Below are 143,409 nucleotides of genomic sequence, written 5' to 3'. Positions count from 1 at the left end.
GACGACTCCGACATAGCTTTAGCGGAGCATCTTCACAACCGACAGGTGAACAAATGCAATCATGACACCAAAACCGCAAAATATACAGACATCATACAATTGGTAGTTTTTATATTCAACACTTAAAATTCAAAGGGAAGGAAAACAAAGATGTTATGCTTCATTTTGACGTGCGTTGATCTGTTTGTGGTTTGAAGGTGATCCAGGATAATGTGCAGTCGATCCGGAGGACACTGGAGGAGATCCAGAGGTATAAAGGAAAGCTTCTCCTTCCACAGGGAGCGGAGGAGAGTCTGCTGGTCTTCTCCAGAGCCCGACTCCTCCTGCAGCCGCTGGAGGAGCTGGAGGGACTCACCCAGTATCAAACCTCGCTGCTGAAGGTGAAGCAACAAGTCACATGGAAATATACTTTGTTTTGTTATTGCAGAAACTTGGGGTGAGGAAGAAGGTGCTTCATGAATTCTTACACGGAATTAAATAAAGCAAATAAGATTGTTTGTTAGTAAAAGGGACATGAAGCCAAAATGAAATGATCTTCTCAACCCTCAGCACGAGAACAATAACATGTCTAACTCTCCTTCTCTGTTTCTCTCGTCTCCTTGACCAACGTAGAACAAGATCCGGGAGGAGGAGGCAACCAGGAAAGATCTCAGCATCACCACACTCTCCAAAATTCCTGAAAACACACAGCAACGAGTCCAGGTACTAATAACATTCATATGACAATAATAATCACATAATCATAACCCCAAACCACCTGTGCGTTGTTTTGATTTTTATTAACTCTGCATCATCTTTGAAATAACCAATTAAAACCAGCTCCTTTAATAAAATATCACCCTAAAAGTGCCTTGAATCTCAGTTAGTTTTTTTGGGGGGGGGATTATTGTGATTTGTATATATTTATCACAACTGCAAATTTCCATTAATAAATGTTATTTTTAAGACATAATGTTGTTTCCTGGAATAGAGGGTGAATAATTTCCCCCCCAAAAAATGAGCTGCCCCAAACTAAACAAAATTAATTACTAAATCAACATTATTCCTCCATTAGAACCTAAGAGTCACCAGGAAGGTTTAAGATTTCTTGGCTTGTTGCAGATAATAATTTTAAGAAGTGAAATTCCTGAGTGGAAAGTAGTTAAATTCACATTTGTAAAGAAAGCATCATGAGCTGATGAGTCACTGATATAACCTGAACATGAGGTTACAGACAGAAAATATGTTTCAGATAATTAAGAACCAAGAATCATCTGAAAGTTAAATTCTATGTTCCGGTCGCTTGAATCAGTTTTCATGATATTGTTCACGAAGCAGGAGCCTTGTGACGTGTCTAACTCAGAGGAAGAGGAGGATGAGGATGACGAGAGCTGTCACTCTTCGTCCTCTGACACACTAACATGCAGTGTTCCAGAGGTAAATCTAAAAAAATACTAATTGTTCTTGATTCCTCTGACATTGGGTTTCATTTCAAAATGTCACATTTCACACTTTTTAATAAAGAAATCTACAAATTCTCTCACGTTTTGGAATGAAACTCAAATTTCTTGGTGCTTTTTCTTCCCACCTTTGCTTATGTTTTAATACATTTATCATAATTTAACTTGAATCTGATGCTGCTGTCGTGTGGAAGCCTGGATCAGACACTTGCTTGTAGATGTGAAGCTGTTTCAGACTCGTTCTCCGGCTCTGTCACATGCAGCTGCTTTGAATGTGCTTCTCCTTAGAAACCTTTCATTGTGTGTTTGTGTGGATGTGTGTGTGTGTGTGTGTGTGCGCATTTGAATATTTATACCTCTCACGTATATCAGGACCCAGAGGACACTCTCGTCCCCTCGGATGTGAGAAGTGAGGATATTGCTGACACGCTGTCAAACGTTAAGGTAAATTATACGTTGAATTCAGAGATGCTGTTTGTTTAGTGCAGACTTTGAATATCAAGCACACGTATTGTTAATCTATTACAGTTATTTTTAGTATATTGTTGACTTGTAGAGATTGTTTTTTACTTGTGTAAATGTCCTGACTCTTAATGACATGTACATCGTGTGCTGTTTATCTGTTTGTTGTCTCTATATCGTCAGTACGAGCAAAGCCTCTCTGTTGCCCTTCAGGAACTGGGGAGTTTGGCTCCTCAGTTTTCTTCTCAAGTGGAGACGACCTGTGAAGCTGCTGAATCTGAACCTTCATCTGTGACGTCTGGATGTGACACCATCGACTTTGCAGCTAAATATTTGGAAACCGGATTAACAACAATGGATTCTGAAGCTGATTCATCCCATCATGACACTTTGACATGTGAGCCGCTGATCAGCACTGCCCCCCCGGCAGCTGATGACCAGTGCCCTGCTGCTGATACACTGGAACGAGGTGAATCCTCGAAACATGAAACCACCGACCCTCGTGTAAAGTCTCCTCCGGCCGAAGACACAAGAACGATTCCTACCAGACCAATAACTCCGTTCACGGCCACGAGAGAATCGCCCGAGTTCACAGAGGAGGACGAAGAAGATCCGACTCTGTCCACAGATGTAGTAAGAATCGTTTTTAAATGATTTCCCTACAGATTTACAACTTAAAATATAGTTTAGTGTCACATTGATTGAAAAACCTTGAATTTCAATCATATTTCATTCAAATAATATACAAAATGTTCCCATATCCAGGACGCTCTTCATCATTTGAAGGAACAAAGTGAAGTTGGGGCCAGTCTGACCAGTTTGGAAGAATCCCAACAGGACTCATCTAATGTGCCACTCAGGTAAATCGACAGTGACCAGTTGTAGAGGTTTCAATCTCACGTGTGCATAGGAAACAGTTGATCTAAGCTTATTCAGTGTTTCTTTGGTGTCTAGCTCTGAAGGACATGAGGAAGATGAGAAGGAGCAGCAAAGATGGAGTCGACTTTCCACTGAGATCTCTGAGAAACTGTCCGCTTTGAGAAACCTTCAGGAGGAACGTGGCACCTTGAAGCGCTCTGAAGACCAAACGGTAGGAAAACAGAAAACTGATGCGTGAGTTTCTGATTTGAGGATCTGAGGTGAAACACTGAACGACCTTAAGAAACAGAAACACTTGAAAATGTATAAACATCGTCTCTGCTGTTTGATCCCTTCCAACTGTGAAACCTAAACTACGATTGTCTGGTTTTTGTTTAAGGTTCCTGAGAAGAAGCTGATATCAACCGGATCTGCTCCTGCTGTTCTCCAGAGGACACAAGAGTCAATCGCCAGCTTGAGACAAATAGTAAGCGATTTCCCTTAAATCCCACCACTGGAGGAAACCATTTCTCTTACTTTTTGGAAAACCCGGCCTTGAGTGACAGTTAGTGAGTGCCGGTGATGTGTTTCGATGTCTCCCAGGTGAGGTCTACAGACGTCTCTCAGCCAGATGTGAAGGAGCAGACGTTCGAGGCTCTACGGAGGGTTCTCCTCTGTCTGGACGCCTGGACCGACCCTCTGCTGACTACAGGTGGCGCTGGTGAGGAGGAGCCCCAGCTGAGGATGCTGCAGCAGGAGGTGACTGAATACAACGCTGCTCAAGACACACAAACACACACACATGTTCAATATCTACCGTATTAAAATATATATATATTCATGTTGATTGATCGTTTCTGTTTTAAACTCCTGTGTAGTGTGTTTCATCCGAGCTGCTGACCGTGGCTGAGCTGTTGAGACAAATGGAGTCAGAGACCAGTCCAGAGCTGTGGGAAGAGGAACCAGAGGCTTCCCAGTGTGTGACCGGCCTCCAGGAGTGTCTCAGTACAGTCCAGCTGTTCCTCTGCTCATCCCTCGATCAGCTCCCTGAACATCTGGGCCTCAGAAACCAGCATCAGGTCTGAAACTGTGGAATTGAATCTATGATCTGTAAAATGACATCTCTAGAATAATTAATGAACTTTATCTGAATGAGTAAAACAATATAAGTAACTGAGTTGAGTGAATAATGTAGATGCAGCTGCTTGTTAAATTTAATATTTAAAATGTAAAATGATTGACTAAAATATTATGTTTTAGATAAAGATGTTTAAATCCATACAAAGTCAATAGAATTTGTTCTCTTTTAACAGCTTTCACTTTAAGAATGTTACTTACATGTTAATGCATCAGTGATTATAATGGAAGAAATGATTTTTTAATATCAAACTGACACATTGAAAACTATTACTTGTGATATTTGAAAGTGCATTTTGCTAGTAATGCTTTAACTTAGTAAAAGTGTAAAAAGTTTTCTCTCATTCTTCCTCCAGCTGTGTATTTTGGACGAGTTTGAAGTTGGACAAAGTGAAACCTTCACAAATCTAAAGGATGCAACTAGTTTGCAGGTAATGACGCTTACACATTATTGTATTTGTATATGTGTGTGTTTTTTGTGTGTTGGTATAAATCGTTTGGTGAATACGTCTTTAATGGACTAACAAATATCAAATTGCACACGCTCATAGGTCAGTTATACATATATAAAAACAACACAATCTCAGTTTTTGTGTAAACCTGCTGAAAAACAAACACACAGGGGTGAACACGTGACCTCTTAGTTGGAGGTGATAGCACAAACAATAAAATATGTCTTTGTCTTCACCCTAAGAATTACAAACTGTTTATATTAGTAATGAGGGGGTTTTAAAAAGAAATAATGTCCTCAGCTCCTTTGTCGATGGACTGGAAACCTGATACAGGATCTGTGCTTCCAGACTTAATGGTATTCTCCTTAAACCCAGTGCTCCCCCTGTATCTTGCAGCAGTGTGTCCTGGGCAGACATCTGAGGCAGAGTCCAGGGGAAAGAGCCAAGCTTCAGCGAGCATCCCGGGCCTTGCTTCAGGGGATAACTCACCTCCTGGAACTGGGCGAAGGAAGCATAAAAGAGAAGCAGATGAGCCAGGTTCACAACCGCGGCCAACTTCAAGCTATTCTCAGCAGACACCAGGTATCTCGCCGCGCTTTCAGCTTGTTCCTCAGCAGGCAGGCAGAAGCCCAGATTTAAGTTACAGGCACTTTCCAAAGAGTGTGCTGAAGCTTCTTGAACTTTTTTAACAAGCTTTAAACAACTGATGATTCGACTTTACACAAAGATATTTAGACATTTATCATCACCCTCATTTCCCTCTTCACTCCTGTTGCTGTATTTATTGATCCTCCGTTTCTTTTTTTAAATCACGCCTCACATCTGTCCTGAATCTGGTCTCTGGGTGAAACAGAAACTCCTGCAGGTCCTCGGGTCTCAGTTGGCGTTTGTTCAGCATCTGTTCCGGTGTGAGCCAGAGGTGCTGGGGTGTCAGGAGGCAGAGCGGCTGCAGCTGGACGTCAGGGCCAAAGCTTTGCAGCAACAGGCTCTGAGTCGGGAGGTAGCTTCTCTGAAGACGCTGCAGGTTTGTGTAGCGCACATTTGCTGAAGGCCATGAAAATTTCATTCATCGACACAAATGAGAAGTTTCTGTGCTGTGCTTCTTGTACTGGTGTGAATGTGCTCACAAAGTAAAGTGGATGTGCGGGGGTTCTGTTTGGACCGGCTACAGGAGTGGAGCCTCTGGGAGGAGAACTGTGGTCGACTGGGCCGGGTGCTGGATGAGTCTGAAGCCTTCATCAGCAGCGGGGAACCAGAGGGAGATGAGGAGGAGGAGGAGGAGGAGGAGTCTGTCGTGCAGCAAAGACTCGAGGGCTGCCAGGTAAACACAGCATCACCGTTTCTCCTCAGATGTTTCCCTACTTTCCCTCCTTCTGTCTCTCCATCTTCTGGTGTTTAATCTTTGCACATCAACCCTCCAACAAAATTTGGAAGAATATGAGAGAAGCATTTTGTAAGTGCTGCTTTTTAAACGATAACGTCAATCTTCTAATTTCAGCCACAATGCTTTTGCCAATTTTCTACATTTCCTTTCATGCCTCTCAGCAGCCGTCAGAGGTCACTGTTGCACAAATGTATTTCACATATGTTCAGTTTGAAAACTTGCCGGTGAGTCTTCTTTGTAGAAGTTGATCGACATCAACTTATTTCGAAAATTTGTGCAAAGTGAGGGACCTAAATTGGTCACAATTGGGCAAATCTCTATTCACAGCTTTAAACCAGAAGGCTTCCAACTTGAAAATCACATCCCTCGCCAAGAGATTCTACGTTTCAACACGTAGAATCTGTTTATAGAGATTCAGTCTCAACATACTGCACTTCAAAAACTCATTGTAGTCACTCAAATCCTCAGTGTCATCAGTTTTGGCTTGTTAGTGACTTAAATAAAAAGACACTGCACAAAGTAATCAGGTTGAGTGTGAAACAGTTTTGTTTTGGATTAATAAAAAGGATATTCCAGGTGCATACGCAGTAGGAGGATAACGCTGGTGGGTTCTTGGTTGAGCCGTCAGGTGCTGACAGACGAACAGAGGCCTTGATCTTGAGTTCTACATTTAACTGATTCGTCTCTTTGCAAGTTTCTGTCAGACTCACGCACTCTATCACCTTGTGTTTTCTACAGTACGTCACACACTCTCCCTGCAAGATGTTTAATGAGAGAATCTCCTCTGCATGTAATCTCATCACAATCTCTGGTTTCCTCCCTGATTAATCAGCAAACACTGGGGCAGTTGGAGGAGAGCAGAGCGGCTCTGGGGATCCTCCTGGATCAGAGCGAGCTGCTGCAGAAGGAGCCGGCGGCGGCTGTGTGGGTCGGCCTGACAGGAGGAGCTCTGGAGCTGCGGTGGAGGAGAGCGGTGGGGAGGACGGAGCAGGAGGTCCAACGCTGCAGAGACATCCAGGTCGTCCGGGCCAGGTGGGACACGCTCGGAGACACAGCAGTGATGTGCAGAAATATAAAAGATGATCGTGCTCCGGGAGTTTTATCATCAACAAGTGGAGGCCAGACAGTTTTAATTATCAGCTAAATGTTATCGTCTGGAACAACCGCATCAGATTTTTTTTTATATGGATGCAAAACAAAACAATTAGTGTTTCCTTTAAAAGGGCCTTTTAAAAAAACACTGAGATATCCAGGGAGAAGTGTTATTTCACAACCTGAACACACTTCTGCTTATTAATAATATTTAAATCCACCACAGCCTGGATCAGCAATGTACAGTTAGTTAGTGAGCTTACTTAATACATAATAATTATAATAATAATAAACTTTAAACAAATAAAAAAACAAAACAATTAGTGTTTCCTTTAAAAGGGCCTTTTAAAAAAACAGTGAGATATCCAGGGAGAAGTGTTATTTCACAACCTGAACACACTTCTGCTTATTAATAATATTTAAATCCACCACAGCCTGGATCAGCAATGTACAGTTAGTTAGTGAGCTTACTTAATACATAATAATTATAATAATAATAAACTTTAAACAAATAAAAAAACAAAAAAACGCAGGACAATATGAGACAAAACTAAAATACGAAAGCACATTAAAGCAAATATTAAAAACAAGCTACATCCATTAAAACCAGTTCAAATCCAGCGTTTAAGGGTTTCCTAAGACTTATGGTCTTTCCCTAACACAGGCCCTTTGTCCATGTTCTAATCTCGTCTAGAAACATCCAGTAAATCAGAGTGAAACACACAAATGTCTAAATGTTTCCCCTTGTGAGATCCCTCAGTTCACAGTCACATTTCAACACTCTGCTGTTTCCCACACTCTCATATATCTTTATATCTGACAGTCACGATGTCAAAGCCGATGACATCGCACACCACTCATCCGCTATCTTGTTTATTAGTGTTGGACCCGAACCTCAGTCATTACATCAGTCTGTGCGAAGGAGCCGCCATGTTCTGCCTCACTGGATGAGCTACGTTTCCCTTGTCCTCCCCACAGATTCCACTCAGACTTCACCCTGCTCGGTAATTGGCTCGTCGGCGCCAAGAAACGGTCGGAGCTTTGGTCAGAGCAGGCGGAGACGTCCGACCTGAAGCAGGAGCAGGTCCGCCGCGGCCTCATCGAGCTGCTGGTAAAGTACCCAATCAACCTGGAGACCCCAAACTCAGTCAGCTGTTCAGAACACGTCCACTGGTCACGATTAGAACTGTGTCTTTACCTCCAATCACCGCTCTGTCCTCAAGGACTTCTCCATGGAGGTGGAGGCTGTCTCGGTGCGGAGGACGTCTGTCTCCAGGGACGCCACCCGGCTGCTCCACCTGAGCGAGGCCGACTGTCCCGGGCTGAGAGCTCAGATCGCTCAGCTGGAGGTGAACTGGAGCCAGCTGACCTCGGATCTGTGCAGGATTCAAGAGCAGCTGCAGCAGGTGCTTTCAGGTTCACTTTATTCTCTTAGCAACCTGACTCCAAATATGATGAGATGTGATTAAAATAAGAAGAATATCTACTTTACGTTCATAAGTTTATGTTCTTTACTCACGAAGCTCAAAACCAGATAAAACTGTTTATAAAGACGGGCGACATCCCAGCTCCCAAAACTAAAGTCAACTCCTTCTGATCTGCCCCTTGTGGCTGGCTGCAGTATAGCTCTTATAAACTCCTCCTCCATGTTAGTGGATGGCACATGGACCGATCTATAAAGTTAAAAAACATGTCAAATAAATGTTTCTCATTTTAGTTAGTTCCTTAAGGTTAGATCTCTCGTATTTTATTCTTTTACTTTTTTTCCTAATTATTTGGTTTGTATTTATTTGGTCGATGTTACATTTCTTCTCAAGTAACCTTATTATCCTTATTTCCCCAGTTAGTAAATGGTTTGTTCCTTTTTATTTAAAGAAGTGAAGGAATAATCCTGCATCACAAACCTTGTCCATATTTCACTTTTTCAAAATTTCGACCTCATGCCCCGTAAACTTTGAGCATTTCTACTTCCCAGTGAGTTTAAGTGTAATGGTCCAAATTCCACTGCAACGCTGGTGGTTTAAAAAAAATCAATTAGTCATTGAGAAATCCCCTCCGGTGAAGGGAGTGAAAACTTGAACACAATCCTGCTGAAATGAGTTTCTGGGTGATTGAGGACAGGGAGGAAGAGAAGGACGCTTTCATTTTTCTTCACCATTCATCACCAGTGAATGGAACCAGAGAGAAGTTAGTTTTTTTCCAAGGTTCATTTTGAAGTCTTGCACTTTGGAGAGGATGCAAAAAGATCTTATCTGCTGAAAACAGATTTAATAATTTGGACAGAAACAAGTCAGATCGTATCAGAGCTGGTGTTCTACTCTCCAACTCAATAAAGATTAGGTTTAAAAGCATTAGAATTCAAACTGGAGAGTGAACTCCCTCTCCTCTCTGTGTGGTAGCGGCTGCTGGCTGCATGGCCGCCTGTGGAGCTGCTCTCCGACCTGGAGTCGTGGCTGAAGACGAAGGCGGCGCCGAACCAAGAGAAGGAAAAAGATCTCAAGGTCAAAGATGCTCCTCAGATCAGTGAAGTCCTGCAGCACCGTCGGGTACCTCCACTGTTCTCTGTTCTCTCCTGTGCATCACTTCTGATTCAGTGGTTATTTTAAAAATCAACAACTTCTATTAGGAATTATTTGGGTTCCCTCAATTTCAGATATTATGATTTATATTCTTTTTAAGATTTGGAGGATTTGACCTTCACGTTTGTTGCGTTGAGTCCTGAAATGACTTCACTTGATTTTTGCTGCTTAAACATCTAAACATCTAAAAACATTTGAGATTTTAGGAAATCAGACATTCACAAAGGAAAATGAATAAAAACAAATTCAGTAGATACATCAAATTAAAAAAGACAATAAAGAAATCTCTGTTTCTTTTGACTGTTTCCATCTACTTTCCTATCGATGACTTCTTCATATCTAAACCGATTCTTCAGGAGTTGAAGTCGGGTGTTGTCGCCGGGCAGCTCATCCTGGATTTCCTGAGCCAGTCCCGGCCTCAGGCAGTGGGAGCATACGTCCAGTCTCTCCAGTCCGAACGCACGATGTTTGCAGAGAAGCTCGGTGCCCTCCGACTCCAGTGGCTGCACCTCCAGGGAGAGCTGCAGAGCCAGGTCAGTGCCACAGCTGCCTGGAGAATATGAAGTGATCCAAACCATAACTTTTCTATCTATTTTCAGCTTTGATATTCTGACTAAAACCAGATGATGGGCTTGAAAAGCAGCTGTTCACATACACATGAACAGGACGCTGTTTGTCTTCGCTCCCTCAGATTCATGGAGCCGAACAGATGCATCACACCTGTGCGGTCAGAGAGAGACAGCTGCAGCATCTCCACCGATGGATAACGCAAAAGAAGAAGCAGCTGAACCAGTGGGAGCAGCCGACCAGTCAAACCCTGGCTCGTAGGGCTCTGCAGGAGTGGGAGGTACTGGGGCGGCAGGCGGGGTGCAGGTTTGTGTTTGTGCTGCACAGGAAGTCGTCCTCAGATGTGACACCGAGTCGCTTCTCTCTTTGCAGGCTGTCACGGGCAGAGTGAGGGAGAAGGCTGCGGCTCTGCAGGAGTTGAAAACCAAACGAGTGGATGCTGATGAAGAGGAGAAGCATCCCTGTGACGTGGCCTTCTGGGAGCAGGCGGAGAGCGTCAGTCGAGCCTGTGAGGATCTGAGTCAACAGGTAGAACATAATCTCCTGGTGTAATCATGAAGAGGGAGAATCAGTTCTTAGAAATACTGGAATTAAAAGCACCACTTGTTAAAGAGTCTCTGTAAATCCAGTCAGCAGATGAGACAAAGATTTCACCTGAAACATCTTAAACAGGATTTTCTTATCTTATCTTATCTTACTCCTTAATTCACAGTATGAATACACAATATACAACAAAAACAGTTGTGGTATTGTTGCCAGTATTTCCTTGTATGTTTTTTATTTCTCTTGATATGAAACCTCTCAGAGAATCTACATTTAAGACCCTGTTCCTCTGTGGTGTTGTGCAGATGGAGGCTCTGAGACCAGCTCTTCAACTGACCCTGGATCAGTGGAGTGGTCTCCACACAGATCTGAAGGAGGCCACTCTTCACGCCGGCGAGGTGCGTGTTGCTCTGCAGCATCAGCGAGCTCCTCTGTTCTCCATCACGCAGGCGGACAAACACATGGACGTCTTGCAGGTGAGCAGAAGCTCGGACCCTCATGGCTTTAATAATAATATATCATATCAAGCCCTTCTTTTGATTTCGCCTGATTCAGAACTGACGTGTGACACAGGTGTCAAGTTCGGTTCAGTCCCAAAACTTAGATATGAAAGAAACGTGTTTGTCTTTTCTTTGTCTTTATGCAGGGACTCCAAGGGAAGGTGGCAAAAGGAGAAGAGCTTTGGGCAGCCGTGGAAATATCCTTCCAGGGTCTCGTGAAGAATCTTCACTGTGGAGCGGCTCAAGCGTTAAGTGACCAAGTGGGAGGAGAGAAGAAACGGTCAGTAGCTTATTACAGGGAGAAAACACTGTCTGTGATTTAAAAATACACAAATTGTAGTTAAAGAGAGAATCATCCAACTTTTAAGCTCAATAGAACTTTTTTTAAACCAGTTACTTCACCTTACAACTATACACCGATGCACATGATGAGTTCTAACCTGTGACGTACTGTGGCTCAGGTGGGAGAACATAATCCAGGAGCTCCAGGACGAGCGTGTGAAGACCGGCGAGACGGTTTCCTTGTGGCAGGAGTACCAGCGTCTCTCTGGTGACTCCTCCCTTCACATGCAGCACCTGAGGCGTCAGTGGGAGGAGCTACTGACATCCTCGCCGTCACCTGATCGCGACACCAAAGCCGCGGTTCAGTCAGTTGAGGTGAGTTCAGGGGACAACAGCAAAAAAATAAGCTCCCTGATTGCAGAAAGTGGTGATTTAATGCTTAATTCCTGCTATATTTAACACAATATATCATGTATAATATAATTAACGTATCTTGTCAACACTTACTTGTTGATTTCAGGCTAAAAAATAATTTTAAGCCGATGGACTGGAGCAAATTTCAGGTTTTGTTGAATTTCCCGTGACTCAACCCTGTTCCAGCTCCTCTGCTCACAGTCTGTGCAGAACATTCACTTTCCAATTGGATTATTATTATTTTTCTCAGTGACTCGTGTCATGTTCTTGGAAAGGAACAGGCAACGTGCACTCAAGGGCAGAAATATCAGCAAATGTGTTGGTACGCCTGATCCGTTGCACTCCCGCTCGGGGCCAGGACGCTGCATTACCAACTGTTTTGAACATTCGGAGCCCAAAACATAAAAAAACAAACAAGCGTCAGTGTTTCCACTCAGCTCATTTGTTCCATTTGTGCGCTCGACAGACGCACACAGGCAGGTGTATTTTGGGAAAGTTGAGTCAGATCCATTTGTTGAAAACTTTCTGGTTTTCAAGAGGAACAGAGCAGCTACCGGTCTGTTTATGATGCTTTTAATGAAAAGGATTCGGAAAGATGAAACTGTAAATAAAATCATGTTATTACTAATTAACACTGCTCATAATGGATCAATGTGCTTTTATTAAACAGTATTTATCTATTGTGCTCCTGACTCTCATTACTTTATCAATTTAACTCTAACTTATCTGTTTTATTCATCACATGTCTAACACCAGAAGATGGAGGATGTATCGCAGAACTTGCAAAGAAGTGCAAACAATGTGCTGGACGCCTCTAAGCCTCTCATTGGTCGGCTTGATCCCCTGGCTGCAAATTTGATCCAATCACAGACCCGGCTCCTGTCATGTGACGTCCTGCTGCTGAGTCACGCAACATCAGTGATGAAGAAAAGTGTTCAGGTGAGAGAACGGGTCAAAATATCGCATGAACTCTCTTAGCTACTGTTCACGTGTATCAAGGCTGTTAAACCTTCTCTCTCTGCACGCAGGAGGAATTGAAAGAACAGAAACAATTTCATACTTGTTTGAAGACTCTTGAAAAACAGACCCAGAGCATAAAAGATAAAGTGAATGCTGGTTTAAAGGACAAAGACTCATTGGAGGTCAGTACGAACTCCCGTTGGTTCCTGTACATTATGAACTGGATTGAAAAAGACGTCTTTTTTGTTGGGGTCTTACACTAAAAATTCGATTTTTATCATTTCTGGGATGTGCAGCAGCTTCTCTCGGAGCTCGGGGATCTGTTTCCATCGCTGGTTGACGTCAGGGAGATGAGTCGCCGCTCGACCCTCGACAACCAGGACACGGCCCGACTGCAGGTGCTCAGCAGGGAGTGGACCCACAGCCTGACCCGCTTATCTCACATGAACAGGTAGATTAGATCCTCAGGAACCACATGTACATTTGTTATGTTGAAACGTTTCGAGGGAATTTAACATTTGCTGCCAGAAGATGTGCCTCTTTGTGAAAGTCCTGTGTTTCCTCCAGAGAGCTGCAGGCAGAGCGTCAGAGCTCCCGGACGTTTCAGGAGAAGATGGACGACCTGACACATTTGAAGGAGAAACTCATCGAGGCATCGATGTCCAGAAAACTTGAAAGTCTCTCCGGCCTCCAGGAGGTGCTGACTGCTCATCAGGTACAAATATCAGCTACAGGTTGTGACAGTTTATTTGCATTTTTATGACAGAAACGTCGCTGAACTTTAGCCCTAATGAGGTGGGTGGAATTATTTGTAGATAATCCATTTCCCTCGCCTAGATAAATCTAAATTAATCTCTAAACTTCCCATGTGCCCTATGACAAGCAGGCCCACAGAGAAATACTTGGTGATTTAGTCAGGAGGAAGTTAACGACCTCATCAGCACAAACACTTGTTCAGTTTATCATCACTGTGATTACCAGCAGAATATTTGGAAGATCACAGATTTCTCATTGTGTTCTCTCTCTCTCTCTCCTCCCAGAGGCTTCAGGCTGAGATAATCACTGGAAACCAGCTCCTGCAGGATCTCCTCTGCCAGGCGGTCAAGTCCATGGAGGAGGAAACGGGAGAGAAAAGGTACGTGCAAGAAATGGAGAAGAGGTGGAAGCCGGGACAAGAAACATCTCCACTTAAAGACATTCAATTAAATGACGAAGCTCTTGAGTTCATTCATGAAGATCCAGTTTAGCACACTCTTTACTTTTCATTGGAAAAGTACAATTTAAATTAACGTTTGGTTGATTTGGCAGACAAATCAATCAAAGTTGAAATAGTTTACGAGTTCCCATCGAGAACGGAAAGTCTTAAAAATAATTTTACAACAGGTATATATATATTTTATTATCCGTTGTGTCATGGCACAGTCGAACTGGACAAATGATCTGTTATTGCATCTGTTGGAACGAATGACCGAAGCCTCTGTGGAGCGATAACACAACTCAACCAGATACTTCAGGGGCTAGAGGTTGTTATTCGGGCTCTTGTTTAGGAAAACCCCCGTTGAGCCGTCTCTCTTTTATCTATTCAAACTATCAGACGGTGAACGACCAATGACGTCTAATAAAACAATTAGATTTGAGGTTTTCAAGCCAAATTCCTTCGTCCTCACACAGTCAGTGCAAATTGAAACATAACAAAATTCAGTTTGTGAACCGCAGGTGTTTCCTGTTCTGGAGCAGCTCGATTTCTTTTTGCCTTGATGCTTCCCTAAATCATTTTCTTGCAGCGTGTGGAAATCTTGGACGCCTCTTAAATCCCTTTATAGGGATCCAAGGGAAAGTTCTCGCTGTTCCCCCTGCTGGGATCGCTACTTGAGATTTTATGACGGTCTTAAAAAACTGCTGATTTTGTGTTGTTGCAGCAGTTGCCTGTGGATAACATTTGACACAGACATTTATATTTCTTTTTATTACCTCGACCCATCGATGTTCTTTTTCGTTTTTTGCAAAAGAAAGTATATAAAGCCGAGTTTCATTTCGCAAAAAGACAAATTCTCCCCCGATTCACCCTGAATTCTTTACGTGTTCAGAGACATCGTGAGTTTTTCTCCACATGAACCTCTCGTCTTATTGGTTTTGCAGATCTGAGCTCATGGCACAGGCGACCGGTTTGAAGGAGAGCTGGTTCAGTGCCGTCGCTCTGGTCGCTCAACGCCGGTGTTTGGTGAGAGAGCAGCTCGGACTTCGGAGCGTCTACCGCCTCGGACTGAAACTCCTGTCCAAGCTGGTGGAGGACGTGGACCCTCTGCTGCCCCCCACTGGCGCTGCTCTCTCTACACTGCAGCAACTACGGAGCTGTGGCGATTGCCAGGTTAGCACAAAATAAAGTTTTTCTATAACTTTCAGAGCTAAAATTCAAGTGAAGGAAGTAAATAAATGCAAAAAGGTAAATAAACACTCCCTCCTCTATATAAGTGGACGGGACATGAGCCAAAAGGTCAAAGTACACGTTGAATACTACGCTCTAGTTCTTATCACAGAGATGTAAGTTCAAGAGCGTATTTTTCTGGTATGTTTGACGTTAAGTCTTTATTAGATGCTACTAAAACAGGTCAAAGACTCATGATTCACAGCTGAGACTCACTCGTGATTGGTCGAGCAGCAGGAAGTAGCAAAGTCTTGTTTCTTCTCACAAATTCCATCCACAGTGTGTCGAGGAGGCTCTGGATCGGCACTCCACCGTGTACGACCAGACGCTGGAGGCCGGCAGGCGTCTGTGTGAGAATCTGACCTCTGAGTCCGAGGGTCGGAGTCAACTTGAGTCAGAGCTCCAGGACGTTGAAGAGACGTGGAAACGAACCAACTCCCTGCAGGAGAGGAAACGACTCCTGGTCAATACGACTGCTCAGGTAACGGTTTTCATTTTTATCTATTTTTAATTCGTATTTATTTAGATTTGACATCTCACGAAATGGTCAAACGGTTTATTCGGTGTAATCAGACCATAAAAAAAAGAGAGAATCTGACGTATTAAGCTCTGAATGACCCATATCCAGGATTTGACCAATAAGAACACACAGGAGCTGGTGTGGTGCCCTGACACTGAGCTGCTGCCAGCAGGGATCAAAGAGCAGCTCAAATCCGTCCATGATCCACATCCAGACTCAGCAGGTTCCTCGTGTCCCATCACCGCTCTGCTGATACATTACAGAACTGGAACCATTCAGAATGTGTTCTGTGCACGTAGAGGTCAGGGAAAGTTGTGTTAACCCCCTCTAGTCTAAACAGGATCCACCCGGGGGACAGAAAATCCCTGTGGGTGTCAAAGATCACACAGACAGGAGATCACTAAAGGGACAGTTCACACAAAACTGAAAATATCACGATGGACGGTTGGGTGAAGAGTTTGAGACGACAAAACAACAATTGTTTGTGAGCTCTTCAAGTTTGTTGTGTTCTTGTTGTGTTTTCAGAAGTGGTCTCAGTGTCAGGACGGAATCAGCAGCATCATGTCGGAGCTGGATGAGGTGAAGACCAGGATGGAGCAGCAGCTGCCAGAGGACTCTGAGAAGGAGAAGCTCATTCAGGTGATTACTATTAGTATTAGTAAATACCTGGTAATGAGTAATATGTATGATTTCATTACATTTATAGATAAACACATAGAAATAAGATTATATATCATGTTGTATTCTGCTTTCTTTATGTCCAATCATCGCTCCAGCCTCATGTCTTACTGAGAAATAAGATAAAATAAAAACCAGCCGGCACAGAACGACCGGAGCTCCTTCAAATCCTCACTTTTAAAATAGTCCCGCTGAGGACACGGAGGTCACAGTCTTTATTCTAGGAAAAGGTTTATTTCAGGACTTATGGGCTTTTAGCTGAATTCTCTGAGCTGATGCAGTGTTTCATGCTCAGAATCTTTTCAAACCCGACTAGTTTTCTTTTATCCAAGAAGAGTACAATCGAGAAATATAGATTTTGTCTCATTAAGGTACATTTAGTTATAATAATTGTACATTAGAACACAACTTTTGCCATTAGAAAACTGGCCAAAGTTTCCCCACCCCTCAGCTCCATCAGCAGCTACCCCCCCCCCCGTCCCATCAGAGTGGCTCTGAGTTTGCCCCCCTTTCCCTTATTTAATACCCCCATGCTTTCACTCCCCTCCCCCTTTCTGCCCCTCTTACCCTCCCCCCGTCCCGTCCACAGCCCTTTAATCTGGACGGTCAGAGCGAGTAGAGAGGAAAAGGTGGAGAAGCGTGGACGCACAGCTCCTACATGGCTGTGTGACCGGCTGTTGAAGTGTGTGTGTCTGTGTGTGTCTGTGTGTTATGCAGGAGACAGAGCTCTCTCTGCAGCGTTTGACCAGTGGATTGAGAGAACTGGGAACCATGAAGACAGACCTGTCCCAGTACATCACGGCCGGTGACTCCACTCTGCTGGAGCAGCAGCTGGAGCAACTCCACGGTCAATGGGAAGAGCTTTGTATGAAGGTGAGAGATGAAAGATATCAATGTGTTTTATATGTGTGTGTGTGTGTGTGTGTGTGATGGAGAGAGAGAGAGCGAGAGAGATGAAACAAGAAGGGAAGAGATTGAGGGTGGGGCAGGTGGAGTTTTGGAGACGGAGGGAGAGAAGGAGGGAAAAAGTTGCTACCAGCGGTTTTCTTGGCAGTGACCAGCCGCACAAAGCCTGTGCACCACACTCACACACACACACACACACACACACACACACACAAACACACACACGCTCATTGTCTGAGTAAAGAGCCAGCATGTGCAGGTTCAAGGAGGGAAAACCTCTTTTGTTAAAACAAGAGTAACTCGCCTCCCTGCAGCTCAAATCACTTTTTCTTCAACTGCTTCTGATTAAACAAACACATGAAGCCAGTTGCTGTTCATTTCAACCATTTATAAAAAGTCCCTTTGTGGCTTTTTAAGTTTAAACTCAGCCTCAGTGTGAACTTAATTAATCCCATGAAACATTACAGGCACTTCATTCTGTATATAAGCAGCTCCACTTCCTACACAGGCTCAGATTCCTAACATTTAAATCCATCGGCTTAAACATAAACGCTCCGTTGTTCTCGGGCGTCCGGCGGTTATGACGAGCTCGGGTCATTTTCTCTTCGGTTATCGGGGCTGTGGGATAATTTTGCACTTGATGCTAATTGGGTCCCCGGCTCCGCCTGGCCGCCTCCACCTTCCTCTCACTTGGCAGCAGCTACTGGGATCCACAGATGCAGGAGTTTGTGCCAGGATGTCCAGTCATTGGGTTTACTGTTGATGTTTATAGTTTTTTTATGGCAATTCTTCATAAGTTTGCTCTAAAACAACCTTTAAAAAGTTTAGATTTCCAGTTAAAGAGGTTTCTTGCAGTCACTCTGGGTTATAAAAACCGAATACTGAACTTATCCACATGTTTTTATTGCTCTTATTAAATTAAAGTGGTACGAAATTTAACTTTCAAACATTTAGACAAAGTTTTTTGAATCACTGAAAAAGAAAGAAACTCTAATTTCTGTTTGATCACTTATAAGATATTTAGGCACTGGTCCGAGCCCACAGCAGTGTCCTGCTCACTGCTAACAGGTTGTAGGTGGGGGGGAAGCCACTGGAATGGGTCCCAGCAGATGGCCTGGCCGGTCTAAAGGGATTCAGGGGGACGGGCTCCATTGTTCCCAGTGAGCACAAAGTCCTCACGGGGTGACAGCCGCTCACAATGCTCCCTGGACTCTCCAGAAAAAAGGCCCCAGTCGTGTCAGTACATTACAAACCAACAGCCGGGCTCATTTAAATCAAATAAATGCCACCGAACAGTAAAATATAGCCCCACCCCCCCACCCCCGCCCCGGCTGGTTAATGGGGTGTTTTCAGCGCATTAAGCTGTCATTAGGAAAATGGACTTTGTTCATTTGTTATCAAAGATCCAGACTCTCGTGGGGATTGTTCCTCAATTCAGATGATCACGGATTCTGATGGAGATTAAATGCTCCTGCTGCTCCAGTGCAGTGAGAGAAAACCCAGAGTATCCAGTCAGGTTTCACACATTTGATTCATCTCTACACTGTGATAACGTGTGTTTCAATACCTTCTCGTTTATCATATGCAGCCATGCACCCAGTCTACAACATGCTTTGTTGTGTCAGATTTGGGTCACAGTGTTTCCTGAACACAAACCAGCGAGTATCATAACAAACAACCCTCTGTCATACCGGACTGAATCCGTCAAAGTCTGTGGCTCCACCGCTCTGAAGCTTTTGTCCCGTGTTAAACACTGAAGACCTTTTACCTCCGACTTGTTCCCAGCGCGTCGGTCGTAAATCTGGCAGAGAAAGTTCCCCGACTGCTGTAATTGAGAAACATTTGTTGAGCTGTTGTAAAGACCCATCACTTTTTACGGTTTGTTTGAACACCATAAATTGTGTTCAGTGGTCGTTGTGGACTTTGAACTGGAACCATTGTTTGTAAGTTGCATGACGCGGCCGTGAGTGGAAAACCAGACGTGATGGACAAACTCAGCTTCCAGTTGTACAGCATCATAATTTACCTTTATTTAGATTTTATAAAATTAAGCATAAGAATTAAGTCTCTTCTATGACTTGGTTGGTTTTATTATTTTGGACGATGCTGTAGAAAATACATATTAAATAATTTATTTTAAATTTACGGTCCCACCTGCTCTCTGATTGGATTAGAGTCAGGTCTGAAAACAGGGTCAGAATTCACACTTGTAAACTTAGTATCAGTCACAGTGTAAGAACTTTGAGTGCTGAGAATTATTCTGACAATTTATATTATTATTATTATGTCATTTAGATGACGCTTTTGTCCAAAGCGACTTACAATTAGTACACTCAACAATTATGAGGGGCCATTTAGGTGTTCAGTATCTTGCCAAGGACACTTCGGCATGCAGATGGGGAAGAGTGGGGTTTAAACCGGCAACCTTCTTGTTGGAGAACGACCACTCTACCCCCCTAGGCCACACCATCATGAAGAATCTTCAATTTCTCTTGTAATAACTATTTTACAGGTTCACAGAAGTTAATTTACACATAACCATCACTTTATCACCTCAGAATCTTATAAATAAACCCAGAATAATCGTTTTTTGTCTTAACTCCAGTTTTTCCTTCTCGATTTCTCCAGGTTTCGATGCACAAGCAGGAGATCGCCGACCGCCTGAACGCCTGGACCATCTTCAACGACAAGAACAAGGAGTTCTGCGACTGGCTGACCCAGATGGAGAACAAGGTCTGCCACAACAGCGACCTGAGCATCGAGGAGATGGTGGAGAAGCTGAAGAAGGTACCAGATCTACAAAACATAAAAAATCATTTGTATTTACTAATCAGGCTTTTTTAGAACAGAACAAACAAACAAAATGGTCCTATGAAAAGATGATTTTTCTTTTTATTAAGATCTTTCAAATACTACAGCTAAATTATATTTGATATTACAGCTCTAATATCACTGGTATCCTCCAGAGCTGTTCTCTACCATCCACCCCTGATTTAGAGGATAGCACTTGTGAAGGAGTGATTAAAATCCATACATGAGCAACATGCATTATGCTGTACATGACAGCTGGTGGCCTGGAATGGAATGGCTGTGTCCTCTTTGTTCACACTCTGAGGTCGTCCTCTCCTTGACTGAGGGTCTTTTGTACCTTCCTGTGTCCCCGTGTCCACACTCATCTCGTAAACAAGACTACAATCAGGGTTGAACATTGTAGAAATCAGTGGTTTGTGCTCCCAGAGGAGATGAGAGAGTTAGATTAGCACATGATGGAGTAGATTAATCCTAGAGTTGATGATAAAACATGCAGTTTATCAATGTAATGCTTCATGCACACACATTATACAGGGACTAAATGATTGACTTAACCCTTTCAGTGTAAAACAGAAATACAAACAAGGATCCCTAGAACCCAAACTTCAGACCTGATCTCCTCATTGAGCTGAATGTGGAACTCCTGGGTGAGAACAGACTGTTGCAGGGCATAAAATCAAATGTTTGACGGTTGAACATGATGGATTCTGAAGTAGAAAATGTCAAAATGGAATCCAACCATTTTAAGATGAAACAGATGAGACCAAGACTAAAAATAAACTACTTCTTTATCATCTTTTGGGCCAAAATGATGATGAAACATGCAGATTACTTCTTTAAAGCTCCATGCGATGGATTTGAAGTTTGCACGTTATACAATAGCAAACACAAATACATACATGAACCCGAACTTTTAAGTTCTGTTGGATTATTTGAGTTATTCCTGTGTTCCCCAGGACTGCATGGAGGAGATCAACCTGTTCAGTGAGAACAAGAGCCACCTGAAGCAGCTGGGGGAGCAGCTGCTGTTAGCCAGCGACGAGGCCAAGCAGAGCCAGGTCCACGGCTCCCTGCAGGAGGTCAGCCAGCGCTGGCACAACCTCTTCCACCACATCGAGGCCAGGTGAGGGCGACCGGAGGCATCTCGTGTCCCGGCAGCTTGTACCAGTGTGTGTGTGTTTGTTTTCATTAAGCACTTTAGTTAAGGACTTTTTCAGAGACAAATAGGTTAAAAGGAAAGTAAAAATTCAGGCGTGCAAAGCAAATTACAATCCTTCCCCATTAGCACGTTTCACAGTGAAGCCGCTCAGCATTAAAAAGCATCCGGACCGATGGCCTGTAATTAAACAGCAGCTCTGAAACCATCCACCTGCTGTCGTGTATCCCTGCAGCTGTCAGGACAACATGGCCTCTAATGTACAGACCGTAGAGGTTAAACCCCCGTGATGATCAACAGTTACCCCCCCCCCCCCCCCCCCCCGACAGATGGACAGTCCTGTGGACAAGCAGGAGACGCAGACCTTGCTCTGAACCTTCCACACCCGGTCGGTCCCCACCAGCATTAAATATAACTGGGATGTGCTTAGGTCTCAGACAGGCACCATATGTCCCCATGTCCGCACCGACCAAACCCCCCCCCCCCCCCCCCCTTCTCCCAGTCTGTCAGAGTAGGACGATGTGAGCGAGGGGTGGGCGGGCGGGCTGGTGAGGGAGGGGAGGGATCTGTTGGCATGCATTAATCACTAGTTCTCAACGTGGGGTCCGTGTGCAGGATTCAGGGGCCTTGAACCCAGGCAGGATAAATATGGATCAGAATTCATGATGGAGATCTGATCTGCGATTACTCATGAGCCTGGAAAACATAAACCTTAGTGTTCAAGTTCAACAGTCACAGTCACAGCTGGATCCGTCTCTGGGGCTTTTACAACACAGTTGATATTAAATCTCCCTGATGTAAAAACCTAATAAACTAGCATCCCTTTAAACGCCATTGAATTAGTATTATAGATTGAATCCTCTACAGTAGAAAGCTCCAGTAACATCACAAAAATATGTATTGTATAATGTTCGCAGCCCAAAATACTGTAACTGCGTCATCACAGTGACGAGAGTAAGTGTTGAAGCTCATTGCGTGAGTAACTCGGAGCCCCCCCGCCGGCAGCTGCACTTTAGCATTGTCGTCCATCCGTATATCCTCACTTATCCTCCCTCTCTTTTCGGCTCCACTCTCTCTCTCTCTCTCTCTCTCTCTCTACCTCCTCTTTCCTCGGGTCCGGACCCCTGACGTGGTTTTGTCTCTTTGTTCGAGCTCCACGTGAAGCTGCCGGCCTTTGTTCGGCTGTCAGAGGTGGAGAGGGAGAGAGAGAGGGAGGAGGAGAGAATGTGGCCGAGGAGGACGGTGGACAGAATTTACAGTGACTGTGTTATATCTTAATTACACGGCTGTAAAACACGAGGACACTTGAACTACACACAGACCTCCACTGGCTACATTGTGTATTATTATATATGACTGCTGTGGGATTACAATCATCCGGATTGTCTCAGTAGAATTGCAACAACAGAGTTTTTGTCAAACTACCAACAGTTACACAACTTTCTTTCTTTTGTTTTCAGTTTTTCATAATTTCTTCTCCGTACAATGATTGTTTAAGTCTTGAGATAGAAAGCCGTATACTGTATATAACTGAATCTACACTAAATAGTCAAATTTGAATATGAAAAATATCCTCTTGCATAAGAAATCCAAATGTGCAAATGTTGTGCAGACATTCGTGCTCTCGACTGGATGAATCCTAGTTATTTAGCTTATCCCTGACTTTTACTGTATCACCATCATCCGGTTTAAATAGTATTTGTCCAATACTTCTATTGGTTTTATAATTCCTATTAACACACTATGAAACTATGAAATGTAGCATTCGACAGTTAAAGGTCTGAACCTGATCCCACAGGATCAGATCTTAAAGGCTCCTCACTCGTGCACACACACCCTCTTATCAGTGTCTGTGAGGACGCTCTCTCCCTCCTGCCCCTGACACTCACAGCCGGTTTCACAGTGTTTTTATTCTGGCGGGCGATCGGCTCGGCTGGACCTCGACAGCAGAGGAAGAGAAATTAACTCAAACTCCCAAACGGGGCACGCTTCAGAGCCTTTGAGCCTCTGAAGAGGGCTTTCAATGTCCCAGGGGTTGCTATGACTCCAGTGTGTGCGTTTGTGTGTGTGTGTGTCTGTGTGTGTGTGTGTGTGTGTGTGTCTGTGTGTGTGTGCTCACAAGGAGGTCAGTTTCCATGGGGACTTTAGAAGTGCTAGTTGTAAGATACCTGAGAGAGAAGCAGGTTCGTGAAAAGAGAAAGGTTTTTAGTTTCTGTCTCGTTCTTTAATCTTTACATCTTTGTTTTCTTTTTGTTTTTTTAAATAGATTATAGATATAGATAAATAGAGTCTCGCCCTTCTTATTCCTCTCTTTCTTTCCTTCCTTCTTCCTCTCTTTCCTTTCATTTATACCTTTTCTCCATCTTCTTTCTTTCTTAATCTCCCTTTTTTTCATTTTTCTGTCTTCTTCTCTCTCTGGTTCACTCTTTTTCTTTCTTTCTTTCTTTCTCTCTTTCTTTCCTTCCTCCTTCTCTCTTTCCTTTCATTGATACCTTTTCTCAATCTTCATTCTCTCTTTCTTTCTTTCTTTATCTCCCTTTTTTTCATTTTTCTGTCTTCTTCTCTCTCTGGTTCACTCTTTTTCTTTCTTTCTCTCTTTCTTTCCTTCCTCATTCTCTCTTTCCTTTCATTGATACCTTTTCTCAATCTTCATTCTCTCTTTCTTTCTTTCTTTATCTCCCTTTTTTTCATTTTTCTGTCTTCTTCACACTCTGGTTCACTCTTTTTCTTTCTTTCTCTCTTTCTTTCCTTCCTCCTTCTCTCTTTCCTTTCATTCATACCTTTTCTCAATCTTCATTCTCTCTTTCTTTCTTTCTTTATCTCCCTTTTGTTAAATTTTCTATCTTCTTCTCTCTCTGGTTCACTCTTTTTCTTTCTTTCTCTCTGCTTTTCCTTCCTTCTTCTCTCTTTCCTTTCATTCATACCTTTTCTCAATCTTCATTCTCTCTTTCTTTCTTTCTTTATCTCCCTTTTATTCATTTGTCTGTCTTCTTCTCTCTCTGGTTCACTCTTTTTCTTTCTTTCTCTCTTTCCTTTCATTTATACCTTTTCTCCATCTTCGTTCTCTCTCTCTTGCTTTCTTTCTTTCTCACTAAGTGCTCAAGTCAGTTAAAGGCAAATGATGAAAAGCAGAAAAAGACACTCAACATTTCTTTTAAGACCAATATGCGTTCATTAAAAACAGGTTGGATCTGGATGAATATGCAGCGATGCTTCTCACACTCCTGATGATTAACTCCAATATGGATCAGTAAGTCATTTAGTATCACGTAGAGTTCCTACATCAGTGTCTCCATGTGTGGGCGTGTGTGTGTCTCAGGGTGAAGAAGCTGAGGGAGACGCTGGTGACGGTGCAGCAGCTGGACAAGAACATGAGCAACCTGCGCTCCTGGCTGACGAGGATCGAGGCCGAACTCTCCCGACCAATCACGTACAGCGTCTGTCAGCATCAGGAGATCCAGAGGAGGCTGGCCGAGCAGCAGGTAGAGGGACAAACACCAGTCCACTGCTGTCACTGGCCATGTTTACGTTCCCTTCTTTCTTTACCTTTATTTCTGCATTTTTAATTTGACTAGTTCTTCTTCTGCCACATTTCTTTTATCTGTATTCTCACTTGTTCTTCGTGTTCCCACTGTTTGCATCCTGGTTGTCCCTCACTCCCTCTCACTCATTGTCCCAGTTTGTGATTAATAATTCACGTCCCCCCCTTTGTTTAACTTTGGGAGTGGAGGTCTCCGGCAGGGACACACTCCACCGTCCTCCGCCTGTGCTCTGCCTGTTTAACACATGACGTCTGTGGCACCATGTCTGTCCCTGTGTGTGTCCAGGAGCTGCAGCGGGACATCGAGCAGCACACGGAGGGCGTAGCGTCGGTGCTCAGCCTGTGCGATGTGCTGCTGCGGGACGAAGACGCCGCCGGAGCCACCGAGGCGGAGGGCGACTCCCTGCAGGAGACCAGCCGCAGCCTGGACCAGCGCTGGAGGACCATCTGTGCCATGGCCCTGGACAGGAGGCTCAGGTAGGAACACCCTGAAGTCTGTTTGAGGAGGGAATTACTCTTCTCCTGGGATCTTTGTCTTCTTCTTTTGCTGATATGATGTATGGACATGATTATTTTACATGTGTTGGACAGACTGTTTTATTTATATCAAGGTAAAGTTTGAATGTTCAAAACAAGACGAGAAATGAATTTACTGCTTCTGAGAATATCTGGATGCTGCAGAGTTACTTCATCCGGTTCCATGTGTCCCTGCAGGATCGAGGAGACCTGGAGGCTTTGGTGCAAGTTCCTCGACGACTACTCTCGCTTTGAGGACTGGCTGAAGATGGCCGAGCGCACGGCCGCCAGCCCCAACTCGGCAGGCGTCCTCTACACCGTCGCCAAAGAGGAGCTCAAGAAGTTCGAGGTCAGTTGGGAGATCAGCAGAAAGGAGAAGTCTCCCGACGCTTTGGTCATTTGCTTGTTTCTAAAAGTGACACATTCTCTTTATATGTGACTTAATTCAGGACTTTTGAACTTGACGGATTGAAGGGGTTTGTGTTAATTTCATGACACAGCTTCACTCTGACTAGTCAGTTTTTTTATATGGAATAATCTCCTGATTATTATGTATTCATATAGTATGTAAATATCTGATAACAGAGCCCAGTTTGAAATATTAAAATGGTTTATTTTAACCAATCTTGAAGATCTAGATGCAATTTCTATTGAAAACAAGCAAATACATTTCTTGGTAAGCTGTAAATTATAGTTTTTAACCTTTTTTGCCCCAAAAATTATTTAAATTAAGTATTTATAGTTATAGTTAACTTATTCCGCAATATTTTCTTTGATCAATTGAGTATTGATTTCAGAACTATTTGACATAATGAACCTGTGGTAACAAAGAGTTCCTGGTTCCCCCCCCGGTTTGTTGTAGGGTTTCCAGAGGCAGGTTCACGAGCGACTCACTCAACTGGAAATCGTCAACAACCAGTACCGGCGTCTGGCCCGGGAGAACCGCACCGACCGGGCCAGCCAGCTCAAGGTCATGGTCCACGAGGGCAACCGGCGCTGGGACACGCTGTACCGCCGAGTGGCCGGCGTCCTGCGCAGGCTCAAGGTAGAGACCAGGCGGTTTGAAATGCACGAGATGGATAATGTGATTGGTTAGAGGAGAGTGAGTCATCACCGCTCACTTCCTGTTGACTATCTCTCCTCTACACCTGCACTTGTGTAGGAAAAAACACCATCAGGTTGTGAATTAGTGACGCATCCAGTTTTCACATATACATTTACAGCATAAAGGTATTTTAGTTTTCAATTTTAACATTGTTTAGGTGTAAAATTATCCTGTGAGATACCGGAGAACTATTTTTATTATTAATCGTGTCATCGGTAATGTGATAAAACGCCAAGTGGTGATTTATTAACACATAAAACACATAATTCAATATTTATAATATTTGTATTGTTGCAAAAGTTCTATTCTAAAGATAAATCTCAGTTGTTGTCGGTGACTTGGAGGATTGAATTTAGATTTTTACTTTCCTTCACCTGCATCGTCCTCGACACCAGCTTCATCTAGTCTTTGTCCCCAGAGACTAAAGAGACGCTCACGTCCTCCACTCTCAATACACATGAATTAAACATAGATGTGTCCCTCCTCTCTCTCTCTCAGCACTTCACCAGCCAGAGGGAGGACTTCGAGGGCACCAGGGAGAGCATGCTGGTGTGGCTGACCGAGCTCGACCTGCAGCTCACCAACGTGGAACACTTCTCAGAGAGCGACGTCCATCACAAGATTCAGCAGCTCAATGTGAGGACGCCTGTTTGGACACGAGTCACGCTCACTGTGCATGAAAATCTCCCCATCGCCTCGTTTCCTGGACAAACTGGTCTCTTCATAAGCATGACTACATTTTGGAGGAGACTTTCTCCTCCTGCAGTTTTTCTAATAGATTAAAGATGTGAGCACAAAGCCTGTTTTAAACCGTGGGTCATTTTTCAGCCAGATTCTCTTCCAGCTCATTTGCTGGATGCTGTTCCAGATGCTACTTAAGGTCTGTGCTTAGTGTTGGTGAAACCCTCTCCTCATGTTCCTGCCTCTGGTTCTCTGTGCTCCCACAACCAGAGTTTCCAGAAGGAGATCACCCTGAACACGGAGCGCATCGACGGGCTGATCGTGTTTGGAGAGGGCCTGATCCAGAAGAGCACGCCACAGGACGCGGCGCTGATCGAGGACGAGCTGGAGGAGCTGCACACGTACTGCCAGGAGGTTTTCAGCAGACTGGTCCGCTTCCACCAGCGCCTCAGCCAGCCGCCGGTGAGCTGGAGCACTGGCACGCACGTCCACGTCACGGAACGTTAATTCACGCAGATTTTGAAATCAGAAAAAGCTCCCTGTTGCTTTTTTCTTCTTTTGAAGTCCACACATCACGAGCTCATGTCGATTTCTGAGCTTGCTTTTGCAGAATTTCCCGGGACCAACAGATGTTTGGGATAATGCACCGTCCCATTTCAACTTTCACTCAATCCTAATGCTGATGTGACCTTCATACAAACTTAATGTCACATTGTAATCTGAAATTATCCCTTTAAAAATCAGGTTTTCATCAGAAACTCACAGAATTACACATCGTTCCATGGTCAAAAAACAGATTCTCAAAGTAGTTTGCTGTTGCTCAGAAGGTAGAGCAGGACGTCCACTAACCAGAAGGTCACTGGTTCAATCCTCCTCCAGTCTGCATGACATAGTGCCCTTGGGCAAGACACTCTTCCCTCCAAATTTATGACTTTTCCTTCACACTAGAAAAATGAAATCTTCCAATCCGAGGTGCCCAGATTAAAAACGTTTGGTGACCTCATGTAAGAGTCTGAGAGTTCACCCCCGGCCGAATACGTGTTATGTGTCTCTGCTCTAGATAATCAAAGAAGAGCCTGAACTCTCTGGCAGCACCTTCTACCTGGAGTCCAGCTTGGAGCTGATTGGTCGGCCGTGGCTGGGACGCGGCCTCGGGAGCCTCCCGGCCACGCCCACCCACCTCCTGAGCTCCGGGCTGGAGCGTTCGGGCCGCGAGACGCCGGTGAGCGTGGACTCCCTCCCTCTGGAGTGGGACCACACCGGGGACGTGGGGGGTTCGACGTCGCATGAGGATGATGAGGAGGAGGAGGAGGAGGAGGAAGAGGAGGAACACCAGGAGGAGGGGGGAGTTTACTTCAGCGCTCTGTCAGGTACATGTAGATCGTTATTTAGTTTCTGAGAACAAACACAGTGATTTCAGTTTTAGACATAAAACAAGAGCCTTCCCCCTGAGTGGTGGGGGGGGAGTCGACTGAGAGCCAGAGGGAGGATGTTTCCAACCCCCGGACTGACTTCCTCCCTGAGTGGGCATGAATAACATAAAATAAATCCCCCCCCACTCTCTGCATGATGAACACACTCAGAGCTCTTCAAGGTGAAAACTCTTCGTCCTGTGGTTTTCAAAACTACTTTTCTAACATTTGTCTTTCTCTGAGACATTTTTGTTTAACTGATATAATTAAATGTCTTAAACCTTACTGTTAATAAACAAGATTGCTGCAAAATAAGAATTTCCCTGACCTGCACATTCATATTGTATATTTTATATATATAGATAAATTCAAAACATTTAACAAACTAGACAAAGAAGTTCATCAGGTTTTCTTGGAAACTGTATTTTGCGACCGTGACCTTTTAATCAACTTTAGATTTTTCCACATACAGATGTGATTTGCATGTTTCTGCTCCTGTGGTTAACACCTGCAAATGTCTTCCTGTCACATCTGTTCTTCTCTGTCGTTCTTCATGAACTTTCATCCTCCTCCAACTTCCTCTCTTTTATCTTCATGTTTTTCTACTTCCTGCTCCTCCATTCATTTTAGAACCATTGAACTATTAACCTGATTCGCTTCACTGAACAAAAGCTGCTCTCCTCGTTTGAACACTGGTTTCCTGCTCGGCCAGGATCTCGGTGGTGGTTTCATGTGACATACAGGGTTGAGTTCACACCACCACACAGATAACCAGATAAGCTCTGCAATTTCCTGAGGGCGGCTGATTGATGCTCAAGGGTTTTTGGATGAATCTCACCTGATAATCATCTGCAGGTTCTCCAGCAGTGAATCATGCATCATCTTTCACCTGCAAGACGGAACATCAACATCTTATCATCTTGTAGAATCTTGATTTCACCTCCTGTGTGTTACCTTCTCTCGGGGGGTTATGTCTTCATCTGCATTTGTCTGTTAGTTTACAGGGTAACACAAAAACTACCGGACGCTGTACAATGATATTCACTCTGTTTGTTTGTGTCTCAGTTCCCAGCAGGTCTATGGTCGTACACCAGTCTCCAGTATGGGGAGCACGAGCAGACACAGAAACACAGACTCTCCAGCTGCACTCGGACCCTGAGGCTGCACCCCCCCTCACCAGCACGCCCGTGAAGCGGGGCTTTGTAAGTTTATTTGAAAAGAGGGTTCAACTAACTGTGAGAACGTGAACGTGATCCCTGAGCTCACAGAGTTTGTCGTGTCTGCAGCTCGGCCTCATGTCTCAGTGCAGCGGCAGCATCGAGGACATCAAGAGGGTCTCGCTGCTCCTGGATGACGAGGAGCAGCCGGAGGAGCTGGGCCTGACGGGACTGACCGCCTCCGACCAACAGTCAGGTGAGAGGAAGTCAATGTTTTAAACCACAACACAAGAAATGATCCAGTTGCAGAAAGACTCTTGAACACAGATTCTATAGTAACGGCTCAGGACACATGGTTTTTTGTTTTTGTGCTGGTTCAGGTGTGATCGAACGCTGGGAGCTGCTCCAGGCTCGGTCCAGAAGCGATCGGCCGGCCGGCTCTCAGGAGCCTCAACATCTCACCTCTGACCTCGACGACCTCACTTCCTGGTTAGACATCACCATCCCGGAGCTGGACCGCCTCCAGCTCTCCAAGTCGCCGGCGAGCATCACCGACATGGAAGCCAGAGCCAGAGAACTGAAGGTGAACTTCTCTCCACCAAACACAAACGATTTTAACGAGTGTCCTCAGTCTGTTTTTTTACATGCCTGTGTATTTTCTCTTGCAGGAGATGCAGCGGATGTTCACTCACTACAAGTCCATCATGCTCTCTGTCAACCTGCGAGCTGAGGAAGCTCCAGAGCTTCAGCCGCGGCTGGTGGACATGAACAGAGACTGGAGCCGAGTGAGCACGGCTCTGCAGCAGTGGGACAGCGGACTGAAGGAGACTCTGATGCGCTGCCAGGTGGGAGGAAGTAAAGTACTGTGGTGCTTTAACATAGGAATGACTTTCTTTATACTTGAGGCATTAAAGAGACCAGAGTTCTCAATATTTTAAACAGAGGTGCTGTGTGAAATGACTTATTATATATTCACTTAAGATGTAAAATAGTATTTATTACACATTTAGCCTCATAAAGCTTCTAAACCATCAAAAGTAAAGCACAAAAAGAATCGATTATTTAGCTGCAGTAGGAGTATTCCAACGTTAAATCATGATCTATATTATGTATTGTAATTTCCATTGATTAAGTCGTGGTGCTTATTAGATTGACAGCGAAACTCTCCACTTTACTAAATGACCTTTGACCTTTCTCTGTGCAGGAGTTCCACGAGACCCTCCACTCTCTGTTGCTGTGGCTGGCCCACGCTGAGAGCAGACGCTACACGGTGGACATCAGTGATCCCGACACGTCCGTCCGAGCGCTGAGACAACACCGCTGCACGCTCACGGTGAGAGGACGCTTGTCTTATTGACTCCTAATGATCCATTAGGTGTGAAGTGCTCTAACATCCATGTTGTGTGTGTGTGTTGTGCAGGATCTGCAGGAGGAGCTGCAGGGCCGGCGGAGCCAGCAGGCCTCGCTCCAGACTCTGTGGTCTCAGCTCCAGCCCGAGGACGGCGGCGTGGAGAGCGACGAGGCCCAGGAGAAGCTGCACGTCACGGGCAGCAAGCTGAAGCTGCTCCTGAGGGACGTGGACCAGGATCTGAGCGTCCTACAGCAGCGACTGGTAAAAGACCAGGATACTGCCCCCCCCCCCCCTTAAAGTTTTAAATGCTCCCTTCAATTCCCCCCAGCAGAGAATCGGCCCTTGTGAGTTTATCTTTCATTTTGTGTAACATTTGTTTCTTGTTTCTAATCCAGACCAGTGAATCTGCGTCGGACATTCAAGGCCAAAGTGTCTCAGCAGAGGAGGCGGACCATTCGAAGAAAGGCTCCTCCCCTAAGAGGTGGGAGACGCCTCCTTCTATTAAAGCAGCCCTGTCTGTTCAAGGCCCTTTTCAGAATGGAGTTACTGTTCAGTCTCTGTTAAAAACTAATGACTCCCTGTTTCCTGTGTGGTTCAGAGAAAGGAGGGAGTCGTCGTCGCCTCCTCGCTCCCTCTTCTACCGGGTGCTCCGCGCCGCCTTCCCCCTCCACGTGCTCCTGCTGCTGCTCCTGCTGCTCCCCTGTCTGATCCCGCTGACCGAGGGCGACTCCAGCTGCAGCGTCACCAACAACTTCGCCCGCTCCTTCTACCCCATGTTGCATTACACCAACGGGCCCCCGCCCACCTGATACCGGTGTGACTGGAGGGAAACGACAGAGACACTGAACCACGAGACCAAAGTGTCTAAATTAATATAAAGTCAAACCTATTATCCCCTAAATTCTATTTTAAGGTTTCAATAATTGAACATAGTTTGTTTAATTTATTTGAGGAACAAAATCCATTAAAAACCCAACATGGGGACAAAGATTATATTGTAAATTACAAAATGCAAATATCTTGAAACTGAACAGCCCCCCCGAATTATTTAAAAAAACATACGTATAAGTAAGAAGTTAATATTCATATATAAAGGCTATCTTAACCTGAACTGTTCCTTATTATAGATCAACTGTGGACATTTCATTTTATCACCAAACAAATAATGTATTTTATAAGAGTTTAAAGTTTCTGGTTGAGTTTGATTATTAAATTCCAGCAGTTTTATACATATATATATTTTTAGATGCTATTTGTGTTGTAGATTGTGAGAAGACATTTCCAAGCCACTGAAGATTGAGAAGGACGATGTTTATGTACATAATGTAATAATATAATTCATATTTAAAACATCAAAAGTGGATTTATGCTCCTGAGTTTCTGGTAATAAACACAGTTTGTAAATCTCTATTCATCAAAGCAGTTTTTGTTTTTGTTCTGATATAAAAAATTGTGATTAGGCCTTTAAAAATTATTTAACTTTAATTTTTCAAGTCTTCAGACCCCAAAATATAGATTTTACTGCAAATGTAAGTTATTCCCATTTTAAATCTGCATATGGATTAATAATAATTGAAACTCCAATTATTAATAATGACAAAGTGAAAGAAAACATGATAAAAGTGAGGACTTAATTTTTTTTTAATGGCATTTATAAACCACAACTCAATGTGCCACAGTCGCTTCTGTACAATATTTTTTGCTTTATTCCATGGTGTAAACCAGGATGAGTTTTATGAATAAACATTAAAAAAAACGTACAACAAGAATAAATGAATGAAAACTGACAGCAACTCAAAACACTGACATTATTCCATTAGTGATGGTTTGAAAGTTAACATATGAAGAAATGTGATAATTGACACGAGAACAAAAATGAGTCCTTTCATTTACAATTACTTTGTTAACATATTCATTATTAAAAGTTTTCATTAGAAATGAAGCAGGTATGAGTTTCTGTTTGGATTATGAAGAACAAGAAGTTAGAGCCTGACGGATCGAAGTGGCCAATTCAACAATTAGAAAAAAAGCTATAAGAGCTTTTCACAGACGTATTTACTTTTATTTTTCAAAACAACTAAGTCACCTTTAGTTATTAATTATGACGTTTGTTGTTAAAATGTAAAATTTCAAGCCTCAATTACATTTCTCTGTCATAAGGGTTCGATAATGAATTAAGGAATTAATAGAAATTTTAATTGTTATCTTTATAAAGATGTATATCAGTCAGGCTCTACTGTAAGAACGTGTTCACGGTGATGATCTGAAATCAGAGGAGAAGCAGACAGAGCAGCTGAAGTGGTGCAGACGTTTAAAATCTGTTGAACTAGCTTCAATCTGACGGTTGTGATTGTCGAAGCTTCATCGCGACAAAGATACAAAAATAATATTTTCTTTATCTTCAGGTCGTGTATATGCAGTGCAAAGTTGTGTTAGAGCAACGCTGGTTATGATTCGTCACGGAAAAAAAGTACAACGTCTCGGGGTCGATGAAGCCGGGACCGAACAGTGACAAATATCCAAGAGGTGGCTCCCTCTAGTGGTCAAGTGAAGGTTTGCTGTGATGCTGTGAAAATGTCTTGATAACAAATCAGATTTTGTTCATTTGTGTGGAAAAAAGAAAAAGTAATTTACTTCGATTTGGAAAGTTTTCCGTTCGTTAGCTAAAATCGCCCAAGCTAGCTTTGTTGTCCGATCTTTCTTTCATTATATAGTATTTTTTTTTAACCCTCAATGGTCGCATTACTCGCATATAAAGAAAAATGATCTCCGCCGTACAAAGAAATCCCGGCGCTGCCAACTTGTGCTTTGATACAGTAGTGAACCGTAAAGGATCTGACTACTTCTTCCGAAAGTCGCACAACCCAACACAAGCTAACCGACAGACTTAGCAGTACTTCTACAACTACTGTGTTTTGCGGATGGAGCCGGGTGGAGGTGAACAAAGCGATAAAGCGGCAGTTTATTGGTTAACCAAAAAAATAATAGTGTTGTTGGACACTATAGTACTTTAATACTTTGTCGCTGAAAACTTTGATTTGGATCAAAACAACAAATCTGGCTTAGTTTCATATGAATCATTTAGTTTGTGTTATTGTTCGTCATTAGTGAAGTGACCCTCCTCATTGGCCACAACCAGAAAAAGGCACATTAACACATCAGGTGGTTCAGTACAAATATTGCGTCCTTGCTCCAAATTGTACCCGTTACGAAAATAAAATGTTTTTTGCGTAAATTCGATAACATTTGATCTTCCTCTGTTGACCTACAACAAATGAACAGATGTCAGGGTTTGTGATGTGAACTTTGACAATAAGAAAACAAACTATGGCTCGTTAGATCTTGTTTATGAAGATCTGTCAAAAAACAGATTTAGAATTCAGCTGTAAGGTCAGTTTATACTTCTGCATAGACTCAACACCAGAAGAGCAAGTGATGCTGTAGCTTGACTTGATCTTCTTAGTAACGCAACTACACAACGCAGGAGTGGTCCACTTATTAGCATTACCTCCTCGCATTCATTGGTCATACACCTTTTCACATCTATTGGCTCCGTCTCCGTCACTCGCTCAGTTGTTGTGATGTACATTAAGAACCTCAACACAAGTGGCATAGAACCTTCATCGCCAACTAGCGTTCTGGAGGTGCATCTGCAGAACAACACAAACAATGCACAAGCGCTCACGACGGAGAATTCTCTGCAGAGGTGAACACCAACCTTTAACTGACCCATCATCTGTTATCTTGAGTTATCAGGGATCTCTGTTATCTTCTGGAAAATATAATGTAATAACCAAAGTGTTACCAAGGCCTTTATTTCCTGCTCATACCTGATGTTATCGTGTGGCTGGAGCTGTGGTATCTCTGGTAATAACATCTCAGCATCTGCTACAGCCGTCTCCTCATGAGGACTTCAGCAAAGGACATGGACGTCCTGTCCCTTTGCACAAGAAGCTGATCATTATCTGTAAAGTTTGTTCTTCTTCTCATTCCACTCTGGTTTTTCACTGTGCGATGAGTTTGGTCTTTCTTCTAAAGCCGAAACGAAGGATTTGAGAAGCTCACGAGACTCCACACAGTCCTGTGGATGTGTCTTTGCAAAGCCGTGAAACTTCTTCCTGTTCGAGTTCCTCCATTTGTCTACTGGGCTTCACCTCCATCTCCAGAAGGACCGGGAGTCCAGGTGGTGGAGGAGCTGTTCCCAGAGGGGGGTCGAGCGGGAACCTCCCCCTGCTCCTTGCACTCCGGCTGGGGGGTGGCTTGGCGTGGCAGGCGGGAGCTGTGCATGATGTGGGCGTCCAGCATCTCCAGCAACAAGTCGTACAAGGGCACCATGTTCTTCATCTTCATGCAGTGGAGGTGGTCCATGCCCTTGTTACTGCAGAGGAGAGGAAGAGAGAAGATGAAGCTTCAGTCGTGATGGTGTGAGCAGAAGAAGAATTTGGATCAATGTAAAAATCAATAAACGCTTAATTAAAGAGTTAATTGATCGAGTGGCTGGACTCTCCTACCTGACATGGCGGATGTGTGAGAGCAGCATGAGCAGGTGAGCGAGGCGCGTGTACTGCTGCCGGAAGGTGAGGCCCGTTTTGGCGATGGCCCACACCAGAGCGTCCGTGACGGCGTCCAGGAGGAGCAGCAGCTTGGAGCGACTCTGCAGCTCCTCGCTGCCATCGGACGAGCTGAGGCACATGTCTGGAGACACAGGGACACACAACTCACCGGGGTGTGGATCATCTATTCAACAATATAAATGATCCAAACTATAAAGTACACTCCAGCCTCTTCTCTGTACTGCTTTTAATGTTTTTCATATCTGACTCACTTCATGATCTTAAACGCCTTACTTAGAATACAATTACATTTTATGGAGGTTTTTGATGCCTTGCTCTACGATGGTGAAAGTAGCGCAGACACAGAAAGAACTTAAAACTTTAAAAAGTACAATATGCAACATCGGCCACCAGGGGTCTCTAAATTAAAAGAATGACTAAAGACATAGTTTGATGGGATCATGGGAGTTGGAGTCTTCACCAACGTCGCCGGTTGAAATCTACCTGACACGACTCAGGCAAGAAAAAGACACGATTTAAAAAGAGGGACCGAAACCAAACGTCCAGTTACCTTGAATAAAATCTCAGATTTCTCTGGGATTGAACTCTGTGGTAAACATTTTGGAAAAGCTAAGTTCACCAGCAACCAAATGTATAAAGTTTCATCTTGAGCTTGTGTATAGACACAGAGCTTCAGTCAAGAGGAGGCAAAACAAAGTCAGGAGATTTAGCATCTTATTTGAACTTATCTGAATATTTTTAGTGAAAGCTTTCATTTTCATCAATAGAAAGTATAAACATATCTAATAAAGAGCTTTTTCCTCCTCTCCACACTGTAACAAGGTCAGATTCACTTCTTCTCATCCTGCTGATCCATTAATGTTCCAACAGACACAAGCTGTGATGAAAAACATGACCCCTGCTCAATTAAAAACAAAAACATTAGTGAGTCTCTGGTGAGAATGTTCAAGAGAGAAACTCAGAGCTGTTACTGGAACCGCAGCAGCTCAGCCAATGAAAGCAGAGACTCCCAACTACACCGTGTTCCCATTAGAGGGTTTCACTGGTACTGATTCACATTAATAGGATACCTGCTGAGACACGGATGACACATTCGACACACACAGACAGACAGACACACACACACAGGGAGAGAACACAGGCTGACCCGCAGCAGAGACAGTGTGTTCACGCTCACTCACTGGAGTTGAGGAGGATCATGGCCTTGAGGCAGACGTACTCCTCCCGCTGCAGCTTGAGCTCTCTCACTCGGGACGTGGCAGCGATGAGCATATCAAAGATCTCGGAGAAGCCCTGAACGCAGCTCCCCTCGTCTCTGCCGTACAAGGACACACACACACACACACACACAAACACACACCAACGGTTACTCATCAACTCGCCGATTCTTACCTCGACTCACCGGTCAAAGTTTGAAAGATGAACAAAAATACTAAATGCTGCATGGATCCGAAAGACGGAAATGAAGCATCACTGGTTTCACATTAGAGAAAGGTGACTTCATTCTGATTAAATTCAAATCTTTCTAAGACCATAATGAACTGAAATTTAAGAGCAGAATCACGAACGCTTCCCAAAACCTGAAGAAAAGGTAAAGAAGTCAAGGAGAGAATAACTTGGAATTCTGAGAAAGACTGAAAAACACTTGGAGACGTTAGAAACTGCAAATCACTTTAATTTAAAACATGAGTTTATAAACTATGATGCATTGTTAAAAAATGAACTACCAAACAGTTGTTTCATGCCTCAGACAGGTGGCAGATGTAGAATAAGAACTTTTGTCTACACTTTATTATTCAAGTCTGTATTTTTTTTAATAGGTTTCTAAGAGATTTCCTTCAACAAATTATTTTCTTTTAAACTAAATTTAGAGGAAATCAAACTCAATGTTCAACTAGTAAATTGAAAAGTAATTGAAGTATTAAGGTGAAGCTTTGACTGCTGCTTTGAACACGGCAGAAACTTCATCGTGTGCACTGCAGCGTGCACTGGATTGTTTAAGAGACATGTTGTGATGATAAGAGAGAACCACAAAGTCAATGTTGTTTTGCACTGCTGAGAGAGAGAGAGAGGGGGAAAGAGAGAGCGAGAGAGAGAGAGAGACAGAGAGAGAGAGAGAGAGATCAGAACTTGTTTCAGCTTTTGAAGAAGCTCATATCTGAAGAAATATGAGTCACAATTGATTAAAGATTACAGAGATTTACATTATACAGGTTGAATATTGTTAAAATTGTAATTTCACATTTTTATTGAAACATCAGGATCATTTTTTGTGTGTGTGTGTCTGATTTACGAGCGTGAAACTCACAACAAAAGCGAGAATTGGCAACAATGAGGTTGGAACATTTTTTCCTCTGGTTTTATTACTCAGACCAGAGTGTATGACAGGACTGACTGGAATCAGACTCGATGGTATTTCAACAGTAAAACTGTATTTTGTATTTTTAAATAACAAAAGTTAACCTAACAAAAGTACAGATATAGTTTCACTGCTTGTGAACGGACAAAAGAAAAGTAATCAGAAAATTATTTATTTATTATTTATTTCCCTTGAATGATGAATAAAGTAATCTATCTATCTAAAAGAAGGATGTGAGAGGATCTCTTCTTCTTCTCCTGGTTTCATATAAAAGCAGCGAGGTGAGTCGTCACAGTCGATATGAAACTTCCTCCTTCATGTTTGAAGTGGTTTATTTCCACTGCAGTTGTTCTACTTCACTTTCAGTTCAACCTCAGTGGTTTTGAATCAATCTGGATCTCTTCCTGTCCACTGAGGCTGCAATACTTTACCATTAATGATGATCGTGGTGGACGGAAGTTATTTTAGGAGATTTGGACAAAAAACAAAATTATCAGGACTTCAGAAAGTAACATTATCTAGCCCACATCACTTTCTGCATAAACTACATGTTGTACAAATGCTACCTTTAAAGACATAAACCAAGTAAATCTAATTAAAAAGTCTGATCCGTCTGATCTGATGTGGAGGAGTGAGATGTCGGCGGTGGTGGTACCTGCTCAGGCTGAGGTCGGGGGAGAAGATGAGTTTCCCTGGATGGTCCACCGACCTCCACATCAGTCCCATCATCAGCACCTCCAGCCAGCAGCACTCCAGCAGGTGCACCTGGTCCAACAGGCCCAGCTCCACGAACCCTGAGCGAGGGGACGACACAACGACACCGGTTAGAGAAACACAGGACGGGAGCAGGAATCCTTCATTTCACAGAAACGTGATTCACGAGTTTCCTTCAGACTCTGATTAGACGGCAGCAGGAGGTCAGGATGCGGAGGAGGAGGAGGAGGAGGAGGAGGAGGAGGAGGAGGAAAATGGCAGACATGAATAGAGCAACTTCAGTATTTCCCTGAGAGTTCAGTTTCTATTCCGCGGTTTCCTGTTTCCTGACAGCGAGAATATGAGATTCTTACTTTACTACATAACGAGCCACAGCCATGTGACTTTAGAGGGAAAATGGCCGGATTCAGTCGGTGACTCTAACAAACTGAGGCTCACGCTCATTACAGTCATGTCACAGCTCCTCGTCCAGCTCCTGCTTCAACACGGCTCCTGAGAGACGCTCACGTACGAAAACAAAGCCGAGACAATTACTGCGTCTGGTCGTGATCAAGCCGTTAACTCTGCTGCTCAGAGGACGGAGACGCTCGGCAGAAATGTTCCTGGACATGAGCAACATTAAAAAGACCAAGCCTCATTAAAGTGTCCAATAAAAACAGGAGGAACCATCAGCTCGTGGTTATTTGTCTCCACAGACTCGTCAAGTTGAAGTTTATCTGGTGAAGATGCAGAAGGGAACAAATAAAAAAAAATGAAACATAATTCTATTTCATGCCCGAAGACCCCGACTAATACCTGGAATCTTCTTGGCCCAGGTGATCATGTGAACCAGCTCCTTGTCGGCCAGGTTGGTGAGTGACATCATGACGTTGGCCTCGGTCAGCGGGCCGCTTGTGTCCCCCATGAGGTAGATGTCCGGCGGCTCCGCCTCCATTATCCGCTCGATCAGCTGCTCTGGGGTCAGCGCTGGAGGCTGCAGCTCATTCATAAGGGCCGCCGCCACTGGTCCGGGCAGAGCCTTGGGTCCGCCGGCTTTGCCCTGCGAGGACAGACGCGTCATCCGCCTCGGCTTGGTGTTCCTGAAGCTCCCGTGGTCCTTTCGCATCCCTGAGACAAAGACATCATCAGAACTAAGTCTCTGGGACAGAATTGCTTTTTACTCTGAGGCCTGAACACGGAAAAAAAACACACGGACATCAAATACTTTGAGTCCATTATCATGTTTCAAATAAATGAACCTGACGGGATCATCAATCAGGCTTCGGGAGGCATCTTGTGTTTCCCACGTTAAAAAGCTCAAGTCCTGATTTTACGAGGGAGTGAGTCACCGCTCGGAGAGATTGTGTTTTTTACGGTGGATATAAAAAGAGGAGAGAAGCTGGAACCACATGAAACTGAACAAACAACAGTTATCAAACAGAAAGACGCCATCATTCAACTACGCAACTGACCCACAACTATTCATCTTCATCCCTTTTTGGAGCAGATTTGCATGCAAATGAAAGAAAAGAGAATAATAAAAAAAGACACGGACCACACTTGGTCATCCCGACCTCGTAGCACTTCCGGAGGCGACAGGCCTGACAGCTCTTACGCCGGTTCTTGTCTATCGTGCACTGATTGGTCGCCGGGCAGATGTAGTCGTTGTGTCCTGAGACGATGAAGAAGAGAAGAGATGAAGACACATAGGAGAAGAGCGAGAATCATGAAACACTTTGTTTGTAAAGTAACAGTGCTTTACAACAAACACTGTGAAATTCATCTATGATAATTAAAATACAGATAATAAAAGTCATTGTAAGATAAAAGCTGTTTTTTATAGGTTGAACTTTGACCTTCTGGATATAAAATGTCCTCATCAGCATGTTAGTGCTTGAAGTTCGTCCAAAAAGATGTCGTATGAGTTTCAAGTGACCTTTGACCACTAAATAACATCACATCTATTAAACAAAGAGTAAAGCTGAATCTCTGCATTAAAGAGCCACAGACAGGCTCCTGGGAATTCAACCCAGTCCATTGTAGCAGCAGCACCTGCTCAAGGGCACTGGTGCGAAACTGGAAACAACTAAATCTACATACTTGTGATATAATACTGTTTGTTTATTCTTTTTTAAGGCCATATTATGCTCATATTCAGGTTTATGGCGCTAATTTGTGTTTCTACTTTACATTGCTTCAGCGTTTCCTGTGGCTGAGGGGGGGGCTCCTTTTATTTTGTGTTATTTTAAATGCACAAAATAAACCTGTAGAACACATCACAGCACAGAGAGGCATCATATGTGTCCTTTAACACGAGGTTACTGTCGTGCAACACACAAACGTCCACCTCGCGGCGACACTAGAGGAAAAGTCATGGATTCTCAAAGTCGGTAAAATAATCTGGAGGTAAATCAATGTTTTTAAAAATGAACGAGGCTCAATTCAATAGTTGAATCCCCTCAAACAAACAAACAAACAAACAAACAAACAGGTGCATTGTGTTTCTGGAGCCTGACCTTGGATGCTCCTCTTGAAGAAGGCCTTGCACCCCTCACACGACCACACTCCGTAGTGGTAGCCCGAGGCGTAGTCGTGGCACACGGCGCAGTAGTGGAGGTCGGACTTTCCGCCGGACGACACCAGGCCGTCCTCGCTCTCCTGGGAACGCCTCCTCACACTCTTACTAACACACACAGAGACTCAGCACCATCAGCATCCAAGCAGTTTAATAAAGTGTCAGACGGGTTAACGATGAGACCGAAGGAGGAAAGATGAATTAAAATGATTAAATAAACTAAATTATCCACAAGTTCTTTGTATCTCGTGTGAAGTTTAAATCTAGATTCATGGTGACGACTGTTTTGCTTCTGAGTGATCATGGCTATATTATAGAAATCTGGGTTTTAAAACTGTAAGTGAACAATGACTAAGATGGAATGAGTTGGTGAAGGCCAAAGTTTTCCATTTCCTACTTTTCCAATGTGATCATTTGCTGCTTTTAACTGATTAATATCCATGTGACTTCAATAATTTGATGTTAAATATCAAATTTAAAGGCTTTTATCCTTGAATTTGTTTTAAACTAAATGAATCCTCAGTTGCAGCCAGCTGTCAGTTCCATGAAGATGTTTATTGTGTTGCTTCTCTCACTTCCTGCAGTAGACAGCTTGTCCCATGGAGCAGTGAGTGTTTGTGTTGTGTTGTGTTAACAGGGAAGCACAGTGTGTGTTACCTGTTTGCCAGGACACTGTCCCGCGGCGTCAGCTCCCCCCACGGACTCTGGATGGGCTGGGGATGCTGGGGTCGACCCTGGGAGCGGTGCAGGGGCATGGGCGGCCCCATGTGGCCGTGGCCGTGGCCGGGCCAGAACAGAGACGGGCTGAGGGTCGGGTGGACGGAGGGACATTCTGAGATGCTGGGAGCGGCGTAGCTGAAGATGGTCGGGCTGTAGAAGGGGATGGTGGCGAAGTCGTGGCCCAGTTCGGCGTACGGGGACGGGATGCAGATGGGCTGGCTGCCGTCGAGGGGCAGACCGGGAGGGGACGAGCTGAGGATCGGAGACAGGACGCAGCTCCTCACTCGGCTGGAGTCCACTTCCTGGAGCGGCAGGAGCTGCTGGTCCCTCTCTGCACAGGCGGCGGCCATCACGGCTACAGACAGTCTGAGGATCAGCAGGTTTACTCCATCACAAGGTCTCAGTCATTTTGTCTCTAATGTCCTTCACTGTGGTGACGTCATCGTGAGAGAACTTTGAAATGAGCAGGAGCAGAATAACAAACACAGGCCGCTGTCGTTTAACGTTTCTCATGAAATCCTCAGATTCATGTCTGAGAGAGAGAGAGAGAGAGAGAGAGAGAGAGAGAGAGAGAGAGAGAGAGACAGGAGATGTTCAGCCTCACGTCAGCGAGTGTTTCAGCTCATGGACTCAGTCGAGGACTTTGACTCTGGAAGACAAACAGGGAAAAAACACTAATTTAAGATCAATATGGTAAATTACTCTAAATTAAGTTAGTTCTCTTTCTTATGTGATATTTCAGATTCTTGTCCTCATGTGACCTAAACTTTCTACTTTGCAAAACAACACCTGAGCAAGTTCCTTTCACTGGAGTCAGAGTCTCCAGTTGAAAATATTGTTATGAAAAATCTCAGTTTACATTTCAAACAAGAGATTTAGCCAAAAATGTAGGAGATTACTTATTTTGGATATGTGGTAAAAGAATGTAGAGTTTAACAAGTGAGACAAAAGTTATAAATAGCTGCAATCAAATTCTAATAAGCAGATTTGATCCATTTTATTTTTTATTGTTTCAGATGGAAATGTCCCCATAAACGTCCTTATTAACCCTGCTTTGGTTTTTAGGTGATTTAAATTTTATATTCACATTATTTCAGATTTATTTTGAATGAGTTGTCAGGTCAATAAAGGGACTTTCTTGAAAAATATTGTTTTTGCAGGAACTAATCATAGCAAAAAAATCTGGCGTATCGAGGAAGCTGATATCCATAGGTGTAGTACAGTGTGGTGCTGGTTGATTGTTTGGGGGGGGGGGGGGTGTTCCTCATCTTTCATGCAACACTCATTATCATGACATTAAGTCAAATGTGCCGGTGACAGTCGGGACATCCAGGTGTGAGACCGCGAGGAGCTGGAGCGGCTGAGATATGAAAACACAGTCGTCCAGATGGATCGGGAAGAATCCCCCCCCCCCCCACCCCCCCCCCCCCCCCTTTACGAGGCCGGGCTGCGAGTCCGAAAACTGACACGGGAGGAAACTAAGATTTACACTGTACTTTACACAGAGACAGCTGGAAGCTCAATAAACCCAGAGGGGGGGGGGGGGGGGGGGGGGAGCCTCAGCACATGTCAGTGGTAGTTTCTTCATGCAGGGTCTGATGCCTCGGTGGTGGACGTCTGTCTTCGCCCACAGTCGGGGACACGACGTCTCCTGAGAGTTGATTCTGATTCGCAGGGTTCGTCCACGCTGCCAGATGAGTGAGGGAAGCTTTGGTTTGGCTGTGAGTCGCTATACAGCCGCTCACTGTTATTTATGTGGAAAACCGCAAAGTGCTCGAGTCAATTTCCCTTTTTTATGGTTTCAAATGAAAACGCGGCTGGAGAGAAGAAATAAAATCACACGTCCAGCTGTGAAAACGCTGCGGGAAGCTTCACAGCGATTATATGAAAAAGTGAAATATGTCGAAATGTGAAAACTGGAAAACGTCATCACGTTGCTGTGCTACTTTTTTCCATCTGCAGCCTGAATAAAGAGAAGAGTGAGGATTCCATGGACACAAGCTTCACCTCCTCTGAAGAGCCGAGGGCCGATTGTGGGTCGGTGGAAACTTAAGAGACAAGATTCTTCATCTTCTAACTGAAGAGTGTCTGGTTTGACTTTAATTCACATGAAGCACGAGGAGAAAGAAACATGGGTTTGAGGGTTAGGGTAATGCACAGAGCTCCAGAAACATAGATGTACAAAATGTAGAAGATAAAGTGTGTGTTAGTCTTTGGCAGTGAAGGACATAAAACCTGAGTTCCAGGAACTTAAGATGAAATACAACGTCGTTCAGAAAAGTTAACAGCTCCGCCAAGTTGAACGCCCGCTTCACACCATGTCAACGAAAGTGAAAAAGATAAATAATCCTTTATCTGGATCAACGGGGGGGGAAGCGTTAACGTAAAGAGAGCTACTGTACCCGAGCTACAGATCCGATTCAGGGACCTTGACCTCCGCTAACACTCTAAACGCTCTGCTGGAGCGTCGCTGCCACAACAGAGCTGCAGCTTCTGAACGCTTGAGCTTCTCGATGACGCTCCCTTTGACCAACGATCCATTTTTTAATGGGGGGGGCTGATAACACGTTGGCAGTGGGAGTTTTTATCTGTTTTATTAATTCTTATCTGACATCGAGACTCTGATGAAATGCCAGGAAATCAAAGAGGCTCTTCTCCCTTTGAACTTCAATTGCACCGGTTGCCAGCTCATCTGTTTCTTCTTAAATCACGAGGACACGATACCGCAAAACAGAAACGCCTGCACCAACGTGTACGACCGTTAGCCCCCCCCCCCCCATCAACAACACGCAAACGAATTCTAATTAACGTCAGGATGTTGTCTTCAAGTTTCCAGTGACCTCGTGCCCGCAGCCAATAAACTGACTCCGACACCAGCTGAGTCACTTTAAGAGAATTGTAAAAAAGTGTTGGAGAGAAGTTTTTATTCTCTGATTACCATTGGAGGGTAAAGAGGCAGATGAGGGGAGAGGATTTTGAAGCTTTAACCTCGACGTCCATCCTCCTCAGTGCCACACTGTCCGGCAGCTGGCAGCTCGCCGTGGGAGAAAACCTCCCAGATCCTCCCCCCCACCCCCCCAAACTCCGCTCTTCCAGCCCGAACACTGGATACAAACCCGAGTTCTTCCCTTTTTGTAGAAATGCAGTTTTACAAGTGCAAGGCTCGGTTCAAGGCCGCTGCAGCAGGTGGGAAATGTTACTCGGCCAGTTGCATCCCTGCCTCACACAAAGTTCCACCGTTATTCTCAAAGGGAGGGGGGGGGTAAAACCACGTTTATCAAGCCGATGAATCTTAAGTCAACGACGTCGAACTTTGATCCCAAACACGCCGGCGTCCAGGACACGTGCTCCATCGGGAGCCGGGGCCGGAGTTCAATCAGCAGCTATATGTCACGATGAAAGATGCAGTGGAGGAGTTGTGTGTTTTTGTGTTTTTTAAGCACATCTTTGACATCATGTGTTACGTAACTCCGCTCCGAGCACAAGTGGGTTAGAAGTTACACTGTGGAGCAGGTCATCAATCACACTGGGAGCTTTGGGGTTAGAATGGAATGCACAGCATCGCAGTCACAGAGGCTTTAGGCAGTCAAGTTCTTGGACAGTGACTCAATTTTAGAAGCAGTCATACAAAAATTCCAAAACGGTTGATGTCATATTTTTGTGAAACATCTTGAATTTAAGTTGAAAGTCAACACTTCAATCTCATGTTGATTGATTTGCTTGAAATCCAGTGTGGTGGTGCACAGAGGCTGAATCCTCCTGGATATATTCCCCAGATCTAATTGGCCCATGTTGCATTCTTCCACCGAGTTTAGTGTCAAAGTTTTCAGGTAATTATGTCAACAAACAAACAAACCAACACATGCAGATGAAACCTCCTCGTTGATTCTTTAATTAATAGAAAAGATTTTAAAAAGTGGATAGATCAGTTTGAGCTGTAACCAGCCACAGGGCAGTAAACCAAAGTTTGCCAAACATCCATGTGGATAACTGAGTTCTGCATCTACTCACAAACCCCCTTTCCACTAAATCCTCCACCAAATGATAAACAAAGCTAAATAAAGCAAAAGAATCTACAGTGACTGTTCCACGGCCGTTAGCCAGGAGTGCATGCCTTCTACACAAAAGCTCAAGGCCACGTTGTTTTCCCATCCTCCGCCTCCGACTGCCTCCCTGAAGCCGGGCGGAAACGGATGTGAAGCCGCTCTGCAGAAAGAAGACGCACGCTTCCACATCCAGGGAGGGGAGCGTGAGCGGTGATGTCGGCGCTGCTCGGTGCCAAAGAATGTGTGTGTGTGGGGGGGGGGGATTGTTTGTCCTGCTGCGAGAAAAACAAACACAATTCGACACAGGGAGATGTTCTGCTTTAGATTCACGTTACAAAGTCGTTAAACAACCGAGAAAACGCTTTGAACCGACAGAACCGACGCCTGCGATGTTCAGATTCAACGTTATTTATCCGAGACGTCCATGAAGTCAACTTAAATGATCAAAATTAAATAAGTAGCCGAGTTAACTGAGCTGCTAATGGTCCTGAAAGCAGAGAGGAACAGCTGGGACTTGGAAGCTGCTCGTCTTCCTCAGGGAAACATGAAGCCGGCCCTGAAGTGAATCGCCTGAACAGAACTTGTCAGACGGGATGATAACTCTTTTCACTTTCTGGAACGAGCGCGGCTCCCAAACACGAGTCTCTCAGCTGGACTCCACTGATCCAGGAAACTTTCACAGCTTCATATTCAAACCCAGTCAGAGAACTTTGATAGATAGAAAAATGACAAATCATCAGAGCTCGACAGATGTGGAGTTTTAGGGGTCGGATACTTATACAGATATTAGGAAGTAAAACATGTATATTTAAAGATTGGCAATTATTCCTGAGTATTGTCAAACCCTTATGACAAAGAAATTAAATTGAGGTTTGATATTTTACAGTTTAACCATACACTTTCTAATATATAGTTGTAAATGAAAAGAAAACAAATTATATCAAACACATAGAACTTGAAAATATATAAACATATATGCACATCTGCTTTGTGTATTCTATAGAATAATGTCAGCAGATGAACAAACACAAACACACTTCTGTGAATCATTCAGACTCTAAAAAAGAACAAGACACAACAGCAGATAATCCATGTGTGATATTCCTTCTCATGAATAATGTCTGCAAACAATATCTGTAGACGTTCCAGTTTTTCTGCAGATCTACTTCAGATAAAAAAAACAGTTTCCTGTGTCCAAGTGACCAAAACACTTGTGTGTCATTGTGTTAATCACAACATTCTGCATTTGGATACACACAAAAACTTGTTATCATCTTTAAATGATCAGCCACTGACTCTCTCAATAACAACCCACATCGATCACCCACTTTCAAACTCCAGAAGCTTTTCATGGCAGAGAAGCAACAAGACGAGGAAACATTAGAGTGATGTCATCAGGTGAAAACCCTGCAGCTCCACACAGGATTAAAAAGACGACTGGAGGATTTGAGAGCTTGGTGCTGGAAGCATTTCCATTCACCAAAAACCTGCTGGACTCAAAAGCTGATCAGGTCTCCTAAGAGAAGCCACTTCTTCATTTTTCGAACGAGGTCATCATCTTGAACAATAAAAAATAAAGCGTCTCGTCCGTGGAGTAGTTTGAATCGATGACTGAGCAAACAAGCGGATCAGTGTGTGCACAGGGAGAGGGGATGTGCCCAGTTCAGACGAGGGAGCCGAGCTGGTCCGCGTCCCAGCAGCTGGCTGATAGCAGTCGTGTGTGTTTACACAGAGATAAGTGCTTTTTGAAGAGGGCTAATGGTCACATTAGACCTGTTGACTGTCAGAACGCCTCATTCTCAAAGACCCGGCGTTAAAATAAAAGACGAGAGGCCGTTCTGTTAATCATCTGTGCAAATGATTTAGGAAATAAAGGAACAAAATTCAGTATAACTTAGATATGATGGGGATATAAAGGCTGCCACATAAAATATATTGATGAAATGGAAGGGCAGTTCATTCAGGTACATGTCCAGCATCCTCCAGATTCAGTCACATTGGAATGAAAGAGTGTTTAGATAGAGAGAGAGAGAGAGAGATAGATAGATAGATAGAAAACAGTGCAAGAGCATAAGAATAATAAAAAGCCACCAGAACTTCCACAAAGCCGTCACTGCAAAGAAGTATATGGAGATATGGACAATAGAAATATTCGAAGTATATATCTACTCAGTTTTCTCTTCCTGCCGTTATTAGAAAATTCAATAACAATTAAATTACATTTTCTATTCCCCCAGGAGCCTTTTCTCTAGAAGTGTTATGTTATAAACATATTTTTTTTTAAAGGATGCATTAAATCCAGGAGAGATAAAAAGGTCGTTGAATTTCCTCCTTTATTCATATGCATGAGTTCAATGCGCTCATGTGTCACCTGTTTAAAACCGCCCCTGGCTCTTCAGGCCTTTTCTACTTGTTGCTCTGAGCCTGCATGTGTCTGTGTGTGTCTGTGTGTGTGCGTGTGTCTCTGCTTTGGCACAAACAAACATGTGTTGCATTAGTAAACATGAAGTAAACTGGTTTTCTTACCAGAAGAAGCAAGTTTGCAGAGAAAAGTTGCACCGGAGTGGTGGTTGGTGGGTGGTTGGGGGGGGGGCGGGTGACGGAGTTGAAGTCCAGCCGGGCTGTCATGCGCTGGTTCCGGGGTGGAGGTGTCAGCAGAGCCGCTGCTCGAGCTCCCAGTCTCTTCAGCTCCTGAGTGACTGGTGGAGAAAAGACGAAGCTGGAGATGATCAGAGGAGAAAAGCTGCTGGTGCTGCGTTCAGGGACAGGAAGTCAAGTCCCATCAGTGAGCTGCAGGGGACCCTTCAGAGTAAGAGCCTCCCCCACCGTTCATCCACCCCTGGAAGCCTCCACATCATCAAATTTGAAATCAGCAAACGTGCAAAATAAAAATACAGTTTTTAATTTGACAAGAAGCAGGTCATCATTCCGTTGAGCTTTTAGATTTTGGATCATTTTGGGTTGAGGAATAAAATCACAAAGGGGAAATAGAGACTAAAACTTTATTGGATGCAATATTTCATTATATTATTTTCTTTATAATTCAAGTAAATATTTGAAAAACAACTTCTTAAAGATGAAGACTTGATCCTTTATTTGTGATAAATGGTAAATTGAACATTTTGGGTTAAGGCCCAGTAACACAATTGCATCAAAGGCAAACTTTCGCAACTTTGGTGAACTTTGACCCACGATATCTTTGCCCCTGGACTGTCGGCTGGTCAAAGAAAAACATAAAAAAAAGGGTTAAGGTTACAATCATCAGATTACTTGATAATGAAAATAACTGTTATTTGCACTTCAGCCCCAGTTTCAGCATCTGATGAGGAAACGATCAGTTTCTCTAAAAGATCAAACCTCCAACGTTTTCCCTGGATAGGAACATTTGTTGCAACTAGGAAATACACAAGATATTTGCAACACAAATATCCACAGGCGTGTGAAATACAATGATTTGAACAAATTTAGTCTTTAAAGTCAACAAAGACCATTTGAGACAAAGTTTGACGGAGCATAAAGAACTAGTCCGTTGTTTGATCAACAGAAAATTAATCAGCAACTTTTTTCCTCCACTTGGAGAAATGGAAAATGTTGCAAGACCTTTGGATCCTGTGCACCTGTTATGTGCAAGAACTGTTTTCTTTAATCAGAACTCAGAAGGAAGTTTTGTAAAAAAAAATAAAAAATAAACTAAACATTTGAAATGGAAATTTGGATAACTCCGTGCTTTTATTATGAAGGAAATTATAGTTTCCGGTTTAGTCGGCCCACATGAGCTTGAATGTGCTAAGGGAACAAACCACACCTTCCTGTGATATCACACTTCAGCACAAATCACTACTCAGAAGAATCAGTTCATTTTACTCTTAAACAAAGTCTAACTGGCAAAGTAATTCTGGATAAAAGTAATTTATTCCTATAAACTTTACATAAGATGATGTTTTTGTCCATTTTCTTATTTGATGTAAATAAACATGACTTCATGTTGGGTCATTTTCACTGAGTGCACATTGTGGAGGCTCATCATCAACAATATGACTATGAGAAAAGAGTCAGAAGCCTGTAAATATGAATAAATAAATAATATATAAACATATAATGAATTCAGACAAACATAATAATGAACTATTTACTCTTATTCACTTTATGGACACTGAATTTCTTGCAGCCGTAAAAATTCAAGTGTCTTTTTCTTGGTTCAACTAAGAAAGGATTCAGCTCGTCTTCCTGCTGCAATGCATTCTGGTAAGTTGAGGTTATAGCTTGTAAAGAATTGTCATTAAACTTTGATTCTGAATATTTAATCTCATATTAAGCGATTAAACTGATCATTGATAGTTTTATAATTCGACTGAAATGTTTATTATTGTAATAGAATTAACAGTTGGATTGAGGAGTATTTGTTAGCGCTGCTCTCCCCGTGCACTGCTGACTTCTGTCAATGTGTGTGTACGTGTGTGTGCGTGTGTGTGTGTGTGTGTGTGTGTGTGTGTGTGTGTGTGTGTGTGTGTGTGTGTGTGTGTGTGTGTTAAGGTCTGGCGTCAGAGGCCTGGACCGCCGCTCTGTGTAATGACGGTCGCTCAGCGAGCAGCGCGGCGGACGTCTGACCCCTGAGCTCATTAGCAAAGACTCCACAGAGGAAATTGCGAGGAGGCTGCAAAGAGCTGCAGAGAAAACCAAACACCACCACACACACTCTGCTGTTCCTGGTGTAATGATGCAGAGGCGGAGGATTCAGTTACGACTGCTGCAGAGTCTGGGATCTACTGGTGCCTTTGTCCATCTGAGAAAACCACTGACAAACGTCCACTACGTCAAATGTCCCTTCACACCCAACGCCACCAGTTTACTGACGAGCTGCTCTGCTAATCGGACCTGAAGCGTTTATGCACCTGAAAGTTTCCGGATCACCAGTAAAACAAGTTCCTCTCGTCTACAAATCAGCTGCATTATCACTGAAGACAAAATGATGCTTTCTGCAGTAATTCCACATTTAGTTTCTCCCGGCAGTCGCTGCCAGACTCTGTCCAGACTCTCCTCTGAACTCAGGGACACACAGGGGACAGACTGGGGCGGCATTTTCCTCCTTGCAATTTTCTTTGCAGAAGAGAAGGAGGTTAAAAAAAAGACAAACTTTTCCCGGCCGTGGCCCTGCGTCTCACCTGCCGAGATAATCATTCAGAATAAGTGTGCGCTCATTTCTCACCATCAAAATCCAATTTCCGTGATTACATTCGGAGGCTCTACAGGGAATCTGTGCCCCAGAAGCTCATTTGACGTTTCCAGGTAATGGACCACAGTCTTTACTTCCTGACCGACCCGTCAGGTAAGTGCATCCCCGGCCTCCAGGTGCAAATTGTGCCCGACTGCGGCTTCTCCCTGAAGCTGAAGGAGCAATTTGCCCTTCAAATTGAGCTTTTAACCTTCAGTTGTCGTGATGGAACATAACTAATGAACATCATTTCAACATCTACCCCGTCGGATGACATTATATTTGCTTTCTGCTTTTGCACCCGAGGTGTGTTCCCTGGTCTATTTGCACAATTAGAACCTTAAGCCCAAACCTCTCTCTGCCTGCTTGGTTTCCCATTAGTTTGAGGAAGTGGATGGATATTACAGAGGAGTGAAACATTCCCTGCACAGTCGGGCAATGCTAACATTTTAAATATGATCAATTATCATTATTTATATTTTCCCTATATGAACAAAGTGTGACATCGTCTGACTCTTTATGAGTGACTGATCTAAATAAGCTTTGGATGGTGTTTCTGGTATTGGTTGTGAAAGTTAAAGCATTTCTATGCTGTATAAAAGCTTTAGGTCGTATCTTTAATTGTATACAATGCAAATGGTATCGTATAGTCAGACTGAAACTGTGAAGAACGAGCAGAATTCATCACCAGACTATAGCTGATGGGCTCCGAGAGTTTTCTGACCAACGTAAACTTTAGATTGTTTATCTCTCGCTCTTGTACTTGCAGCGATATCTTGGAAAACATATTTTTGGGGGAACTTTAGCACCTTTGTTGATCTTTGACCAATCAGCTTCCATCGTCAATCATCAGGGGTAATGTTCATTTCATCAAGTTTGGTGAAAATCCTTTCATGAGTTAGTACGCACACACACACACAGACACACACACACACACACACACACACACACACACACAAACACACACACTTACACAATCGAAATCTTATTTTTCTGGCTGAATGCTGAGAAGCTATAAATTCTCTCATTGCCGACCATCAGTCCCTGAGGGAGAGGAACGGGGAGAACGACCTCCCAAGAAAAACAAGAGCATCACTCACTGCACCAAATGATATACGTGTATGTTCAAGGGACAAAGACTTTCTAGTGGCCAGAGGAATTATAAATCTTCAGCATCAGGAGCAGAGGAGGAGGAGCAGGAGGAGGAGGAGGAGGAGCAGGAGGAGGAGGAGGAGGAGCTCAGAGTCGTTAAACGGGGTAAATCAAAACGCCATTCTACGTTTTCACTGGAGATCTAGAGGAATCAGGAGGAATCAGGGGAAGATGGATGAGCCACGTGAATCATTTCAAACATTAAGGTCTGAATGAATGTAGAGCGACTCACTCGTAGAGGGTCAAGGAAATGAGCATTGGTGCTAGTTGAGTTTGTGTATATGTCTGTGTATGAAGGACTAAAGGAATCTTCAAAGTAGATTTTCTCGTTAGCACGACTGAAATTAACTAAACACAACACAATGGTGCTAAAAGTGGCAGATATAAAATCATGAAATCATCATGGAGAAGCGTCGTGAGTGTAATCGTTCACGTTCTTGCTGCCACGCATTTACTGCACACTCCACTAGGAGTGAATCACTTTACAAAGTGATTCCTTTCAGTGAATCACTTTGTAACTCAGAACATTAAATATGTAAACAAAGTTGAATTATCTTATTATGAAAACAGTGTTTACTGCTGACATGGGCACTTGCGTGATGGACAGGGATGGACAAACATTTCTTTTGTGTGAATATTCTCGAGACAGTGTATTATTGCGGAAACAGCTGGCACGGAGAAAGGAGAAGTCCTCGGTGCCCTCAGATGGGTCCATCAGTAAGAGGAACAGGAGGTCGTGTCCCCTTCAGAGCTCATTACCCCCACGAGCTGCCCTCCGCTTCACTGCTGCCTGTGTGGCTGGAGAAGATCTTACCTTATAATCTGTGTACGACACCGACGCTACAAAACATATCGGATCAGGAACGATGGATCTGCTGCAAAGCTTCACATGAGCAGAGGTACAAACCCCACACTGAGCAAAATGAATCTCTGGCGACTCACAGGATGCAAACATATAATAAATATATATATATATGAAAATCCTCATCAACAAACAGCTGGCATCAAAACAGGGAATCAAAACTACTTGACCTCCAGGCTGGCAGAGTCCCGTCAAGGTCAGAGGTTCACGCTGACCTCGGGCAGCTTTGTAGAAGTGAGAGTGGGAAGTTGCCGTCTCTTATTGTGGCAGCCGGGCACATGAGATCAGCCTGAGGTCAGTGTGGGCAGCCTGTTGTCACACGGCGATCCGTGTGGCCACGATCTATTGGCTGCGGCTGAAATAAAGCCGGGCTGAGACACGAGGCCCGACGACAGTTTCTCCACGGTTCAGGATTTTAGACGACGTGTGGGATCGAATCTGTTCAATCTGCTCCAGTGGCCATTGGGATCAAATTCGTGTTTTTGGGAGTTGAAAAAGTCCTGAAAATATTGTTTAGAACCAAAGTTATTCAAAGTTTTGACTAAAAACAAGAGTCACAGCTTTGTAGGTCAAAGACGGCGAGCGGGGGGGAGACAAGCAGCAACGGGGGTGGCCTTTTCAACCAGGTGAGCATCGTGTCCTGTTAAAAAGTCTTGATTTACCTGCTTTGAGTTTGGATCCTCCGACTCTCTGTTCGTCTCTCCTGCATAAAGACTCTGGTTATCTGGCTTTTTATTTTAGACTGACACGTCTGATGATCGTTTAAATAACCATTTTTAAATCACTTCTCAGAACTTTCTCAGAATTCTATCTCACTTTTAGCTTTTTGGCTCATTTATTCACGATGGCTTGGTGGTAGTTTTTGCACCTGCTTTAATTCCCAGTGACCAAATGTTCATTTTTAACTGAATAAAGAAGTTAACACGTAAATCAGAAAAGGTAAAGAGGCAGAGTTGATGAGAGAAAGATGTGCACAGCATCACTTCAAGTGTAAAGAAATTATAGAGCGAACAGAGGAAGGTAGAGAACTTTACCAGGTGGAATCAAAAATAAGCAAACAGCTTTAAGATTAAAAGATTAAAGTTAAAAGAAATGAACAAAAGACTGGTGAAATAAAAATGACAGGAAAATTATTTTTATCATAACTCATGATTCTCTGTTTTATATCTATTGACATATTTAAGTCTCAATTTGACAACCGACAGGCTAAAGAGAAGCAAGAAGCTTCGCCGCAGGTGGAATCTGGTTTCCAGGACCTGAAAGTAGAATTCTTATAATAATGGAAGTTTGCAGGTTAACGTCTTGAGAGGCCACTGGACAGTCTACAGGGGACAAACTGTTTTATCTGCTACTGTTCAGTGAAGATGATTATCAGCAGGAACTTTCCTGTGGCTGCAGCATCAAGCACCTGCTGTGAACAGGGGAAAATCACAAAGATATAAAAGAGAGGAAGAAGATGAGGAAGGAGGCGATAGGGGAGGCTTCAGAGTGTGTGTGTTTGTGTGTGTGTGTGTGTGTGTGTGTGTGTGTGTGTGTGTGTCTGTACTATGGACATTTTGCTGCCGGTTTCCCGTAACAACCTGATAAATTAAATTTATTTTGAGAGAGCTCATTGCCTTTAAATTCAACAAGCATATAAAACGGTTGGATTTTAAAGATTATTCTGGTTTTATTTTCATTTTGTGGGGGGGGGGGGGGGGGGGGGGGGGGGGGGGCATGTTCCAGATCAAGCCAAACAGAGGAAAACAACCCTCGTCTCTTCCCCAGCAAAAAGACACATGTGTCCAGTTTATTCAATCCAGGTCAAACGAAAGGACTTCGAAAAGAATTTCATTAAATCTCATTTTTAAATTCAGTTCGGCTCAAATTAGATTGGGCTGAACCAGATTTTCTGTTTTCCTGATACCGAGGTCGAGCTGGAGACGCACTAAACAACGTGAGTCCATTAAAAGCCACGTAATGGGCTCAGTTGAGTTTCACTCTGTACGTCACACGATCCTGGAAGAAACCGAGTGTGAGACTGAAGAGGAGTCACTTTGTGTTTGTTTCTGCAGATTCATTTATAAATGAGACAAGATGAGACGGGTCACAAGTTTAAGGACAGTCACAGAAATGAAGGATTTTTATTAACCTGACTTATAACTTTGTTTTCTCCAGATTGTGTTCAGATGAATGTTGTGGTTGTTTTACACAGACAGAAAGAAAACACATTAAGGAAGATATATCAAAGGGTTGCATGCAAAGTAAATTATACATTGTGTTGACATAACTTGTTACTGATTAAGTCGGTTCAACAGTTTTCTCTTTTTCAATGTAATTGATGATTTGCCACATTCACAGCGTGAAGAGTTCCTGGTTCGACTCTGGATCGACTGTTTATATTGTTTTACATATTATTGTTATTGTGTTATATTACACACTCTAAGCTCAACTGTCACTATTCAATAAAAAGCCATAAAACTACAACAAGAAAATGGTAGTATACACTTTGAAGGTCAACTAATTTCCTTGATTTAAGTCCATTAAGTTCCTAGGTGTTTACAAAACTCAATGGAACAAATTCAAAACAGACAAGTTTATTAATATATTTATTTATTAAAATCTCACGTGACCCCGCTCTGAGATTCTAACCCTGTTTTTAATCATAATTACTTTGTGTGCGAGCTGCAGGACACTGGAATTTCCCCGAGAGGACAAATAAAGTGTCGTTATTGTCTTATCATGAAAAAAAAAACATCTTCTGTTTTTATTAATGTTTTGAGCTTGTGTTTGTTTCACTTCCTTTAAATATGAGTTGAATGTCTCATACAAACTAAAAGCAGGAGGATTTATTCGCCCTGGAATTGAAATGTTTGACTGTGGGACGACAGCGCAGCCTAGTGGTCGTTCTCCTCACTTACAATGAATAGAAGCATTAAAATGTGTTTTAATCAATGATCAATTATATTTCAGGGTTGTCGAAGCTCATCAAGGTTTTTTTTAACTCTTTTACTAAAACTCAATGTGAATAAAGAAGAAAATGTCACAATACACTGATAAAACCTGAGTTGTTTTAATGTGGTTGTTTGAATTTACTGTGTGAATCTCCAGTACACAACACACAACGCTCTACACAACATTTACTTTTATCCAACACTGAAATGTCAAAGTAAACTTCTGCTGCTACAACAACTTCCTGACAGATTAATTCTCCAATCACTTTATTTTGCAACGAGAGGATTCCTCCAGTTTCAATATTCAGGTGAAACGGTTCAATAGAAACTTCAGGTTTCAGTTCCATCCCGCAAAAGTTTCTCATTTCAGTTTAAAATATTAATGTTTAGTGTTGGCAATAACTATATTGTCCTAAATACTTAAGTAAAACCCTTTCTGATATATTGATATTTTACAGTGTAACAATTGCCATCATATTAAATAACTTAAAGTTGGAAAACACAAACAGCCAAAATATAAAGAACTTGAAATAAGAAAGTAAAAAAAACAAAAAAAACTGTAAGAAGAGCTGCTTCAATATGTGACAGAAGGTTTCACACCAACAGACACACACAAACAGACACACACACGATGGTGACACAAAGGGAGGAGTTCAGTGAAGTGTAAAAACACTAATGGGATCCCTGACAATATAATTAACTAATGAAGCTGATGGAGACAACAGCTCTCCATCACCAGACCCCCCAGCCCCCAGCTCCCACCCCCCCTACACACACACACTGGAGGCTCCTCACTCACATCTGCTGCTGCTTTGCCCAAAAGAGTCCACATTTATCACTTTGTGCTCAATAGATGATCCCGGGTATTTGTTCTAAATATTTGTATACAGGTTTTATGTATTTTTTTAATGAGCCACATCATCAGACAGAAAAAAATAAATGTGACTTGATGTAAACTCCCATGTGAGAAGATGGAACTGGAAAATATTTGGTCATTTATCTGGAAATAACAGTTTGTGATCAACCAATCGATTAACTGCTAGATCAATGAATCCAATAAATTGTTTTATGGACAGTTGTGATGTGAGCCGTGACACCAAGTGGACTTCTGATGAAAGTTAAGCTCTTCTCATCATTTTAAACTAAATATCTCACTCACTAACGCGGCTGCTGGTTAACTGTTAACCTCCCTTCACGCCCGATTTCATGGTTAGAGATAATTCCTGAAAAGCAGTTGACTGAAGAGGTGAGAAATGTGTTGATGCCCCGAGACGCCTCCATGGCTGCAGAAATATCACTGTCACATTGTGTGTGTGTGTGTGTGTGTGTGTGTGTGTGTGTCACTGACTGACTGCAGCAGCTGATTTATGGCCGAGACACTAAGAGGCTTCTTTTGTGTTCCAGTATAAAAGGCAGGAATGTTGGACGCTCCATTAATTAGGCAGTTTGCTGTGCGTTTGCACGGGGACACTGGTAATGATTAAGCTCCCCTGTAGTCTCACGCACACAAACACACACAAACACACAATATAATTAGTATTTTATATTTTTAGTGAGTAATTCTAAATGTATTTATAGAAACAGATGATATCTGAAAGACGATTATTGTATAAATTCTCTGTTACAGGTAAAAGTCTTTTATTTTTTGTTTGTTATTGTTATTCTGTAAAGTGGCCTTGATTACTATATAAATAAAGTGAACTATAATAATAACTTGGATTGATATAGTGACTTTTAATGTACACAAACCGCTTTACAATTTTATTTCTATCAACATTATAATTAAGTTCACTATAAGAGCCTCATAAGCAGATTTGGTGGAATTTGTTTCCAGAACCTTCACAACAAATTGAAAGACATGTGACTTGACATATAACACAAAATACTCACAGTATTACTAGATCATGAAAGTGCAGCACGTTGTATAATACAAGAAGCTAATGAAAGTGATTCTAAGAGTCTTAAAATAATGTTGATGCTGTCGCAGGTATAAATAAAGTCTATATTAACTTCTTCAAATCAGTTTCATGTGTAATAAATACAACTATATGATTATCAGGCACAAAGCAGGTCAACTAATCACTTTCTCTCCATTTCATTTGTTTTGTTTCAACATGTTTTCAGCCACTGAATCATAAAGAGAGAAGTTTCTGTCAAATACAAAGAAAATCTCCAAATGGAAACCCTGCGTGGAGGAGAGCTGCAGGAACCAGAGTGAAACACTAGAGGTCAGTATAAGCATGTGTAGCCAAAACACATAATAGCACAGTGCCAAGTACATGTACTATGAATGTAATATTATACCACACACCCACACACAACACTCATGTCCATGTTAGTGAGTAAACATACATATCAGAAAATCAAATAAGTAATTGTAAATACACTGGAGGCTCATGGGTGCCAAGCTGGAGCCAATGAGTGATGAGCAGAGAACCAGTGGACCAGGACACAGGGACAAACAACCATTAACACGTATGGTTTCCTATTAACAATTCTCTGGAATGTGGGAGGAAGCCGGAATTAATCCAAACACGGGCAGAACATGCAAACTCCATAAAGGACCAGGAATCGAACCAAGAACCTCCATACTGTGAGGCCACAGTGTTAATGACTGCAGCTTTACAAGTGTTCAAGTCTTAAAACCAAAGTGAGACAGCCACAGGCTCTGTTAAAGATTAATTTAGCTCTTCTGTTTGGTTTCTATGGTCATTTTCCTTTAAATACAAGGAACTCATCCATTGTGGTGAGAAGCTTTAACCAACTGCAAAAGACAAGAGGCCTTTTTTCTCACATTGTCTGCAAATAACAAACCAAACTGAATAAAGATATGAATCCAGCAACATGACTTTATATTCCAGACCCTGCAAAGCACAGATATGATCCTATTTGTAAAATGTTCTCCCAGGTTTTAAAAATAAACCATCTCCCGATGACACACCGGCTCTTCTCTCCTCTCTGTGCTCACGTCTGTGTGCATGTGTGTGAGGTAGAAATCCTTCCCTCCCTCCTTCGGCTGTAAACTTACTGACCCTCTTTGCTGCAGCGGTGGTTCATCTCGGCATCGACTGCCTCTGTGGAGAAAAATAAAATCAATAAGCAAGGGTCAAAACAGCCACTGAAGGAAGGAGGCACTGGTAAAGCTGTAAAACCATCAGCACTGGATTTACTGGAGGGAAGCCGACGTGGTCTCAGCACAGAGATCTCACTCGTATCCATGTTTACATGTGATCTCTCTCAGATTTCCTTTGGGATTTATAGAAAAAGAGATGAAAACTGACACTTTAAATTAAAATATTGATTGAAAACAAGTCAGATTTGAACACTAGAATACAGTGAATTTTAACATCTTCCCACACAAAGGAAACCTCCGACAGGCCTAATGTGGGGGGACATCCGCCGGTCTCCTGTCCACACGTGTGTCTCACCTCTCAGCACTCTCAGGCCTCATCGTGAATGTGCCGCCACCGAGTATCTTTGGCTCCACGCCTGCTGGTGTCCATGCCCCGCTCAGGCTCCTTATCAGGTGTCAGATGTGGGTTCGGTGTCACTGAAGGCCTGTCCCTTCACACCCCTCAGCGTCTCAGCCGCGGGACGAGGACCCAGAGACAAAACTAAAGACACTTCTCAGTCCAGGTGGAAGTGGGAATTGGCCGTGGAGTTTTTGTTTGAATCTGGATGATGATGCTGGAGCAGGACAACGATTAATTCTTACTTGATCTGGTGGAAATAACTATTCTGATCATCATATACTAATTTTAATCATTTTTTATATATATTTACAATATTATTAGGATTTAGCATTGACTTCCATTCATTTTGTAGATCCTAAACAAAACCATAACCTTATCCTCAACCCACCCACAAGCCACATCGTCCTGTAACCTTCACTGGGGTTTTGCCTCATTAGCACCGGGCTCTGGTTCCCATGAGGCACAGTCAAATATATTTTGACTAAAGGTCATGGATTTGATTTCTGCCGATCAATTCCAACTCCTGACCAACTCCTACATGTGATTTGTGTGTGATTACAGAGGCAACACAAAGTCTGAATCTTCCACGGATGTGAAGACACAGATAAATCAATACCAGGGAAGTTCCAAATCTACACTAATGCAATACCCAGTTCCTCCTGTGGACATTTTTTAAAAACGCACCAGCAGCCCTTTGCTCCTGAAGCTGATGCAAACCGTCCCCTGTCCTGATCCGTGTGCAGAGTTTGGAAAGTCCCGCAGACAAACCGTGGGAATGCACGACATGAAAGCCGGCGGCTCAACACCAGGATAAGTGAATGAACGGTTCAGATGCAGCGTTGTCTCCTCCACATTATTGGCAATTAGTGGCTGATAAGTGGGCAGGAAGGGCAGCAGACAGTGTGTGAATGGAGTCACAGGGCTGAGATACCGGAGGGGGGGTCTCAACAGAACGAGGGGTCGAGAGCCGACGTCCTCACGAACCCACAGACCACAGGGAAACCAGAAGGAAGGTTTATAACTCTTCTTCTATACGATGTGAAACTAGACTCACACGGGCACTGGAACTTTCCTTTGGAGCAACAAACTCCACATGACCGAAGTATCACACCGATATCTCACCCCTCGGGTACAGATGAGTATGTTTAATTGCACAACTTTCTCTTCTTGCTTCAGCTGAGTGAGTCGGTGGATCCATGACATCTGATGGGGAAACACTGGAGGAATTCACTTTTGCAATGAGGGATCAGTGAATAACCAGCGAATCACAATCGTGCGTAAGTCCGAGCTGTCAATCAAGTCGCTTCACCTCATTTTAGAGCTTCAGATAACAAATTAAAACTCAAGTGATCAGAAACATGACAGACATGTTAGAGCTATACCTGAAATGCCAGAAATTATATAATTCAAATGTGAATTTTGACTTCTTAGATAAGTCCATGTCCTATTAACCAGCCTGAAGGAGGTTGGGGTTATAATGCAGCCAGCCACCAGGTGGCGAACAAGACACTTTGGCTTCATCAACATGTCTTCCATTTTTATTTCCAATCTATGAAAAGAAGAGAAATATCAACCATCTTTTTCAGACTTATTGATATAAACGACTAAATTCTCTACTTTAGTCCAGTTTTATGATTATTCCTAAAGTCGTTGTGCTCGACCGGCGACATTAGTGAACAACAGCCGGTTCTCTAATGGTTTGAAAGTTCGGGTTTGATCTCAGGTTTTGTTTGAAAGCTCTAAACCTCTAAACCCCAATAAACACGACCGGGAATCTCGACCATCAGCTGGAATGTTCTCCCTCTCTTTGATGCCGGTCCAAGGGTGACTATTTATACAGCCTGCACTTGTTGTCTGGAAAGCGGAGGCCTCTGCCGCAGCGTCGATCCCCCGACTGTACACAAGCACATAAACACGGGCCGGGCTCGCGACGCTGCCCTCCTTATCGACAGGAACCCAAAAGTTCCTCCAGTGGAAATGTCTTTGTTCCCCCTCGGCTGCCACACAATGAGCGCGACTCTCTGGAGTCGGCTGAAGGCACCGCGAGCGAAGGCCTCCCCTCATTCCAGGCATAGCACGAGGGAAGGCGCTGACCTTGGCAAGGAGCTGTTCAGATTGTTCTCCAGTGAAAGAACACGTATGTGCGTTCACCTTGGCACATGAAAGCTCCGCAGGCCTCTGTGGAGCGAAAACAGGTTTCAGTGGCTTCAAAACAAAATGGGTGGAAAGACGGATTAATGTGCTGAAGACCAGGAGATTTAACACAAAGAGTGTGGATCCATCTTATTATCCTCATACATCTACTGAACATGAATCAACATTTCCATCTCATATCTCGAGCTGCAACTGATGATGAGGTTTATTGATTCATCTGCAGAGAGAAATAAGAGATCATCACTTTGTCTGAAATGAAAGAGAATTATACAGACGACAGGAAGAAGACATTTCCCAAATACTATAAATTACTTCAAAACATTATAAATTACAAATATATTCAGTTTAAGGTCATTCGTATAAAAGAGGAACTTTAATTCCACAGATTTAATTATCAAAGTAGTTGCTGATTACTTTTCTGCTGCCTCATTAATTACTGGGGGATTCAACATTCTCCAGTTATCCACAAGCAGTAGCATCAAGTGTACGGTTTCAAACGGTGGGTACGTGAATTTAACATGAGGTAAAAGTATTTTATTAGCAAATAACCTACGATAAAGTGCTGAAATCAATCCATCTATCAACTAAACAATATGTTGGTTTCCCTTCCATAACATATCACTTGTAACTACTTTAAATATTAATATTATCAATATTTCTGTTCAATTTTAAATATTTGATGGTTGCAGCTTTTCTGATGTGAAAAGTTACTTTTTTGTAAGTACGACTTCTGCAATGTCAATAAATGTCAAAAAGAATTGAGATACATAATTACTCACGATTATCTACCATTTTATTTTATTATCCTGCTAAATAATCAGCACATTATCCAACTATGAGAATAATCATTAATTAAAGCCCTGAATCAATCTATTCATTCTTTAATCCCCCTTATTATTTAATATGATTTTCCACTTATCCGTCATATCAACCAAGTCTATCATTTGAATCACTGAATCATAAACGTCAGGGCACAGTCGTGACATGTCTGACTCTCTGCACACACAAGCGCACAACAGCTTCACTTCAGACTCCTGAGAATATGCATCAACCTATTGACAGTATCAGCATATAGGGACACAAACACACACACACACGGACACACACACAGACACACTAACACACACACATGGACTTTCCCTAATGACTGGCTTCACGGCAGCAGTCAGTCGCTGCTCCACAGAGGATGAAATCCTGTTACAGCTGGCTTTTCATGATGCCTTTAACCGCATTACACTCCCCTCTCAAGTCTAGATCCAATTTCCCTATCAAACAAGGTAACACACACACACACACACACACACACACACACACAGTGACAAGGCTGCCTCCCGTTAATGTCGTCAATAACAAAGTGTGTTTGTCTTCCCCCTGCCTCTCCAGTGGCTGCGGCTCTCTGGGTAGATGGGAACGGGAACTCAGTCAGACAGACTGGGGGGGGGGTAGAAAGTGGGTGAGTGGATAATTCACTTGACTCTAGAGGATGTTTGCATGCGTGTGTGTGTGTGTTGTCCTCATGATAATAGAAAGATGAGATAAATCCTCCTGAGTAAGGACATTTGTTCTCATCTCTTCATTAACGTGTTCAGGATGCAGTGAGTGAGACTGAAATCAGGTAAAAGGTGAAGGACTGGGCTGTGATGAGGAAAAACACTTTGATCCTCCTTTAAAATCCATCAATTTAGCATTTTTGGGAAGTTTTATTGTCCCCATGTTGTAAAAATACTGAGCGGATCGCGAAGGTACTTGCTAAAAAGGACATAAGTCAAGATTGAACTCTTTACATTTTGGGGCAGAACGAAACAAAGTCGTTGATCCAGATTTTGTTTTTCAAATTTTCACAAATAATCCACAGAATATTATTGTGTTTATTCACTTATCGCTGACTTTTATGTTTTTGTCTGTGATTTTATTTTGGATCGCAGCATTACGCAAAATCTACATTTCCCATTTCCATTAAATTTGAGGAATGGGTGAGAAAAGAACCAGTTACATTTTCAGAGCAGATCCAGGAATCATTTTTCTTTAACATTGTGACACAGAGCGTGAATTGGTTGATTTTTACCCCTACGGAAAAATACAGAATTAGTTGAGTCCCGATTTAGGTAAATTAAGGCACAGGACGATCAGATTGGAAGATTGGGACAGCCACCATCTAACCCACCATAGCCTCCTTGGTAGAGGTACTGCATTGAATCGCCCAATTAATCTATATCGCGTTAAAGCTTTTGGGAATTTAACATCGGCACAACCAGCTTTCCTGACAGCCAGTGATCCCCCCCCTCTGCCCCCCCCCCCCCCCCCCCCCCCGTCTGTTAGAAAGCCTGCAGCGGCGACATGTTCGTCTGAAGGATAAAAGACCTTCCTTATTAAATCAGCTGTCACATCGGGCACCTTGCCAAGCGGCACATCCATCCACTTGCTATTCCCAGCTGTGCCCTTATTTCTCCACGCCAACTGCCGGGTCCCAGCGTGACCCCACACGACCTCCAATCGGAGGGTCCGTGTTCCCCGAGCCTCGGAATATTCCTCTCTAATCTGATTGGGACTCACAGATGTTCGATGGAACGTCCCCTGGTCGCGGTTATGAACGCTCAATAAACGATCCGTCAATTATCGTCAATGATGCACAAGATCCCTCAAGGTCTTAATGAAGAAAAGGAGATAAGAAGAATCCAATCAATTATCTTTAAATGGGACTCGGGCCCATAACTTTAAATTAGCCTTTCTCTGGGTGGTGGCGACTGAATCGATTGAGGACAGATTGAGTTGACCTCTGATCGGCCGTCCTAAGGTCGCGTCCGTCAAGTGTCAAGTTGAGGGAATTGATTAAAGGATCGAGTGGGTTTCTGATGAATTGATTTCTCTCTCTTCTGGAGAGTTTCCCTTTCACCTCGTCTCCATCAACAAGGAAAGGAGAGACGTTTAAACACCGATCCATCACAAAGCTGGAAGCCGCTCTTTAGAGTCGGGCTCGCTTTCCAAAACTGTCTTTGATTGATCGGAATCAATAATTCAAATGGATTGTTGACTAATTTTGGGTTGAGTCATTTTGTATTTAATCAGATCGAAGTTTGTCTTCTATCCTCTGACATCTGGTTTAGTTCCAAAACGACAGTTTAAAATCACATGGAGCTGATTCATTGGCCAATATCAGACAAGAAGTCACAGTACACTGTAAAAAATATACCACAAAACCAAGTCAAAATTACATCTTGTTCAGAGAGCACAGAAAAGGCAGGGTTGTAAAACATCGTGTCACACACATTTAAACCAGTTTCAGGTCATCTAAATTATAAATAATCTTTCATCTCATGTGATTTATTCAAGGCTCACAAAATAAAATATGAAAATAGTAAGTTTACCCCCATGTATGTGAGAAAACCTTTAAACCTGAAAAGCCGCAAGCATCCAAAGTTTAGATGATTAGTATATTTTTTAAATAAAAGTTTCAGAGGCACAAAAGATGCTGAAATGTTGCTTTGAAGATAATAAGAATGTAAACTAGGGATTGTAAATTATTTATGAAGACAGAATCAAGAGACCAGCAGCTTTCAAACATTATATAATTTGTTTAGTTGGGCAAGTCTGGTGAATACTTAATATTTTTGCTAATCAACTATTTTAGAACATTTTAAAGAAAAAAACATAAAAAAATAGATGCTTTCATGAGTCGTATATGACAGTGAACTGAATACATTTTCAATATTCCCATCTCAAAGTAGATTAACATTCATTCATCCAACATTTACTTTAACTCGAGAATACATCGAGTTAGAGAGTTTATTTAAAATATAGCAGAGAACAGAAAATAAACTAAACGGGGCCTATAACAATTTCTGGGGGACTTCCCTGAGAAGGACTGATAATGGAAATAATAGTTAGTTAAAGCCTGATAAAAGAATGACACATTACCACGGTGCATTTGTCTGGACAAATACAAGGCCCTTGGGCAAGGCACCACACCTACATGCTGCAGCTCAGCTGCTCACAGACTCATAATTCAGGGCAAATTTTCTCAGCAATAAACTCGACAGATGTGATGAAACATTCCAAAGTAAAACATCTATTTTCACAGCTTCTATCAGGGCTGAGAATGTTGGACGAGAGAGTTCCAGTTAGTTTGATCGCTCGTTTCTCAAACACGTGGCTCGCCTACACTTCACATGACTCAAGGCAACATATTTCTGTGACATGCCCGAACCGACCGGTGGAATGTGTGATATTACAAAATCCGCCTCTCATTATTTCCCTGTTCATCATGAACCAAGCGAGTCGAGGCTGAGTCACAGGAGGAGTGCCGGTGAAAAGAAATCCGCTGAATCTGACTGAATGCACAGAAACACCTCGCACGCACTGAGAGGTTGAAGAGACCGGAACGAAACAACGCAATAAATTGACTCCAAGAGAAAATATTCAGCGAGTTCATGCAACAGCTTGTTAAATCCCTGTCAAATAAAACAAAAATGAGGAGTCAGGATAAAGATTTAAAGAAGTAAATACACATTCTGTCCAATAAATGATTAACAAGTATACGAGTGTAGATCTAAGAGTAAAATATACATTAACAGATATTTACAACAAGACAGTTTGACATAATACTCACAAATTCTAGCATCACTGACAATAACTCCTCTATTCATTTATCAGTGCTGCTCCCTTCATCTCTATCAGACAGTTATTATGTATAAATACTATAAAGATTGACACTTGTGTTACAAACTGTGTCTTCTAATCAATGTCGAGAATACTGTTAATTTGTTGATGTGTTCAGTTACATCTGTTTTATTTGTTTTCGTCCTGAGGGATCCGAACATGCGACCTTTGTCCGTTTCTACATTTGTTTTTCGTGTTTATCAGTTTCTCTTCTCACTCTTGTTGAGGGTTAAGAACAGAAGATATTTCACGTTGTAAAGATTTATGAGGTCAATGTTGATCTGTGAATATGAGATAAACAGATAAAATGTGATTGATCGATTGATATTTCTCTCGTGTCGAGCTCAGCGTGTTTTGTCTTGCTCCCTTTCCAGGTCAAATATTCACAATTTGCAACGTGATGTCAAATCAACACCCACATCACAACCAGAAACAAACCATCACCCACAGATAGCAACACAAATACACACACACACACACACAAACATGACTGAACACAACCAAAAACGCTGACTTACAATAGACGTGTTAACACAAGCAGCCTTTACTTACAGTCGGTGAATAGCAGCTGTCGTCCTCTGCAGGAAGTTAATTGTTTGTGAGGAGTTAGAAGAAAAAAATGTGGCATTGACACAATCGTTCTGTGCACAAAGCTGAGGCAACAAGTTTGGACGGACCACTTCGACTTGAACACGGCATCAAACTGGTGACGGCTGCAGAATCATCCAGGTGTAACTAAAGGTCAGAGAAGGAGCAGCGGCTTCAGTTGCAGCACTTTGAAACCGGCTGCCATGTTGGAAAAAGGTGTTCACATGACTGCTCCTGCGCCTCGGGGCAGCGGAGGGATTCAGAGTCTTCACTTGATTTACTTTACTTCACTTCCACACGCTGACCACAGATCAGGTCGATCACCTGAACAGAGCAGAGCCGTAATGGATGAGATCAGTAACATCTGTGCTCACCTGCTGCTTCACCATGACCCAAAATGGCCGCTGCTGATAACCCCCTGTTGTTTAATGACACCACCTGATGACCCAGTCAACTGAGACATGTGACGAGAGGGAAACCGCTGGATTAATCTTTAACAATGTCCGATAATTGTAGTGGAATAAAAACTGCAGTATTCCCTCTGTAATGTAGCATCAAAAGTACTTAAAACTGTATTTAAGTGTTACTATCGTGAACAGGACACCCAGTGAGGTTATAAATAAAGTTTAAATACGTAAATAAAGTTGTATTCATATGAGCAACATATACCTTGGTGCTTGAGATCCACCTCTCCACATCAGAACTCGTTTGTACTGTACATACTGTGACCTGCCTGTGAGGAGCTCCCAGGAGTATTTTACACCCCCCCGGTGTCACTCAGGCTGGGAGAGGTGCAAATTGACCTTGCATATCACTGAGCACGGTGTCTGGTGGCACACGGTCACTTGAGCGTGCACAAACAGACATGCACGGAATATGTGGAACCGAACATAGAGAGGTAAAAACTACATGATGACGTCTGAAGAAGAAAAAAGCTTCGGTCCCAAGCAACATGTACACGTGTGTGTTTTAGGATGGGACATGTGTAGTGTTTTCTTCTCCACTAACAAAATGCTGAAAGGCCAGATTCGGTCAACACGTGCACATGTACGGCCTCAAGCTGCTGGACGTGTGTGTTTGCATGGTAAGTGTGTGTATGTGTGCACAAGGGCTGCTGAGGTTGGGAAGAAGATGTAAAAGCTCACAGTTTGCTTACCCCCACCTTTGACCTTTGACCTTTCACGTTTAAAGTGCTTCTCATTTCTTTAGCCCTTCTGTCTGCACTAACATACATGTAGTACACATTCAAGATACATGGATAGATATGTGTGCATAACAGAAGCTGTGGAGATACTTCAACCAGCTCTGTGGCTCTGTGGCTCTGTGGGAGACCAATGTCCCCTTTTATTAATAACAATTAGTTTCCTGTAAACACGAAGCCGCCTTTGTACATTTATAGTTCACATGTTTGTCTTCATGACCTCAGTTGATTCCTCCCTGGCCTCATCCACGTTCCATCTCAACACACTTGTGTATACGACATGAAACACACATACACACACACACACCAGTTGTCCCAGAAAAGCTGCTCTGGCACTGCAGGACACTCTGTTGCTCCCCCCCCCCCCCCCCCCCCACACCCCCCCACCTCCTGGTGCAGAGGGTACGTGTGGGGGTTACTGCAGCGACTAAACAGACCTGCAGTGCCAGCCAGCCGTGCACACACACACACACACACACACAGCGATACAGTCAGGACACTGTGGCCTGTCTCCCTGCCTCAGTCTGCCCACAGTGCCAGCTGCAGCCCACTGTCCGCCAGGACGTGCCAGCTCGATATGCTGTAAGGGCCGTGTTTGGTGTGTGTGTGCATGCATGTGTGTGTGTGTGTGTGTGTCTGTGTGTGTTTAAAGGGACGAGGGGCTTAGCCTAAAATCCTGTCACCCAGCTGCCTGCGCTGTCAGATGGTCCCAAAGACCCACATCAACAGATGTACCGAGCAGCCACAGGCAGCAGAGCACACACAAAATACAAATACCGTCTCCCCGTCAGTCAGACTGTGAGTGTGCACGGAGAACACACACACACGTGCTCGGCCTCGGCTCGTTCACAGACATAGAGCAGTCACGGCTTCTCCGTACTTTCCCCCCCGACGAAGGCATTCGGCCATTTTGCCTTCAGTAGCAGAGGACTCGGTGTTTACAAACGCAGCGCTCCGAGATGTCCTTGGCTCTCGTCTTGGCTGTTGTAAGGAGCCACTTTTGGAAACTGGTGTCAGTTTACTGATGCAGTCTGGGATGGCAGGGAGGGGGTGGCGGGGGGGGGGGGGGGGGTATTGACAGGCTGAAAAGACAAACAGGCAACTTGGCATCACTAAAACCTTGAATACCAAGACATGATGGTCCACATTAATTCAGACATGAGGCATTTATGCAAAAGCAAAACACAATACTCTAATATGAAAGAAGTGCATTTGGCACCTGCCTCCACCAACGCCCACAATCAGGTGTCACTACATTTCCCTCCCTCATCGATATCAGTCCTTAAAGCAACATCTTATATCAACATCTAAGTATTATTTCCTTCTTGGGTACTCCTGCAAGCGAATAGCAATGAAAACTCCCTCAGCAGAGATGATATGGACCCGATTCTACCATCATCCATATATAAATATAACCATAAACATGATTAGCTCTCTCTCTCTCTCCCCCTGCGACTCCTCCACTTCCACAAAACTGTGTAAGTCGATCCGGCCTTTCCGACAACACACGCTCCCATTAGCTCAGCCACGGGCACCCATGGGAGTTGTGCGGGGGTGGGGGGGTGGTGGTTGTGCCCCCCCCGCCCCCTAGCATCATAACATTACTCATAAAACATTCACATCTTTATGTGACCAGGACGATCAGGCCAGCTTCTCATTGGCGGAGACCGGATCGGCCCAGAACAGGAGATGTGGTTCTATTGGCGTGTGTGTGTGTGTGTGTGTGTGTGTGTGTGTGTGTGTGTGCGTGAGCGATGGCGGCCCGGCGAGGAGGATGGCGAGGAGATGGGATTGATCGATCGGCCCACGTGCACGAGGGCAAGTGCTGCAGGGCTTCAGACCTCTGCTGCTAAAGACGTTAGAAGCTTCATCTCATTGGAAGAGTGAACACAGGAAAGTTTCTGAGCAGAGTTAACAAGTTTACAGCAGTGAACGAAATAAATCATTTATAAATATATATATCAAATAAAAGTGATGGGTTGGGTTGATTATCAATTCTCTCTCCGCCTCTTTTAGATATGACAGAGTCACGGGATCCACTATTTGAAGACATGTATTCAGCTTTAAGGGCTGATGACACTTATAAGTTAACACTACAGGGAAACTACTTTGTCTTTTGAGGTTGTAGGACTGTCCTGCTGTAATATACAGAGTTTTATAGATATATATTTTCTATATATTGTTGTATATTTCTATTTATTTATATTTCTTCACCCAGGTACTGCATGCTACTCATGTGATGTCTTCTGCTGCTGTAACATTGCAAATTTGTAGGACTGATAAAGGACTTTTTATCTTTAAATAACGTCTATGTAATATGTAATACTTATGACCCATAGGTCATTAGTAATTCATGACAACTGAATGAAGTGAGGAGGTCGAAAGCTCCGGCACAGAAACATGAACCTTTATCAAACCAAATATTACAAGCGCGATGAAGATGTCAAAACTGCTTTAATAAATAACTGGGATGATTATTTAGAACAATTAAACATCCACTAAAAGAATGGAAACTTGTTTTTTTTCTTGCTTTGTACAAAATTAACTTACGTCCCTTGAAGAATAAAATGTATACAATATGCATTATTCAGCTTTTTAACACCAGTAGTGATGCATCTTTAATTCTTTATTTCGCCGTGTCCCATGTACAGAAAACAAACAATGGCGTTTCGAGACAAAGACGTGATATGAAAAGGGGTAAAAACTTGTGATTTAGAACTGAGATGGTAACTTAAAACAAAAAGAAGAAACAACATTTGCATTGTTTGCAAAATGAAATTTAACCATCAGCAAATATCGTTCCCTTCATTGACGCCTTTAAACCAAACATGAGGCTAAATGCATGATGTCCACATTTCTCCAACTGACGTCCACACCTGAGTCGCTCAAGAGACACGAGTGTGGACTGTTTCATTTGAAACTTTTCAAATCCTCCATCAGTGTTTTATTCCAGAGATCTCATGATCGTGAAGAGAGAGCATTTGAAACACGCAACAAAACACCACACAACTTTTTTAAAGAATGACTTTTTCCTTAATAAAGAAAACAAACCAACAACATAAAAAAGATGACCATTGATTACACAAACAATGCGTTACATTAAGGCACCTGCAGCTGGAGGGTTTGTGACGGGTTTAGAAATGGTTGGAAGTGTTTGCAGGGAACAGAACTGAGGTTGTTCCCTGCTCCTGAACAACCACGGAACCTATAAAGTTAAAAAATGACTCGAGCATCAAAGGGTGAATGTTTTCAGAGGAAAGAAAAGAAGGTAAATAGCAGTAGTTTTTCCCTTATATCGTTTTATTCTATGAAATGAGTGTCAATAGGAATCCAAAGAACCATCAATTATTTATTCCATTAACTAAAAAGCAGTAAAAGAGACTGTTGACGGGTCACAAAATATAAAATGCGTCCCAAAATAACAAACCATTTATAAACCCTTCATAAATTCCTTCATCGGTGGTACCTCAGCGTAAAGGTTCTCTACTGTGGGACTGGATATGAAGTGTTATAAAACCTGCCTATCTTTGACTGGCATAAATAAAAGGAATGGCATTGTAGAAAAAATAAAAATAATATTAATTATAATAATAATAATAACAATAATAATAATAAAAGTGTGTGACTTGTCTTTAAGTCGCTGTGTATATTTCAAATATACACAGCGACTCCTTTAGTATTTACACATATGTACAGAGTATTCATTTCTGTTTTGATCAAATACGTTGAATGGCGTTGCTGTGAAACTGAACTCTCTAAATGTACACTTATATCCCTTTGAGATTTGAGAACGAGGAGGTCAAACTGGGCAGCGCGACTCGAGCCTCGACACAGCTCTTAGAAAGGCACTTGCTACCATCTCAAATACTGCAGAAAATCCTCAAACGGAGCTTTCAGCCGAGACGACTGAGAGACAGGAGCAAAATAAAACAAAAAACAATGGAAGGCCACATAGTAGGCACTGGGGTTTCTGTCCCCTCTCCCCTCCAGGCCAAGTGTTTTGGTAAGGCTGGCGCATGACGGCCACGGGTGGACCAGTGGGCGAAGCCGGACAGAGACTGGGAAGTTCTCCTCTGTTGCTGTGACGTCAACAGGACACTTCCCTCTAAGCTCTTCCTTCACCGTCCCTTTAACGTGTGTCTGAACCCACAGACACTGAACAGGAGCCCGCTGACAACTCAACTAAATCATAATCTGTAAACAAACAACAAAAAAAACTTTATACAAGTTGTTTTTTTCTCCTTTTTTCTTGATTCATCATTTCTTAAATGGTACAAATCCGTAAAACAAAAATTGCAGAGAGCTTCTTTTTGTCTCACGCAAACAGAACGTTAACATTTCAGCTCCTTCTGTACATAATTAAAGAATATTAAGCGAACAGAAGCAAAAAAGGTTGTTCACTGTGCACTAGCCTCCTGAATTAAAAAATCGCTTCAGGGGACAGTGATCGAAACAAAGAATGGCTTATTAAAACACAAAGCCTCTTTTTCTTTCCAAAAGTTGTCTGAAAATAAGCAGAGCTGCAGCCGAGCAGCTTCTCTCGCGTGCACATTGCGAGTCCTTGGTCTGAATGTCTTATACACAGTGGTCTCTGAGGCCTTTCTGACCGCTCAGGACGGCACTGACACTTTTCCAGCGGTTGTCTTTGGGGCTGTAGCCTGGGGTCCGGTGAGGCGCTTTGAGGGGGGAGCTGGAGCTGTGCTGGGTACAGACCACTCCCCCACTGGACTGCACTGCAGTCTTAGAGTACTTATAAACTGGCTGCTTCCCTGCCTCCGCTCCACCACACTCCTCCTCGAGCTCAAGCTCGCCCTCCGTCTCCTCCTCCTCCTCCCCTTCATCACACGTCCGATAGGAAGGACCCATGAGCTTTTTGCGCTCCTGCTCAGCCTCCCTGTTGCTCTCCTTCAGCTCCTGCTGCTGAGCCCGTCCCACGACTATCCGGAGCGGCTCCCACTGGTTGTTCACGTTGTCGTCTGAAGCTGATCGCGTGTTCCTCTCACGTTCTTTTCTCCGCTTGCGTGTCCACCAAACGCACACGATGATGCAGAAGAGGCAGAGCAGGCAGAAGACGACACAGAGTAAAGGCACCAGGTAGTCTGTCAACACATAGAGGAAACTTAGAGAACACTGCAGAGAACATCTGTGGATTAATCAGGAACCAAAAAGGGGCCCATGACAAACCCTTGTGGGACACCTTTGTTAATTATTACTCACCCACTGAGGGGGGCATGACCTGCGTTTCCACTTTGACCTCAGTGACAGCCAGCATTATGCTGCTGTTGTGTCGCCTCGACAAGGTGCCTTCTATGGCGCTGGCAACCTTCTGGATCATACTGAGGTCCTGTAGATCTTCAGGCTGGAAAGACTGAGAAACAAACCAGAGATCACGTAAGAGATTAGACCCAATAACCAGGAACTGAGCCTCTTGTTATTCTCTTCTTCACTGCAATGTGTCAAAAGAGTCCAAAGTAGACATGATTAGGTTTCATTAAGAGTCTAAATAGTAAAAAGTCACCCCGAACTAAAGTGAGTCACAACGGACTAAGTCACTGAAAGTCGAATAAAAGAACAAGTTCATTTGTTTTCTTGTATACTGAGAAAGAAAGTGAAATTAAACCTGTTTTCTAGAATTTCAAACCGTCCATTTAAAATGTACAATCACTTACTATCGCCACCTTCACAGCGTCCTGGTTGGACGGAGAGACATCACAGAGCAGGAGGAGCGCGTGGTCCTTCGCCAAACTCCGGAGGCTCGACAGATACCTCAGCTCGTGGCAGATGTTCTCCACAGTTGTTCCCTGCACATTCAAACAAACACACACTGATCAGCAACGATACAAAAAAAACAACAACAACATCTGAGCATCTGAACACAGGAAACATCCTGAGACACGACTCACTGGTGGTGCTTTGTCTCTGTTGAGAACAAGTGTTATGCGGACACAGCTGTTGTCCAAGTGCCCGCTGTTGGGCTGGCACTTGGTGGTGACTTGTGGGGGCGAGGGTCCGGCGATGGAGCAGACCCCCCACTGGTGGCAGGGGGGGGAGAAGCAGGTGAGGTAGCTGTGCTTTGAACACTCGCGTCCAGCAGGGCAGGACTGCTGCTGACCCGAGGGCTGGAGCAGGCAGGGCCGACGACCACACAGCACCTGGTGACACACGATCAGAATGTGACGCCACGAAGCAAATGTTCATTGCCCTGCATGTTACGAGCATCATAACAACCAGCTGATGTTATGAATATCTATATTTGTGGTCCCTGATGGTTCTTTTCCTCTGTTAGTCATTGATTTGTCCAGAATATAGTAAGAAACACAATTCCCCCAAATCCAGGGAAGTGTCTTCAGAAAGTAGGTTTTGATCAAACAATAAACAAAAGACTCAAAAACCCAACAAATGTTTACCATCATAAAACAAAAACAAACATGCTAAAACTTAAAATGTGACCCAACTGGTTGTGATGTAAAGAATATAGTTCTTACATACTGGAAATGCCAAACAATGGTTTATTGATTTCTTTTTAGTTTAGTTTAAACAGTTTAAAAGTTGTGAAATAAACAGTCTGGGATATGTATTGGAGGTTTGTTTGACTGGAAAATGGAGAAAACCAAGTTAGTAAAGAACAGCAGATATTTCCTTGCGGCCCTCTCACCTTGGTACAGTCCACTTGGCCGTTGATGCAGTGACAGTTGTTGCACTCCTCCTCCCAGAAGCTGCCATGAGGAAACTGCAGCCCGGCGTAGTGACACGTCTTCCCAATGCCGATGACTGAACACACAGGCAGAGAGACACATGTTTACAGTGTCTCGATGATCTGAACACAAAGCTATGTCTTATTATTATTAAGCCAAAGCAAATAAATAAAAAAAGTCTGTTTACACTCTTGACATCTGGCTCCTGTCCTGCCGAGGGGACAGATGCATCGGAAGCCGTTGATCTCGTCCACGCACGTGGCTCCATAGGCACAGGGTGAGGACTGGCACTCGTTGATGTCTGTGAGGGGAAGACAACTTTGACTTTAGGACGGACAACGGACACTTTACTCTTCAAGAGCAACAGATAAAATCTGTTCCTTCCTGAAATCTAACAAATTACAGCGAGTTCATTGGAACATGTTGGTGTCTCAAATGCTAGCATGACAGGGACCTAACCACTTCCAAAGACCCCCTGCTGGTTGCGTAGGTGTATGACATGCGAGCAGTTTAACCACACGTTCAAAGATAGGCCGATGCCGTCTCAATGAAAACTGCAAAAATTTGACAAAAAGCCTAAAAATAAACTCAATTTATTGGAGCTCGTGACCCATTTTGTTAAATCAACTCAATGATTTATTTGATGAGGCCCTGGGTCAAGACCAACAACAGCCATGGCAAAATAAAAACCCCATAAAATGTCATATGAGGATCAAGGAGTAAATAGTGGCCATGTTTAATCATCAACCTCTCTGTTATGAGCCCGGCTCTTTGAAGGATGACGAATCGATTGTGCCGTCCGGCCAACAATCTTTTGAGAGGCCGACCATTGTCACCCAGATTTCACATGAGCACGGTTCGGGGCGAATACTCAGATTCAAGCCTGACAGCAAAGGTGAACGCTATCCGGCCCCAGACAAAGGAGCAGAGAAGAAGAATTTCAGGGTCACTGGGTAATTTGTCCTCTGTGTGTGTTTGTGTGACTGTGCGAGTATGGAGGAGGGACGACCTCTGACCCCTGAGGCGTTTAAGGACCAAGAAAAAAGGGAAAGGGCGGCACCCCGGTCCGGCATTTAGGTGTCAATGTGTCCATCTCCTCCTCGTCCACCCTTTCCCTTGGTTCCTTCCTCCATCCATCCATCCTCCTCCTCTTCCTCACCACCACCACACTTGGTGCCATGACTACTTCAGGGAGTTGGGGGGGTGGGTGGTTGTGTATTTGCATATAGCTCCATGTTGTCACTACTCACTGATTCTGCAGTCGGGACCAGCGAAACCAGGAGCGCACTCGCACCGGAACCAGTTCACTCCGTCCACGCAGATTGCGCCATTGTAGCTGTGAGAGAAAAGGAAATAAAAAAAAAGAAAAGCGATTAGACGAAGAAGCACAAGAGCCACATCCTCTCCTGCTGCAACAAAGCCACATCGTGTGTGTGTGTGTCTCTGTGTGTGTGTGTTGGTGATGGAGGGGGGGAGGGGGGGGGGGGGGGGGGGGGGTCACGCAGCTCAATTCAACTCATCAATACCAGCCTCCACCTTTCAGATGCTAATAGGCGTGTCCAGTCCCTCCCCTCCTCTCATCCTGCCTCTCCTCCAGTCCTCCTCAAAGCCCCCCCCCACCCCCCACCCCCAGGTCGCACGGGAAGAATAGGACATGTACCCCCCCCTTCCCTCCTCCTCCTCCTCCTCCTCCCTGACATTCCTCCCCCCACCTGCACTCACTATACAGCCAAACCTAAAATCTCTCTCTCTCTCTCTCTGTCCTATTCAGTATACGAGCCCCCCCCCCCCTTCTCTCTTTGAGGCTTGATTTAAGCACAACTTCCACAGCTTTTAGCCCTTCACCCCCTCCTTCATGCAGGGTCTGAGTGAAGTGTGAAGACGACGGAGGCAAGGAGATGGATTTTTTGTGGGGTGTGTGTGGTACTTACCATGGATGAGGGTTGCAGTCGTTTGTATCTGTGGAAGATGAGAAACACAATAAATGTTTTAGTGAGACATTTTCTTTTTCATTTGATACAGAAAATCCAGGAAGAACATAATTAACTGTTTGTCAGGTTCCCTCTGTACAGATTTTCATAAGAATGATAATAAAATATTTTCTAATATTTGTCAAGCACCAGGGAGCTAGTGGGATATTTGTGACTTGTCATGAGTATTGTTACTGGTCCGAGGAAGAGTTGTGTTGTATTTGGTGCGATTTTGAATCGTGATATCTTTAATATTAATAAACTTTAGACAACCAGCTCTGTAGCAGCAGCAGCGTCTGGGACTCATCGATATACATTTCATAACACATATACACTTAAATAAATGAAGAAAGAAATGGCCTTTATGTCTTTTATAAACCTATTTTAACTGCACTACAAAGGGGATGGACCATATCTGTTAAATGCCACTTCTGTTTGCAGCCTTGGAAGAATCCTACACTTCCTTGAGATTCAAAACATAGTGTATCTCCTCTTTAAATCTTTAATAATCACAATGCAGCTGAGAGAACTGTTATTTTTGTGTTATTTGTGTGTGAGAGGAACTGACTCTGGCCGCAGGTGGCTCCCTCCCAGCCGTCCTTGCAGATGCAGGTGAAGGCGTCTCCCCCCCCCACGCAGGTTCCCCCGTTGGAACAAGGGCTGGAGGCGCATGTGCTGTTCTTGGCTGTGGGAGGACAGAGGACAGAGGATGAGGATCTGATTGTTTAAAAACACACTTTGTGTTTTGATAACACATCATCCCGAAGGCCTCACCTGTGTTGCAGGTGTTGCCCCCCCACCCGGGTGGACAGGCGCAGCGGAAGGCATCTCCGTGGTCGTAGCAGGTGCCTCCATTACTGCAGGTGGTGGCGTCGCATTGGCTCTCGCCTGGCGGGGGGGGGGGAAACAAACACTCAGATCACAGACTGCACCTCAGGCTGCTTATAAAGAGAGAAGACTCAAGAAAAGTGCCTCCTCCATGTAAGTGGATGGGACATGGAGTGATTTATTTGATTCCAACACCCTTCACGGTGGCAGAAGCTATTTCCTGTGATCCAACATGTGGAGGTCACGCTTCAGTTGTCAAAACACACACAGAGATGTAGCATGTTGGAGTTTGGGGCCCGCGGCAAAGTACGAACATAAACACACACGTTAACACGCAGTGGACATAACTCACGGGAATGGCAGGTCTTGCCCTTCCAGTTGTCGGCACACTCGCAGTAGAAGTCGTTCACCAGGTCCACGCAGCGGCCGCCGTTCTTGCAGGGGTTGTGTCCGCACTCGTTGACGTCTGAGGGCAAAGGGAGACGCACACGGTTAGAATATCACCAGTGTTTTATTCAGGGGACAGAGCAGAGAGCAGGTTCCGGATCAGTCATGAACTCACTGTGGTCGCAGAGTCGCCCCTCCCAGCCGTCGGGACAGAAGCACTGGAAGGAGTTCACCCCGTCGATGCAGGTTCCTCCGTTTCCACAAGGGCTGTCGATGCAGTCGTTAATGTCTAGAGGAGGGAAAGACAGAAACATTTACTTTCTGTACAATATTCTGTCACATTTCAACCTTATAATAAGTATAAAAGCACATAAACAGTGATTTAAAACCCACTTTAATGCAGTTATAGGCAAATATGATCATAACATTATGTCTGTGATTGTACTTTATATCAGTAGATATGTTAAACTGGGAAAATGTGATGAAAACTGTTTAATATGATAATCACAAACACTTACAAATCCTTGTATCTGCTTACAAAACATGATAATATGTTGGTTAATCTCTTATATTAATATATTTAGATTTAAAAATAACTTAAAATGACTAAGAAAAGAGGTTCAAACATTTTAAAAGCATATTTCTGGGTTATTTGTGTTGTTTTTGGGATACAACATGGATGTGAGGTAAACAATTCAGTAAAAGACAAGAACAATTAAGAGTTTTAAGTTCAGATGTGGGTCTGATGTTAAAATCTGGTCGTACTCTCGTGGCAGTACATGCCGCTGAAGCCCGGGTCGCACACGCAGGTGAAGTTCCCCCCCGGCTGGCTGAGGCATCGACCTCGCGGGCCGCAGACGTTGGAGGAGATGTGGCGCACCCCGGCCGAGTCGTTGGACGCTACAGCGACGGTGCAGCTGTCGATCGCTGTGAGGAAGAAAAGACGTTTAAATACTCGTCTTTTAACATAAAGCAGTGGTTGTGGATTCTGCGCAGGTTTCCCCCCCCCGTCACCTTGACACGGGACGGTCTTGCAGGTCTCTTTGAGCCGCTCGCAGGTTTGCCCCTCGTAGCCCTCGGGACAGGCGCAGTAGTAGTCCTGATAGATGCTGTGACACTGAGCCTGGTTCTCACAAGGGTTCGGATCACAGGCGTCAGAGGGGGACCAGCTGGGGATCTGGGGAAACCACGGAGAGACATGATTAATACATAATTCAAAATTGTGAGGCCAGATGAGAGCTGGAGAAAGAAGAGCTAAAGTCTGTGTGGGTGAGCGGCTCAGCTGGGAAACAAAAGGAAAGAGCAGAGTGAGCTTCAGGAACATTCCCTGAGCTCATCAAGGGGATCCACGCTTTCGGTTTCACATCTCCGTCCTGCGTAATCTGGAAAGATTAATCTGAGATGGACGCCTCGAGGAGGAGAAGGGGAGAGAGAGACTGAGCAGGCGAGAGGACGATAAATCACAGCTCGTTACCTCCATGACACAAAGAACCGATCTAGAGGCCACTGGGACATATTCTGTCTTTTTCCAACAAGCTGCCGAGTGGAGAGGTCAGAGTGAAACCCTCTGAGTTCACGTAAACAGAAGCTCACAGCGTGTAAACTGTGGGGGGGCACCCCTTCACCATGTAAGGTGCTGGACGGGCGAGTCGGAGGAGAACAACAGTCCTGAGGTCTCTCGGTTTGCTTTACCCCAACTGTCAGAGAAAGTTATTAGTGATTCTTTACCACTGGTTTGTGTGCGTGTGTGGTCTGAGGACAAGTGTGTATAAATATTCACTCACGGGTCACAGCGACATTTTGAACAGTAGCAGGAGAAGAATCTTAGAATGTGCATTTGTGAAGGACCACAATTATACGTTATACTTCCTTACTGTGTTTGCACAATGTATAAACTATATATATATATATATATATATATATATACACAGGGTTCATACACATTTTGACCAATGGATTACCATGACTTTTCAATGACTTTTCAATAACTTTAAACCAAATTTCCAGGAGCGAACATTTTGTGAAATCTTGGTGTAAATGCAAAAAAGTGACAAAATGTAGTATTTAAACCAACAATGAGAATTCCAAGGAATACAGTATACCTTAAATGACACACAACCAAGTATGCCTGCTTATATTTTGAGGGTATTTCTTTAAAATCATATGAATTATTCAAATCTCAACGTAAATGAACGACAGGAAAATATGGATATTACAAATTTCCATGACTTTTCAAAACTTTTGGGATTTTATTTTTTAGATGACATTTTAAAATGCCATGACTTTTCCAGGTTTTCCATGACCGTAGGAACCCTGTATATATAACGACTCTGAAAGTTCCAGATACCGTTTTATCGGCCAATCCTATAGGGTCATAAAGGATTCATCAAAATGAAAACCTCGACTTGCTGGTGGCTCTGAATGACATGAACCTCCGAACCAGATTTGACAGAACAACACAGGAAAGCATAGCGGGGGGGGGGGGGGGGGGGGGGTGTGCACTGTGCCATGGCAGACATCAGAGGTGTGTAGTAGGCGGGCAGAGCTCCAGCATCACCTCATTCAGGGAGGCTCATATTTATAGTGGAGATGCTAAATCAGGATCTGGCTCCTGACCAGCAATGTCCTCCATCCAGGACCCAGGAGACGCCGGTGAAGTGTCCTTTTCCTTTCGCTGCTAACCTACTTTAAAACTTCAAACACACACGCCTCAAAATGTAGAAAGGCTGCGGCGGGGACACCGGCATGTAGCGTCTGTGACGAAGAACACGTTTGATTTACAACGGACGCTTGAAGTAGAATAAATAAATCAGCATTACGCGAGTATTTGGCACGTTGAGTTTACAATTGCCAGTTGGCTCAGGAGGGACGGGGGTCAGAGCGGCTACTGCATTCACACACCGCTACCAGTCTCCAAAAGCCATGTGGCTGTCGAGCAACTATTAATACTTTTCACCTTAGCAGCTGTATTGTATTTTTAAATTGTTCTGGGTAGTCTAACCCCCCCCCCCCCACACACACACACACACTGCCGATTTCTGATGATAGCATGAAGCCCAGTGGTGTGAGATTATTCCACAAACACAACACAACCTGCTGCGTTTTATATAAACTAAGGTGCCTTAATTTATTAACAGTTTTCAAAACAAGTGACTGAGACGTGTTTGAGGAGGAAGAGGAGGAAGAGGAGGAAGAGAAGGAAGAGGAAGGGGAACTAGGCAAGTTGTAAGGAGGCATCGATCCAGATATCAAAGTTTTGATTTCATGTCCATCTGCTCCAGGAGCTGAGAAATTAAAGATGTTGTGAACCCTCGTGTTTTCAAACAACGTGACGGTTTCACAGTGTGTTTTTCATTCTGTGGAAACTGAGAGCAAAGCAGGAATCCAACTCACAACCTCACCCCTTACTGTACATCATCATGATGTTGTGGTTTGGATTCCCACAGTCAACCGCAGTAGAAATGCTCTACATGTCTAAAGTGTCGCTGCTTTAATCCCATTACCGCCGCCGCCGCCTCAGATACTCTCCCCCGCTCCTCTCGCTCTTTACTGCTGAGGCACGTGGAACTCGAGACCCACCTCACACAGCTGTCCTGCAAACTCGGGCGGGCATTCGCACACGAAGCCGTCCAGCACCGAGTGGCACTGGCCGCCGTTCTGGCACGGAGCGCTGTCGCATTTATTCCTCTGGATTTCACAGTGAGTGCCCGAGAAGCCTGGAGGACACTGGCAGTGGTAACCCCGCGCGGCCTCCTGAGGAAACAGGCAGAAAGGTCAAGGGTCAAAGGGCGGAACTAAATAAGCATGCATCATATTGAAGTGAGAAATGAAATCAGCCGCACCTTGCACGTGGCTCCATTCTGGCACTGACCGCGGCAGCCGTTCACATCTGAGGAGCACGCCAACATTTCACATTCATTTAAATTGTCACAAAAAACAAAAGACAAACATTTTCACGTGTGGATTAAAAAGGAGGCCCACGCCGTCGCCTCGTGAAATCATTAGGTGAAGTCTACAAAGTGGGATGTGCACAGATTGAGTCAAAGTTCGGAAAAGGAAACAACTAGTGAGGCCGGACAGATCCTGCAGAGTGGACCTGAGCATGCAGCGGATCCAGAGAGAAAGACTGATCATGCAGGTTTCAGACGTCAGCGTCGGGAGCTTTGGTTTCCCAAGAAATGAACTGGTTACAACATGTGTGTGTGTGGTTGGGGGGGGGGGGGAAGTGACACACGTATGTTTGTGTGTCCAGGAAGAGTGAGGAAGGGGATGGGGTGGGGGGGGGGGAGTGGTCAGTTGAAAAAGAGCCAGAGGAAGAGGATGAAGTGATTCTGAGGAAGAAAATACTGACTGATGTCACAGTTCTGTCCAGACCATCCCCGAAAACAGTTGCAGTGATATCCGCCAATCAAATTTTTGCAAGCGTAAGCGTTTGCGCAGGGATTGGCTGAGCACTCATTCGTATCTGTGAAGGCAGGAAGTAGAGGGAGACCCAGTCCGTCAGTAGGAACCAGCCGGGGGGGGGACACAGACTATACAGCCTCAAGAACACAAAAATGAAATTAAAGGGAAGGAATGGAAGGAGTCCTTTATTTTATACTTCAATACTAATATATATATATATATATATATACGTATAGTTCTGTAGTTTCTAGAAAAATCCCCAAAGTTCGACAGTTTGAGGAAAATCTGGTCAAATTCACTTCCTCTACATTTTCTATTCCGACAGGACAATAGGAATGGATTCGACTAGACAGCCTCAGAGACAAAACAGTCATTTCACTCATCACCTCCTAATGCTTTCCCAGAAAAACACACAATCAGTGGCAGTGACCGGCGGTGAGTCACCGGGACGCCGAGCGGGCTGCCTCGACCCAAACACTCGATTTCAATTCAAGTCTTGACAAACATGTCGGTGTGGAGCAAACCAAAGAAAAGCACTGCTGCTTCAATATTCGAATGGCTGGGAGGGTGGTGGATTGGTAAGGGGTGGGGGTAGCTCCGCGGGGAGTCCTGCTGTGCTCGCTCACACACACCTGTCCTCTCTCTCTCTCTCTCTCTGTGTGTGAAACCCAACACTCCACACAAACACACACACACACAAATCGCCAGGTAAGACAGGAGGCCAATGGCTGCCCGTAAACCGAGATCTGAGCTGGTAAGATGACACTGGACTCTTTGGATCTCTTTCCTATCTCCCCACACACACACACACAGACACACAAACACACACACACACACAGACACACACACACACACGCCAACTTTGTTTACCGGTCATAATCCATTTCCTGGCTCGGTGCTGGTCACGTCCGCCTGCTGGGATGTGAGCGACATAGGAACGAGATCCACCGGCAGTGACTAACAAACCACCGGATATAGACGCACAAGTAGCTGGTTATCTCATTGAGAAACAATACAAACACACACACACAGACACACACACTCTGAGCTGTGGGGTGTTGCCGGCTCATCCAGGACATCTGAAGTGTGCTCTGAGGCCGTGGGGCTCAGGTCGCTGGTTTTAATCCCACAACACAGTTAATCCAGGACAGTGAGCGAGGCTGTCTGCTGGGCCTCGGGGGGGGGAATTTACTGGTTTTGAGGAACGAGGGAACTGAACACTCACCGATCTGGCAGGTCTTGCCCTCCCACTGCGGCGGGCACACACACTCGAAGCCGTCCTCCCTATCGATGCAGGTTCCCCCTCGGGCGCAAGGGCTGGACGCACACTCGTCCAAATCTGAGAAAACACACACTTTGTTACGAACATGAACACAACGACGCAGAGCAGAGGGTGAGGAGAGAGAGAGAGAGAGGAGAAGACTGGAAGGCAAGAGGGCGACTCACTGTTGGCGCAGGTGGGACCCTCCCAACCCGGCAGACACTGGCACTCGAACCCCGTGGCGACCTCGTGGCACGTGCCACCGTGGGCGCAGGGGTCGGAGACACAGGCGTGTTCGGCTGAAAGAAAAGAAGACGGGGACACGGTCAAAATCAAACAGGACTCATGTTTTCATCTTCTTCAAATTCCTACAAGAATCAACCAGGTTCCGGTCTGCTCCCCCCCCCCCCTCACCTATCTGACAGGTCTTGCCGGAGAAGCCCTGTGGACAGGCGCAGTGGAACTCGTCCGGCTCGGTGTTCATGCAGGTTCCCCCGTTGACACAATGGTGCCGACCGCAGTAGTTCAGATCTGGAGGAGGCAATTTGAACACAGATTAATATCACGACTGAATTATTATTTAAATATGCAGCTTACAAACCTACAAAAAACAGGTTATTAATGAGACACCGGATGTGACGATGTGTTTAACATTCAATAAACTGAAGTGACAGTGAATCCTGCCCCAAAACATGTGGATTTGATTGTGAGAGGTGATTTTAAATCCACTTTAAAGTACAATTGTATTTCAAATGCATGGTTTCCCTCATCAGCCAGGTCCCATGCACCCTGTATAACAGATGAAAACTGAAAAACAAACAACTTGGGACGGGAGATAAAATATAAACTCCTGCATCTTCACTTTAAAAAAAACTAAGAGAAAACCTCCAGTGTCAGCCGCTATGGCGTCTTCAGACTAATTGGACCGAGCCTGTGAGACGGCTCTTTGCTCGTTCCACCATTTATATCCACTCGGTAGCCGGAGGTTCCCAGGAAGCTTGTGAGACTTCAACAGGAAGCACCGAGTGTTTTCTCGACCATTCTACTGCACTGCATCATGACGGAGGCTAAGAAATAACAGGAACCAGTGTCTTTCTATGTCTTTCTATGTCTTTTCCTTCTTTATCTGCAGTTTCTTTCCAAGCCACCTCCAGAGTAAGCTCCCCTATCCGCCTCCTGCACGCCATCCTTTAGGCTGAGGGCCAGGTCACGGTAAAGGCTGGTAAATAAATGAGCAGGGATCTGTCTCCACTCGGGATCTTAGGACCCGTTCTCATCCCCCGAAGAGCCCTCGGTGACGAAGGGAAGGGGGGGGAGGGGGGGATCGAGTGTCTGCTGCTGCTCGGATCACACAGGCCAGTAAAACTATCCAGCTGCAGAACCCAGACCTCATATGAAGGTCTCTCACTCACATATTAATGATGAGGCCGTTTATAAAAAAATCTAAAATACACTTTCTATAAAAGACATCAAACTCTATGGGAGAGTTTGATGTCTTTATAGAAAGTAAGTGTTTATAGAAAGCGTCTTCTTTTACCTCATCAAACCACATTAAATCTGATAGATCCACATTTTCATTTACACCAAATTGCACAAACTCAGATATTAGGCACATTAATATGTCAGATTTCTTTCATCCAGATCCAGGAGTTATTTCCTGGGAAATCTGGCAAAAACCAGGATCTGCCCAAAAACGTTTTAAGGGTTCTTTCTTCGCCCGTGTCCCATCCCTCCACGGGGTCTCATGGAAATAAGTTCAGCAGTTTGTGTGACACTCTGACACAACTTTGTCGTACCTTTGTCACACAGCAGGCCGCCCCAGTTCCTCTCACAGTTGCACTGCCAGGGCAGGTTGCAGGTCCCGTGGACGCATCCCGGATACAGCACACACTCATCACAGAATTGGCCCTGCCAGCCGTAGTTACACCTGTCAAACACAGATTCCAAAAACATCCCCGTTAATCTTTTCCCCTATTCCCCTTATCTGTGGTTAAACTTTCTGTTGATCGATGATTCTCCTGAAGTTTAAATGACAGATAGCCGATTCTAAATATGATGACAAGGAGAGACAGTGTTCATTTGTTCATTTTCTGCAAAAAAGAAAAAGTTTCTTTTGAAAGAACTGTAAAGAACAAGCTCATTATTGTTCAACAGAAGATAAAGTTTTCAGGAAATCCCTGGGAGTAGATTGATGATATTGAGGCTCTAGAAAAGGGAAGTGAACCCTTGAATGCAACATCTCCAACAGTAGAATTGCATCTAAGATTGTACCTGCTCCCTTCAACCCCCCCCCCCCCCGGTCCAGACGCCTCCTGCCGACTAATCTCGGTGGAGGGTAAGATTCCAGGGCAGGAGGGGTTAAGAATACTTCCAGCGGCTCCCGGGCTCGTGTTGGAGTCTGGGAGCCGGGCAAGGGGCTGGTGGGGGGTTGGGTTGGGGCTGGGGGTGGTGGTGGGGGGGCTGGAGACGGCAGTGTGTATACACGCCTGCAGCTTCATGACAGCAATCGGCTATTCCAAGGCTGCAGTGTCGTCGAGCCAGCTGTCTCGTCAATTGACTGCTATTTCCAGTCTCCTGCAGACGGCACCGCTGCCTCTGCCTTCAGACATCACTGCCACTCTCAGGCAGCGGGGTGGGGGTGGGGGGGCGGGGCGGCTGGGAATACTTGTCATGCTTCTTCTTCTTCTTCCACTGCACATGATTAGCTGCCCGGAGTCTGACAGCAGAGTGGGGCTAACACCAGTGGAAGTCGGGAGAGGAAACCTGAACACGTCCCTTTAAAGCTCGGGAGGAGACGTTGATATGGTGTTTACTCATCGAACACGTGCAGGTGCGTTCAAGTCGGATTCCAGCTTCTTGACAAGTTGCTAAATGTTTATCAAAGCCGTGAAATGTGTTGCACTGCTTCACCCAAGTGGATTCTTGGGACACGGCAAGCCTCCGACAAAATACGCCAGGACAAGTAGAATGTGTGCTAATAAAAATCCCCCTCAATGCACAATCGTAACAACGGGCACGTACCGGCTTCTGTGTTTCTTAAAAAAGCCGGCAGCAAAGGGGGCAAAGCCCATAAAGCCAGGAGGGAATAAAGGGAATGAAAAAGGAGATGGCAAAAGGATTTAATGCCAGTTTTTCTGGGACCTGAAGCTCCTGTGAATTCATGCCACTGCAGGAAGAGTCTTCACTGCCGCTCCTCCAGTCGTGTCACCCTTTCCTGTTGACTGCAACTTGACATTTCATGAGAACAAGGCGCTTCCCTCCGTTGTCTGGTCCGCGAGCTGCAGTGAGGATGTAGCCGGCTGATCGAGGTCGCAGCAACAATAAAAAAGAAAATGTGTAACAGCTTCCTAAAGCTGGTCATCGCCTGCTGCTCCCCGGCTCCGAGCCAGAAACCTTATTTCCCTAATAACGAGGAGGCGAGTGTCTCTTTGCATCCGGCAGGTGGGAGTAGGAGGTGGTGGGTGGGTGGGTGGGTGTGGGGGGCGGGGGGGGGTTTCCAAATGACGACGGGATGCACCACATCCTGGAAGAGCTGAGCAACGGGGCCCATTCCGCGTGGCTCTATCTAACACTTGCTTCCACTTTAGGGAAATGTACATGGCACGGTGGGATATTCACTTCCTCCTCTGCCCCCTGCCCTTCAAGCGGGACTGCAATGCGGATTGGGGAGTGGGGAAATGGGGGGGGGGGGGGGGGGGGGGGCACGGTTACAGTGGTCAAATTCACACACCGTCGAGTCCCTTTCTTTCAGGCCCGAGCTGACAAGACGCTTGGTATTCAGCGGAGGACCTCGGGCGGCTAAAAATACGAGGAGGCAGGCGCGGCGCTGCCCTTTTCCTTTGAACCGAGGCGGAGATGCCCGCCAGGGAAGGAAAGGCTGGCAGAGGGAAACGCAGCAGGCTCCGACAAGTGGAGCGTCTCGGGTTCGGCATCTGAAATCCCTCTCGCAGGCGTTCAGATGAAACACGGAGGAGTGCAAGTCAAACACTGCTGCACCTTTGTTTTTACAGGAGCTGATTAACGATTTCAAAAGGAAAGGCAACTCAAACAAACACAGGAGCAGGGAGTGAGATGTTAGCTAAGATATTAATCGCCCAGAAGATCCTGCAGAGAAAAAATGATTTCTGCATAAAAGAAAAGAGTTCATATTCGTACCTGCATTCCCCCGGCACAGCGCAGCCGCCATGTAACAGGTGGCATCCCTGTTTGCAGATTGCTAGAGAATAAAAAAAGGCAAGAAGAGAGAAAGAGAATCAGCTTAAAACATGATTTTTTAAATAATCTTCTATCTTCTCTCATCAGAACATTTCAGAAGAGAAAGGGAGGTGGAAGAGGAGGAGGAGGAGGAGGAGGAGGAGGAGGAGGAGGAGGAGGAGGAGGAGGCGCTGGTTTGTTTGTTTCCCTTCTTTCTAACAAGTGCAACACGACGCGAGGATTCATGGCACCCTGACCAGGGGAATGGGGGGGGTGGGTGGGGGGGCGGCGAGGCAACTTTATGGCCTGCATGTACAACACGACCCCCTTTCTTCTTAAAAAGCCACCTCTGCACTCCCCTCCTCTTTTCAACCTTCGACTCCCGAGGTCAGTGCAGTGATTTATAGATCCCCCCCATCCCCCTCCCCCCCACTCTCTCTCCATCACCACCCACCAACTCCACAGCAACGCTCTCACACGACTGTGGGATCAATAGCAATAATCCCTTTGCAAAATATAGAGCAGCAACTAATGGGATATTTTATTGGCCAATATATTGAGCACCAAATAATCTTCAGAAGTTTATGGCTGGTAAATTGGAAAATATTGGAGATTGTGGGTTTTGGTCCCTGTGACATTATTCACTTGTGTAGTAAATCACATGTTTTAATGGTGATGGAATCAATAGGTTTGGACAATTGGATTAATTATTGGTCAATAAAGAAATTGATGTAAACAAGACAACATCTCAGTGTCTTCATGAACCTTGAGTCGGGGACATTAACCCGTCCCGGTGCCGGCAGCTCACCTGTGCAGCAGTCGGGTCCCATCCAGCCCTCCAGACACACCCGGGCCCCTGAGGGCTCACAGCGGTAGTGACCGAAGTAGTCGTCTCGAGGAACACACAGCTTGTTGCACTTGTTGCCGTAGTAGTTGTCGTCACACCGCACCCGGATGCGGTACGTGAGGAGAGCCACGGCCCCGGCGTGCGGGATGGTCTGCCAGGGGTCACCGGGGTTCACCATGCCGGTGTGGGCACTGCGTTCGATCAGCAGCTCCTCTTCATCACCTGAAACGAAGAGGAAGACGATTCAAACACAGAGCAAATGCTGATCTCGATGGCACCTGCATAATAAAGGTCACTAAGAGTTATGGAGACAATTAATAACCGAAATGCATATACATGTAGTTCTTCAACTTAATTATCCAAATTAATCTCCTCAGGACAGATTTTAAATCTTAAATTTTAAATTTGTGACAAAGTGCTGTATGAATAAAACATTTATCTTTTGGATTGATTCTTTCATATGAATCATTTGAATTCAACAATTAAAACAAAGTGAGAAAAGCAACAACAACAACAACCAATCACATCTCAGGAGACATAACTAAGCAATTAGCCCAGCCGGCTGCCTGGCAACCTCACAGTGTCTACACAACTCCACTGCATTTCCCGAAATGTGTTATTATGTCTCCAATATTGAACAGAAAGCATTTCTCACAGGAGATAATGAACCAAACATTTGAAGTGAACAGCTAAATGCTCTGAGTGAAACACGGCTCGGCCTCCAGCAGCCACTGAGGTGATAAACATGAGTTATTACAAACACTGAGAAAGGGTCTGAAGTCTCTTTTAATCTCACGTCTAATCACGCCCCTCTCTAAAGAATGCAGTTGCATTGATATTCAGCAGACGGATGCTTTTATATCACAGTGTGTGTCTGTGTGTGTGTCTGTGTCTGTGTGTGGAACGTATCCACTGAATTTTAAGTATGCAATTGAAATGCATCGTCTGGAAATTGATCTATTTTCTGGTGACGGCTCATATCGCCTCTGATCTCTCTGCCAGGGCTCGGTCACATTTAGCCTCTCGCTCGCCGACCTCCTCATTAAACACGGTTTGATTCCGTGTGGCTCGCTGCGAACATTAATTACATTAATATACACACATTAATATCAAAGCTGACAACACGGTGTATATATTTGAATAGAAGAGTGAGGAATATGAAACTCATATGGAGCCGGACAGGAATCCTCCTTCTACTCAGTCTGTGTTCTGACGCTTAGAAATGCTTCTGCAGGTTCTTTATAATTAAGAAGATATTAAATGGTAAGTTATTCCAGTTTGTTAAGGCTCTGTTTTTCAATGAGGTAGTCCTCGGGCTGAGTTATACAATATGAGTGTTACCGGCGTAACTGGTTTATCCGAGTGGGATCGACGCTGGAGAACAATCTCTGTGGAAATAGGGGCTCTGTGATTTCCTATTCTCCATCGCTTTGGACTGCAATGCACCATGGACATTTTGAAGTGAGGAAGCAGGGACACACACATACACAAATGCAATGCAACACAACGCAACACACACACCTTCCTCTGCTGGGGACTGACACAATGTCAGACAGAATTAAGCAACAATAACAGAAATAACAGTTGCCAGATAGAGAACAATGGGCTCCGGGCCCAAGCCGGGCTCTGCTACCGCGGTGTCTAAACACTGAGCCCGGCCGCCCAGTCCACTCCACTTCCTGCTCGATAAACACAAGGAAAACAGCCGGGCCGCTTTTTCCTGAGAACACAGGGGGAAGGGGAGCGAGGCACACCGGAGGACATGACGCTGGAGGAGAGGAATCTCACTGACCGACCAACAGGCTCCTACGTAGGACAAGACATGAGGCTGCTGCTGACTCAGGCCAGAAAACTGGGAGAGTTCAAGTCTCTCACAGATACACAAAGTCGTTTTATTCCACTTGTATCTCCCGTTTTGTGCAGGAAAGAATAATCTCACGGGAGAAAGAACCGTTAAAACCTGGTGCATCTACAGCAGATTGCAGTGCATTTCAAGAATGGCAGGAAACGGCTACCTCCATCATTGCTCAACTCATTATTCCGGATATGGTCCCACAGCTACAGCTGCCAACTTTAAAAAGGGTTCCGACCTTTACAACATTCCTAGAATAGGCTCAATGTTTCAAACATGGCGATGCAGAAGGATCTGGACCGGCAGTTAAATCTGTTGGACACTCAGTTTTCAGTTGAGCCACATATGTTGTCTCCGTAACTAAAGAGTAAAGATACCACGTCTGCTGATAATGGGACTGATGGGAAACCACAAGTCAAATAAAAACTGGAGCCTTGTTTATATTTATTTATTCTTCTCACGCAAACCAGCAGCATCCATCCAATCACAGCTCTTTGCATCTATTTGAATTCTTCTCTCCAGCTACCAAATTCATCTTGAGTATCTGCCAACATAAATTCCCAGTCCGAGCCCAGTTTGGGTCTCCTTCGGAAATTTAAAATCGAATCACCTCTTTTAAAGAAACTAATTAGGATCAATATAATTTAAGGTAAGATGAACATTTTAAATACGAGCTTGTTGTGTCTTACAATATGTAACTTTGGCCACTAGGGGTCTCTCAATCAAAAACAACAAGTCCTAGTTTGGCGATGTTGTGGAGCCACTGCTACAGGCTTTGAGACTCAAACTGGCTTTAAATTGGGAATTGCATAACCCCAGTGAAGGATTTCTATTAATATAATATCTGTGTCGTGATGCATGGCAGTAAAATCCTCCAAACACAAACAAGTGTGACCTGCTCGACCCGCCCGTCAGGCAAAGAGGCTTCAGCCGCTGCTGCTACTCGCTGCGACCTTTAAGGCGTTTTCTACAACAATCACATTCTCTTGTCATCTTCCTCAGAGGTTGAAAGGAGCGTTTGTTCCAGACGTTTGCTTTTCTTGAACCCGTGACATCAAGGTTGAAGTCAGCAGACAGTCTGTGACCCGAGAGCAGCCTCATGCAACAGAGTCCGATGAACTCGCTCTGAAAAAAGGTCAAATTCCAACATTTCCACGCGTAAACTACAAAATTGAATTTTTTTAAAGTGTTAAAATAGTGTTTCTTGTGTCTTGCATCCTGAAAAACATCTAGTTTGATTCTTTACAGCTATTTGGCCGAGACTGAAGTGCTTCTCTCCGACAGGAAATCAATTGGACAAGCAACACTGAGGTCTTACATCAGCCAGAAGCATCAGAGCTAATGACTGTAAACGTAGAGGAGCACTGGAGGAGCAGGAGACTACACAAGGAATGCAACGGGTCTAATAAAAGAGCCGTGATGTCAAAATCTATTTCTTCTCCATTGTCTGAACACGCGAGTGGAAATGCGTTTGATGTTATGGACAAAACAGGATGTAATGACCTCCTATAAATACGGTGCAGGTTTGGACCAGCGAGGACGGTTTGGCTCAGTGTGTCAAACACCTTCATGCCGATAGGTGCGTGGCACAGAACAGGGCATTTGAGACTCGTGAAGAAAACGCTCCCGTCTCCGCAGATCAAAGCTGCGTCCACGCAGACGTCTCACTCCTCAGAGAGTCCTCTTCCTCCCAGACGGTGCTACTGCTCAGATGGGAAAAAGGGGTTGTGTCCAGGAGTCCACCCGGCGGACACAACCCGAAGGAAAACAGGATACAGCTGCTCAGCACCGACCGCCAGAGCCAACATTGCTGAGGAGGAGGCTGGAATTCTGTAAGGAGGCGTCTCAGGGAGGCGACAGCAAAGAGCTCAGCATGTTCTCAACCTGCTACCTAACAAAGTCAACTAGGTATTCAGGAACCTTCGAAAAGGCTCATGAGATGGAATCAAAATCATCATCAAGGTCCATAGCAGATTCCAAATAAAGTCCTTGTGTCTTTGTATATTAACTCTCAAAATCAGAGACGCACAATAAACAGCCACTCCATATGGACTTATTGCAGATAATTCATTATTAATGTACAGCCTGTGTCACCTGATGAGAAACTGAAGTGGGAAAATGGCAAAAATGATTTTTCAAAGAGGGTCAGGGGGTTTAAAGGGATTTTGATCCCTTCGGAGTATTGAGATTTGTGCTTCAACGATAACAATCCTTGTAGTAATGTGATAAAACTCAAGTTAAAGTTCTAAAGTAGAAGCCACAGCATTGACACAGATTATATGTGAAGTTCAGACTTACTGCTTCGTGTGTCGTTGTCCCAGTCCCAGGCCTCAACAATCAACGTGTACGTCCGCTGCAGAGAAAAGAAAGAAACAGTTATGATTATGATTATGATTATGATATAATAAACGACAATATAACTGCAACCACAAAGCCGACGAGTTCGTTGTTGGGTTTGTCCACCTGCTGATTTTGTTTGGCTGCAACTGTGATCTGTGAAACTTCAGCCTTCATATAGTGGGAGGTATAAACAACTGTGTCGATGTGCTACTGTAACACAACACTGCATGAGTGTGCACACACACACACACCAGACAACAACTGAGGTATAAGGAAACTCTATAACCCTCTTTAAGAAACACAATCAATACTTCTACAAGATACAGCTGGTGGGAATTAATGTTATGCTGGATATAAATTAGCATAACAAAATTTCTCTCAGTGAGCTCGTTAATAAAGTACATTAATTGTGCTTGCAACAGATATTGTAGTCATTGTGAAGCAGCTCTTCTACAAACGCACACGTACACTAACACTGAGCAAGAGATGATACAAAAATCGATATCACATGCAACTACAGAGTCTCGTATATGCAACTTGGCCTCCTTTCCCCCGAAAGGTGCTCGAGTTACGCTGCCGGTGAAACCCAACGACTCAGAGAGGAGGGGAGTGAGATGAGTACGACTGGTGGACGAGGCCAAGAGGAGCTGCCGGGGAGAGGAAAGGATGTGAGGGAAGTACCACACCAATCTTCCAGGGCTGCGTTGTAGTCGTGTGACCGTATGTGGAGTGTGTAGACTGGCATGATGGAGTTCAACTGAGGGAAAGGCCACAGATCCAGAGATCATCGAGTGCAAGGGGCCAGTTCACAGGATGCTTTCCCTCTATGGTGCAATAAACTGGCCATTTGTATTTATCTTATATGATTTGTAACTTGCAATATATACTAACCAACAGATCAGTAAATATTTGGATCACAGGTCTGGATCTTACCGAGACCCAAAAGGTTTTATGTTCTTATCTCCTCACTGTACCCCATGGTTTCTGAAAGCCCACAACAAACAAAGCCTCATCAGGTAATGGTTTCCATTAAGAAGGTGACTTTGCCAATATTAGCTTGTGTGAGATGAACTCGGCCTGGCTTTGTCCTTGGCTGTCAGACTGTGAGGTAAACCAGTGGCTATGGGGATTATCTGGTTTCACACCCAGTTTTGCTTTACTGCTGAGACAGGAACTGTGCTTTAATTAAACGTGTTTTACCTTGAGATTCATTTATTAATCTTCTTTATTCCATTAATCTAGTTTTATCAATTAGTCATGGAATATTTGCTGTGAGTCAGATGTGAGGATTTTCTGCTCCGTTTTTTTGTTTTATGCAATTTTTACATTAATAGCTCGGTTTAAATGTGTGTGTGGGGGGGGGGGGCTATTAGGGCAGTAACTAAAGCTTTGCATTATCAATTGATCTTCCCGTTATTATCCGGATTAATAATTCTATTGGGTCAAAACTTTCCTATTTTTATCCCAACAGCATCATTACTAGTTGGACAATTACAACAGATTAGTTTAACTGATATCAGAAATACATATTTAAATGCACCAAAATATTAGCTTATGTACATATTGATTTGAAACTTAAAGCACATTAGGAAGTTGTTGATTGAATAATACAATAATTCCCTGGTCTGAGTAAACAAACAAACACACACACACACAGAGACACACACAAACACACACACAGAAACTAACCAAGCTAACCAGCATCACAGGAGTAATCTAGCTGGTGCCGCACTGCTAGGCAACCAGCTGACCTAAATAGCATTCATTACGTCAGCACCAGTGACAGTTGTAGTAGCCACAGTGTGACTGCCGTGACCTCTACTGTAAAGTCACCGGCAGGACGCCAGTCTGGGTGTGTGTGGCACAAACACACAAATTGGGGAAGTGTTGGAGGGACTTGCGGTCGCTTTGATGGAAAGAGAAATGACAGAGAGGGGGATTGGGAAATGTGTCTGTGTGTCATGTGCGTGTGTGTGTGTGTGTGTTTGTGCGTGCATGCGTGTGTGTGTGTGTGTCTGTGTTGTTGATCTGGGGGACCAACAAGCTGGTAGGCTGGTTGCTGCTGGGCTGTGGGATTAAGTAGGCTTGTCTGGCTGTGGGTGGTGGCGGGAGGAAGGGGAGGGGAGTGTTATTGTGGAGGACCACGGGTGACAAGGGAAGGGAATGGAAGATGATGGGACAGAGGTGAGCTCAAGGGCTCGGGTCAGAGCCTGGACGACGGGTGGTGCAGCTGCATGAGGCTGTAGCTCCCGGCAGGACGTGAGACTTCAGGAGCGAGGCTGGGCTGGAGGAGATGTTTGAGAGTAGACCGGCTGGAGGAGAGGGGGATTTTGGGGTTCAGGCACAGGGAGGCGGTGTGCGGTAACTCGTGCTGCCGTTTGCCGGACGCTCGCCCACCCGTCCAACCGTAGACGCACAACAGATGCAGCCTCAGAGATGGATTATTTGACATAAACGTGGATCATCCCACGATGTGTAGCTCGGCTTCTGACCTTTCCACCCATCTCCCCTCCCCCCGGCCACAAAAGGGTGGGCTGGCTGCCCCAGACTGAGCATGCGAGTGGGTTTGTGGTTGTGTGTGTGTGTGTGTATGCCAATGCACACAAGAAGAACTACAAGTGGCCTAAAGACGAGTGATGTCGATCTTTAGGAAGATATGCAGGACTTTGCAAGTGTCGCAGACAAGTCTCAACCACAGACCAAAGAAAGAGCAGGTGCCCGAACTGTGACCCCGACCTCTGGGTTTACCCAAAAGCCAGGCCTGCTCGCATGCCTCCATGTTGTAAATGTTTGGTTAAATAGTCCCCCGAGTCAGTGTGTGTTGGGCTTGAGCAAAGCCACGGACTTGTCTGGTTTCCCACAGACCATCCCAGTCTGTGATTAGCTGGATTAAGTGACAGCTGCCCAAATGGATGGAACAAGATAGGTGGATGGGCAGGGGGATAAAGGGGAGAAGTGGGGGAGGGAAGGGGGAAAGGCTACTGAACAAAGACCCTTGTCCCAACACCGTAACTCACCCCCATCCCAATCAAAACCATTGTCCACGAAGAGACACAGTCAGCACGAGGACAATTAGTGTCAGCATGTGTGCAACTGAGCCTGGGCAGGACGGTTGCATGGCTAAAGTTTTTAAAAAAAAAGAAAAGAAAAGCAGACGGTGGTTCTCACAAAAGTGTTGAAATAACAATCTGTTTTAAAAAAAATAACTCATTTATTAACCTGACCTTTTAGTCAACACAACATACAACAACATTTCAGATGACTATCAGAGACTATGAAGAATCCTCAGTCAGTCAAATCTCCAAAAAACCCAACCTGGCCCTTCCCCGAGTGGATTAGAGGATTTACTGAGAGAAATCCTAAGTTTCAAGTCAGGGAAGGAGGGCATGGAGACAAAAAAAAAAAAAAGAAGATGGTTCTGTGTCAGATACTCTGGGAATCAGTTTTCCCAACATTATGTAACACTAAAGTGCCATCTTTGCATCACACAATGGTCCAAGCCCTTGTCCCTTTATTGAATCCAGGTAGGGTCAACCGAGTCTTCACAAAAGGCCATTCTTGTGGAGGCAGAGGAGGAGATAGTGGTGAGGTCTGGGGAGAGCCACAGGTGTAGGTTCCCACGCCACGAGGAGCGGCGGATGACTGAGTGGAAGGTGGCCATTGAAATGAGAATCGACGGGGAACAGAGAGAGGTGGCTGTGGGAGACTGGAAGCCGGGGCAGGTCGGGGTCACTAAGCATAGTATCTGCACGCTCCTTTTTCAAAAGAGGGGTCAGCGCTCTGCATGTGGGGCGACGTGAGTGTTTGCATCAGAAGAAAACCAAGAATGTGAGATCCAGGCCGGCTGTGTAATCCCATCAATAGAAGGGTGCATCTGCGTCGAGGAGCCGAGGCTTGAATGACCAGTATCTGCCCAGTCTCGGGCTGAGCTTGGGGATTTATTCCTATTGCAGTTTTACAATGTCTTTAATGCAATAACTATAAAAATCACAGATGAGCACTTCCAGTAAAACGCCGTCCGTAACCTTGAGCTATTTCTGTTTCCCGTGTCATTGGGAGGTGACCTGAATGTACACCTCCCAGTTCCCAGCTCCTCCACAGGGATCTCTCCGCTGACGTCTCCTGATTTATTGCCCTCTGATGGGACATGAGGTCATCACGATTCATCCCGTGGCCAGTAATCACTGCGTGTAATCTTCATTAATCTGTGATGTCAATCCCAGCTTTTGGTTTTACTAGGGCTGGGTCTACACTGTTCCAGAGCAAGGGCACCAAGCTGTGTCGTCTCTGGACACAAAAGCACCGTCTTCCAACACAAATCTTAGAAATTACAGACAGAACTACACACTGGTGCTCCATCACTCCTAATGGGGATTATTAGCTGCCTCAATATGAGGAATCACAGGATGAATATTAGTCCAATGTAATCAATCAACCCTGAAATTCCCAGTCGCATATTTTATCACAATTAATTGAGACAAACTGGAAGGGAAGTCATTTGGTATAATTAACTACTAATGACACTGGAGGGCACAAAGCCTAGACACCCTCAGCTACAGAGGCAAAGAGAGTTCGGGGGTTTGATGCTACGTTCTCTAGATGAAAGAGGGAGACATAAAAGCAAATGTGAAATGAAGCAGCCTCCCGTCACCTTTGGCCTGAGGATCGGACTCAAACGTAAATCTCTCATGGTCCAGCTCCTCAATCTGTTCAGAGGCGAGGATCAAAACATGTCCAGTGGCAAAATCCTTGCAAACGTGGTGATGATGTTTGCAGTGCGGGTCGGACAAGACCCATCCAGCTTGTTTGATTCTTTCTGACATCAAACTAATCGGTGCTGCACCTCTCCAAGGATTCAAGGTAGACAAAATTGGAGTGGAATCAATGTTTGTATCTACAAGAAGTCTTGGCACGTCTTTACAACCTGAAAGCTGGATCCTTAACTGACCAGTTTCCCTTCAAAGTTTGCCAATTAATGCCTAACCCAATTACAGTTTTTAGAGCCCCAGTAGTCCAACATCTTTTAAAGTATTGAAATAGTTCCCAATAAGTAAAGACTAACCAGTAGATTCCTCACATTTGAGAAGCGTGTACCAGTGAGTATTTGACTTATTTACTTGACAAATGATAAGTACACTGTCTAGAGTGTTGGATTGATTGAGACGGGACCACCTCTGGCCCATGAGCCAGACTCTCATTTGTGCTCCAGTCTAAACATAGACATCCTACTCACAGCGGCGGTTGTCACCAAGTGCCAAGTTCGTTTGACCTCATGTGGTTTTTTCCATCTTCTATTACGGCACAATATTTACATTCAGGTTTACAACTACACGTGTGGTTGTGGACGCAGGTTACAAACACAGTCACATCTCCGCTGGACACAAACACCCCACAGTTTGCCAGAGTCCAGTGCCAAGAGATGTCACATTGATGACAAGGCATTTGGCCGGCTGGTGCGTACCGGTTGTGCACGCAGACTCACACAGACACACACACACACACGGCCCATTGAGCATGCCGCTACTATGCCAACAGGGTCATTACCCATGCACTTCCAATACAACAAACCCCTCCCCTCCTGGTGCTAATTAACCAGCAGGATCCAGGACTACGCAACACAAACATCAACACATGCACATTTGCATAAAAATACCAGAGGACAACGTCAATTAAATGAGAAGCATATGAATTTATTAATGAATTTAAGCTTCTTATCTGAAAGCACTGGTCTAACGAGGCTAGAAGTCACAGAAACAATGTGTGGTGACACTTTTTAATACTCTGCACTTGTCGTCTGCAAAGAAGCATTCAACAACTTTAGGTTTGGGAGTTAAACCCTCGGTTCTCGTGCACCCTCGGATATTTGTCAACGACTCCCTGAGGTGTTAATGTGCCTTCAGAAGTCACGGAGCCATTAGGGCAATAGAAACGCTTCAGAAATATTAAACAGGCTAATTCCTGATCCGAAGCAACAGGGCGCCAGGCTGGAGAGCAATACAAGTCCCCGCCTCCAGCTGAGCGCCATTATCATTTCAAACAGGTTCAACAGTAAAGTGACAATTTAACTGCCCATGTAATGACGTGCTTTAATTACCCCCACAAGGAGCCTGCAGCACCTGCACACCATTCATTTAACAAGAGGCAGGGGATGCAGTGGGCCACAGCAACACACACGTACAGTGTGTTCAAACTGAACGGAAATACTCACAACCGCACAAACCTATTATGCAGATCTGTGTGGTACACGTTGTACTTATACCTGAGATTCAAGTGAGACCTTGACAGTTCTTTATTTACTGAAGGATACAGTTGATATTCTGGATCTATTCCTCCTTTATTTCTTTTACTTTATAAAGTGCTGTAAAGCGGATTTCTCTATCAAAGGGTTGATCTTCAGTTGTGCAACATTATATAATATTTACATGCTGCCTGTTTTCTACAGCTCTACTGTGCATATGCAGATTTTGGGGGTATCCCAGTGGCGGAGTGGTGACACAAGGCTGGAATGTCCCCAGTCTGAGTCCGGCTGGGAGCCTCTGTTCCCGTCTGTGTCATTTCCGGTCATCTCTCTTTTGCCAACCATTTAATAGAAGCCATGCAATGCCCCAAACACATGGTTCCAACACACTTGGCACCGAGCACAACAATCATTGTGGCCTCAGTCGGTGGAGCAGGTGGAGCGTGTGTCACACGCGTTATGTGACTTCAGACTCGAGAGAGATTAATCAAGGTTTCTTTGGCGTGCGTACGACTGCACCCACAGGAATACCTGCAGCATCATAACACAAGGACTCTTTGTTTTTTTCATTAACAAACGAGACACACAATCAATTTCAATACACAGTGTGGAGTAATCGTCAATACATTCAGGATTCAGGTTGTGCAAAAGCAAGAATATGTTTTACTTCTACTGGTTCTTCACATTCTAGCTTTGACTGCTGAGAATATCAAAGCAGGCTCCACAGTCAATAACATGTCAACCACTAGAGGCAGCAGTTAAATAACAACAATAAAACAAACTGCAGAAATGTATAATGAAAAGTGACAGGATACCAGCCAGTAAGGAAAATTATGATTTTGTTATAGCTACTGATAAACTACTACCAACTCAGAACATGCACAGGTCTCCACCAAACCAACCAATTTGAATGTTGGTTTTAAACATTCAAAAGTGAAGAGGCCACTCAGTCCATGTGAGGCACCAGCCTGAACATGAGTAATGAGAGTATTCTAATACAACGTGGCTGCAGGTTGCAAGCAGGGATTCTAGCATATTTACTTTTCATGGTGAACAGGTTTCGTTTGAAGCCAGATTCTTAGCTTTTTAAGGTTTGAGACACAGTTTTGGACTCACAGCTTTATAAGTGAAGTAGGTAAGGAGGACAGCACCAGAGGGAAACTGGGGCATCTCGACCCAGACGGAAACACACGTCCAAAATTAGAAGAAACGCCACTGGACCCGAGAACTCTTAATCTGAAGAGCTGAAAACACATCGCTTCAGTAAGAGAAGGGGCTGCAAATGAAGAAGGAACCTACAAGCTGTTGTTTCCTGCCTGTACACTCGGTGTCTGATTTGAAATCACAGAAAGACGACAAATAAGGTGGAGACATTCATCACAACACAGATCACACTGTAGTGAGAGTTCAGTCTCCACAGGTTTCTACAGGGAAGCTGTGCAGACAAAACACACACAGCAACTCTGTTAATGAGCAAAACAACAACACACACGTCTGTAGGCAACAGAGCAGAAGAACTTTCTCTCCTACTACATCTTTGCACAAAATATATTATGAATTCAACAGGATCTTTTGTTTGTTTTGCCGATTTAAAATTTAGAATGCAAGCCCGTGGTTACACATGAAGGCACATGGAAAACACTACGGACTGTCAAGTTATGAAACTGCATTTTATTGTTCGTTTTGAGACGAGAAGCAAAAAAAAATCTTCAACTGTGCCAGACTAAAAGATTAAATATAAACCCCTTAAAGTGAAACTAATCCAGAAATCCTGAAAGATCTTATCATCTAATCTAAGGCACATAGATAGAAGTGTTACTCATGTGTTTGCTCTCAGGATTTTTCCCTCAGACACTGTAATCCAGCCTGGTTGTAACTGTCCCACAGTGTGAAGCTGCAAATCAGGACAGATCTCCACATCCACTGCAGAGAGAGCCACATGCAAACTCATTCATTTATTGATCAGCAGCATTTCAAACAGAGATCTCTCCATCCAGACCAGGTCTCAGCACAGCAACAGAAACTCTTGAAATCACATGACCATTCACATAGGCCAGTGTGAACAGGAAGCAGATTAAGAACCAAAGTGATGCAGCAAACTAAATCTTCCCCTGGATGTACGGTCTCTGCTCAGCGGTTTTGATTTTATTTTGTAGTAACTCCCAGTGGACACTCTTCCACAGGCCTGCATCACCAGAGAGCTTTTATTTTGAAACAGCAGCACAGACCCTGAATACCAATTTGCCGTGTGAGGCCGTTATGACTGGATATTTTTGGATCTTTACTGCACGGAGAAGCTTCTCTGCAGCACATTAAAAGGACGAGGCGATGAAACCGTGCACTCACGCCCTCGTGCACGTCTCAGTAAAAGCTGCCACTTCACCTCTGGAGTCCGGCCCTGACTGACTAATTGCATAATCAATACAGAGCGGAGCTGCATCACAGGTGAGGCCCCGCGTGTGAGTGGCTTTAAAACCAGACTCACTGGGACCAGTGGAGGGAGGATGGGGGGGGAGGGAGACGAGAGATAATTGTTTACTGGAGGCCTATGTGGCCGTCACCTAGCAACAGCTCTGACAAGCTCCGTATCAGGTGTGGTTAACCATGTGAGTGTGTGAGTGTGTGTGTGTGTGTGTTAGAGTGTGTGTGTGTGTGTATCCAAAATATAGCTAGTGCTTTAATTGCAGTCTCTAAGAGAGATGAGGAGAGAGGGTGGGTGGAGGGGTGGGGTGGGGGGGGGGGTTAATGTACAGAATCTAAATGTTTGAATAGACCTCCACTAAAGCCTCTGTCCTGTTTCTTCAATATCAAGCACTGTAATGTATCTGTATCGTGCAGAAGGAATCGTATTGCATTCACAAAGTAAAACCCCACCTTTGCCAATTAAAAATAAAAGAAATGAGTGTAGATCCGATCCATTTTATCATCAATACAAACTACAAACTTTAATAAGTGGAAAGAAACGCAGCCAGTCGACCTCATCCATGATTCCCACAGAGAATAAACACCTACGCTAAGAGCTGAAGAAAAACCTACTGCAGTAGATAAGAGGGTGTGTAGTTTTCAGTGTTGATATCGATCAGGGATTCCAAAACAGAAAAGCTCAGGGCTAGTGTTCTCTGTTCGTGTTGCACCAAAAACTAGCATCAAAATGATACGGGGGAATATTTCAGCTTCTCCAGCACAGAGATGTAGATGCACCAAAATTCAGCTCATTCAGACAACGAGTCCCTGTTAGGAACCTTTTGTCCACACACCTTTCCTTTCAAGCCAGACGACTCCTTACAAGTCATCATATACCAGTTACTGAGCTTCCCCCTTTCATTACCAGTAAAGGTTTCAAATATGAAGCTTAATTATCAATCAGCGTCAGATTCCCTAAATGCCTGGAATCTGCAAATGCAGCTGCAACCTTTTGTAACCTGGATTTGAACCCGTCTCCATTTCTCTGGTTGTTCCTCTTACAAACACTACAGGTCATAATGTTTGTACAACAGATTGAAACACATTAATCCTCGAGTGTGTCTGTTCATTCCATTTCTCTGAATTAAATAGACCAGAAAACTGGGTGTGAATGGGACACCACCCTTGACCTGTGTGGTCCCGATATCCCTCCCTGAAAAGGACTTAATACCACTTTTTTTGTCTTGTGTGCATAAAAGAAAAAGTCATGCACATCAATGCTTAACAGTAGCACAAAAAGAAATCTGACAGCCACACGCCGCACGCTCTGCGTTTGACATACGCACGACCGGAGCTGCGAGCCAAAAACCATTCACATAGTTTGGGTCCGTTCCAGGAAAAAACGATTTCCAGCAGGTCCGTGCAGATTAACTTGTTAAAAATGTGAATGAGGTCGTTTTGCACATCCCACTTTTGAGATGATCAGCTTCAAGCGGCTGAAGAGAGGCCACGAGCAGCTCACACTCTTCATACCCTCATCATCTCTACACTCCAATAGCTGGGTACCGGGAACACTCGTGACTACACGCGTCCATTCACCGGCTCAGTGACAACGCAGGTCGGATACACATCCAGGTTGAGAGCGGATACAGTTACAGGCATCGAACGGACGTCCGGCTGATGCAGCAGGGGGTGGGGGGGGGGGGGGGCAGAGAAATTCCACCAGCAAATGTCATTAGTGATCAAATGGGAGTAAGACATCTCTGTCTCTCTCTCCTGAAGTGCACACACAGCACGGAAAGAAAACGGAAACTCGATCAGACGGAGCAAACGAGGCCTTAACTCAGTCAGATGGCTGCTTCATGTCTGACGTCCACAAAAGATCTTTATTAGAATTAAACTAAATCAAATAACAACGTGAGGAGAGAGAGTTCGTTTAGTGATTTTCACGTCAGGGTCGTAATAATAACCCAGTGTTCACGACCTGTTCAACACCAACCATCAGATAAGAAGCTTCAGGTGAACATACTGGTGCTATTAGTAAATACTCTATTAGCTATTACTCTACAGTCAGATCTAAGGAGGTGGAGACCAAACATGGAGCTAAAACAGAGTGTTTTCAGGGATTCATCTTCGTTTTCAGACATGCACAACACAGAACGATCTCCATAGACATCTTCGTTGGTATCTTCCACGTGTGTGTCACCGCTTTTTCACCATCATTTGTTTTCTTTTAGTTTGTTCATTTTTGCATCTGTCGCTCGCGGGTGTATCCCCCCCATCGGATTCTCACATGGATTTTCCTACGGACTCTATACCAGTAGGTCAGGCGGAGAGTCGCACTTGGACATTCACGTTGATCGATTGCTTTGTTTCCCAAAAGGTTGAACTATTTCTTAAATGAGTTGGATTGTTTGAACGCATTGAAACTGCAGTACCATCGGTCATAGTCTCCCCAGTAAAAACATCCCCCTAGGCTGGACAATTCCAATTGAACTGACGCTCTACAGATCCTCATAAGGTGAGAAATCAGCATCCAGTGGTAATTTACTCTAGATTACTGAGCGTTGGCAGAGCTCAGACGTGACAGTAACATACAGACTCATCTGTACGCTCCCAGACAATGGATAAGCATCATGCAATCAGCCATTATCGACTGTATCAGCATGGTGTGATGATGACTGGAGGGAGAGGAGGCTGTGATCTCCATCTCTTCACAGAAGCTGCACCACTTCCCAGAAACGACCCGATGATATCCACTGCTACACATCGACTGCTCTGCACTAAACCAGCAGAGGAGAGGTGCACTGTGAGAAATGGCTTTAATCCCAACTCCCAATAACAGAAAGCATCAAAAAGGTATTTTTAACAACTGGGGATCTAATGGTTAATTTGAAAAACACAATTTTGGGGGGAAATGGTTCAATATGAGGAACGTAGACGCTGGTAAGTGTTGCACTGGGTTTGGCTGAGACGATTTTTATGTAAATATTTATTTTTGGGATGCTGACTGAGCCGAGATCTGTCCTCAACCTGCACACACTTGCACAGACAAGATGCCATTCATGCCATGGTTGTGTCAGCTTCTTCTACACAAATGATGCGTGGATTGCATGACTCAGGACGGATCAGAAAAAGGACACTCCTCGCATTTCAGAACCATTCCTGCATGAACTTCCATTTTTCGGGGGAGGCGGGGGTTGATTCAGACGCCGGGCTGGAGATGACAGAATGGTCCATCCCCTCGTTTGGTGTCCACGGGCAGCCGGCCAGGCGACACAGCCAAGAGTACACTGCATCTTTGTTTTCTCCAGCGAGGAAAGCGACAACGCCGCCACTGCAAGTGACCCCGCAGGCCCGCCGTGACATCTGGCACCGGGATAGTGCACCGCTATCAGCCAGGGCCACTTAGCAGAAAGACAACACACCAGAATAGCCCTCTTCACCTCCTCCTCGAGGTGTCAGTAAGAGCTTCAAGTGAGAGACGCCCAGGGCTTCATACAGTAAGTGATGGGGAGCGCTTTTATATGCATGTAGCTTTTAAAAAAAACTACCCATGGTTGGGTTTGCTCAGGTGGTAAACGCCCCCCCCACCTGATGGTCTTAACAATAGCGTCCCTCAATAAACATATGGCCTTTACTGTGTGAAATCACACCTTTGCCATTTTGCCCTGAAGCTTAAAAAACCTTAGTAAAAAAAGCGGGTTGTGAATTCACTAAAGCGACTCTCAGCTGCAGGGAACCCTGAAATCATTAAACGCACAAAGACGGAGGCTGAATCACACATTTGATGCTTTCAACACAAAAAAGGGACAAAAACGTATGTTCCTTGTTTTTTGAAAGATCTCACAGTGAGCTGCTGATTATTAGTTTCATCACATTTCAACAGAATTAGACTTTTATCTCTTAAGCTCTTACATATCAATTCATTTTCCCAAAAGCCGATCATGGAGATACTTCACTTGCGACTACATTTCAAAATGAAAGGCACATATTCTGTTTCTACAGCCCATTGTTCCAAGTGAAGAGAACTTCCTTCATTCTATAATAACTCCACTTCCACTGCAGCAAAAAGTCTGAATCAGACACAAGCTGCGATTGGAGCAATGACACAGACCGAAGCTATTTACAGTAAGTTTGTTCGAATCAAGGAGGAACAAAAGCTAAAGCCAACAAACCGCTCCGAGTGTGTTCAGCACAACACTACAGCGTTGTTCTTCCTCCCTGCCTGCACACCTTCTTCACACGCCTAATCCGTCAGCTATCACTCATCTGCTGTAAAACAAGATTAATTGCCAGGGGCCACCAGGGGCCTCCTGGCACCCACAGCAGGGGTGGAAGCTGTGGGGTGGAAGGGGTGTTAAAACCAGTCAGCAGTACACACACACACACACACACAGAACCACTGCCCCCAGGGCATCGAACACTTCGGCTGAACACGTCTTTTTCACGCTCGCACAATAATGTCACTCAATCATGATTATATCAGGGAGTTAATTGGAGCATCCGTCCAGGCCGGGCCCGCGGACACAGCACATGCTCCTACGTCACACCAGGCGACAATGGAGGTGTGCCCCCCCCCCCCCCCCCCCCCCCCTTCAGCCCAGTTCCCATTCTGCCGAAAACCAAACCAGGCACTTCCACATTAAGTCGAATCTAACTTTTGCTTCCTCTGTCGTTTGCCCCCTGACTCATCCAACAGTAACCAGCTGAAGTCTGGACAATCCGAGATGAAGTTACCCTGATGAATTAGAGCTCTGCCTTAACGGTTTTATCCACTAGAGGAGTAAGCATAGTCCCCCCCCCACCCCCAACTGGAGGGTCCACATATCAAAAGCATTTCCCCCTGTCTAACGACCCCATCACGGGCCTGGCAGGTGCAAGCTGGAGGATTGGAACAAAGCCAGCGCTCGTATATCAAGGCGACTTTAAAAGATGACCCAGATGACACCGTGGAGCACTGTAGCTGCAACCGGATCCCGGTGGAGCGCGCAATCATTTAGCCGTGATGTGTGTCAATTCTCGTAAAGGACGGGACCCTGCCAAGACATGACCAACCCCCCCCTTCATCCTCACACAGGGACCCCAAAGGTACATTTTGGCCCCAAAGTTGGTTTGGTTATATGTAAAACTGGAACTTTACAAAAAGGTTATTTCTGTCTAGAACTTCCACCGACACAACAATCAGTCCTTTCATTGATTATTGACACAAATGACGATTTAACTGCTATATTTTGCTCATCAATTAGTCGCCCAAGTTATTTTTCAAGATGAAATGTGACTGAAGTTGATGTTTCCAGGTTCTCAAATGTGAAAATGTGCAACTTTTGATCATTTCAAGTAAGTAAATTGAATATTTCGGGGGTTTTGGGACAATCAGTGAGACAAGACTACACGTTTGTTGACACAATCTTGTACTTTTGGGGTTCTGGTTGTAAGCTTTCTGGTGTTTTATAAATCAAACCTTGTTGCATTAAGAGATGTAACGTTGAGGAACTTATTTTGAGTGAATGAACTTTTCTCCATAGGAGTGTTCTTCAGTCAAACGAAGCAGAATGTGGTTCGTTAGATGTTGATGTTGTTTCTGAACACATGCACCAATGAGTGACCCCTTCAAACCCCCCCCCTGTGGTTCCCCAACCAGCTTCTCCTAAGAAGACAAGGGTCTCAGAGACATGTCCACTCACCGGCCACGCGAACTGGAAGGGGATCAAAATCCTGCCGGGCTCGTCGCCTCTGTTCGCGTTGCTCCTGCCGCTCTTAAAAGAAAACATATTTCCACCGAGAACTTGCGTAGATCCAGATCCGAAGGTGCAGGCGCCGCTGGTGGTGACCTCCATCTGGTACTCCTTCAGGCACACGCGGAAGTACGTGTCGCACTCGTCGCGGGTGCAGCGCAGGTCCTGGGAGCCCCGGGAGCCGTCGCAGCACTCCCCGTCCGCCAGCTCCCCGTTCACGTTCTGCACGGAGATCAGCTGTAGCTCGAAATAGCCGGTTGACTGGGACACCTGCAGGGACACACGTCGGGTTAGAAGACAGGGAATCAGACATACAGCAGGGTGGATGTGTGTGGGGGTGTGTGGGAGGGTGTTAGGGCTGCTTGAACCGGTGCGTAAAGACAAGTGGCGTCGGAACCCAACATTTGGCGCATGTTAAAAAATGTGCCCAAATAATGTGCTGCATCATGAATGGAGCACGTGACAGGGGACACTTTGCAGCATGGGGGGGTGTTGTCTCCTTCTTCTTCTTCTTCATCTTTACAGAAGCAAGAACGACCCAAATTGAAACCACAACTTGTTCCAATCTGCGCACATCATCATTTCGGTGGGGTGAGAACCCAACATGGAGAGAGGCGCCTGTCTCGAGCCCTGTCACCGGGACTCGATCACACGCTGCACAACTGACGGCGACGCGATGCAATTATCGATGAATGCGCCTCGCGTCGGGCCCACGCCCACCCAACTTTTGACATTGAAAAACACGTTTAATTGATTTCTATAAAAAAAACAAAAAAATGGGGTTGGTTGGGTTCTTTTTTTTTTTTTTTTTTTTACGCGCGGCAGGAATCACGCATCCTTCACGAGGCTGGATCACTGAGGAGAAATAAACAAGAGGCGAAGCTCACCTCCGTCCATAGCGTCAGCAGCAGCAGGCACCCTGTGATCGGGAAGCGGCTCCTGGTCCCGGTGCGGTGGTTCCACATGCCTCCGGTGGATCACAGTGACATGAGGGGGGGGGGGGGAGAAGAAGAAGCGGGGAGAAACACACGACCCGGCGACGAGTTCCTCCTCTCCTGACATGCAAGAACGCACGATTGTTCACATGCGCGTTTTTTTTTCCTCCGCCGTGTGCGTCCCGGATTTCACCGAGCCATTATATGCGTGTGTGTAGGCGCGTGTGTGTGTGTCTGTGTGTGTGTGCGAGGTGGAGGGAGAGAGAGAGAGGATTGCAGCGCAGTGTGACGGTCCATGCACAGAGGATCCCTCCGTCAAATCTCTCCACACAGCAACTGAGATGTTTCGTAGCCACAGCCTGAGGAGGAGAGGATGTCTGATTTGATTGGCAGCCACGCAAACCACTTACAAATTGGCCTGCGGGCAGTCTCTGAGCCAACCGGATTAAGGGGCGGACAATAGTATAATGACCCCCCCTCTCCTCCTCCTCCTCCTCCTCCTCCACCCTCCTCTTCCTCCTCCTCCCAAAACTTGAATTATGCTGCCTCTGTACCATTGAGCTTCATTTGAACAGTGCGGACAAAGCGTCTTTAATTAAAACGCAGCCACAGATATGATCAGCTCCCTCTCTATATATGACAACCTGTGTTGGGTTTAGATTCCACTTTGTGTTGAGCACAAAGACAAAGATGGAGGATCTTTTCTTTTGTGTGTGTTTTATTATCCATAAAACTAAACTTTTAAAACCACTCCTGACTCGTGATTATACTTAATATTCAATTTACAGTGAACATGGAACATTTAGTTGTTTCCTGACATTAATCTATTCGCTTTTATTTTATCATTATGATGTTTTAAAAACTGCAAGATTTGACTTAATCCATTTTGTGACACGATTTATTTAATCCTCTTGCCTGGATGTATTCTCTTTTATTTTGAATTCATCTGTTTCAGCACTAATGGTTGTTAAAAGCACTTTTTTAATCAAGACTCCTCTTAAATCCACCACACTGCGTTTCAGAAGTGTAGAGCGCCCTCTACTGTCTGAGCACCACTCACCACCCCAGTCTCAATCTATTGCAATAAAGAATAAATTAAATGTGCAAATAAAAACAGGTTATTTTGTATTCTCACTTAATATGTCTGGTTATGTTGTGTTATTGGTGCCTAATATTGTTTCGCCCACATATATTGAATTCACTCTCTATAACCTATACCCTGCAGGGCCTTTGGTTTGTGTTTCTTTTGTGGGTGCAGATGAGATAAAGTGTAATCATGGAGGTCAGCACCCGTTAAAGCACAGTTAATTAATGTGACTTAATAACGTGACACAACTATAACAATGCTCATTGTGAGTTCTTCCTCCCTCATAAAGGTCTATAGTGGATTTTGAGTAGTGTAGGGTAGGAATGATGGTTTAGTTCTTGTAGTAGAAACATAAAGTGGTCTGATGACCTGAATGATTTCTTTGTCAGGACTGCACTGGCTCAGGACGTACTGTGGGTCGTCCGCTAACCACAGAGGTCAGTGGTTCGATCCCCGATCTCCTCTTGTCTTCACGTCAGAGTGTCCTTGAGCAAGTCGCTGAACCCTGATGGCAGAGCCGTGTGTGATCGATAAGACTCTTTACCAACAGATAGTTAAAGAAAGTCCTGGTTCTGACCCTTAATCAGCGTCTGCAGCTAAATTGAATGGGTTCCTACCCCCCCCCCCCCCCCCACACACACACACACTCTTCCATTAATCTGTCGACAAATAAACCAACAAGTCAGTCATCCGTTAACTGTTGTCTCTCTATGATATGATTGCTTTGACTTACGGCGGCTAATTGGCCTCAATCATCGATACTAAACCCGTTCTGATTGATATTAATATTACCTGTTGACATTAGCCGTTGTTTGAACGTCATTAAAGTTCCATTATGTCAAACGCTGCAGTTGATCATGTTCCGGTAAACAGTCTCACGCCGGGGCGGCACATTACCCACAACGAGTTTTCCTTTAACATGCCCCGCTGACGTGTAAGAGAAACATAACATGCTACCAGGAGACACAACAGGACAGAGAGAAGCTGCCAATCAGAGTGTGTGTGACAGCAGCACACCCCCCCCCCCCCCCATGATGTCTCCGTCTTCTTCTCGTCAGGCGACTGCCAGTCCGACAGATAGGCCCTCAGAGGAGGCCCCCGATAGCCAGAGCTGCTGCAGCCGCTGTGACTGGGACATTTCACACGCTGTCACGAGTACATGTGAGTGCCTCAAGTTGGGTCGCACCTTGTAAAGGGCCTCAGGTGGTGAAGGGACCGTGTGCAAGTGTGTGTCTGTGAGTGTGTGTGTGTGTGTGTGTCACATGTGGGGGTTTGTGGCCACACCAGCAGCGTGCCTCCGGGGACAGCAACATGTCAGTCAGTCGGTCAATACACAACTGTGGTCCGGACTGAAATGTCTCGAGAACTTTTTGATGGATTGTGAGGAGGTTTTTGTGCAGCCGTTCGTGGTGCCCAGAGGATGAACCACCAGTTGTCATGAGGTTTAACTTCAGTCAAACAGCTTTTGGTTGAATTGCCATTGAAGTTGGCTCCCTAGTGGCTGGCTGCAGTGTAGGCCTTCACCATGTCAGTGGACGGAAACAAGATTCAAACTAAAAGGTTCAAAATACATTTTTCTCGGTTTCTGTCATTTCAGATAATTGATTGATTGATATTTCGTTTTAATTAGCAACTCAGTGCTATAAAATATGGGTGAACATCCTGATTGACAGCTGAGACAGACTAGTGATTGGTCGAGCTTGTGCACCAGCAGGACCTCGACACCACCATATCTACTGGGCAGACTATGGCTCCAAATGAGGCCAGATGGCAGCTCCCATTCACAAGATACTTTGGCTTCATTTTTGTACAATGGGAGGAAGTGGGGGCGTGTCGTCCATCTTTACATACAGTCTATGGTTCACCCTAACATGGCTGTAGCACTTATACTCTCTAATTCTTAATTTTGGTAATATCTTCTGGATGTAGTTTTTATTTCCCTGCCCATGAAACTGAAAACCTCAGCTCATCTCCTCCTGCATGTAAATGAGTTCTTGTTGTTGCCTCTGAACAAGCGTTTAGGCCATAATGGTTCTCTAATATGAGCCTCGCCATTGAAAGCGTGACTAATGAAATTTGTCAAGCATCTCTCTGAGCCTGAGAGCTTCAGCCGAGGAACCTGGATATACGTTTAGCCCTTTGAATAAGAAATGAGTCAACACAAAATCTTTAACTGAAAAAAATTCACAAAACCAAAGGAAATGTGCAGAATGATTTGAATTTTAAAAAACGGTTTCATGAGGATTTTGCCCCGAATGAGATGGAATATGTAATAAAGGACGAGTATTAATGTAATGTAGCGTCAAATCAAATCGTGGTATCTCCTGAATCTAACACCTACCAAAGGGCCCCGGGCGGTGTGTGCTTATACTGTGTCTTACTGTTTGCATACACCACATGTACGCGTGTATGTGTGTGCCTGAGTGTGTCTGTGTGTGTGTGTGTGTGTGTGTGTGTGTGTGTGTGTGTGTGTGTGTGTGTGTGTGTGTGTGTGTGTGTGTGTGTGTGCAGGAAGAGAAGGGATTATGAGTGGGAGCACTGTGGGGGGTTTGCCAGCCTCCAGGGGGGGAGGTGAAGTGGATTTCTTCTCTCATCCATTTTTCATGGCTTTTCTCCTTTCAGATCTCCAGGCTCTGTACATACGGCTGACGGGTCGACTCGCTTTTATCTCCGAGCATCTTTTGGGGAGTGTGTGTGTGTCTGTCTGGTGATGGGGGGTGGTGGTGTGTGTGTGTGGGGGGGGGGGTGTCGACGGTGACAGCACAGGTCAAGGTTTGAGACATACTGTTCTTCACCGAGCTCTAATGACGATCTCGGCGACTTAGATGATGCTCATTTGCTGGAGTCTTTGAAGAAGAGCTTTTTAATTGTGTCTTCTTCTCCCGGTTGAACCACAGGACACTGAAATCTGAATATTCAGTGTGGATCAGAACGTTTTCCACGGTGCAGATGTGTGAATGTGGCGAAGCCTCATACTTTAAAGGTCTGACCACATGGACCACGAATAAAAGATGCAGTTTAACAGCAGTTTACTTCCCTTGTGGATTCATTCAAACAGAGCTCTTTTTTAAAGAAAAGGGGCCATTTCATAATTGATGACCCTCGATTAGTGACCTCCAGGGTTCAGCGTTATTGACCAAGCTTGTTTCCTGCCTTTAACAGAAATGGTCCAATAATGATTATCATGTTAAAACCATTATAGTAAAACTGCTTTGTCCAGAGGTCACATCCAGATCCTCAGAAAAGATGAAGTATCAGGAAGTATCTTTGCAGAAAATGACAAAAAAGTGTTTTCAGGATATTTTTTATGCACAATGAAACGTTCCAATGTCAGATAATCAACTTTTCTTACTTGTGTGTGAATAAGAGAACATCGTCAGCGTAGAGTTTGACCGGTGCAACTTGCAATTGTGTATTTTACCTGAATCCCTTTTTTCATCTGCTCCAGTCCTCCACTGTTTAGTTTGTATCACACAGTCCAGAGCACCTCTCTCATACCCTCATGTTCTGCTCTGATAGTGCTTCATACTCCTAAAAGCTCAGATTTCATTCAGAGTGTCGCAGGCTACTGTAGAGAAACTCAACGGACATTTCCAAACTATCAGGAAGTGCATGGTTTGGTTTCAGACACACACAGGTTTATTTCTTCAGTGGTTCACGATGGAAAAACACAGTTACAATCTTAACCAGTTCAGCGAGTTAACGACATTTTGCAGTCGACTACATCTCGCTTTTCTTGTTCATACTTTGGAAGTGACTTTGTAGTGACAGTCCCCGTTTAACCTCCGAGAGGCAGAGACGTGACAAGAAAAATATATGGTTCTAGACAGATTTATATTTTATGTGTTTTCTGTGATGGGCTGCCAGCACGACTCTTGTTTACACAATGAAGTCACGACATCAGTGATCAAAACAAACTCCCACAACTTTGAGGAGGTGGAAGCTGCACGAGGCGGATCCTAAAGGTCATTGAATCTAAGTTACTGCCTTGTGTGCTTCCTTCTATCTCCAGCCTGTGGGAGAAGATGCTCAGACAACCTGAACGCCGTCAGCCCGACAGTGAATCACTGATTGAAACATGTGATTAAAGAGGAAATGTGGTATAGTGTTTAGATTTCCTTCCCTTCAGTGAAAGATCTTCCCAGTTAGCCTCTCTCCACATATGGAGATACCTAAAGGGGCGACTCACCCTAAGCCCTTAAATCCAGCCCAGCATGCACAGCACAGAACCTCGTAAATATACGTCGCTGATAACGTCCGGCACAAGAAAGCAGAAAGTACATCGGCAAAACTTTTATGGCCCGCTCGATATCAGCCCTTTGAACCAGAAACAGGCGGCGGGACTTCACCTGGTTCCCGTCTGACGACTGTTTATCAGCTCGAACCAGTCGCTCCTCTGCTCTTCCTCAAAGCACAACGCCACGTTAATCCCAGGTTATGACCTCATGCAGTCGGGGGCAGGAGAGCAGAACATCTTGTAGTGATTTCAAGTGGCGATGGAAAAATATTTCCATCACCATTTCCTTTGTATAGACGTTCACGAGGCCGAGAGGACGAATCCTTACAGACGTCCGTAGTCTCAGGACTTATTCTCCAGGACCAGTTAGACTACATACCTAAAATATTGGATGGATTCCCTCTGTGCCCGATGGAGAACTGACCTTTCATCTGTCTCACTGGCCGGTCAAAGTTTCCACTCATCCTCAGAGACACCCCCAAAAAATACTAGATGGTCTGGTCCAGACATTATTGTGGTTTTCCGGAGGACGAATCCAACTAACTCTGATAATCACTTGATGAATATTGAAGAAATTCCATAAACTGATCGTTGACTAAATATCTACCAAAGTGATGAAGTACAGTGTCACAGAGTTTGTAGCATCGTCGCCTTGTTAACACGACATGTGGGACAGTTTCTTTATATTTGTGGTTTTATATTTTTCTATATCTAGTTAAATATATATAGATAACAAACCTTTAATTTAACAACTCATAAGCAATATGAGGTTGATGCTGAGGAGACAAAGCACATCTTTAAATTGACATAAGCCAGAAAAGTGGGAAACCCAATGTCTGTGTGACTCTTAAAATCCACGTTAAACCTCTGCAGGCATTAGTCTGCATTGACTCCAGTGGAATCGCGGAGCACCCGACAGTAGATCATGCATATGGTGTCATTTGCATACAGATGGAGAGTGTGTGTTAGTGTCGTGGAATCACTTGGGCTTAGTCCACCTCAGTGGATCGACTAACGGCAGCGGTGGATCCTGTCCGTCCTTCAAAGGAAAGGTCGCAGCTCCCACCTGTGAATGGAGAGCATTCAGAGTGGAGGGCTGGTAATCCATCTGCTGCGGCCGGCCCACTAATCCAGATGGTCTCTGGAGAACACAGGCATCCCGTGTGTCCTGTTACAACATGAAAGCAGCGGGGACACAATTCAAGTAAGCGTCCGTCCACCAGTTACCACCGCCGCCCCTGTGGAAGAGGACGGGTGGAGGCCCGGGGAGGACGTGATCGAGGACAGTTGGTCGGAGACAGAATATCTGGAAGAATTTACTTTAGTCGAAGCAGAGGAACTTCTCACTGTTACCACCTTCATCTTGGTTCATGGTCACTTTCAGCTTCTCTCTAGTGACGCTAGATTTATCGAACCCACAGTTTGGTCCAGAGTGAAATATCTAAACATTCATTGACTGCCCTGAATTTTGGTATTGAAATGCCAACTGTAATAATGCTAACATTAAAGCTGCAGCTGTTCATTGTTTCACTTCATGAATGAATAGAACAAAGAGGACAATCAGCTGACTGCAGTTTGAGCACATATTACAAATAATTTTGATGCCAATTTTGACTAAGTTTTCATAGGTTGTGCCAACTAACAATTCTTTGGTCAGATCAACTACTTTTAAACTACGCTAATCTTAAATTCTCTATCCAGTTGCTGGGATTCGCACAGATGTTTTACATGAGGTCTTTGAAGGCTGCATTCTACAACTTTATTTAGTTAAGTTTGTTCAAATTATAGTAAGCAAGTTCTATAAACAAAATTGAAATCTTTAACTTAAAAAATCTTAATTAATTTGTGTGTTGCCAATTAAAGTGTAAATAACAATTTTCTTGTCTTATGTCATTATTCCCAAAAAAAACTTGACACCTTATAAACACTTAAACTTACATCCGACTTTATTTATGTTAATAGCTGAGCCCTTAATTCTCACTGTTAGGTACCAATAAAAATAAAGTATATTAATTAAATAGTAAAGACACTAAAAACACAAGTGAAGTAAATCAACTAAAGACAGAAAAAGAAAAGTGACGTTTTGGGCATCAAACCCATTTTATTTCAACTTAATGCAATGTCATCCAAGACAGTTAGTGCACATGCAAAGTATCATATTTAAATATATACTGTATGTTTGTACCAAGTGTCATGTTTTAAAAGTTAAACATTTCAACATTAAGGTAATAAATTAACAAAATCCAAACCTTACTGAAATCACTGCCCACAATGAGTATACACTTTTAATAAAGCTTAAAATACATGAGAAATTCAGAAATGTTCGTGTTTGTACTTTTTTTTTTCCTCCAGAAAATATTTTTCTTTTAAAAACACAAATTCAGAGTAAGACACAAGAAAGAAAGAAAAAAAGAAAATCACAATTGGACAAATCTCTTCACGATGAAAAGAAACTAATCGTACTTCTTTCGCTTAAAGGTATCGTGTGTGTTTTCACCAAAATATGAATCGAATGAGATACACGTCATCTTTGCCTCATAGCAGCAAATCTTATAATTGATCTTCCTCCTGTTGCTTCTGAATATTCAGCTACCGGTCTGCAAGTGAAGAAGCAAACGTGAGCGGACTTCATCCCAAAAAAATCAAAAGTGCCTTTTTCCAGGATTTCATGAGCACAGAATCACAAACTGAGCCGATCGCCAGAGGAACCCGGGAACCGTCACATCCTGGGTCGATATCAATGTAACAGGATAATACCGCTTCTTTAAATACAGATTACTACACATAGCACCTTTGAATAACCCGACATTTAAAATGATGAATCGTGGTTCAGCTCGTGATCGCTGGAGAATACAGTAAGAAATTGTCGAACGGCGCACAAACCATTAATTAAAAAACAATCACAGGTGAAAAAGAAAAAGCAACTACAGCAGCGCCGTGAGGGGAACGTGTAGAAAAACACGTGGTACTGATGGATCTGGTTTTCTGTCACAGAGAACCAGTGAGCGTTGGGAATTTGATATGTCGATGCTTTAGAAGCGGGCGAGCGAACGCACACACACAGACACACACACACACACACACCCACACAAGTGGTGGAGGTAGAGATGTCGGATTCTGGGCTAGTGATCCAAATCCAGCACAAGGTAAGAACCAGTCAGACGACCATTTCCTTACCTCAAATGTTAATCTGCCTTGATATCTAACACACAGCCGGTCGGACCACTTCACTCTGAACTGGCAAAGGTGCATTTAGTTTTGTCGCAGCGGGAGAGTTCATCTCGTCACAGAGGGGGAAAGGAAAAGTTCAACATTTTCAATATCGATATCCATGTCCATATAATTTGTGGAATGGGATGTTCATATCTGACCTTGTGATTGGATCCCTCGGGACAGATGTTAACACCAGGTCTGAACAGCTTAACTCTAAAATCTAAAAAGCTCATTAATTCAAGTGGGGTATAAGTTGCCCAAGGGCCCCATGGTAGGGAGTCAAACCGTGTAGCATGTAGTTTTAACCCTTTGCTTAGTGGTACGTCCCTATAGCTTCATAATTACTGTACAAACATGGAGGCGGTGTCACTTTTAACAGCCAATTCTTTGCAAAAAGGTGAAATATTGCATTTCTCAAACAGTTGAACTCTTCCTTTAACTCCTCCGTGAACGCTGCCACGATTACTGACGTCTACGAGTCTGGAACTCAACACTACGAGAGTCTGGGGTTTGGGGATTAACTCAAATTTTAGTATTTTATGCAGAAGAACAGAAACATTTGAACCTGAATAAGATAATAACAAATAAAAAACATAACCAGCCACTTCTAAGTAGCTTATAAAGGTAAGAAAAAATTGTTTGAGTACAAAACAGACTGCGGGTCTGATGAAGCAGATCTCGACTCCACAGCTTGAACTTAAACAAACACTCAGACCTATACTTAAATCCACATTTCCATCTTATATTTGTTCTGTATAGGTCCTGGATGAACCGGCTGAACCTGACGTGCTGCCACACTGGTTGTGTTTCTTTTGGCAACTGAATTCTCTCAAAACAATCGAGCTTCAGTAACGACATCAGACGTTGGGACTGGATGTTTGTTTTTCCTTGTGTCAATCATTAATGCTACTGTGCGTCCTCGCACTCGAACGCTCAGATAAACGCTGGGGATGAAAGCAACACGGCCTCGTGATTCTGTGACGACGTTCCACTGAGCAAACGTTTCAGCTCCTGAGGAGAAGTCAACCGGCAGCTTTCCACGACTCACAGGCACAAAGTTACAGACTGACCTCAGAAGTAAAAATGGCTTTTTGTTTGCAGACGCCCTCATTTCAGCCAAGGAACTGTTCTTTATTCACGATTCACAGGTTTGATATGTCTCCGTCAACTCTGCACTGATTATGGCTGAGACCTGTAAAATGTGTTCACGTGTGGGCGACAGATAATCAAGAGTCAAACCGAAGACAAGCGGCCACTTTCATTAGTCACAACTCAAACCAGACAAGGACATTGGAAAACTGGGAGCACCGTTTGGAAATCCGTCATCAAACCACTGAGATCAGCGTTAGAAGGAAAGAGGGGTGGAGGTGGATGAAATAAGGTGAAGGAGGATAAGCTGCCAAATAAAAAGACATTTAAACATATTGATTATAACGATGTGAGGTGCAGTTAAAAATATTGTTAAAGGACAAATATGATTTCTTTCCTCGATTGTGTTATAAAGGTTTTTTTGTGAATGTAAAAGTTCAATTGACCGTTAGAGGAAAGTTGTGTTTTCTGAATATAAGAGTGCAAACCTTTTTAAAGTATTAACCCAAGGTAAAACAATAAACCTAATATGAAATTAATATGTCTCATTTTCCAAAGGTGCTTTCCACATCTTTCCAAAGTGTCCCAACTCCTAATATCTAATTCCTGTAGTTTGAAAGTATTTGAAAAGTTTGATCTAAATTCAGACTTAATACCGACATTTATTCAAAAGGCTTGAAAAACCTCATTACTCCTGAGAGATTATGGATCAATTTACCAAACGAGAGTTGTTTTGAAAAAGACATGAACATAAAATAATGAATAAAAAAAAAATTCAAGCTGCTCCAGTTAAACTAGAAAATCCTACATCGAGGAAAGGTCTCCAATGGATAAGAAACTCAATAATCGGGCCGTAGAGGGACTTAAATATGGCTTTACGGGTTGAATGCATATGTTCCTACACAGTTTGGTTGGAAATTCATTCTCAAATATTTCTCTTTGCCACCTAACTAAACATATTTAGTTCGGTGGATTAATTCTGATATATTTTGTTAATTTGTGCAGATGAGAACAATCGATTTCGAGCCCGAGTGGCACCAGATAGGGATGAAACGAGGCCAAGTCCTCTTCAGAGAGAACCGCTGGGAGATTCAGGAGATTCATGAGGGACGAGAACAAACATCCAACAACTCAACGAAAGAACACAACTACAAAACAACACACAAGGTACTATGGGCCACAAATGACAAGTGTTGGCGTTTGATTGTCAGCTGTTCCTCAGGCTCGTAAACCAGAAAAACAAGATGTTAAATAATTTTTTACATCGACCTTGAGTATTTCATAATGGTCTCACTGGTTGAAGAAAAAAAAAACCCAGTGAGTTTAGGACCGGAACTTGTTTTAACTCTGTTTTGGGATTTTAAGGTGTTATAAACATTGCACTTAGAATCCTTACAAATACTTACAAAAAAAATAACAAAATTCACCAAACCACCAGGTTATTCAGGCAGGTCAGTTTTTAAACAGCTCCCAGTACAAACCACTGGTGCACGATAAGAAGATCTGAAACCTGGTTAGACGTGAAATCACCGGCAAGATCTGCCAGCGTGCTTCTATTCTACTTCTATTTCTATCCGACTCTAGAAATGTAAAAATAATGAGATGGGGGTTGTTTGTTTTTTAGGTGGGCAGTGATTTTCTAAAAACAGCTCTGCTTCAGTACTTGCATATTTTTAACAAAACGAGGAGGTGGGGGGGGAATTTGTGTCTTGTCACGGTTTTTTAAATCATAGATGAAGTACCAGCCCTTTTTGTGAATGAAGAAAAATACTAATACACACGGCAGTAAGAGGAGTAAGAACCTTGACGCCTCTTGGCTGCAAGTGACTTTTGGAAATATGATAATATCGTAAGTTGCTGGTCATCGTCACGCTCAGAGGATTTTCCCTGAACGGCCAAAACGCTTGATGATTTGGACCTGAGATTTTTAGACAAAGTTCTGTTGGAGATCAACTCTGTGAGATTAGTGTGAATGACGATTCCCAATATGTATTGCGCTGGAACTCCAAAATGAATTATCGTTCAAGGCAATGTGTCAGATGGTTTGACTGCTTCTAAACTCTGCACTGCTGTGTTCAAACCTCCAGGCTGTGTCTGTATCTCAGAGAGCAACATGTCCTCCAGGGTAAAAAAACAGAAAAGGTATCTTAAGATGTTCAGGTTAGAGCCAAAATATCTGGTTCTTAGGGTGTTTTTCACACTGAAAGTCTTTATTACTTTGTTTAAATTGATCTGATCAGCTTTGGTTTCATATCAGAATTTAAGGGAGCGCATTAAATAAAAGATTTTTATGACACACGCACTGTGGGCTGCGTCTACCTACAGTAGAGATCGGGTGGTTAGTAGACGGGCGTGTGTCTGACTTCAATTCATCAAAATGACTCAAGAAATTCAGTTTGTTAACTAGGTTCCCACTGTTATACCATTATAGTATTACTACCAGGATCAGTAACCAGTCCTGGATACTAGTTCAAATGCGCCAAATGAACGTCCTTGACAATATTTAGTGGGAGGCAAAGACGGAAGTCAATCCTACGACTTTTCTTTAAAGTCCAAACGATCCCCAAAAATGTTTTCAGACTGCAAACGAACTGAACCAGACTGAGACCACCTCTTTTGGTCGGACTGATATTCCCTAGATAACCCCTGAAAAACAAACCCACTGTAGCTTATTTCTTATTCCTATAACCGTGAATACATGAGATAAAGTTCTGTGTGTCATGTCTACGACTAACCTAGTACAGGACGCTTCAGATTGAGCTGGACTACGATGACTCACTGGGAGGCGGGGCCCCGGTGCAGAGGAAGGCGTGTGCTCTGTCTGAGCGGTGAAGGAGCTCAGCAACACTGAGGGATGGTTCAGCCCGAGGGGTGCTGTGATACGTATTGCTCCAAGGCTGTGGATCAGATAGATTAATTGAGGCATGCCTGAACAAGTGGTGGTTAACAAACACACGCGCCTGACTCCACCCCCCCGTCGATACAAGGCCCCACGATTAAACAGCATAGTCTTTGCAGGACTGGATCATGGCTTAAAGGAATACTCCACTGGTTTGTTATTTTTGCATTAGCGATAAGAACAATGGTGAAAAAGCTGATGCTGTAAATACTAAATGTTCGATTCTAACGTTCAGGTTGAAATGTTTGAGCATGAGTAAGACTCCATAAAAATAAAATAAGAAATGTCAGCTGACTGGAGGTAACCAGGGGCACGTGGCTGGTGAGTGGCTCGATGCCAAGTTCACATCGTACAGGGTGGATGGTGGAAGAGGAAATTTCCATGTTGATCCTCAGTGAGTTCACGAAATCACGATCGTTGTAAGATTCCACTAACACGGCGGTGAGAGAGCGCAGAGTGGAGATTGGTTTACTGTGAGAGAACATGTGAGGTGGATTCAAGGTAGATGACGTCATGTTTCCCTGACAGGATGATTTTCAAAAGTCAGAAAAGTTGTGTTTACGATATCTGATGTGAGGTGAGAGTTTCCCAGTGATTGTGTTTTTGCAGGAATGCTCAGAGTCGAGTTCGAGGAACGATAATATTCTTCTCACAACCAGCAACAGATTTTTTAAAGGTCACATTCAAGATCCTTAATTAGATCAGTGGAGAATTCCTCTAATCAAGGGCAAGCAAATGAAATCAGTGATATCCAGCCATGTTTTAACAGATGGCACAGTAAGTAAGATAATTAACATACATAGAATAAAAATAAAAAAAAACGTGAAAAAAAAAGTGCCAGAGACGACCAGCTATGGCAAATTTCTTTTTGAGGGAAATGATTTAAGACCACATCAAATCTGAAAAGGTAAACGGGACAAAACTTAAAGGAACCTGCCGGCCCCACGACGAGGGGCCCACCCTCCGTCGTGTGCCACTCAGCAAAAAGGCAACACAGGATCAAGAGCCATAAGGGGGAAGAATGGATGTGCTGGGCCAGTGTTTCATTTAATTTGGAATAATTGTTTTGAAAGAAGGGTTTTGTAAATACTAGTTACACGTTAGTTGAGATCTTGTACTTGGGAGACATGTTATTGTGGAACCAGATGAAGCTAAAAATGACGCCCATGGTTTTGGGTATACGCTCGTCGTAGGCGAACGTCATGGCCTCGTGCAGCGGGACCTTCACCACCTCGATGAGCTCGCCCTCCCGTGGCTCACCTCCGCCCGCGCCCACGCAGTTGTCGTCGGACACCTCGGCGTAGAACAGGGTCTGCTTGGCGCCCGTTACACCGACGCCTGACCTGAAAGACACACAGGAGGAAAAAGGGTTGATTTCTATATATAGATCCAGTATTTGAAGATAACAAAGGGGTGCGTATTGCTTGACCTTCCTAAAATGGACAGAAACCATCACAAGAAAGATTTATTTAACGTGAAGTTTGACTTTTTAAGTTTGTCCCACCTGCTAACATGGAGGAGGCAGAGTTTACGACCTCTAGTGATCAATACACAGCTGTGGACAATCTATCCGGACGTTATATACACTGTCTGGAAAAGGGTTGATTTCTATATATAGATCCAGTATTTTAAGTTTACATAGGGCGGGGTGATGTTTGAACTTCTGATAATGACAGAAACCATCACCAGAAAGATTTATTTATAGCTAACATGGAGGAGGCAGGGTTAACGACCTCTAGTGATCAATACACAGCTGTGGACAATCGATCTGGACGTTATATACACAGTCTATGTGCTGGACAGATAGATGTCTCCCATTTAACATGTAGTGGGACATGATCAAACTAAGAAAGAGAGCTTGAGAAGATCTGATTTACCTCTTCACCAACAAGCCTTGAAGGAGACATTGTCATATTTGAAAGCCGTCGTTCTCCATATTTTTTGAATAACCCTCAACACACACCAACACTTTCTCTGGCATTGGAAACCACAGAGTGTTTCTCTGCTGCCGAGACGCGTGACCTCGGTTTGCCTGCTATTAGCACAGAGCATCATCGCGGCGTCTGCTCCTGTCGAACACCCCCATAAGGGGACGTGAGGGTGAAGATGATACCCACCTCCTTAACAGAGGCAGCCCACACATAACAGCAGCCATAGACGACACCAACAAAGCTGGAGGAGGTGTGCCAGTCAAATCAAAAGCAGAGTTGTGAGAGGAGTCTGTCGGAGCTGCCCAGGTGCTGCCGCCTCATGTGGGACCTCTCGTCTGCCGACACTCTCAGCTGCCGTTTCCCCGTCGGTTGTTAATCAAGTTCTCCAAAAATACTGTCAGCCACTGACTTGAGGGTATATCTATTGAAACTTGATATATTAACAGCCAAAGACTTTAGAAGACTAGTATTATTAGAATATTATTGGATATTGTTGGACAATGGAGGAGCAGGAGCTGGGTGGTATAATGTGCATTAACTAATATAAACACCTGCTAACAAGCTCAACAACATCTAGTGTGAAGATAAATAGAAAAATTGAAAGAAAAGAAAAGTCATCACTCTTTCATTTTCTGTGGATTTCTCTCTTCTACTGTTTTATGGATATGGCCATTTTTCTTGTTTTAGCCATAAACCATGACATTTCCACTCTTTGCCTCAATCGGTCTGATTGGCTTCTTTTTAACCAGAGTAAGAGTCAATAAGCAAAACACCAAAGAGCTGGAGATATCAGTAGTAATTCAGAATTATCTGGATCATACTGACAACTTCTGGAATCCTTCTGTCCAAATTGAAACAACAAACCTTTTACCTGCCACCCAGACTTGGTTGGAGACTAATTTTAAGACTGTAGACAGAGGTTTTTAATGTTTTCTGGAATTGAACTTCACACCAAAAACCAAAATATAGAAACAAAGCTACAAAGGTAGGTTAAATCTCCCTGAAAATATCTCACCAATAGGATGATGAGAAAATAGTGGTTACGGGATATGAAATCCAGAGAGTAAAAACTAAAGAAGAAATTTAAAAAACAAAGAAGAGCATTGCGCTATTTAATCTTTGTTCTGGGAATGGAAAAGACATATTTTTTAAAGACCTCCATTTACCTCAGTTCAATACGAGCAGCTCACCTGTAAGAAGTAATCCTCTTCAGCTTAGCGGCAGGAATATCGTAGCCACACTCCTCCAGCACCTCTTGCCGGGCGATCTCCTCCAGCGAGAGGTCGGGTTTGTCCACCAGCCCGGCACACAGCTCGTAGGTGACCCCCGCTGAGGCCGGGGGAAACTGAGAGGAGCTCTCCCCCTCCGAGGCCGACTGGCCCTCCTGGGGAGACTCGGGGGCCGCGGCTTCGGCAGCGCCCTCCTCGGCTTTGTCAGCAGGCTGAGGCGGCTGCTTCTTGCTCCTTTCCCACTCACACATGTATACGGCTGGTGGTGGAAAAGAGGGGAATTGTTATAAGTGGGTGGAGGCAGGAAAAAATATAATATATAATAACTTTTGTTTTATCCATTTTGCTAAAAACTGTCAAAAACATTGCATTTACAATAATTTAAGGACATCATTGAATCTTGAAAGTCAGAATACTGAAAAATATATATAATACTGACAGATACTCTCAAACTTTCAGAATTATCACAATGTACTGAGCAGTTTCCTCCTTTGGGATTGGGCTATTGTACTTTTATCATAATGCTTATTGCAGAAAATCAGAGGATTAATAAATCAATTAGTGAGAGTTTTGAAAATTGTGAAAGAAAATGTATGAAAACTCGAATGAAAAAAGAATCAACAGATCAATCAACACAATCTTGCAACAGATGTGAATAAAAATTAAGAAATTTGCTCTAATCAAGTTTTTAGACAGAAAGTAAGACATGAACTTTTGCCTTTGAAACTGACCTCTAACATAATAAAAGAAATTGACAAACATATATGGTACAATGTCCATGTTTCACAGTTTTCTGTCACCATGTACATTTGTTTTCTGGTATCAATAAACACGTGAATACATTGTGCACTCCCTGTTGAAAACTCAATGCCATTCTTGGCTGCAGACAAACTGATTTCTTTCAGATAAAAGACATTTTCTCTCAACAGCAATGAGAGAGGAGAGGAAAAAAAATATATCAGTGCCCAGACTTCCTTGAATTTAGCTCAGTGCGAAGTGGAACGGTCCCTGGTGACTCCTGACAAAGGAGGTTAGGCTGCTCTGTAACGGGGCTTCTTGCAGTCTATTTATGAGTCTGCATTGTTACTCAGGGCCCAGTTGAATAAACATGGATTGTAATGCACTGCTTTTTTAGTGAAAGTGCCCACAGGATACACAACAATCTAGATCTGCGTCGGTGACAAGGAGAAAGTGAACACACTGTACCGAGCAGGGCTCTCAGGGCGGGGCGCAGGCTTACCTGGACGGAACTGCTTGACAAGGACAAAACAATGAGAGGTGGTGTTGAAGATCAGCACTGATACACTGAGGAGAAGAGGAAAAAGTTAGATTAACTTCATGGTCAAACAACTTTGTCCCTGGAACGACGACAACAACAATCCACCTTAAACAATAACTTAACAATGTACTTTCATCCAATCAGAATACGTAGATCTGTTCATACAACACAGCCAAGTTCACATTTGCAGGGAAATACAAGTTTGGGCTTGACCGCACATATTCCCTTTGGACATGAGCAGATGATGAAACCTTCATCACACAGACCTTCATGGACACGAAGATGCAGAAAACACACTCCTGGCTTCAATTGGGTCTTAAAATATGACCTAAAAATAAACCAAGAGGCTAAATTCCAATTATAAACAAAAGGAACAATCGATCAAAACAAACCCCGGCAGTGAGTCGCGAACGATATGACATAATGCTCAAGGAAAGAAACGATTGCAAAAACTCAAGACCTTAACGAGTTCTCTTGACTCTATCTTCAGTAAATCATCTGGAGCAATCATGCATTACAACGTGTGATCATTCATCTAATTCAAATAAAAATCGAAGTTTGAATGACCAAGCAATTAACTGATAAGCATCATCATTGGCAGCCAGTGAATTGTGTACTTGCTCTCTCTCTTTGTGTGTGTGTGTGTGTGTGTTTGTGTGTGACTGTCGCTGCCAGAGGAGACTTGAGGTCCGGGGTCTGTGCTGGGAAAGCGGATGTGTCTGAGGCGGCAGGAAGCCCTGCCCTGTCTTTCCCATGGCAAAATCACAACTGGGTTCTAGCTGCAGCGCCAAGGATACTAATATCTATCTGCAATAAATACAGTTTATGTAAAGTGAAAGTCCACGACGAGCCTTTCTACGGTGTGTAATGATGACAGCTTGTCATTGTCTGGCAGCTGCTGTCCAGTTGTGGTAAGAGCCAGTTCAACAACTTCCACTTTTACTCATTCAACATGTTTCCTTTGTCGTTAACCTGGAGGGAATTAGAGTGATTTAAATTGTCTGCTTGCAACAAAGGAAGCAGACAACAGAGGAATGAGTCCAGTTCGCCCAAGATGCTCATCTAAAAATTTAAAGTTAATGCTGCATCTTCTATCAGTGACTCAAACCATATTTGTCTTGGTGGAATCAGGTGTGGAGCCGGGAGTACAACATGATGAACACCTTCAAGGAGAGAACGTGCACCTTCATCCTCCTTTGTACATTTGCAAGATTCAAAAGATGAGCGTTTCAATGGCGAGGCCGTGGAGGCATCACAGACTGGCCTTTCAGAATAAGAGTCAACAACTGAGCCTTCAAGGTCCCACATCTGGAGCCAGTGACAGAAACATCATTTAAAAAAGGTGCTTATCTGCCGCTGAATGTGTTTTTGTCTCGCCAGGTTGTGGTGATGATAATTTAGACGAGAACAAGAGGTTGTGTAATACGCCCCCCCCCCCCCCCCGAGGAGCACTTCTTCATCTGGGGCAGACTGGAAGCTGCAGTGACTCGCTTGCGGGAAGTGAACAGACGGACGAGCTGGGGCGTCAGAAGGTGTCGAACAGAAACAGCATCATCACGAGTATAGATAAAGTAATGTGGTAAATTTAGCCTGAAAGTGGACCACACACGCCCGAGGCTTGAGAGCTGTCCCCGGAGGCAGATCCTGGTCCTGTGGTGCTGTTCCGCACCATTACTGCTGTTCTGAAGCTTCCTGCTGAAAGGCAATCTAATGGCTAAACCAAGAAGCAGGCGAAACACACGCTCAGGACTTTTCATGCGCTGTTAAGCTTTTCTCTGCAGCACTTCTGGCTTGACAGCAAGAAAAAAAACTGGGTTATGGGCAGACATGTGTGGAGGAGGACTCAAGTGAGAACAGGTTCCCGCCTGAAGACATTTACCAGAACTGTATCATCAGGCCGGTGATGTCAAAACTAGTTCAAACGTCGGAGATCTTCTGAAAAACTCCTGTTTCCGATTGAGCATTTCACGTAAATCCAAACTTATCCTAAAGTGTGTTATCTGGCTGGATGGACGCTCAAGTTACTGACATGGGAGAGAACGAAACATGAGCCGGACGACACCGAGACTTCAAACTGTGCAAATGACTTCACCGTAGATTTCTTGCACTGGCATAAAGCTAAACTCTCATTAAAAGTCACTTCCAGTAATAAACAAGCGTCACTATGCAAACACCCCTATAAACACATAGGTGTCGAAATACCAAAGCACAGAGACTTCAATCTACATGTGTGTGTTTTTGTTTTTTACATTCAGTGTTTGGCTTCATCAGGCTGTGACTTCTAGTGCCAACCCAAGCGATTGAGGGACAGCAGTGGTGTTGGCTCTGGTCCCATAGGGATGTACATGTATCCAGGGTGAGGCTGCGATGTGGTGTGAGGTCGATGGCAAACATATCTTTCCATGGAAGAGCTAGATGTTGGGGAATTTTAGCCCACACGCATTTTTTAAAAAGATATTCTTGTGCATTTTAGTCTTTATTGATAGAACGCGTGAATAGGAGTAAGCATGAAAGGGGTTAAAGGTGAATGTTTGTGAAACTTGCCGGCAGATTTATGCCATTAACTTTGAGGAGGAGGATTCAATCTCAAAACCTTCAAGGAAGCAGCTCTCTGTATCTGATCTTTGCAAAAATAAAACAACGAGACTCCAGCCAAAGAATTGTTACCAAATTAAATATTTCTAACTAACTCTCACAACATCGTAACAGCCTCATGTGGTCTTTGCTGAAATCTGTCTTTCACATCTCTTTACTGGTTTGTCTTTTTGTCAGAGACTGCTGAGAAGGAACTGTTACGCACTCTTAACCAAAGAAGCAAAACAGACCTGCATCCATTCAACGCAGGCTAACGGGGAAATAACACATCGGCCGAATGTCCACCTGAGGACCAGCGGGACGTTCCCATGGGCTGTATACTTTTTACTGCCTTTGTCTCGGTGGTACCATTTTTCACAGGGACCTCTTCTTGGGGTCAAGGGGTTGAGGGAAGAGGAGTTAAATGACCTGAGACTTACCTCAGGGCATTACGGTACCCTGGGCGAAACACAAAGTGTGGTAACCGAGCTTTTGACACAAATGTGTGATGTTTCTCTTACAGTGTCCCCCCCCCCGTGAAGCTTGGACATTTATACACATTCCCAAAGAGAATAAGGGGGGAGTAAGAACCCCAAAAAGACAAGGTCTGTTTGTGTTAACTGTGTGTTGACAGATGTGTAAAAACAACATGAGGAGAAGATGCTAATTACAGCTTCAGGTGATAACTTGAGCCTACACAATGTCAACTTATTGGTTGATCACTTAATTTACTATCTAGGCCAAGGAAGTTATCTTTTCATTGGCATTTTTCTGCAGGAGAAGTAAAAAACGAGTACTTGTACACGTAAGTATTCAAACAGACCTGTTTCCTCTTCTGCAGCCTTCTGACTTCCAAATGGCTTATTCCACATCCATCTGTCTCACATAGTCTGAGTCGGCTGGTTTTATTTGTTGGCCCATTCAGAAAAAGGTTTTATCATGTGTTTGTTTGTGTGTGTGTGTGTGTTTGTGTGGACACAAAGAGTGAAGAGGTGTACGTTGCTTTCATTCAACAGTAGTGAACAAAATGAGTTTTACCTGTCATGTGTTTGCATGAAGTCCCAGGTCTTCTTTGTGCCATTCTGTAGGAAGGAATAACACAACAATTAACATCACGAACCAACACAATACAGAACATTGCAACCATTTAACAATGTGTTTATTCAGTACTTTGGTGGCAGCCGGTGTGCGACAGCTTCCCCCTGCCTTTGATGCGGCATGTCAGAAGTTCTGATTTATTTCCTGTGTAAACACAACATCTATTCCATAACTGATGCTTGCTTGGGCACGCGAAAGCAATATCACGAGCCGCACCTCACAGAAACATCTCCGGAAGCACTGCATCACATAACGTTCTTAACTTTGACAACTGCATAGTTCAACAAGTACTAAACTAAAGTACATTGCTTGTGTTGTGTTTAAAACTTTTCAAAAACATGAGGGGGGAAACTTTGTGTGTTGTTCTTCCTTCAGTTATCAGAGCTGATGTCCCTGTGGCTTATAGGAAAACCCATTAACTCACCATCACTTTCAAACCTAAGCGTCACTGGCCTGTTGAATACATTGGGCACTTCGTGTGAATTAAAGCGAATTAAATAAATACATTTTTTAATTCCTAATAGCTAATTGATGTTTATAGACCACCCAGGTGTATTGTGGGCGATTTCCTGGAATCGAATTCGTCCTCAGTAAGAAACGAATGCACACTCCAAACTGTTCCAAAGATTCCTCATGACAAATTGCCGAAACACGTCCTGCAATTATTCAGCCTACTCGACAGAAGTTGTAACTAAGTGTTTTTATGCCCTTTGGTCACATCGACGCTGCAAAAAGCCAAATACGCCACCAGTAACTTTCCAGAAGCACGATCTCAATGGAGCTGCCGATGCAGGCGTGAGCCCCAGTACAAAAGAGATCATGCAGGGATCTGAAATATGAAGGCAGCGGCACACGCACAGTCTGAAGTGTTGGCTCGAGTTGGAGAAAGTGTAAAAGGGACAAATCGGGGAACCGCCCTGACAGTCAGGTTCCTTTCCATTCATAAGAGGTGAGGGAGGAACCGTACAAATAGGTCAGGGAGTCAAACTCCCATTAAGAAAAATTAAAATCACAATCTAACTTCACTTAATACCAGTAGCTGTGGCTCAGCCTGAATGAAAGACCAACAACCGACTTCAGCACTATTGGTTACTGGTGATCTAGAGAATGAAACCAGTAAAACATCTCTCTCCCATCGTTTCCTCTCAATTAATCCAAAATAAAATGCAGTATTCTTGTGACCTGTGGGCTCTGAGCTGAGACGCACAGAACAACGGAGTCCAAGACAAAATAAAAATCCCATTCATTATAATTTGACTTTTACTCTTTTATCGTTCACATCAAAATCAGCAAAGATATACGAGTCAGAATGAATCATTAACTCAACACGTATCCCTCTGTGCACATTACATGCAATATAAATATGTTAAAGTTGGCCTATATATTTCTATGCCTGTTGCCTGAGGAAATATGGCCTTGATTCAAAATTAGGCTTCGTCTCTTCTCCACCCACCGGATCTGTCAGACACGTACAGTGGATTCCAACAAAAGGCTCGGTTCACGTACAATGGACGTGCCCCCTCGTTTGCGAGTGAAGCTCCACGGCTATGGGAGGAGGTGAAAGTGGCCGGCTAATTGCACCGATAGAATCAGATATAATAGAGCTGCTGTTGTAGCAACAGGCTCCATCGTGCCAAACAGTGTGTAGCTAGAGCTGCAATTTATGATGTTTTGATTTCTAAAAGGAAAACACCCCCGCGTGCAGGTTTAATTACAAATCAGCAATTTGACACGAGGTTCCTTTTTCCATAAGAATTTCTGATGAGTGCAAATATGATTTATTTTCAGTTTAATACTAATATTGCTAAAATAATATGGAGACTCATAATGTAGCTCTGTCTTTCACAACCTGATCCAAAAACTGGTGATTACAGGTTGCAGAGGCACATGAGCCTAAACCTACTTTTATAGTTTTCTTTATTCATTCATGTTTTTTTCTTATAAATTGACAAACAGTCCCAGGTCCCTGCCATATTTGGTTTAGTTCAAAAAACTACAAATAAGCAAATCCTCACATTTCGGGGAGCTGTCCCACTAACGTTTTGTTTTATAAACATCTTAAAAGAGTAATTGATTATAGAAATTGATGAATACATCCCCAAATATCTTCAGCACTACACTGAGAAGGTTCTGGGAAACTGGGAAGGTTCCTTTCCTCTTAATGAACCCATAACCAGCTCCTTCCAACAACAATGAGTTAAACAGCCTCCGCATAAATCTGCCGGCCTCATTAGGTGATATGATAATGAATAATTAACACTTTTAAGAACGTGTTAGTAGTGTAGTACAGTCACAAGTGCACTTAAGGAGAACGGCGGGGGAAAGTGCTTCACACACTTTGCTTAATTGTGTTTCATCTTCTAGTGGAGACGCGGTTCTTCTCTATATGTTTCCTCCGGGTACAGAAAGAGAAAGAGAGACTCAGCTGATGATGATAACGACTTTAAACCACGTCAACAAACAGACCAGTGACTGGTGGACGACAGTTCACCACCACATGGCCTCGATGTGAAGCCAAGCTAGAATAATGCTGCGTTCATGCATCGTTAACTTTCCTGTTGTGATGTGAAACGAGAGCATGAAGCCAAAGTTTGTGTAGGTTTCATGCTATGGAAATATGAGATCCTCTTTGCAGGCTTCAAATGCTGCGTCAGGATGAAACACTCTGAGATGACTCCCGAGCAAATGAAAAAGTCATTAATAAAATTAATTTTACTTGGTATTTGGTATTATTTAATTGCAATATGAGAAATTAAAGTTGTTAAATAAAAAGGGACAAATCGTCTGCTTCCAGCTTTTCAAATTTGAACATTTATGTTCTTGATTTCACGTAATATAATTGGATTTTTGACATTTGGTTAAATAAGCAATCTGTACACTTCTTCAAGTTGTGGGGAAATATAACAAATGTTTTAATAATTTTCTTGCAGAATATAATCTTCAGATTATTCATTAAAAGTCAAACCGGGTATGAAACTCTTGTTCAAACACAGAGAATGAAAAGAAAATTAAGCCATATTATTAAATGATATATTGCTTTATACTATATCATTGCAATATAAAACGTGAGTGTTTGAACTTTTAGTCAGAATAATCCTGTGTTCGATTTATTGGCATTATATTTATTCAAATTAATCCTACTTAATCGTTGAAGGCTTTAGCTGCAGCCCTCGACACTTAATGAAATATATACTGTATCAATAAGGACATTTGATTTATAGATGATGCATTTTGTTTGCTATGCATTTATCACACATGGTGTAAACGTGTTGACGAGCGACCACCAGTGAAGCGTTGACGTCATCGAACCTCCTCGCCGGTGCAGCCGTGTCATGAATGATTCTCCGGCTGCACCGCAAACCGGCGACTGGCCATATCGCTCTGGCAAAATCCTGTCATGTCAACAAAGAGTGCGAGTCCTACATACATGTCATTCCTCGGCGAGGCTACGCCAGCCGCGCCCCTCTCACTTTCCAACGATGAAAGAGGAATGAGTGCGGAGGCGTGTGTGTGTGTGTTCATTTCTATGATAAATCACTTGTTACTGAGGCAGGGCGGCACAAGTTTCTGCTCAGTGAAGAGTGCTTGTTGAATATAGTGCGAGCCACAGCTATTTCCCTCTGTCAATGAAGCTTTCACAGGTAAATTATGTTTTTTTTTTACTTCAGTAAAAGCTCCTTTGTGTCGTCCCTCGTCACCAAAAGCTCTTGAATCCCATCATCTGTCTTCATCGAGGTCTTTCATGGGCACGTCAACACTTCTTCTTTCTTTAAAATGTTTTATTCATCCAGATTCGCATCCGTCACGTGTTAAAAACGCCAGAAACTTTTCCTGCTGTGCTCACGTTGGCTTATTCAGACAATTCCCGGTTATTTTTTATGAGGGGCCCGGCAAGAAAAATGTCCGGAGCGACTAACTGGGAAAACGTCCGGACACCAGTGTGTGTGTGTGTCTGTGAGCAGCTTGTGGTCGATGAAAGACAACCAGGGGGATTCCAGGGAGGAGAAACTAAATGAAATAGAAATAATAAAAAGCACCACCAATAACAGAGACCTGAAGTTTGTTTACAGTAACACAAATAATTTGGCAAAGACGACAATTACCTTCCTTTTAGGTAAAACCGCTCGGCATCACTGTGCTGCCACACACACACACACACACACACACACACTCTCTATAGTATCCTGTCATCACTCACAGATGGTGGGGTTCCCCTCATTACTCAGGCCACTTGCTGAGAGAAGGGGGGCGGGTTCAGCTTGAATGGCCCAGGGGAGATGGGGAATCATGGCTGACATGGATTACGACAGAGAGATTAGCCCATGGGGAGGGAGAGAGAGAGACAGAGAAAGAGAGAGACAAAGAGAGTGGGAGAGAGAGAGAGAGAGAGAGAGAGAGAGAGAGAGAGAGAGGAAGGGGAGCAGGAACAGGCTACACAGGACCTTGAAATTAATGTGGTCCCTCTGGCTTTGGGCTTCAGAAAACGCTCCTGTGTGAATGGCCATTGTAGGGAGGGATGTATGGTCTTGATCTTTTAGGTGCTTTAAGTCTAATCATCCCAACCACACACACACACACACACACATACGCACACACACAGACACACATCTCCCGTGCACACTACACTATAAAGCTGGCAGCTGCAGCAGGAAGAGAAAAACTAAAATCGACTACCTCCTCAAATACAATAGCGCTCTTTGATTCTCAACATGGGCTCTCCAGTTTTTTTTGTTTTCGCTCTCTGGATTTAGCCACAGAGTGAGGCCTCTCACCGGCCTCAACAAAGACAGTATCATACCTGCATTACAACTAATGATCGGCACGGTCTGCTCGTGACAATGGCACAAGCATGTTGCACCTGCAGGAGCCGATCGAGCTGAATTACAGGATCTGCCGCATTAGACCGGTCTCGTTAGTGGGACCTCTGGTGAAGTGCCAGAGCCGGTGTCAAGGACACACTCTGCAAGTTCACGCCCACGTGACTGTGTCCTCCGGCGAAATCCAGAGAAAGCGTGTTCGCCTCAGATCAGATAAAGTCACTTCACATGTTACATGTCCCCACACTCAGAGACAGCAGAACAGTCTGCGGCCTTCTTCTGATTTAACCTTGTTTGAACACATCTGTCTGAAGCGCTGAAATAATTGAATAGTGATGAAAGGTTGGTTTGTTCAAAACACACACGATTCAGTTTGTCACAACATGAAGTATCAGGGTTGGCCCAATGCTGGAATAGTGGATTTAGCTGTGGACTGATTTGGATTTATATTAAAATTGAATATCTTTAGGTTGAGACTGTTTTGATGTTCTGAAGATGAGTTAATTGAGAAAATGATTATCATATTAGTCTATAAACTCATTTAAAATCATTTAAATTACTATTATCACTTAGCCTTGATGTTTAGTTCTCACGTTAAGCATTGAGATAAAAGTTAACTTTCCTTTTGTGGCAATTTCCTTCAGACAAGGTGACTTCTTTGTTCAAGTTCTTTTCAGGGGAAAAGTTCAAAACAAGAACTTCAATAACTCAGATTTAAACAGATTTCACTGAAAGTTAATAACTAAAATATCTCGGTGCCCTAAATCGAAGTGTGTAAACGATTATCTCTCCACCTACTGAACATCCTCGCTCTCGAACATATACGTGTCACTTCCACGATTCATGGTCAAGCCAGTGAATAACTATTCATGAGGGGAAATTAGTTTCAATAACAGATCTCACTCTCATTGGAGGAGTGGGGGGAGGGCACTGACTGTAAGATATACACGATTAATAATTCCCAATGAATAATTCAAATCATTATCAGGAATAAATGGGAGGCAATTATTCTGCTTTAAGTGTCGACCCGTGATTCAACGTGAGCACGAGGAAGCGGAGATGAGAGGGGCTTCCCGGAGTCAACGAGGGGAAATCACCTGCTTTGTAGCGCGAGGCGAGGGAGACGAGACACAACACCAATAAAGACTAATGATGAGGAGAGCCTCCCACACATGGCGTCTACTTAGAGTGTGTGTGTGTGTGTGTGTTTCTGGTGTGGGTCTGTGTGGACTCCAGTTAGTGACCAGTGGCCCGGGCTGCAGATTTACTCATGCATGTAAGAAGGTTCAGGGGAAGAGATGCTCCCTTGATGCCACTGGGAAGCTTTCTGTGTGGAGTGTCCCTGAACCGACCTCTCCTGAGACGTGGAGAGGACGAGGATGAAAGGGACGGAGAGAGGGACGTCCACCGTCAGCTCTATTGTCATCCATCTGCTGTTTTAACCTGTCAGCCATTCTCCTGACAAGATTACCCCACCCTCCACTCCACCCTCCACCTCACCCATCACAGGTGTTGGACTTGGTTCTTGAGTTTTCAGCCCACACAACAAACAAGCTTTGAATCATAGTCGCAGTTTCTTTTATGTTCACGCTCTTCAAGAAATAAACAATGATTGGTCAACTCTGACTTCATCAATCTCACCAGATCATGGCTGCATCTTTGCTCTATATTTTGTTTTCAAGCACTGGTTTGAAACCAATACAATCTTCGGTCCACACTAGCTATTTAAACGTGTGTAGACCGTGTGGATGAAGCCTGAATATCAACGTATCATCTCCTCAGTCCGGTTTTAGAGTGATTCTCTAAGCCGGAGTATCATCACAGCACTTCCTCTGTGCTAATGTATTTTGGTTCTTGTCGGCTCTATAAACCAGGAGCAGAGAAAACTGCACAAATATTGTGAAAAGCTCAAATTAAATCCATGCTGGACAGCTGCCTTTGTTTGGGTGAGCAAACATTTCTCACTTTGCTGGAGACCATCACAACACACAGGCATCCCACTCGGTTTCCTCCTTCTTCTAAAAACCCACTTCCAATGACAAATTCATACACAACCAGACAAACTAACCAAGGTGACATCAGTTCTTGATACCTTTCTATTTCCAATGTGCAAAATGTAAATCTTGCTAAGCATTGATGCATTTGTCAGGAATTGTGCCGCCTTTAGAAAAATGTGCAGTTACAGCCAACGCAGAGCTCTGTCCACCCTGTTTGATTATTAGATGGATTATTTGATCATGAAACTAGTAGTTGATCAAAATGACCAATTAGCAAACTAAGAAAACAAACTCAGTTCAATGCTTTGTGAAGTTATTGAAGTCTAATACACATCAGTGGTGATGGAACTTCACAAAGCATTGAACATTTGTATTTGTTTTCTTTTTTTCAATTTTTAGTGTGTTGAGATCTCAGCCAAGGGCATTGAAGTTACAGTGGATCCAGAAAATGCTTAACATCGTCTCAGCAGTCAGTGTTGCAGCTGATCCAACACACACGTTAACAACACAACAGAAACAACATGGAGGTGTCTTGTGTTCTTACTCTGGTGTTTTTGTACATTTGAGGAATGGGTCCCCCAGTTACTTCTTCTGTACTGGATTCTGCTGCAACACTGTTTACCTCCGAGACTCCAGAAGTGTTTTTTGGACTAAATGTAGTATCTTGTACTTTCACGATCATATGGTTTTTAAACAAAAAACACACATTTAGAGTATTTAGGCTCTACAGTTCTCCTTGTGATAAAAATTAGCAAGTTAGCTTAATGCAAACCTGACCTGTGGAGACCTCTGAGACACACACACACACACACACACACACACACACACACACACACACACACACACACACACACACACACACACACACACACACACACACACACACACACACACACACACACACACACACACACACACACACACACACACACACACACACACGCTAATGTGCAGCATGTGCTAACGTTTACGTGACGCTCCATCCCATTAGCCTCTGCAGCAATGTAGCCACCGTTAGCATGCTAGCTTGTAGCTGCCTGCTAGCCGAACCCTGGTGTTGTCGCGACAAAATACAAATAACAACAAAACCCGGTTGAACCCTCGCGTGTGAAACCACCGCGAACCCAGCGGAGGTGGCCTCGCCGGCGACTGCTGCCGCGGACGTCAGCCGGGTCTGAGGTCGCGGCTGCCCCCATGTTATGCTAACGTGCTAGCCGCAGAATGAATGGAGGGGGAGGGTTGGACTAGCCTCCAGCGTCCGGCGGCTAACAGGCGAGGGGCAGCGGCGGCTCCTCCTCACCTGGTTGTAGTGCACCCGCAGCGGCTTCAGGTACTCGGACTCCGCGCACGGACCCACTTCGACGCTGTTGATCTCCTCCATGGTTCTCGCTCGGGGCTCCGGGGGAGGTGGAGGCGGTGGTGGTGGTGGTGGTGGCTCAGCGACGGTCACCGCACACTGACAGCGGAGGAATGTCTACGGGAGCCGGGAGAGGACACACAGGGGGGTGGGGGTTGGGGGGTGATGGTGTGTGTGAGGAGATGAAATCTGCTGAATATTCAAACTGCAAGAACTGTAATCTGCACGAGTCTGAGTTAATCATTCATCATTTTGTTTTTAAACACATTTATCATCTTTTAATTATATGAGAAAGTTATTCATTTATGACTCGTGGAGAAGTGGAGGGATTGAAATGAGTTTGTATGTTTCTTCTGACTCCTTTTAGAAGAAGTAAATCATTAAGCGTTTGGTTTTATTCTCTTTTTTTTTAATTTGTCCATGTTCGACATACATTAAAATTATGAGTGAATTTGTTTTGGGTTTTAATTGAAGTGAATACTTTTTTTAGTTTCTACCTTGTTTATTTTTTCTCTTGCATGCCGTCCAATTTAATGATGACCTGGTGTTAAATACACACACAAACACATACACACACACACACACACACACACATAAACACATGTATATAGCATGCAGGAGAAAAAATGTAGAAAGTAGAAAGTAAATATATATATATATTTGTCATGGTCAAACCCTTATGAAAAAGATATGTAATTGGGACTTGATATTTTACCATAAACATTATTATAAATGACTACAAGAGAAATACACAATGCAAATTAACGACACATGCAAGACAGACACAATACCTCTGTTTTGAATTGGGGACGTGTGTGATGCAGCTTCTAAGATGTACACACGTTGCTGGACGGTCTTCACACTATGAAAAGTTAATAATTTGAGTAATGTGGCCTCCACTGTCTGCTAGTTGGTTTGATGAACACCTGGAGCATCTGGATGAGACCCACACAGACCAGGGGAGGAAATCTTCAGCAGGGTTGGATTTTGGGTTCCATCCCCTTTGACCTTCACGTGTGCTGTTTAGTTATGTTTTAAATCATATGGTCTGGTAAAAAAAAACAAAAAAAGAAGCACCACCACTCGCCGGTTTGTTTCATTACGTGTAAGTAGAGCAGGACTGTCCCTGCAGCTGTCGTCCACCTGCAGGGACCAGAGGCCGTGCAAAAGAGGACAAAGACCAAAATACATATCCTGCTTCTCAAATAGGAACGAATCTGAATCCTCGTTGACATCACATTCTAAAAGAGGAAGTCTGCGATCACACATTTTTGTTGTAATATCTGTCTCACCGCAGACACAGTCAACAGCAAAGAGACAAAGAGAAGCTGTTGTGTTGTGGGTTGCTGCATCTCACTATTGTGGTGCTGGTATTTTTAACCTCCCACTGATTGGCTCAAGGGAAGCACCAGCAGTAGGTCAAAGCAAGGTGACGTAATTGTTACTAATTAGGAGGAGTGCATTATTCATCAAGGGCACGGTGTTTAGTGTTTGTGTGGATTATTCTGTGTAGGACGGAGCTCAGAGCAGTTTAATATCTTAATCTGCAGGTTTAACTGAAGCTAATTGAACAAATGAGACAAGAGGGAGTCCAGCGTTTGTTTCTTTTGTGTCTTTAAAGAGCTTTGAGGGCGCTGGGCGGACACGGCACAAAAACTAAATAGTAATGGTTGTCTTTAAGCTGTGGGAGCTTCGATCTCACAGATTTCGTCTTTTTAAGAAATCGTAGACTGTATAAAAAGAAGGACGGCTCGTCTCCACTTCCTCTCACTATCCAGAAACGAAGGCAAAATATTAAAGATACTAACGTTGTGTCCATTTTGCGTGTTTGGAGTCAGAGTCTACGCAGAACATATCAGAGGAAATCAAAACCCACAATTTATTGAATGTCTACTTTGACCTTTTAGTTTGGTCCATCTCCCGTCTGCTAACATGGAGGAGGTTGGAGATGTGACCTGCAGCCAGCCACCAGGGGGCTACTGAGACACATTGGCTTCCCTTCTGGGGAGATGTCCTGTCACCCGCTGCTATGTTGAAACTCGATGATGATGATGATGATGATGATGTTCAGCTTCCTCACCAGGCTGCTGAGTTATGATGAAGAAGGTGTCGGAGCTCTTTCTCACCCGTCCCTCCCTGAAGGGGTGAGGTCGCATGATGTCACCCCCCCCCCCCCCACCACCACACATCAATAACAGCCTAATAATGAAAAACAATCCTCACAACTCCCAATCTCGACGTGGCTGACTTCCTCCAGCAAACGAGCGCCAGTCCACCGCCCACTACACAGGGACAGGACGTAACACGTTTTATCGAGCTGATTTACATCTAAATAAATACAGGCCCAGACGAAACAATGCACCGACCTAAAAGAGGAACCGGCGTCTCTCTTCTGGGCAAACCCAATATAAATTGCCCGATCCGGCCAAGCTGCAGGGCACGATAAGACGGGAGGGCCGGCTGAGTGGAAGCATTGTGCAGGAGTCAGCCTGCTCTGGTTTATCGCCATTCTCAGAAGAGTCGACACAAAAAAAGCCCGGGGAGGATATAATGACACTGCAAAGAATAAAGAAGCGTTAATGAATAATCTCCATCAGTGTTGTTTGTCTGTGGAGGCTGATGTTGATATAATAATGATTTTCTGTTCCAGGAGCTTCACACGTGCCGGATGAGAAGATCAGAAACATACCAGGAGCGTGTTTTTCAAACAACTTGTGTCCTTGATAACGTGGAAACAATCTCTCTGAGCAGCTGTGAGCGTCGTTTGTTCTCTCCTCTGAGTCAGTGCTGATCCAAGATGGCAACAGGTGTTCACTGCATTGCTTTCATCAGCTGCTTGAGTACGTGCATTTGACTCATTCGGTTTTTCAGGCCTTTGGCAAGTTTGCACGTGACAAATGCAAACATCATCTCTGTGGGACGTCTTTTATTACCTCCTTCATGTAGGATCTGTTTTCATCTGCATTTGTTGGATTACGCAAAAGCTACAGATACAGGCCGCGGCGGTGAGAGCACTGAATCCTCACCACCACCTCACCACAGAGATGAAAAATCATTTACTCTTCAATAACAGGAGAAAGTGATCATTCCTCAGGACGTCTTCGCTGGAAAGAATCTTAAAGTTCAGTGAACATAGAGAGTAATGTGTTCTTGATAATAAAGACATGTCTGACATCACACGATGAAAGCAGTGGATAGTGGCTCATACTTCATCCTGACTATTGGACAGTAAACCTACAGATGTAGTCTTCATGGTGAACTTTCCCACTCGAACCTCTCCGTGGCCTCATTTGAGCAACACCCACAAAAAGGCCCCAAACATCTTATCAGCCTCTCATCCAGGGGCCCAATACGTGTTGAGCTCTTCCTTCCAGGAACATGGGGCTGCCGGGTCCTCACCGTCACAACCAATTACCGCCGGCCAGCCGCTGAGGTCGGCCAGACGTCCCTGAGCTTAGTGCAACGTCAAGCCTGGAAACTACTGAGGCCACCAAACCTTCATGGGTTGTTCCATGAGATAGCGTCGTGAAGGTTAAGTGAAACCTCATGTGAAACTACTTGATAGCTACAACTTCAGTCTGTTTACCGATCGAAATAATAACCGCTTTCATTATGAAATCAAATGATCATGGATACCCCAATTTCTATGAGATGCAGATACATTCTAATACAACTTTGAATTATCTTATTTTCAAACTTGGTTTCTGCATTAATGAACTGTCCTGTTTGATGATATTCACATTATAAAATAAAGCTATTGCCAGGTTAATTGGATATTTATATTATGTGTATTCTTTGAATGATAACCTGAACCACAGTCGCTCAAAAAGCTATATGGTTGTAAACTTTTGGACAAATCCTTATTCTAAAAGACTCCCGAGTGGTCTATCCATAGCATAGTTTATCAGTCAGGGTCAAGCAGGGATTTGGGCCAGGACCTCAGAGAATGCACTTAGTCAAGGTGGCTGCTGCACCTCTGTTAGCAGGGCAGGGTGTGGGTCAAGATGGCCGCTATCCGCCCGTCCGGCAGTCTGGACGTTGAGCCGCCACTCGCCTGGTCCAGGAGACGCTCCCAAATCCTCCCACGAGCGCTCCGACTTCAAAATAGCGCCACGTGTCAAAAGGGCGCTCGGTATCTGGGCTCAGAAATCGGTACGTTGTGTGGTTGAGGTGTGTGAGGTGTCGATAGAGGATCCGTGGTGAAGACACGTCGGACAAGATGGTGACGGACTGAGGTCACCAAGGTCCACAAAGAAGTGATCGGACAGAAGGTTCTCACACTGTGACACAATGGTTAAGTATCTCAGAGTACAGACCTGAACACGAGTCGGATTTAAAGCTGCTCTGATAAATCTGTTGATATCAACAGAGGATGAAATAAACCAACTTCATTGCTGATAGTTTCAAATTATCAGCAATGAAATACACAACTTAACTGTGGTGGTTTAACCTTGCTGTACTCGTCACCCTCATTCCTCGCAACAGTGCAACTTTTCAAAGTGAAGAAAGCTCTAAAAATACACGGTGCACCACACAACACGCACACACACAGTTTAATCAGCTTTGCTAGTATTGCAGTTTTTAAAGTTATTTTAGGGTCGTCTGATAACTAGGAAGTATTAAAAATAAAGCTTAGTGGATGAGATGTGTCTCACAAGCTTCATCAGTCCCTCTAGTCAAAGATGGAGCTTAAATAAGTGTCTCCATCTGTGTTGAAGTGTCTCATGAAGACAAACTCCCTCCTCTGATCATCTCAATGTCCTTGTAATGAAAAACGGACTCTTATATTTTTAGGAGAAGCTATTGTTGTTGTGTTCCCTTGTTGCTTGCCGGCCCCAGGATGTGTTCTCCCCAGACAAGGTCAGAATTCCTGTTTTGTCGTCATTATTCTTTTTGCAAGAGAACAAGCACCTCACCAGCTCTGCTCTCTGCTTGGTCCTTGTTCTTCTTCCAAGGATGGCAAACAGACCTGAAATGGCATTCTTACTTTTTTGGATTATTAAACTTAAACTTCAAATTTGATTTTACATTATATCCCCACAAACAGAGACTAAGAGAACATTTGAATGATTACTTTTCTTGCTGATGAGAAGTAATTTATTCCCACCAAATCAAATCAAAAAACAAATCTGCATGGATGTGTTTTAGGAAACTCTGAAGCTTGGTGCAGTGGAACAGCTGCTCCTCTGTCCTCCTGCTGAGAAGGAGACGATTTAACAAGACAGACCTATTGTCTTTACCCAAGAAGGACCAGAGAATGAGGCGACAACTTGGGTCACAGGTGTGTGTGTGTTATTGGGGTGAGGGGTGGGATGTATCCTCGTCATTCGCATCACTATGGGACCACATGCCACTGGAGCTAATTACCTGCCTGCAGCCAATTAAACCCCCTGTAACGGCCCTGAACAGATAACCTGAGCTCCAGAGAAGTGAGAGACTCTGATGAACATGATGGAAACATAACTATATCCACATATATACACATATTGACTCCAGTAGAATAACACAGGGGGGAGGACCCAGTTTCCTTGACTCTCTCATTGACAGTGTTATGTATTGTGAATGTACAGTTCAGCCTTGAGAGTGGATACATTGTGTTTGGGCTTCAATTCAAAATCTCTCCCTCGGGACTTGAGCTTAACTTCCAACACTGCTGTAACTGTGCTAACCCTAACCCTTTATCCTTCTGCAGCTGTTTGAGCGATGCGGTCACAGCTGGACTCGCTCGCTCTTTACTCAGATAATTATGATAAGACAGGGCTGTGAACCAACACGGCCCAAAGGGAGGACAATGGAGGAGAGTGACGGCCGACTGAAGGTGTTGGCAGTTAGAGTTGTTGGTTTATTCTCTCTTGAACTCCGACCTTCTTAAAACATGCGACTATAAAAACCATTTATTCTTGAATAACTCCACTATGGTCTTTCAGTGGTGGGAGATCTCAACACCTTCTCCAACCAAACCAAACAATGTAGACCCCAGAATCGAGCCCTGCGGGACTCCACGTTGTGAGAGCACAATGAGGCAGCTTTATTAAAACCAGTATTCAGGTCTCTATTCATTATTAAAGCTTTATCATGATCCACTTTTATTTCAAGCAGGATTGCGGCAGGTCTCATAATGAACAACACATTTAACATTTTATCTCCATATTTAGCAGGTTCACTTTTAAATATACTCAAAACTCTCTGGTTTACATTTGTTTTGATCACAATCAAGACTCTTTATTAAAGTTTTAAAGTCTCATTCCTCAGATTTTATATTGGAACTAATCCTTTCTTTTAGAATGAAAGTGCATATGTTTCAATGTCTTTCTTTCCTGGATGAAGAACAATGTGTTCTTGGCAGGTGGTTGTGTTTTTACTTCCTCCCCACCGGCTGATGTT

The 143,409-nt window shown here is 44.0% G+C and overlaps 4 protein-coding genes across 10 annotated transcripts in view; 1 reads left to right on the top strand and 3 right to left on the bottom strand.

The window, feature by feature from the left end:
• LOC133973745 (nesprin-2) overlaps positions 1–32,338 on the top strand; it is a 60,209-nt gene extending 27,871 nt beyond the window's left edge. The window contains exons 51-101 of one of the 4 annotated variants that reach the window (XM_062411772.1): positions 1–45; positions 198–380; positions 613–702; positions 1,318–1,416; positions 1,812–1,883; positions 2,085–2,534; positions 2,667–2,761; positions 2,856–2,991; positions 3,160–3,246; positions 3,363–3,518; positions 3,638–3,838; positions 4,253–4,327; positions 4,745–4,930; positions 5,202–5,372; positions 5,520–5,669; positions 6,565–6,764; positions 7,803–7,935; positions 8,048–8,230; positions 9,224–9,370; positions 9,760–9,936; positions 10,095–10,250; positions 10,343–10,498; positions 10,819–10,989; positions 11,160–11,293; positions 11,475–11,670; positions 12,466–12,648; positions 12,738–12,851; positions 12,966–13,120; positions 13,237–13,384; positions 13,710–13,804; positions 14,809–15,037; positions 15,375–15,575; positions 16,140–16,253; positions 17,010–17,165; positions 19,827–19,985; positions 20,966–21,132; positions 24,485–24,647; positions 24,993–25,183; positions 25,421–25,571; positions 26,085–26,267; positions 26,826–26,963; positions 27,279–27,470; positions 28,069–28,378; positions 29,486–29,622; positions 29,707–29,833; positions 29,958–30,160; positions 30,246–30,422; positions 30,782–30,910; positions 30,998–31,189; positions 31,324–31,409; positions 31,527–32,338. The exon at positions 1–45 is cut by the window's left edge and continues 78 nt beyond it. In XM_062411772.1, coding sequence (XP_062267756.1) covers positions 1–45; positions 198–380; positions 613–702; positions 1,318–1,416; positions 1,812–1,883; positions 2,085–2,534; positions 2,667–2,761; positions 2,856–2,991; positions 3,160–3,246; positions 3,363–3,518; positions 3,638–3,838; positions 4,253–4,327; positions 4,745–4,930; positions 5,202–5,372; positions 5,520–5,669; positions 6,565–6,764; positions 7,803–7,935; positions 8,048–8,230; positions 9,224–9,370; positions 9,760–9,936; positions 10,095–10,250; positions 10,343–10,498; positions 10,819–10,989; positions 11,160–11,293; positions 11,475–11,670; positions 12,466–12,648; positions 12,738–12,851; positions 12,966–13,120; positions 13,237–13,384; positions 13,710–13,804; positions 14,809–15,037; positions 15,375–15,575; positions 16,140–16,253; positions 17,010–17,165; positions 19,827–19,985; positions 20,966–21,132; positions 24,485–24,647; positions 24,993–25,183; positions 25,421–25,571; positions 26,085–26,267; positions 26,826–26,963; positions 27,279–27,470; positions 28,069–28,378; positions 29,486–29,622; positions 29,707–29,833; positions 29,958–30,160; positions 30,246–30,422; positions 30,782–30,910; positions 30,998–31,189; positions 31,324–31,409; positions 31,527–31,737 — 8,160 coding nt within the window. In that variant the 3' untranslated portion in view covers positions 31,738–32,338. Of the gene's footprint in view, positions 46–197; positions 381–612; positions 703–1,314; positions 1,417–1,811; positions 1,884–2,084; positions 2,535–2,666; positions 2,762–2,855; positions 2,992–3,159; positions 3,247–3,362; positions 3,519–3,637; positions 3,839–4,252; positions 4,328–4,744; positions 4,931–5,201; positions 5,373–5,519; positions 5,670–6,564; positions 6,765–7,802; positions 7,936–8,047; positions 8,231–9,223; positions 9,371–9,759; positions 9,937–10,094; positions 10,251–10,342; positions 10,499–10,818; positions 10,990–11,159; positions 11,294–11,474; positions 11,671–12,465; positions 12,649–12,737; positions 12,852–12,965; positions 13,121–13,236; positions 13,385–13,709; positions 13,805–14,808; positions 15,038–15,374; positions 15,576–16,139; positions 16,254–17,009; positions 17,166–19,826; positions 19,986–20,965; positions 21,133–24,484; positions 24,648–24,992; positions 25,184–25,420; positions 25,572–26,084; positions 26,268–26,825; positions 26,964–27,278; positions 27,471–28,068; positions 28,379–29,485; positions 29,623–29,706; positions 29,834–29,957; positions 30,161–30,245; positions 30,423–30,781; positions 30,911–30,997; positions 31,190–31,323; positions 31,410–31,526 lie in introns of all 4 variants that reach the window. The other 3 variants (XM_062411774.1, XM_062411773.1, XM_062411775.1) reach the window with 3 other exon arrangements.
• Positions 32,339–32,551: 213 nt separating this feature from the next.
• On the bottom strand, positions 32,552–48,643 carry esr2a (estrogen receptor 2a). Of its 3 annotated transcripts, XM_062411778.1 has the most exons (10): positions 48,422–48,643; positions 42,454–42,498; positions 41,787–42,302; positions 41,071–41,237; positions 40,110–40,226; positions 39,371–39,682; positions 38,517–38,655; positions 36,684–36,817; positions 35,440–35,623; positions 32,552–35,306 (listed from the first exon to the last, which is right to left on the bottom strand). In XM_062411778.1, exons 3-10 carry the CDS (start codon positions 42,197–42,199, stop codon positions 35,069–35,071), a joined length of 1,704 nt encoding a protein of 567 aa, XP_062267762.1. In that variant the 5' UTR covers positions 42,200–42,302; positions 42,454–42,498; positions 48,422–48,643; the 3' UTR covers positions 32,552–35,068. The 3 variants fall into 3 exon arrangements, with proteins under 3 accessions (XP_062267762.1, XP_062267760.1, XP_062267761.1); XM_062411776.1 differs by lacking the exon at positions 42,454–42,498 and having other exon boundaries at positions 41,787–42,381; XM_062411777.1 differs by lacking the exons at positions 42,454–42,498; positions 48,422–48,643 and having other exon boundaries at positions 41,787–42,430.
• A 22,088-nt stretch (positions 48,644–70,731) lies between these two features.
• On the bottom strand, positions 70,732–108,537 carry jag2b (jagged canonical Notch ligand 2b). Of its 2 annotated transcripts, XM_062411708.1 has the most exons (26): positions 108,171–108,537; positions 107,233–107,553; positions 92,863–92,917; positions 88,674–88,934; positions 87,827–87,887; positions 85,468–85,598; positions 84,086–84,202; positions 83,857–83,970; positions 83,636–83,749; positions 82,358–82,471; positions 81,849–81,895; positions 81,586–81,759; positions 79,021–79,183; positions 78,772–78,933; positions 78,182–78,295; positions 77,972–78,085; positions 77,566–77,679; positions 77,360–77,476; positions 76,753–76,780; positions 76,072–76,157; positions 75,009–75,122; positions 74,782–74,897; positions 74,030–74,278; positions 73,796–73,927; positions 73,344–73,494; positions 70,732–73,225 (listed from the first exon to the last, which is right to left on the bottom strand). In XM_062411708.1, exons 1-26 carry the CDS (start codon positions 108,246–108,248, stop codon positions 72,702–72,704), a joined length of 3,771 nt encoding a protein of 1,256 aa, XP_062267692.1. In that variant the 5' UTR covers positions 108,249–108,537; the 3' UTR covers positions 70,732–72,701. The 2 variants fall into 2 exon arrangements, with proteins under 2 accessions (XP_062267692.1, XP_062267693.1); XM_062411709.1 differs by lacking the exon at positions 82,358–82,471.
• Positions 108,538–115,618: 7,081 nt separating this feature from the next.
• nudt14 (nudix (nucleoside diphosphate linked moiety X)-type motif 14) lies at positions 115,619–137,108 on the bottom strand. Its single transcript, XM_062411686.1, has 5 exons — positions 136,969–137,108; positions 128,795–128,838; positions 125,144–125,208; positions 123,865–124,162; positions 115,619–122,086 (listed from the first exon to the last, which is right to left on the bottom strand). Exons 1-5 carry the CDS (start codon positions 137,047–137,049, stop codon positions 121,837–121,839), a joined length of 738 nt encoding a protein of 245 aa, XP_062267670.1. The 5' UTR covers positions 137,050–137,108; the 3' UTR covers positions 115,619–121,836.
• Positions 137,109–143,409: the final 6,301 nt, after the last annotated feature.

This window comes from Platichthys flesus, chromosome 18, assembly GCF_949316205.1.
Source record: "Platichthys flesus chromosome 18, fPlaFle2.1, whole genome shotgun sequence".
In the NCBI taxonomy this organism is placed as follows: domain Eukaryota; kingdom Metazoa; phylum Chordata; class Actinopteri; order Pleuronectiformes; family Pleuronectidae; genus Platichthys; species Platichthys flesus.
Note: the sequence above shows the minus strand (reverse complement) of the source record. Positions and strands in the feature narration are given on the sequence as shown.

Bases quoted from the DNA above. Each gene is read 5' to 3' on its own strand.
- esr2a (XM_062411778.1), bottom strand. From the start codon at position 42,199: ATGGCCGCCGCCTGTGCAGAGAGGGACCAGCAGCTCCTGCCGCTCCAG. The intron at 38,656-39,370 runs GTATTAGTCGGG...CCCCTCGCTCAG, and splicing joins CTGGGCCAAGAAGATTCCAG to GGTTCGTGGAGCTGGGCCTG. The intron at 35,307-35,439 runs GTAGGAGAGTCC...TCTCCTCTGCAG, and splicing joins TCACACATCCGCCATGTCAG to TAACAAGGGCATGGACCACC.
- jag2b (XM_062411708.1), bottom strand. From the start codon at position 108,248: ATGTGGAACCACCGCACCGGGACCAGGAGCCGCTTCCCGATCACAGGG. The intron at 107,554-108,170 runs GTGAGCTTCGCC...GTGTCCCTGCAG, and splicing joins TGCTGACGCTATGGACGGAG to GTGTCCCAGTCAACCGGCTA. The intron at 76,158-76,752 runs GTAAGTACCACA...TTTCTCTCACAG, and splicing joins GACTGCAACCCTCATCCATG to CTACAATGGCGCAATCTGCG.
- nudt14 (XM_062411686.1), bottom strand. From the start codon at position 137,049: ATGGAGGAGATCAACAGCGTCGAAGTGGGTCCGTGCGCGGAGTCCGAG. The intron at 128,839-136,968 runs GTGAGGAGGAGC...TCCTTCCTACAG, and splicing joins TGCGGGTGCACTACAACCAG to AATGGCACAAAGAAGACCTG. The intron at 122,087-123,864 runs GTGAGCTGCTCG...TGTGTCTTTCAG, and splicing joins AAGAGGATTACTTCTTACAG to GTCAGGCGTCGGTGTAACGG.